General features: G+C 42.3%; 1 protein-coding gene across 2 annotated transcripts; it reads right to left on the bottom strand.

The window, feature by feature from the left end:
• Positions 1-34647: 34647 nt before the first annotated feature.
• Positions 34648-143707, bottom strand: IKZF2 (IKAROS family zinc finger 2). Of its 2 annotated transcripts, none has more exons than XM_065637424.1 (8): positions 143465-143707; positions 140700-140748; positions 139860-139967; positions 81363-81629; positions 72527-72694; positions 49256-49393; positions 41863-42006; positions 34648-36124 (listed from the first exon to the last, which is right to left on the bottom strand). In XM_065637424.1, exons 2-8 carry the CDS (start codon positions 140731-140733, stop codon positions 35400-35402), a joined length of 1584 nt encoding a protein of 527 aa, XP_065493496.1. In that variant the 5' UTR covers positions 140734-140748; positions 143465-143707; the 3' UTR covers positions 34648-35399. The 2 variants fall into 2 exon arrangements, with proteins under 2 accessions (XP_065493496.1, XP_065493497.1); XM_065637425.1 differs by having other exon boundaries at positions 139860-139964.
• Between the last annotated feature and the right edge of the window lie 472 nt (positions 143708-144179).

Here is a 144179-nt window from a genome sequence, read left to right as displayed (position 1 = left end):
TGCTGGAGTAGCAGAGGGAAGAACAAACACAAGCAGAGAACAGAATTTTCCTTGCCTTATCCCCACTAAGTATGTTTGTTTAAACAAGATGGGTGGAACTGCAGCCATGCATGGGTGAAACTAAAAGGAGTCAACGTATGTGCCTAAATACCATATCAGCACATTTGCTCAAGTACATTTCCTTGCAATGCAAAAGCCAACGGAGTCCTTGCAGCTTACCCAAGTCAACACCCTCTTTTCTGGAAAAAAATTAGCTTAATATCCCAGACCTTTAAATTCACTGTTTTCCCCCCAGTGCTAGTTTATTTCCTCCTGCCTCCAGTGTTCCAAGTAGCAGGTTTACCTTCCTCACGTCACACAACACCTTTTAAAATAGACAGTATGGTGTGGGGATCAGTACTCTGTGCCAGCACTAGCAGGTAATGTCCCAGCCCTCGCCTGATTTCTCAGCCTTTCCTTGACACTCTCTCCGTACAGAGGCTACCAGGTCTGTAGCTCATCCTCTTCCAGTCCATTATTCCACCACTTTCACAAATTCAATCTAGTAAACGGGTTGGGTGGGTAGAAACCTTTATACAGTATTAATACAACTGATTTCAGCAGTAAATGAATTCTGCAGGAATCTACCCTCCTTTGTACCCCTTTGCTGTCTATGAGCTGATCTCTGTACCACAACAGACACCTGATTCACCCTTTCTGCAGTGAAGGCTGGAAAACATGCTGAACAACTCTTGCAAACAGCATCTCAGACATGTTATTTACAGTAAGAAGGAGATCTCTGCAGTGTTGCTGGATTTCACCTCTGTCAGACAGAGGATCCTAAGCTATTTAAGACTTTTGAGGGCACTGAGCTCAAGCCGTGCCCATCGGTCTATAGGTAAAGGTGCTGTTACACCAAACCGAGACAGATACAGATCTACTTAACCTGGAGTGGTTCACTAGCAAATGGGTGACACTTGACCATCAGGAGTCTGACAGCATTGCTTCAACATGGTCCAAAACCACTTCAGCACTCATGTGTGCCTCCACGGCACATCCTACCTCATTGCTGAGCTCCCACCAATGGCACCATGCAGAGCTTCACAGTTATACACACAGCGAGATACCAGAAAGCCAGGACTAGAGTGGATGAAGAGTTTGGAAACATGTCCTCGGTGAGTAAACACTCTTTTCCTTAAAACAAAACCAAACGTAAAACAACAACAAAACAACTTATTCACACTCTTTGGAAGATGCTAATTAAGGTTTACTTTAAAATACTAGCAGACACGAGTGTGGGCTGTAACAGGAACATACTGTGAAGTGACAGGTCTGCAATAATCCCATGCCTCAGCCAAGTCTAATTCATTCTGATCACATACAGGTCCGAAATCCAGGGAGGCTCTTGGAGCAAAAGCATGTGCACTTGTGGGAGGTGCAAGAAGTGGCTCCGGAGCTCCGGAGGTGCGAGAGCGAGAACAGGTGTGAGAGCAAGGGTTAATAATGGGGGGTGCCACAGAGCGCAGCTCTGCAGCAAGCAGAAGGAAAGATCTTCCTGCCTCACTGTGGCAGCTTTGCAGAGCTCTCCCTCGTTCGCCAGCTCAGGGAAGGCACCTCCTTCCAAGGTTTGCTCTAGTCTAGAGCAACCCCGCTGTGGAGAATGGGAACGAGCTGTGAGAAAGGCTGAACACAGCCCGGTACTGGAGGAGGAGATGCCATGACTACTTTGCCTCTAAGAAGGTGAGCACACCATTGCCACTCCAAATGGACTAACTCCCTTAGCTTTTAAGAGCTGACAAACCACTTGCTCCTCAATAAATACCAGCACCGCCTTGAAACTCATGAGCTGGGGACGAAAGGTTACTTGTCTTCTGTTTTCTCAGGGTTTTCACTCATGCACAGTGATCTGGGGACATGCCCTGACTTTACCTAGGTGCCCAGAAGAGATCCAGATGCATCTCAGGAGGCACTTGGAGGGGCCTGTGCAAGTGTCTGGGGAGGAGCAGAGCCTGGGCCAATGCAGAGCACTGGGCTGCAGCCACGGAGCGAGGCCCATGCTTTCCAACAGGAGCAGAAATTCTCCGTGTTCCATCAGTTATCTGAAAACATGTGCTAGGTGAAACACCGAGCACTGACAGAGCAGTACGAAAACCCGTAAGGGCAATACTGAAAAAAAATCAGTTTGTTCTGGTAATGCATGTTACAACCAAATCCCCTATTGCCAGGGCAACATCAAAGTATTTGGGCCCAGATAGGTACAGGGTGTTGAGGAGAAGGCTGATGGAGACATGTTCCATATCCCTGAGCATGGCTCTATGTCATGTGCTTCACTGCACATTTAAACTCATATAACATGTACCAGGTTGGGTAAGAAAAGCTACAGAATGGGACGCATACTGATTTTTTCTTTTTTTTTTGGGTACCTCTTCCTAACTTATATGGGTCTGTTTCTAGAGGACTCAGGAGTTACCTCAGTTTCAAGGTCCTTCAATAAAAGAGATCAAGAACATCAATACTGCAGCACACAGAGGTCATTGCATCTTGACCAGCCAGTTGTAAGCCATCTAGCACAGGCAGTGGTGGCAGCACAGCCTCCAGTGAACAGATTTCAGTGGACATCACCTGATGCTATTCAGTGCCCACCAACTTACCCAGGTTGCAAAGACAGTGCTGCTCATGTACTCCTCCTGTAAGACATAATAACCACTGCAAGTTTTCAAGTTGCTCCTAAACTGCTGCCAGAACTGTCTCTCCTCCTAAGGAAGGTGCTTCTTTTTGCAATTCCCACGCACGCCCCAGCCATGCACAGAGGAACACACCTCCCTGTCCCTGCACGGGGAAAAAAATCAGCATCAACACATTTGACTTCCGGGCATGTTTTAACCTGCTGAACAACGACAAGCAAAAGTGCTGGAGAGATCGCCTCCAATTTACAAAGGACTGACCGAGCTTTCTGAAATCACAAGAGTATACCTGAAAGACTGTCGAAGGCAGGGAAGAGGCAAACAGCTCCGTGGGGCCCCTGTGGTGCAGAAGGTTGCTGAAAACTCATGATGAGTTTGCCAGCTCTGAGGAGAGCTGGGGGATTACCCCATGTGTGCTGCGCTGCCCCACTGCTGCCTCGATTCACTGGGGATAGCAATGAGGAGAAGTGTGCTAAGTGTAATAGGAAATAATTTCACCTGTTTTCTGCAGCCAGCATTATTTATTTTTATTCCATCTTTCCTTCCCCTGGTCTGTACGTGCCCTGGGAAGGCATTTCAGGCGTAGGATTTCATCGAGATCCCACCTGTGCTCGCTGCAGCACTTCTCTCTTCAGCAGACTTTAATTAGATGGGTCCAATAAACCATATGTCAAAATTGGTGATTTCACTTTTAATTACATTTTCCTAAAGGTAATAAATAGTTCCATTAAAGCAAACACGAACGGCCAGGTGTTCGCTTGTCAAGCCTGGTGTCACGTCACCCCTCACAAGAAGCCCCACTTACTGCAGTGCCAGAGCCGGGGAGCCCGGGTTGCTCCTCGCAGCCTCCTGCCCAGCCGATGCTCGTCGGGAGCCGGCTCACAGCCCTGTGGTGGCTGTGCTTCAGGAACGGTGGCTGCTCCTCCTTTAACCCACCGAAAATTTCACCAGGCACTAAAAAGGAAAAAGGGAAACATATGCTCTTAAGTTATTGTAGGACTTGAAGTGGAAATGTTGAGTCCCTTGGGGATTGCTCTTGCTGGTTATACCATCAGAGCACTTACTGCCTGTCATGCTCTCAGCCATTCAAGAGAACCACAACCTTATGTGATATCTTTAGGAAATTATCAGCACAGACACCAAGGGGAGAGGTTACCTCCCCTCCCCTTCCTCTTGCAACCCAAAAGCTTTGATTTCTTTGTACATGAACCTGTGGTCTCACTTCATACTCCCTATCTATTCGTTCTTCTGGATGCAGCAGTTACAGGTTACATGTTCCGAGGTACAGCAGGGAATGAACTTGAGCTTGCTCACATCCCAGCAACTCACTCATCTGTCATTAAGTTCATGTCCATATGATACACGAAAGTGCTCTTAGACCCTTCATTGACAAACAAAGTTTCATTCATGTGTTTTCTTGCCTGTGAAATCCCCATTGCTCCCCAAGAGATGAATACATATAGATCCTAAAAACTAACCTGACAGATGGGAAGCAGTATAATGAAGGAGGCTTACTTCTTACAGAGCCTCAAGCTTTCTCCTTGGGCCTCTGAAGAGTTGGAAAACAAGGTCAGTATAAATAATTTTCTATCCCAACGCTGTTTAATAAAAACATCCCTGTGTTTACCAGACTGCCGCTTAGCCCTGTGCTTGCCGACATCTCCCTAATTGGAGAGTAAGAACTTCAGGGTAGCTACTTCGCACTGATCAGAGTTTCTGGCCAGAAATCTGGGTCAGATCCAGCAACACATTTGATGGAATATGACTTTTTCCATATTAAGAGTCTCCTCTTCAAGTTGACACGTTGCATTGGAAAATAAATATAAGTAATATAAAGTGTGAACCACAACCTCCAGGGGAATTCTCCTTAAAAGTGTAGTTAGATCTGTACCAAACACACACTCCTGCACATACCTTGCGGTCTTTGGGTAACATGGACTGTCATCTACAAAATCAAAATGAGCTTATTTCATTTTTGCCACGAGATGCTGGTACTCAGGGATGAACACTGTGGCCATTCAGTGCAGAGCACAAACAGATCGTAGGGCCTGATTGTACTGGTCTTGGAAAAAAAATGAAAATAGGATTTGCACCGTGATCCTGGACCAATGCGGGTCACAGATCAAAAAAACTCCTGAGAAAAACTCAATCTTTAAGTTTAGCATGTGGACATAGTATCTAGAAACAGAAGAAGAATGTCTGGAGTCCTATAGGCAGACAGCAGAGAGAGCTGCCATCAGCATCAGTGGATACTTCCTATTAAAACACCTTTAAATAGAAACTTCGGCACCCTACAGGAGAAAACGTAGCTATAATATCTCAATAGCACAGGATTTTGTTTTGATCCAAATTGGCATCTTAATTTCAGATTTAGCAAGTGGCAAGCTGTGTGTCAGATACCACCCAGAGGAAACTTGTCTTAGAGTTGAAGCCACTGCTGACAAAATGTGACTTTTAACCTCAGGAAAATCAAACTCTTCTCAGTAACTACCAATTTGCATCTCCAGGATCAATGACAAGTGCCTGAGAGGATCCACGAGGGACTTGAGCTTGTGAACCTGTTGCTGCAGGCTCAGAAGAGGATGCCGTGCCTGTCTGACTGTGTTTCTAAGGATATAGATGGGCAACAATCTGGATCAGAGAATGGGCCTTTTTCTGACATGTCATAACACGACGACAGTGACTACACCGGCTTCCTCAGCTGTTTTCAGGCTGTCAGAGAGCAAGAGAGCTGCTCCCAACCTTGGGAGAGACAGTTTGTATGTAACGAGGAGTTACATTTTCAGTTCTGCTCTGGAGCCCTGTGGCACTCGCTGTGCACCAAGAACAGCATTTTAGTGCCTCATTTACCATCTCTCCCTCCCCTCCACCCTGCGAGCCAGCACAGTGTGGTGCTCCGGGGAGACTTCAGGTTTGCCAGACAGACAAATTTGACCCACGCTGTCTGGGCTCACCTTGCCACGGGGGCACGAGCTCACCCTCCCTCTGCCAACCTTGGTGCCACCCCAGGCTCCAGGGCTGGATTGGGATGAACCCACCAAAGGAAAGAAGGGGAAGGGAAAAGAGACCTGAGTCCCAAATCTGAAGCCCTTTGGAAAGGTGTAAGGCAGGGCTGCCAAATTCATTTTCACCGGGAGCCACGTCAGCCTCACGGTTGCCTTCAGAGCGCCGAACGTAATTTTAGGACTGTATTTAGGAGCAGTTACATTTACATTTAGCCCTTTGAAGGCAACGGTGAGGCTGACATGGCCCCTGGTGAAAATGAGTTTGACACCCCTGGTGTGGGAGGAGGAGGAGCGAGGGGCTGAGAAGTATCAGATCCATACGTAAACTGATGGCTGAGGCAGAATAGTCTTGAGAGTGGTTCATCATGCAAACTTACACATCTTGCCCTCTTCCCTCTTTGCCCTGAGATCCAGCTGACAGTAGCTGATGAAAAAACATACTGCTCATCTCCTTACAAATGCAAACCAGCAGCCCTTACACTCTGCACTGATGTTAAAAATCCACTCCAAAACAGACCCAAATCTTCAAATAATGGCAAACGTGTGGACAACCGCTAGAGCTGGGCACTACCACCGGGGCCGTGGCAGTAGCATCCTGAGGTCCCTGCCTTACACCCAGTGGGGCTTCTCTTCAAGTTCCCTTTTCCCTTCTTGCACATCTGTGCAACAGGGAAGACATGTCCCTGAGCACGGGCTCTTCTTTCTGCCCAAGTCCTCCTGAAACATTTCATCCTTTCCCCCTCCACAGTTTTTAGGGTATCCAAGTAAATTATAGCTATTTATAACTATCACTTAAAACTATATATAGCTTATAATTGTATAGCTTATGACTATAAGGTCAGTTAATACACTCAGATGCATCTAGCAATGAGGAGACAGGATTTCAAGGCAAGGCTATCTTCAGTTTCCCCAAGCAATATTACCGCACTTCAGTGCAACATTTTCCAGTCTTAGTCCATGAAGAAACACGTGGGTACAAAAGTACTGAGTCACACACCTGCATAGATTTCTGAAAGACAGGCATCACCACTATGGGCTTTAAAGGTTATATTATTCGGTTCAAGATCAAATTCCTCAAAAAAGGCAAACCCTCCATATTTTCTCCTTCAAAACCATGGACTGCACGTTCGAAGTTTCAATATCAGCTGTCCCATAAAGGTGATGTCCAGTTTACACATGCCACACACCCTACACTCTTACTGCAATATTATTTACTACTTAAAAGTTATTTTTCTTCAGGTTAGCCTTTATCCCAAATATCCTGGCAAAGAATGGACATTCACAGGACAGAGCAAAAGCTGCAGCCAAGAAAGTATTTGAGCTGAACTGCTCCAAATTGTGGCTTTCTTCAGTGTCTTTAACCTCAAGGAATGACCTGAAACCCCTTCCATATTTCATAACCATTAGTTACGTCTGGCTAGCTTCAAACCTATGATATTGTTCAAAATCCAAATTTTTTTACATATTAGAAGAAAAAAAAAGGGTACAGCTCGAATTATGCATGAAAACCCAGAGTCAAGAATAACTTCTTCGTAGTTTTAAACAGCCTGATGGGGGAAAAAGGCAATAAAATAGACATTTTGCTTAGTCTGTGGCTAGATGTAAATATTATTAGCCAACTTTTAACCGTTCGTTTCCAAGTTACATTAAAGGACTATGAAAGTGCCCAAATGCCTGAAGTTGATATTTTTTCCAGTTAGAATGTCATATTTTTCATTCTTGTTTTTATACATCACCCAACCTAGTTGGTCATTCAAACACAGTGTCCTTTACCTGTCTGGGAAGGTGATCCTCCCAGAACAAGAGGAAAAGCACCAGAAAACTCCAGTTGCAGTGCTCCATGAGCAGGGAAAACAAAACACTGCAACTGCACAGCACGCACAGAGTCCCCATCGTAAACAGGTGCAAAAACATATTCATTTTCAGTGTCAGGAAACTTCAGACACTCAGGCTCTGGCTTTGTTTCAGACCAGAATCCTGCCACCTAATAGTGCACATCTCCTAGCAGCCACCCAGCCTGCACATACAGATTTCTCCAGCACAAATATTTTCTTGCCAGGGGGTGGTGAAAGCTTACCTGGCCTCCCACTGTAATTTCAGCGAGGAGGGGAAAAAAAGAGCTTGTCTGGTATTTCCAGTTGCTGTAGCCAGGAGCAAGGGACAATATTCCTTCGGTAACTTCCAATGGCAACATCTTTTTTCTGCAAAAATTCCTTTCAGAATATAATTTTAGATGCGTTGCTGCTGTCTGCTGGCACGCTGTGAACCTTAGCGGTCAAACCTCTTCCCATTCCATGTATCCTCCGTGCTCGGTACCCAGCATTTCTTGCCCGCGAAGCAGAGGAAGGCAGAGAGAGTTTTCTTTCCAAGAAATATCTTCATATCCTGCAGAGAAAAGGAACAAAAGCTGCTCTCGAAGAGAAATTCTGTCCTCGGCTCCATCAGAAAGGAACGAGGGAGCAGGGTTTGACAGAGCGAGTAGAAAATCAGGATCGTCTGAGTTAGACAGGACTGTTGGTGGGTATTTTCTTCCTAGCTTTGATGGCTCTTAGCTGTTGCTGTGCCTGGAGCCAAGTCAAATGCTTATCCTGCTGTGCAAAGCTATTTCTTTCAGTTTCTGCAATAAAGCAGAGGTATTTGCAAAATCTTACACAGGTTGCGATAAAGAATCATCCCATATTTAAAATGCATGAACTTCCAGCTGAGATCGACCGTGCTGCCTTTTAATTTTCATCACTTAATTTTAAGCAGCTAAGCTCTCACTTCTTCCAAGACCGCTCACTCTAAGTGCCGAATTCCCCGATCGCCTTCTGGTCCCAGTGGGAAGGAGAGAGCCCTTAACTCCCTGATCATCAGGTCTCAAACGGCTCTAAGATCCCTGAGCATCTGCTTCCCGGTGAACTGGTCTCACCTGGATTGCTCAGGCCCATTTTTACTACTCACATGGTGAAGTGAATATGCAATGTTAGGTATTTAGAATGACGAAAACCCCAGCTGATTCTCAAAACCCTCATGGTTAACCCCGGAGCACTTCTCTCCATCAGCGCAGTCTGCACCTGCACATGCTGCCACCGCATGGGAGCTCCTCCATTCCCACCAGCCATGCTCCTCTTCGGCTGGAGTGGATGAGCATCCACACTGCTGAGGATGCTCTTTGTGATTCTCAGTGCCAATCAGCATTTTCACAGCAATGCCATGATGCTGCTCACTGTAACATCAGAGAGAAATTTAAACAGGAGTAGTGTCTACAAGATACAGGTAGCAAATCTTCCTGTCATTGATGGGGCCTTGCTGGAGTGTCGCGCTTCATTTTTTCTATATTTGAAACGATCTTGTAAACCAATTTCAAGCCAAACCAGCTGTTTATACATGCTTATTCCTCCCTACAAGTCATGCATCCCGGAGCTGAAATAGTTCATCAGGGCTTGCAGTCAAGTTAGTTTGGAAAGTCTGAGCAAACCCTTTCCGGGACTTACGAGAATAATTAGTTCTGCGTAAACTGAAGAAAGCCAGAGAAACAAACAAACAAAAAGAATCCTGAAGTTTGCCATTTTTGCAATGGATAAAAATGTTTCACTGGTGATCTAACATCAGCTATGCATAGTCACAAAAATACCACGCAATTCTGAAAAATGGTGACTGATACACCTTTAGCTGCTGCTGCAAGAGGATGATGAACACTTCCCCTTCAAGATGATGGCAACCGTCCTATATTATTGCTCAAACCTGAGTATTTTAAGTGAGTAGAGAATTCTGCTGTTCGAAATAAAATCAGACATGAATGTCTGATGAGAGTCTTGACCTTTCTATGTCCGTTTTTCTGTGAAATTTTGTAAACTTTATTGGAGGCCACTTCCTGCATTCACAGAAAGCTACTTTTCTTCATTAATACCCCAATAAGTCTGCAGAACGATGTCAGAGCCAGAACTGCTAAAGAACTGCTTTTAACCATTTCCGTTCGGATAAATGTAATCATCTGCTCAAACACAGTTACCAGAAATCAGCTGAAATCTTTTGCCGTCTCTTCAAGGGCTTTTCCCCTCCCTGAGGAGCAGTATGATGAACATTCACACTACCAGCTGCTGGCAGTGGGAGATGTGAACTTTCAATAGATTGACTATGTCATTCCAAGTACTAGCTCCATAGCACTAACTTTAATTGCCAAATAATTTCCACCTGCTCCTCTAAAATTTTGTATGAATATACAGGAGATTTCCGCTATGAAGTAGCTTTCGACACCATATGGACGACTAAGTTATTCCCATTTCAACGATAAGTTTGTGAGACCAAGAAAAACAGCTTGTTGACACTTGAAAATTGACTAGAAGAGCTTTTCTGGATGCTCTTAAGCTAGAATAAGAACATGTATTAAGTCAAGTCAAAATAAATCAACCCATTCCAGAATGAGTGCTATTCTATTTTGCATTCAGTACATCAATCCTTATGGATGTGCTCCTAGATATACATGAGTCCAAAGACTCTCAGAGGCCATGGTTACACTTCCATTGACTTTATCAGGTCAAGCTCTTGAGAAAGGGGCTGAAAGGCTGTGGCCTTGAGCCTGACCAGAGCTCCTAACAGGCTGGTCCCCATAGCAGAAACCTGAGCCTGGAGTGGATGGAGATGTTCCCTGGGCTGTGAAAGAGTAGGAAGAGCCATGTGTATCAGGACGAGATCCTTTTAAGCACCACATGAAGGGGCAGTTACCCCAGCTCAACCAAAGAACCAGGAAGCCTTCAGTGGAGCAGTGATGAGAATTGGAGATATCTTTCATCTCACCTCCTCATAACTCCGCACTCCTGGGACTTTGTCATGCTTGAGATTCACTCCTCAATGAGACACTTCAGTCCTTCAGACTAAGAATTCGAGCAGGAAAATTCTCTTTCCCAAAGAAAAAAGTTTCCATCCAATATCTCACTGGTTAAAATACTTTCACCAAACACAAGACCTGTTTTCTACTTCTGTTTGAAGATCAGAGGCGTCTTTTCTGCACACTGAAAGAATGAAATTGTCACTCAAGACTGACTCATCCAGGAGAAGAAGGTAACTTTTACTATGGAACCACCATCACTCAGTGAGACTCAAAATTATCTAAACATAATAACCTGAACACAAGCACTCATCATCCAGACAAGCTATGCTGAAGTTTGCAGAAGGCTTAGAAGCCCAAAGCTGTCAGACAAAAGGAGTGAGACAGGTGCCCAAGTCCCGTAGACACTTTTGCACATCCCAGCCGCAGCTTGTTATAGAAACAACCTGTAGATGCTGTAAGCACTGCCTAGTTTTCCTAGTATTGAACGCTCTCCATTTTAACCACCTGCTTAACCATAAGCATTGAGAACAATCCCCTTCAGACCTCATTTGTCTGTTCTTTGGCCACCCAGTATAGTCTCTCTTGGTGGACTTGAGATCTTCCTGTTTCTAGGAGAGAAAAATGCAATGGATTTGATATCCCAGGAGACTTAAGGCCAGATGCACCACATATGGCAGAATCCCCAACCACACGAAAGACTGATCAGCTTTTCTTTTGTTTCTTTTATTGGTTTTTTTGGTTTGTTTTTGTGTGTTTGTTTGTTTGGTTTTTACCAGCATGACATTCAGCCAGGCATGGTTTTCTGCACATGCCTGGACCAAATCTTGGCCTCTTTGGCATGGCCACGGCCACAGCCCGAGGGCAGGCAGGACCAAGCACCACCAGCTTCTCTGCCACATCCACCTACTCTGTGTCCAGCCCAATCCTGAGCAGCCAAAACCTCAGTGAAGACCTCTGCGGCTCTTCTCCTCCCAAGGAACCTTGAAGAAAAGCTCTTCCTTGTTTTGAAGTGATGCACAGTGCCTCAAACTCTCTCTCCACAAACACGGTACCCTTCAGCCAGCCTATGCACAGGCTCTTCTGTGGTCATGTCCACCAGCATCCCTCAGGAAGCCCCCAGCCACAGAATGGAGCATCACACTACATTTTACCCTCAATACCTTCAACATCTCCCTGAAGTGAGACCCCAGCCTTTGCCACACACACCTGTAAACACTCCTGTCATGCGGCGAGAGTTCTTCAAATCTTGCCAAGTCCAAACCAGACAACTCTAATGAACGCTAACATTAGAAATGAGTGACTCCTTTTGGAGCCCAGCTCCCTGATAAGCACCTCACACGTTAGCTCCCTTGCAGGGTCTGTTCTGTGTTTCACCCACCAAGTGCAGCTGACAAGGTGATTTCATAGCTGTCAGAGCTGGGATCCGATGCCGTCCATAAGGCACATCCCCTGGGCATTGTCTCTGCAGACACCTCTTATCGCAGCCATTCTCGCATTTACTGACAGATATGGGCCAGCTCTGCATACACCCCAACTTCACAGGTACAATTTTTTTGGGGAAAAACCTGTTCTGGGTACCTAACACTTGTTTATCTCTGAGAATCAAACTACAGAACAAATCAAAGTGCTTCTCATCTTTCTCCCTAATCGAACATTTTCTCCAAGAACATGGGATGCAAACAGGTTGGGGAAACCCATGTTTCCCTCGTGCTGTGCCAGATTTTCAGCCTTGGCCCATCTCTCCTGCCTGGAGCGAGCAGAGTTATCAGCACTCTGATCTTCCTCTGACCTGTCAGCCTCGTGAGATTTTCTCATAGTTTAGCACTACACCACTGCTGACGTATCTCACATGACACACTTTACAGCCAGGTGCCTCAGTTTCCCCTCTGCTGTCAGGTATAGACAATCCTCTGAGTGCAAAAGAGGCAGCTGGGGGGAGAATGAGCCAGCAAAGCCCAATGAAAATGGAGTGAAGGATGCCTGTGAGGAGCAGCGGACAACAGAGGGGACCACAGCTTGGAAAAACAGAGGAAACCCAGGCAGGCCAGGACCACCAGGATGGCTCCATCACTATCCCTCCTCCAGCAACATCCCACTGCTCCCTCACCCCGGTCATCAGCACCTTTTGTGCAGGGAAATGCTGTTCATCAAGAGATCTCGGGCTTTGGCACAAGCTCACGCAGCCAACACTGGCAGAGGTGCTGGAGGTTAAGCGCCGCCCGCACTTGCCAAATCAAGCTGGGGAAATTCGTATGGTAACTGCCTTCCACATTGCTTGGCTCCAGGCAGTGCAATTAGTCTCTCTGCTTAATGAGCATTAACCACGGGCACACAAACAAACACACCAAGCGTTTACATACAGCCGCGGAGTCTGATGGAGCAATAAACAGATGAGCTAAGCTGCTCTTTACATAAGGATACATCTCACGCTTCCACGCAGGAGGGAATGCAATTTTTCTGCCACAGAGCATTTTCCGTGAGAAATTATAGGTGTGTTTCTCATGCCCAGAGAGAATAATAATAATTTTAGAATTCCTGAATTAGGCAATTCATTCATCCATGGGGGAAAAAAAATTAGAAAATAAAAAAATCCTGCCTGACAAGCTGCCACCTGAAACCAGAGGCAGGTTCTTGACCTAAAACCAGTCCTCATCAGAAAGGCATCTGAAGGAGGTAAAAGGAAGCTCTTTGTTTTGGGAAAGATTATTATTATTATTTTTTCTTTAGAAGATAAATCACATGGATCTTCGAACCAGCTGCGTGACAGGTAGGATAGCACAATGTAAGGAGTTCCCACAGTACAATCAGAAAAGGATCATTTCTTTGCTATCTATATCCATAGTAAGACAACTTCTGTCCTAAAGTGCTTCCAAGAGGGCTAGAATATTATATAGAGGCCTGAAACTGAAATATCTCAGGGCTGGATTCAAGCTTTTCCTTTTCATCCTCGCACAGCAAAATGTAGATGTATCTGGAAAATACTGCATCACCAGAGTTTCATTTCCCCTTTTACTTCTTCACGAGCATCTCCAAAGGCAGGGAAAACACTAGGTAGCAAGCAACAAGGAGAAATAAAAGCATGGAAGGAAGCAAACCAACAGAACAGCCATCAATTAGGCTTTTGTTCAGCATTTTTTCCTCCTAACGTGAATGGGAAGGGAAGAAAGATGAAAAAAAAAAAAAAAAACAAACCAAAACACCCTTATGTCAACACTTTTTAAAAGTCCAGGCCTTTAAGAATGCTGCATGTTTCACTCCCTACAGAATAAAGCACCAGTTCAAGCCAACCACAAATTATTCTGATACAATCTGCAAAATTATTTTTCTAGCTATTTTGATGAGCGCTGAATAATTAGCAAGACAGCATCCGAAAGTACCCTTTTCTGTTATCCCCACCCTTGCGCATCCCGGCTCTAACGCAAACCTCTCCCAGGGGCCAGGCAGGTGATTTCAGCCCTCTTGCCCTGCAGCAGCGATGTTTGCTGGGGTGCGATGGGGAAACACAAACCAGGGGCACTGGGGAGATCAACCACAAGCTGCCAGGATTTACTGTCGCCACCTGCAAAGGTGGCCTGAGCAGGTAGAGGGTAAAGATGGGCCTCGTCCTCCTTGCACAGTAAATCTCCCCTGCAGACAAACCACACAAAGGCTTAAAGAAATATTATCCTGATTTAATTTTTTTTTTTTTTTTTACCATGAGAGTTAAACTCATTCTTGTCTCTGTGTGGTGGTGTTAGACTGCTTGGTCTCTTACAGTCCACTTCAGCTCTACATTTCTGTGCTTCTAACTTATTGCTGGAGTTAGATGAAAATTTGCATGGGGAGGAAAGGTGATGGAGTCATTTTTTCATCTTTTTTTTTTTTCCAGTCACAATTTAGAATAACCTTATTCATGTCAAAAACTCCCCTAGACCAACATAAATTCCTGGGTGGTGCCTGCATTTCTCTGCATATACCAGTATTTTCCAAATGCAATAGATGAGGTGATTCCTCTCCTCTCTGGGCACAGAGCAGGTTTTTCCCCTCACTCCTTGCTGTTCCCAATGCTGTTCATGGCATATCGCGATGCCAGCACCTCTTCCCACCACGCAGTACAGTTACACGCACAGGTGAATTAGCAAACCCTACCCGGTCTGCCATGAGCAACTCTCAGCTATTAACCACCCATGGCTGTTTGGTGAGCTTTGTGAAATTTGACCATTTTCCTCTTCTCCTCCATTTGGTACCCTCAGAGCTTGTAGTATCTCACTCCATCCTCTGAGACTCAGCATCTGTGCATTATGGGATGAATCTCACCTGGGGTACAGATGGACGTAGGTGGACCTCTGTCACCCTTGCCTTGTTCATCGGGTTTGCCTGTGAGTAAAAGCAGAGGCTAATCATTAAGCGACACTAAAAACAAGCCCCCGTGGTGGAGGTACACAGTAGATTGTACTGAGTGCCAGAAAAAATAGTTTATTTCTTGATATTTGAGGTCATTTAACCAGCTTTTGGTCATCCTTTAGATGATATGTCTAAATATCGCAAACCTGCTCAAGCCTTACAATAATGACAGAGACTTTAGAACCTTTAAAGTTTTTCACAAGAAGAGCTTAAACGGAGTCTTTGTGGCCCTACTTGTCAGCAGCCCTGCAATTGGGTACCAACCTGCTTGTTGCCAAAATGGGACAGGGCTAGTAGTCCCATCCCAGGTCTCAGAAAATAGGTGTCTGAGTTACATACAAGGCACGGTACAGAGACGGTGATCCCGGAGAGACGCTGCCACCGGCTCCTTCCAGATCTGGTCCGAGGTGCACTGGGGACCGAGGAGAAGAGGATGATTTATTGGGATCAGACAACTTCAGCCTCTCATGCCTTTCTGTAACTATAAAAACAAGGATTCCCATTTGCTTGACGAAATAAGCAAAAAGGCAAAATTATTTCTGAGTTTAACCAAATTCCAGCATATTTCAGCCAACACCCTGAGCACACCAAGTGATGGGGAGGAGGAGGAGGGCCACGTCCTGTAACAGGAATCATCAGACATGCTCCACTTCCTCTGCTCTTCTCTGCTCACCAGATCTTTATCATGAGAGATTGCTCATGCTGTGCTGTTTCCTCTTCGCGTTACGATCTCCTGCACAACAGGGACTTCTCAGAATTTTAATGCTTAATAACATATTTGACCTTTTCATTAGTCCAGCTTTCGGTTGGCTTTTCATGTTCACTTCATCTTTTTTTGGTGGCACACATTGCAAAGCAGGCAGAAACATGCACCGACACCAATTCACATAAGAAAACACTGTAAAAAACAGATTAACATACTCCACAATTAGGTTTCAAAGAATTCAGGAATCATAAGAATTTGGGAAACAATAACACCTTTTTCAAAACAGAAGTGGTGCCAGGTGTATCAGAGATGACTAAGTTTTGAATAAAAACAAGACATACTTCTAATTCATTGGTAAAATTCAAGCAGTTAAATAAAACAGTATTATTTGGCATTGCTGGTGACTGAGCTCCATCTTTTACTGCTGCAGAAGTGTAGGGCAAACAGCAGCAATACAAATATTAGCTAGTGATGGGACTCAAACACCACCACTTCTCGCCTCACTCTTTCTGACATTTCCCAAGAAATTAGGGCTAATGGTTTCTTTGCTTTTATATCTCTGCTGCCTGTTTTCATTCTGTGTTATAATGCCCTTACCCAGGATAATCTGAATTTATTTCACTGCAGTATTTCACGCACCAGTGTATTAAAATGCTTTCCAAGAGCCTACCCTTTGGTTGTCTTTTGAAATAGATTTTAAACTAGACTAAATTGAGATACATTTATTGATTCCATTAGGATTGATTCATACTGGTTCAGGTGCTTATTTTGAAGTAAATACAGTGAACAAATTTTATTTGGAATACTGCATCTTTTTATATGATCCCATTCCATGTGTGAGTGATGTTATGGCTTCCCTCACCTCTCCACAAAGATTTAATACTTGGTCCATTATTTTAATGAGGAGAGCAATGACAGCTATCAATAACCTGATGACAGTCACCAGATCAACCCAACTTGCCTTCTGAAGAAGACTACTTGAACCATGCTTTGCCTTCTCTGCGCGTTTTCCACTGTTCACATTTTTCTAGAACTCCTCTGCAAGCATAAGGTATCCTTTGAGCAGAGAAAGGTTCTGCCTTGGGTCAAAATTGAGTTCTGTAAATTTGGCTTGAGGTGACACGTCAATCAAGCCTAGCGGAGCCATCAGGGCTGTGTCTCTGGGCTCTTGAGTGGTACCTGAGATGCTCCAAACAACACAGTAGGAAACCTTTTGACTTTCATGGTCATGTTACCTCAAACTCCATGCCACAGGTCATCATTTTAGCACATCACACTTCTCCATGTGTGCATGCAGACCCCCAAGGCCTCCTACATATCTATATACACATTAAAAAATAAGTGTACACATACATTACATTAGGAAACAAAATAGATAGAAGAGCTGAGAAAGAAAAAGGTCCCTGTTCCTTTCCACCCTGAAATAAAGGGATTAAAATTAGTGGCTGCTACACTACTAGACGCGTACAAAGACAAGTTGGGTACCTTTATCTTGTCATCGCTGCTTTACAGATACAAGGGCCTGTTATTTCTCTATGATGTTTCCTCTGGGGTGACAAAAATCTCTTTCAAAATGTTCCCAGCCATGGTTTGAGGCTTCCTTGCTCAGGGCTGGTAGATAAGGCAGCTCCCCGTTGCTACATGTGCTGCGAGCAGGGAGCAGAGCCCAGCAACTGGCGCCAACCGAAAAAGGAGCTCAGCCCTGATCTTATCCGCCCGGTGCATGCAACACCCCACCTTGTTCCACATGGGCACCCTGTTTCCCAACACTGCCATGATCTGTGCACAAGAAAAAGACATTTGTAACTGTGAGGGTGACCGAACGCTGGCACGGGTTGTTCAGAGAGGTTGTGGTGATTCCATGCGTGGAGATATTCAAAACCCAGCTGTGCACAGCGCTGGGCAACCTGCTCTAGGTGATGCTGCTTGATCAGGGAGTGTGGACCAGATGATCTTTTGAGATCCCTGCCAACCTCAATCGTTCTGTGATTCAGAAAACTCCAGCCTGACTCAGAGCACAGCTACCAAAAGTGACTTTGGCAATGACACAGAGAAGATGGTTACTCTAATATAAGTACAATTCACATGGCGTTAATGCCAATTTGCCCCAGTCACCCACCAAGACCCAGGAGTGATAGATCTCGTAGAAACTCAGAAAGGAAGATGTGACTCCTTTTTCTGCTCCCTTGTGTAGACAAAATTCCATGGCAATACCTGGAGAAGCAATTCTCTGATCAAAGAACCTGCTTCACTCTTAATACTCTTTAAATTAAATGTCACGTATGGGATATATTAATTATACTGGTTCACAGCACAAATCTCAGGCTTTGTTTTTCCCTCTCTCCATCTTCCCCTAATGAAGCATCAGCTGGTGCCTTGTGAGTAGAAGAATATGGGTATCATCTGGGTGGAGTGAGTGATTAGCAATGAATTAATTGTACAGTGACAGGGACTAGTAAGAATACAGGAGGTGACAATTAAAAGATCTGTGACACATGGCTGCAACTCAGTATGCCAGCATAGTGAAATCATAACTCCACACTGGCTAAGTAAAGCAGGTTGCATTCTTCCTCTCCACCTGTGAATGAATGCATGGGGGAAAAAAAAAAAAAAAGGAAAAAAAAAAGGTGACGGGGTGAAATTGTCCTTGGGAAGCAGTGGGTGTAACGGTGACACTTCATACAATTAATGAAAGCAATGAAGGTTGAGTGCAAGAATGCAAAAAGCTGTGTGCCATGTGAAGATATTCATTAACTGATTTGCTTGCTTGTTTTGCCATTTCCCAAAAGCAGAACCTGGCAATAACACTTACGAGTTGGATGTGCATATGATTACACCCCTGCTTTCCTCTCCTTGGAGCTGAAACTATAAAGTCAACCAAGCATCTTGTCACCTGCACCTTGGTTGCCCTCTAACCAGTCCCTTAAACTGGTTTGGAGAGGAAGGGGAAAACCCTTATGCTAGTCCCGCTTCATAACCATGTCTTGAACTGCAGGGTCCACGGCTTCATCTCCAGCAATCTGTCCTGGAGAGTCCAGAGTCCCAAAATTTAACAAACTTACAACTGCCAGAATTTTCATCCTTCCTTGTTTCGCCAGACCATCCAGTGGCAACATATGAACAGGGTCATCTCTATCACACTGCTGGATTTGTTTGCACACAGATTCAGAGAGAAGAGCATTTTCTGAGCAGCCCCTGCCATGCTGTGCAGAACGGAGGTATTCACGAAAATTAATATTCAAATAGGAAACCAGACCGAATTCTGCTTAACTACACATGTGGTGGCTTTCCAAGAAACTCTCTCAATTAACACCAGTCAGCTCCAGCTGATAAAAACATTTTGAAAGACAATAATTCACTAGGAAATGACTTAAAAGTACCAGCTTAATTCCAAATGAATTAACAAACAAGCATGCACTGGTTGCACCTGTCACTGGGCTGAAACTGAGATTTAAGAGAACACATTCACTGCCTTGACTACCTATGTTCCATCCTTTTCAATTTTTTGAAGCTCGGAAGGTGTGCACTAGTAGATTGCTGTACTTGGTAAAGTATTGATTTCATAGAAACTGCTTTGGATATGGAAAACAGATAACACAGTTTTGTGGTTATTTTTTAAACAGGCAAAGAAAACAAGGTGATAAGCATCAAATTATATTAAAAACCTTTTCTTTGTTAGGACGTTCTTAAAAATGCTTAAAACCTAGTAATTTATATGAATCAAATACACTAGAAATACAGTCATAAAGCTTTGCCCATAGATAATTTATCAGCTGATTAGGAATAGAGATTTCTCTCCTAATTATGTGAGCATGGACTACTTGAGTTTTTCACATTAAAAGAAAGTGAATATTATTCATTAATCAAGTCTCCCTGACTTTACCCCAGCCCTGCTAAAAGCAGAAAGTTAAGTGGGTCAGGAGAAGGGTTACGGTGATGCTGCAAGACCAGAGATAAGCCATCAGGCAGTTGGAGGGGAAAGCATTTTATCTCGAACAACAGGCCTGACTTTCGTTCCATCGAGATAAGCACTAGAGCTTCTCTATGTGGGGAAACAGCCCAAAATAGCTGTTGTGGAATACCCCTGCCTAAACACCTCCTGAGACAGATACATGGTGCTTTGCACTAAACTCTCTTTTTGGTCCAGTGTGGAACGGGATAAGTCAAGTGGTGCAAAGGCTGTGAGAATGACAAATTAGAAGGTACCCTGAGAGAGAGGCAGTAAAGGACTACTGTGCTGTAAAATCACCATTTGGCTCATTCCACCATTATTTTCCCCTAAAAAGAAACTTCAGGTTAGGGATTCTGGCACTGTGTAAGTTTGGTAGTGGAATGGGGCAAATGACTACGGATAAAATTGCATCAGAGGTCACCCATGGTTTATTCCACCCAGCTTAGATGTGCACAAATCAGCCTGAAATAACAGCAAAGGTTAACGGCCTGGGTCTCAAAGAAGTCTCAGCAACGTGGCAATACATGCGATGAAATGGAATATGTGGGCAGTGTTGCAGTAACCTGAATTTGGCAGGACAGAAGAGCTAGAGGTCACTGAAATACCAGTAATCTCACATAAAGCTGAATGAACTGGGTAGTGATGTTATCTTCAAAACCGTTCCTTCCTTAAGAGCTTAAGTTTTCTTTTATAACTGAGTCTACACCAAACCCAGAAAGTCCTTCACCTTTCATCTGTTACAAAAAGTTGTCTCCTAAGAGCAGCTGAAGTGTCTTGTACAGGGTGCATGACACCACCTTACCCTTAAAAACTTCTTTTCCAGCAGATATGACCATCATAAAAATGGTATTGTATCGATACCATTGTAGCTTTTCTCCTCTCTGGAGAAAACGTAAAATCAATGATCACATATTAAATGGATCACAGCCCATCTATGTACTGGAGAGTTTTCAACAGAAACTGCAAATAGGGCATCATCCACCTGCAGTTTTTCTAGCAAGGTCCCACCTAGATCTGATTTTGACCCAGATCAATTAATATCTTATCGAAAGATCTAATAAAAAACCACAGAAATAGAGCCGGTAATGTTGGCAGATAAGGCAGATCTGTGACAGCACAATAAAGATGAGAATGTCAGTTAGGCAAAGCCATCCAGATCTTTTGCGTAGCTGGACTCATTTGACCAAGATGTGTTTTAGCACATCTGAACTTCAAATCAGACACCCACGGACCAGAGATGTTGGTCGCATTTGTGAGGAGGAGAGTTGTATTCTGAAAAGCAGTGATTCGATCAAAGCTCAGAAGTCAGCTAAACACAGGGTAAAAGTGCAACACACAATTGTAAGCACAGGTCACTGTTCAGTACTCCAAAGTACCAAAAAGCCATTTATGGGAACACAAAGATATCTATCTCCATATCTTTATATCTCTGTATATGCTCATATATAAGTACATGGTGAATAGTCCCCAGAAGAAGCAGCAAGACAGGTACTAGAATCCTGTCTCCAAGTCTGGTATCCACGCTTGAACAAATAAAGGAGTCCTAATAGCATTACAAAAATATCTGTGGATTTCTGAAAATGAGAATCAGCTTGGTTTCGTTTTATAATTAGAGGCTAAAACCATAAGTGCCAGCTAGGACCTATTTTTGCCCTGTGCTAGAACACCACCTAGTTCTGAAGGACTTCTAAGAACTAACATGATGCAAATAATCAATATCAGCCTGGATTGATTTAAACCTTGCTGTGTTCTAGTGTCTACTGACAAATTCTGCTTTCTTACTGGAAGAAAGGGGGGAAAAGTTGGAGGCAAATAAAGAGAACATTTGACTGAAGAAATTAATTTTTAAAAAGAACTCCCAAGAAAAAGCACTTTAAATGCCTCATCACAGCCACACAGCAGCAGCATCACGCTTGGTCTGTACTGCAGGCACCCGCATCGGGCATTTGCTGCTCGAGAAAAGCAACCGTCACCCAAACACTAGACATTTCTGCCACTTCAGCAAAAGGAGCAGCTTTTCAAGCTGGTGGGACTTTGGCTGTTTTCAGGTCAGCCACTGAAACATCTCTTTGCTAGATAACAACATACAGAGGTATCCGAGGACAACTATATTCCACACTTTTCATAGTACACTGGCCAAAACGGTCAAGCGTGGCCATCAGTTCCAAGCATGCAGCACACGACATCTGAACTTGAGTTTTCACGGAGACCGATGACTGATACCAGCCACAGCCTCAGGCACAAGGACTACATGTGCCTCAAGCTAACCACCCAAATAAATAATTTTAAAAAATCTGCAATGACTCTACTCTTAGATATCTGGATTTATCTGTAAATGAGATATAGACTGGACTGACAACTAGAAGCCAAGTTGCACTGCCACGGGCAGATGCGGTGCCAAAATCCCCCATTTTGGTGGTTACAACAGCTCTCACACGAGCAGGTACAGACGAGAGGACATGCACAGGTGAGAGCGCATCCATGAGCGCCCTCACAACAGCCCAGGGAGCTCTGAGGAGCGCTGGCATCTGGCAGAGAACCAGGGTAAATCAGCTTAGCCCCTGCCAGGCTGCTCAGGCCCCGCGGATCTGTAGCCACCGGGGATCCGTCCCACAGGCCACGGAGCCCCTTGCGCCTCACACAGCAGCTCCTCCTTCCTCAGACGGGACCAGCTCACAAAAAGGCTTTGGTGAGCCAGAGCATCTGCGGTACCACTGACAGGAGGCGACCAAAACGCCTCTTCACAGCTCGTGTGAAAATACAGCTGCGTTTCAGGCACGTCTGCGGCTTGCGTGGAACTGAACACAGCTTGATGACTTTGCTTGAGTCCAACAGCAACCGCAGAGCTCTCTTTTGTAGATTAGTCCTGTTTCTTCACCGTCATGCATCACATTCAGAGGCGAACCTTTAAGCTTCTTTGTTTTTTGTTTTTTTTTTTTATAAAGTCAGTTATCAAGAGACAGCCAGTGGCAGGCTACCATAGACGAATTCAAAATGGGAGGCCAGTCAGATTTTCCAACTAACTGATAAAAATAAATCAACCCCAGAAACAAATTCCTCTACTCATTTCAAAGACAAAAAAAAAAAAAAAGAAAAAAAAAGAAAAAAAAAAAAAAGAGAAAGGCTTCAAGCAAGATCTCCTTTTTTCCACCTCAGAGATTTCTGGGAGTGCTTTGAATGCTTTATTTTAGCAAGGAATAAAAGTCCCTGCTCCTGATAAATTGCAGCGTTCTCTGCCCTGAAGACAGGTCAATATTGCAGATCACAAAATAAAATAGTCAGAAGGATTGAAAACAGGATTTACAACTGAATAGCTACCACACCTATGTGAAAATAATAATTTACATTCCTCACCACACCCTATAAACTACACATAGACAGCCTGAAACAGGAAAAGTAAGAAAAATAATGGGAAAGAGCAGCAAATAGTGTCTTGACATTTTTTGAACTGATATGAAAACAGGAGTTGAGGGCAGGGAAGTATTTCCTCTTGAAACCAAACAAAATAACCCAGAAACCTTTGGAGGGTTTAGAGCTTCAGGCTTTCTTATCGAGGAAAAAAAATTCCCAAACTCTCCCAAATCTATGAAAAGCAGTCACTTTCCACAGAGAATGGGTTCATTGAAAAGCAATTTTCTGTCAAAATCAGTTTTGACAGGGAAGTTTCATCTGGGCTCAGATGCTGGATGCCAGAGAAGCATTTTCCAGGAATAAAAATAAGCATTTAGCTCTGAAGGGCCGGGTTGCCAGGGTTAAAGATGACTTCTTGCCTGGGGAAGAGGTTCCTCTGTCCCAGGGCCGGCCGGTGACAGATCAGAAGGGATAGAGGTTCACGATTTGTGTGGGAGTCTTGAATAATCTGTTCCTATTTTAATGTGAACATGGGTGGTTAACATGGAATTACAGCGTGTGGAGGCGGGTTGGTGTGCGCGGATTAATGAAAAATAATGAGATAATATTGAGCATTTATATAGTCTCATTAGAAGGGCTTGGTTACTCCACTGACGGAAATCCCTGGGAAATGTTGTATTCTGAGGCTCCATCCCTAATCTCTACACCAGGAATTAATAGGACACACAGAGGCTATTTCACGAGTATATTGCTTTGAAAAGGGCTTTCACTCTTAGTCTTAAATTTTAAGTGACCTGAGTACTTACACAGTAATCCTTTCAACTCATATTTCATTGAATCCAGAAGTCATTGTGGCTCCTAAGGTACTCTGCTGTGAAAAAAAAATAAACACTGATAATTGCATGCTGGAAATTATGACATGCTATTACAATGCACCAAGAAGAGACAAAAATAAGCACTGAAGGGCAGAAAGGTAAAGCTGGGTTTATTGAGGACTAACTGCATTATGATTGACTAAAGAGAAAAAAAGAGAAAAGAAGAAAAAAAGAAAAAAAAAAAAACACGAGCATGTTCAAACTGCAATCCAAGCAAAGTTTATTTTTAGTCCCTTGATTATTGTGAGTTTCATAATGTGATTTTGAGGGCCTACTGTTGCCTCCCATTAAAATGGTTCTGTTACATACTCTGTGGTGTCTTGGTGGGAAATGATTCACTGGAGGGCTGGGGTTTGACATCTGAGCACAGAGATGGAGAAAAACTTATTTTGATTCACTACGTTTTAAAAACACAAATTTACCCTCAGATAAGCTGCAGCCATTTCTTGAAATTACTGCATAAAAATAGGAATATTAGCACTATACATGTGAAAACCAGGAACCAACTCTTTATTAACTGGCAAAATTATATTGGTTTTGGTAAAGTTACCGAAGGCATTTGTCAGAACACACTGCTCAAAATTCACTTGTGTTGTCACTGCCTGTTGGTGACACGGGGAATTTCGGCTTAACGCCAAGGCACCGGACAGGCAGGTCGCTTACCTGGCTATGAGACTGAAGGCTGATGTTGCAGTTTAAAAAACCTGTTGTGATTACACCAGTTCATCCAGTAACAGAGAAAACTGTGAAAAATTTTGAAACCAGTCGCCTCTCATAGACCAAATGAAGACTCGACGATGACAGCATACGCAGACATTGGTCTCTGGAGTAATTTTTAAGCCTCTGTTTCTGTAAAGCAGGAAAAAGCTGTTTTCAACAGAGTGAGGGTTACCCAGAAAAAATGATGCAGAGGAAGACACAATTCCCTGTTGCCTGGATAGAGTTGAAGGGGCAAGGTCAACCTGCCCTGTGCTTGCAGCTGCTGACATGGTGATCTAGAGAAATGGGTGATGGTACATCATGGTGTGACTCTCACCCGGACACTTCAACAAGCACTGACAACACACTGGCCATGAATCACAGCCAGGAGATTCCTCAGACTCTTGTCAATAATAGCATGAGGCCATACAAAGAATCTCTCTCCTGCAAATGACTCAGCAGCCTTAATGATTATCCGTTCTTTAGATTTTGCTATGAGCTTTCCTCTCGTCTTCTCAGATCCTCATCTGAAGCCAATAACAAGAGCATGACCATCTCCAGTGAGTTTGGGGACAGGACCTTGAGTCGGTCAAGGCAGTCATTTTTGTCTTACAATGGCACAACACAATTTCTCCTCTATGCATTAAATATTTAGACTGTCCTGTTAGCTGAATCTTGGGTCTTTTTGAAGCAAAACCAGTAATCTGGCAATCCTGAGTGAAGGAAAATGGGAAATTCTGCTTATCTGACAGAAGCACTCCTCAGAGACAACATTCAAACATGACTTAAAGGAAGATTAAGTTTTATTCAGATGATATCTGAAGGAGTTTCCATTATCATGTCAATGATGAACAGTTTTATTATGGGGAGAGGCTGGTTAATCTTTAACCAAGAATTTAAAAGAGGTTCTTAAAACAAACAACAAACAACTTACGAAGCTTCATGAGATCTTCTTTTTATTCTGAAGAGTTTGTACCATGAACGCTACCAGATTGATAGCTGAGTTACGAAAGAATGAACAAGTTAGGCAATGTGAACTACCCAATAAATCCCTACTGGGAAGATCACCTCTGGATATGCCAGAAGGGAACTCAGCCAAAAACCCATGGGGAGGGAAGGGTTCAAAGGAATTGCTTACGTGGTGCAAGTATTTTCCAGAAAAAACTAGACCTCGGGCCACTAACTCATTTCATGGTAGACCAAGTGGCAGGTGACCAATGCCACCATTTTACATAGTAGGACCTTAGGGGGAATACTTCTCTAATTTCACGTTGAAGCTGATGAAAAGAATGTCATCAGCTTCAAGGGATACTGAAGTGGATCTGCACTCAGTTCACCAGTCTCATAACCTGCATTCATAACCCCATCTCATAACACATGCAGTCTCTAGTTAATTAATAGGATTTCTTACTGGGTAGAAATGCTATTCCTTTGAGATGCCAAATTGCCATGTGTGTTTTCCTGCTGCAAGAAAGAAAAATGTATGCATACACCAATGTTTCCAGAAAGCTTGAATGGAAAACCCTTTCATGTCAGAAGTTTATTTTTATTGGTAAAATATTAAATAATATACAGAATTAAAAACTGCACTTACACTTCTGAGAAGAAATAATTCTTGGACAAATTATATGCTTGTTCCTGAGATTCCCTACATTTATTCCAGTAGCTGTGCACTCAAGACAGTACAAACCTTTATAATATAATCTTTTTCACAAAGTATTACAAAGTTTCTGCAGCTTCTTTTATTTATACACACACACAGACTCACACTCTCACGTGGCTGTACAACACTCACACATGTACAGAGTACACACATACAGATGTGGAACCATATGTATGCATGTATACTAAGAAGAAAAAAAAAAATAACAAGTTCCATAGTTCAGTCTATAGCGGCAAAACTTTTTCAGCAAGGGGATACAGGTTTACATTAGGGTTGCTCACATGCACCACTGTCATAGTGATCGTTTCTGAACTCCTTTTATAAGGGGACATTCCAATGACCGTGTAAAGCAATGGGACAATTCCCGGTGTCTTCACTGGCTTTTGGAATAAACTCTGATTTCCATTTATTTATTTATTTAAAAGATTCCTCAATTTGAGCCCAGAACATCTGTTGCAGAACTAAAAAAAATCGTAACCTGGGAGACGAGCGGTCATTTGCCAGATTATTCACCCGGCTTGCTTCAGAAAAACAGCACTGAAGTGGGCAGAGTGCAACTCTGTACGAGTCCGGGAAGATGCTGTGACAAAGGGGTCAGAGCCCAAAGCCTCAAACTCTGCTCACAAAAGGGTGCGAGCTTTGCTCTGATCCCACTGCCACCGTGCGGGCCCCCAACATCCTATGCGAGGTTACCAGAATTTGGCCCTAGGAGCACAAGAACCCACAGGCAACCATGACAGTCACCCACCGAATGCATTTTTCCTCTTGAACACAAACACAAGAGTCTTGGAAATAATTTTGGCAAACAATCAGAATGGGATACAGTCTCCTCACCTTTGTTATGATTAAAAAGAAATATCTTAAATACAATTTTAAAAGACCAAAGTGGCTACTGTGCATGCGCAGTAACTGCCTTTCAAAGAAATCTCCGTGGGATTTTTTTTTATTTTATTCTGTACCTAAATACATATTTACAGAACAGCGGCTTCAGTCTACTGGGGGGTGGGGGAGAGAAGGCATTAAAAATACACTATGTATAAATATGTATGATATGTAAAACAAGTCCCATTAAACTTATGTAAGACAAGGGCAACTCTAAAGAAGCTTTTCTGGTCTCTCAGGTAGATAAAGGACATGAGTCCTGTAATTCTTATGCAGGCAAATCTCTCCCATTAGAGTAAACGGCAGTTTTGCCCTAGCTAAGAGATTAGGCATAATCCAAAATCCATCATCAAAGTTAACAAGAGGCTCGACTGAGGGGGTTTTGGATCAGACCAAAAGATTTTTTTGTGTTATTTTTAATAAACATCAATATTAAGTGCTTTTCTTAAAAAGAAAGCTGCGATTAGAAAAGAAAAGGAGGGAAGAGGCAAGAACAGGTATGTCCTTAATTCATACACTGGATACGTTGCAATGTCAAATAAAAGCAAGAGTTAAGGTAAGGGCTTTAGCCTTAACTTACAGTTGCTCACCTTTTGTCAGTCACAATCTTAATTTACGTAGTTAATTGAACCTAATATTTCAATGTATTTAAGACAGAGAATTTTGTTTCACTGATTTGTGTGGACTGAGGAAAGAAAAAAGAAACCATTGTACATTAATAAGATGTCAGGGAAAGTATTGCACTTGAACAGAAAATAACCCCAAAAAGTGGTTTTGTTGCCGATTTTTTTTTTTTTGACTAATATAAGCAAATCATCCATGTCTGCAATGAGCGTGTTTAGAAAGCAAGATCCAAGAATGAAGCACAAGAAGCAAATCTGGGGTTGGTAACCCCCACCCTGGAATACAACAGTAGTAAAACTTTTTTTAAAGCATTTTCTTCCAACAGAAAAAGAAAAAAATTATATGACTTTTTTTACTTTACAATTTTAAATCTTTCTAAACATTTGCATTAAAAGTTTCCAGTTTCTCATAAAAAGATAGACATTTTAGGAAAAAAAAATTACAACCAGAAAATAAAACCAACTAAAAAGGAAGGCAAATATACAGTATTATAATTACATCACTGTGGAGTCATTTCAGAAGGTACCCTAGATCTTTAAAGTGTTACAAAGAATACGTACCTTAATATTTTTTTTTCTCAAACCAACTATCTTTTTTTCTTTTTCCTGTTTTTAATACAAAACTACACTTGAGTACAAAAATATGTAAACAGACTGTACAGCCAATGAACAAAAAAAAAAAACCCAAAACAAACCCCCAGACCCCTAGACAGCCCAAAGCTACAGGAGAGAGGAGCAGGCCCACACTTAAAGCTCAGAGAAGGAAAAGGGGGAGAAAGAAAGAGAAAACCACTGAAAACCAGAGGAGACTGCTACATGGCAGAGGAAGCCAACATGTTCAAGCTCTGAGGACACTTGACAATTCGTCAAATAATTGATCACAGTTTCAGAATCTGAACGACTACAAAAATAACCGAAAAGTCCTTCCCTTGTTACAGTGTGTTCAGGAATGAACATCCATTTCCAGTAAGCAATGTCAAATCCCAGTAAGTGCATAGTAGGGGATTCAGTGACCTCTACCCCTTCAAGAAGCTTTTCTTATTCGATGTCACTTGAGGTAAAACTAAATGGCCCGATTTACTGCAAACTGGCCTCGTTGTGCCAATAACGGAGTCGTGCTCTCCACCACGCCTTGCGGAAGGCGACCGGTATTTTATCCGTGATTGATAAAACAGACTAGAGGTACCAGTATTCCCGTACCGCCGGGTGCAAGGGATTAAGGCTAGGACACAAATGTACGCGAACACATCTTCACTGCACAGCCCTGCCACCGAGTGCCGACGACCAAGACCGGACCAGAGCTGCTGCGCCACATAGCAAATAAGGCCCCGATCTCACAAATATTGGTAATTCTTAAGCACACGGTCAACTGCAAAGCTCCTGGGTGCTTCCAGATCTGATTGAAGGGATGACAGGGGGCTAATCATGTGCTTAAACGCTTTCCTGGGCTGCAGCGCAGTCACTGAAATCAATTCCTGGTGCAGGAAGGAGGCATCAGCGCCAGCTTTGGGTCAAGCTACTGCCTTTCTGCAAACAGAGTGCACATCATACGAGCACCTCTCAAGACATGATCTGATTAACTTCGTTGCCATTCACTCTGTTAATATACTTCACATACTGCTAGTAAATACATCACAGAATTTTTCTTCCGTAACTGTAGGTAATAGTAGGTTTTTACTACAGCAATGTCTTTGTTAAAATGGATGGTTCAGTCCACTGATTAATTAGGTCCCATGATTTGTATGTAAAGGAAAAGTTTTTACCGAAGGGGAGAGCACGGACTGTTCTCCTCCCAAATGAGAATCCACATGAGCGTACCGATAACCACCTTCCCGAAGGCTGGAAGTGAACAGGAACCAGGAATGCTTGTCTGCACGATCAACTGAAAAGCTAGGTGATTTAAATGCATACCAGATTTATAGTTATCTTGGCCTGTTAAATGTGCAGCATGGCAAAACACCAGCACATCGCCTCCTCCTGACTGCCCCCTGTTCACTTCAGAGCCTCAGCGAAGGAGAAGGACAGAAATGACACACTGCCAGGCATGGTTGTACGAGGCTAAATTAGAAACCGGTGATGTTCTCCTTGGCCTACATTGCAGGACAGCTCAATGGGATAAAAGGAAACACATTTACTACAAAGCAAATTCTGCCTCTTTTTTCACCTAGTTCCTCCTCCCGCATAGTGTCTGTGCCGGCGGTGGGCCCAGAGCCCAGCAGAGGCGCAGGGAGCCCGGCTGGCCCCTGCCCTGCCGCGGGCTTCACGCTGTGCCGTGCCGGCACGCTCAGACACTGCGCCTGTGCAGGGTAAATAACTGCAGCTGAAACTAGGTCACCAACCTGCCAGGGAAGTACCGAAACAACACCGCAATTTTCACCAAAGCCTCACAGCTAATAAACCCCCATCAACTCTTCTACGGATGGGCTTCTCTAATCTCTACATCAACTATTAGGGTGGCAGCAGCGCGACCATTTCCAAAAGACTTTTGTTCTTGCCGGATTTCTTTTTCCAATTGAAGCAAGTGGCAGATGCTTTAAAGTCTGCTCCCGTTCCTCAGTGGGAACTTAAAAGCACAGCAAAGTCCATGTTCAAGTGTTCTTTACTTAAAGCTGTGGAGGGGAAGCAACCAGGAGATGGCTGCCCTGGCACTGTGCAGCTGGGGGCTCTTGCAGCGAGCCCCGGTGCCGCTCCGGGGACGCTGCGTTGGTTGCGACCAGCTCTGAGACCAGCTCTGGCTGGATAGCTGGAATGCGCTTTGCTGGGGTAATTTTCAGCCCTTCCCACTCCCAAAAGCCAGCTGAGTCCAGGAAATCTCCCAGTGACGTGCTAAGACAGTCCCTCTCTCCGGGCCAAGCTGCCGAGGAAGGTGCAGAAGGGGAGCGGGATCCGCCGTGGGAGAAGGGATGTTTACTTTGGGTTGGATTTTGCCCTGCATTCTGAAAGGGTTATGGTAGGATATCATGAACAACACCACGAACTTCCAAAATGCATTTGAAAAAGGCACATATACAATAAAGCATATACCTAATTATATGGTACCATATAAATATAAAATATACTTCCTCAAAATCCCCAGCTGCCCTAGACCACAGGCCATGACTACCATCCTCTCTCAGTTTTAAACGATACTAAGCCAAGCTAAGATGCAAATTTCTAGCTCCAAAGCTAATTTGATCACACTTTTCCTAAAAACTCACACTGAGTTTAGGCAAGTCCAGTCTCAGTGCAGCCTCCCTTCTGCCTCCTCGTTACGTTACAATGCACAGTGAGAGTTAAGGAATATTATTATACCTAGCAAAGGAATGCTATGACTGCAGCTCCTGTCCTTGGCTGAAATGAGCACCTTTCCCTAAATTCTCTCTAAAGTTTCCTTTTGGAGGAAGGAGTCTCTGTTGTCTGGCTTCTTTCAAATATGAAAAAGCCAGCTCAGGACCTACATGACAGTAAAAAAGGCCTATTAAAGGCCAGTTTTGAAGAGCTTGGTTTAATTCCTGGCCTCCTCTTCTGCCTGACAGCCCCAATATAGGAATGCCCTTGTAAACAGAAAAAAATTTGGAAACTCTTAAAATGGTTAATTTCTTCACCTTGTAGTAAATATACTTTAGTTCCACATAGCTATTTTGTGAGTTGTGTCCTCACATTGTAGAAAATACTACCATTAAAAAAAAAAAAAAAAAAAAATCAGGCCAACTAACAAATTTAGATTCTTTCTTCCTAATACAGACCAACAGAGGTTAATGCCTAGACACCTTTCACATCACATCATAGATGGAAGCACTTCTTAAGGAGAATAAAATTGTTTTAATCCCATAAGTTACTGAGTGAAGAGCTGGCTTTACTGAAAAATGCTATATATTTTGATGTGCACTCCTAACTGATTGCGAAGAGAGATGGCTGTAAAATTCATCAGCCGTAACAGCAGATATATAGATACCGCCCTTTGCTCCAAGAATATGGATCATACCAAGAGCAGAATAAGCAGTCACACTTCTGTTTCAATTAATAGGCTTGTAATACTCTAAATTGATGCAGAATCTTGCCATTTTTGATGTAAAAAGAAGTGAAAGGGTTTACTGGCAGGGACGTGTGCCGAAATGGCGCTTTTTTTTTTTTAATGAAAATGGGGAATGCTCATAGGAAGCTAATTCTAAATTTGCAAATGCATGTTTTTAACTGGAAACCTGATTCCAAGAATTTTAAGAGAGTCCAATAAATATCAGCCAGGTTCGCTTTCCAACACCAAATACTCAGAATGAATGGATCCGCAGGCCAAGGATTTTCTATTGAAATTCCTAGTACACTGTGAATGACTAATGAACTCGACAAAACTCAAGAGCTTTTCTTAGAAATCTGCAGAGAGCGAGCAAGAAAAAAAAAAAAATCTCCAAGGTCCCATTTTGCACACTTCTGTGTAGGGGCAAACTGTTTTATATAAAACTATCCAATAATTTTCAGTAGGAAGTGAATGTTCAAATAAATGCTACTCCAAAACTTTGTTCAAAATTTGAACTAGAATTTAATCTTTCACCTTTCCCTAGCTCTAGGATGAAAAATTTCAGTGACTGTTCAGAAAAGGACGTTGACAATAAAAATTAATGCAATGCTTCAGCTACTTGCTCTCCACAAATGCAGGTTTTGGAAGATAACTAAACCAGCATCTCCCCAGTGCCTCCCCAGTTCTCTGCATCTGTGATACCAGGACATGGCAGTGCTCACATGCAAATCTCACATGTTATCATCGAAACAAGAAGTTGGGCTTGACTGAAATCACTATAAAAACACTGAGCCTCCCCGTCTGGTCTTTTGAACAGCTACGGAATACGCGCTACGGGAGGTACCAATGAATGAAAGTGCACACTGATGAACTGCAGATATAACTGCAGCCAACTACAAGAGGTTCTCTGCCTTTCCTGTATTGTGGTGCTTTGCCAAACACAGGCATGACTTTTGAACCCTTTTTCCCTAGTGCTAACTATTGCAAGAAATCACAGCCCATTTTTTTTCCACTGACCAGAGAGGGGAGAATGGAATGTTGTACCCCCAAGACTGAAAGGGGATTTCCAGCAACCCTTCCCTCTGGCTCAGGACAAGTCTTTCTGGAGCCTTGTGCAAGCCTAGGGACCTTTAGGCCCAGCACCTTTCCATTTGCACATTGTTCTTAAAACATCCTTTCTTGCCTCAGCAGAAAACACAGCCGCTTTTTTGGGCAGTGGTATGCTGTAAAAGTAACCCCCCTTTTCTGAATTTCCAAGCACATCCTGACGCAGAACACAGCCAGCTGCCTCCTAGACCAACCTTCACAGCTGCAGAGAATCAGCGGTACAGGATAAAAGCGATGTTCTCCGGCATCTCCCTCTTTTTCTCCCGCACAAACTCCTTTGATTGCACCAAACACAAGAAAATGAGAATGGTCTGAAGGACGGCAGCAGTTCATTTGCCTGAGTTTCCTCCGCATTAGGGCAAAGAAAGAAGGAGGGGGAGGAACCCAACAACGTTAAGAACAATGTTGGGAATAGGTCTTTAAATCTGTCTCTCCAAAGCCCGTATATTCCCAGCCTTGATAGCTCTCACATTACACAAGATGACATTTCTCTCCATATTGTATTATAATTAATAGGCTACTGCAAGACTTTACCAGCTCCTACTTAATAGCATTTCAGTGCTGGGAAGCAGTCATCAGGTAATCTGGCCATGATCTACTGTATCCTTTCTAAACACAGGTTCTAGCTGCCAAGAATGTCACCATAAAAAGATTTCAATCAATACCACTCAGCTTCTACTTTCAAATGCTCCAGGTCTAGGAAGAGAAGAAGGGAAAAAAAAAACCCCAGTACCCTCAAAACGAACAACAAACTGGCATATGCATTGAGTATGCAGATTGAAGGGAGCAGATGGGAACTCATTATGGCCTGATCTTGCTCTCTCTTTTATACTTCAGTAACTTTACACTTTGGAAAAGGTCTCACCAAGCGCGTGGAGACCGCATGCACAGAGGGGGTTAAACCCATGAAGATCTTTCCATTCTCAAGCTATGTTCTCGTTGCCAAACAACAACATTTCATTTCAATTGTGATTGGTACAAACAGTTGGGTTTCAATGGCAACCTGTCACTTAAGTTTAAGCCCAGTTTTTACTGATGCAACCTGCAACTTGCAGGGTGGTTGCTGGCTTTGTTATTTACTGGGAGAGAAAGAATGGAAACAAAATAGACTTTTTTTTTTTTTTCTCTTGTCCTGTCTGTAGTTCAAGGACTTGCTCTGGAGTTTGTTTCTCCATTTGTATTCCCTAGAGTGAAATTAATAAATCAGGAATAGAAGTGAAATCTGCAAATCCAAATCAAAGCACAGCACCTGCACCTCCACCTATCGCTTTGTAAAGAAGTAGAGGAGGTCATACGTGATGTTTGTTTACAGGGCTTCTGTGCTCTCCAAGAGCAAAGGCTACCCAGCAAAATCAGCAAACACATCCATCCCTAAATTAAAGTAGAATTGATGACTTAAAACCAAGGAAGGTGCTGGTTCAGCAAATTAGCAAATAAGATGTCAACAAGATAAAAAAAAGGTCAAGACTCAGATCCTGATGTAGCTGATTCAATGGAGCTAAGAGGATTAATGCTGGCCGAAGACCTGGCTCCTAGCGTTTTCCCAGCTGCAAGTCTTAGCTTAGGCTGTTGCCAAGAGTTTAACACTGTGATAATAGAATGAGAAAGTATTTCCATAAGTATATAGAGATATTTAATTATATTTAAAGAACACGTTGCTACTAGCACTTCTGTCGTTATAAAATCCATCATTTTAAAACAAAATTATTTCAGAAGAGCAGCAGAACCTCTTGAGTAAACTACCGACTCTCTTACCCACTCCTAGGTCAATTACTGTCCCAGAAGCAAGTTTAAATGTTATTTCTAAATGCTATTTCTTAAAACATACGGTGCAACTAAGTAAGTAAGGCTCCCAGGGTCTCTAAGAAGCCAGTGAGTCAACACATAAGCATGGAGTAACAGCAAATCAACAATTCTAAAAAAAGGTGCTTCATAAGTTACGGAAAATAAAAATACAAAGCCTCAGACTTACCACAGAAGGCCCTCAGACTTACGAATCTAAACTGCTGTAATGTGGAACAGTGTTGAGACATCATTACTTTTTTTGTTATATTCTGAAGGGGCAATACACACTGAACCCAGCAAAAAAAGCTCACCCTAGAAAGTAATCTTGAAAGGAATATTGACTTTTATTCATGCTCCTACAACCCTAAGAGTTTTGCTTTAAAAAGAATTGTTCATTCTGCAGAATAAAGTTCCCCCTTTCTCCTCCAGCCACTGGAACTCCATACTGCATCTACAAGTTTGAAAGAAGCTCTCCTCTGAAAAGTTTCTACCTATTTGTCTGAAATTGCAAATGAGTGGCATCTTGTTGGGACTTTAAAGCACCTAGCAGGGTTGAGTGACATCCTGAAACAGGACACGACGTACAGCTGATTGAGACAGAAACCGACTGCCTTTCGTTTCCCACAGAAAGCGAGGCAGGTCACTCACCAAAAAGCGATGGCAACAACTAACCCCTCTTTTATCCCTTCCCTTCCTTCTTTCCATTCTTAAGCTGGGCAGAGCAAATGAGGTTGGGTCTACAAAAAATAAGGTTAATAATAATTAAACAACACCAACAACAACAGCAACAACAACAAAATAGGCGTCTCAATGTCCGAGGAAAAGTGGGATTGTAAGTGCAGTATTTCTTCATGTGCAGTTCTTCTACTTCATACGAGTCCCCTTTGGATGAGAAGGCCTAGTGGAATGTGTGCTCCCCTCGGACTATGTGTGACGAGAACTCATAGCGGTCCTGGCTTCGGTAGCCACAGATGTTGCACTCTAGCGGGTCCCGGTAGCCGTGGCAGCCCATGTGGATGGTGTACATGACATGGTCCAGGAAAAGGACGCGACAGTGCTCACACTTGAAAGCCCTAATCTGCTCCCCTTCTCCGTTGATGACCTTGTAGATATCCTTTAAAGAGCCCTTAGGAGCTTTTGTGGCATCCAAAGCCTTGGCGTCCTCCTTCATATAAGCCGGGCTTGGCTTTCTCTTGGGATTTAAGGCAGAGTTTCCTTGGTAGGACTGGCGGTCTTCGTGGCTGCTCTCTGAGTCAGTAGAATCCAGGCAGCTATTGCTGGGGGAGCCCTCTCTATCCTGGGTTCGACTCTTTGGTCTGATGAGGGAGATCGGGCCATCCATGTTGTTCTCGTGACTGTCAGCCGTTTCCCTGCTAATGGGCCTTTCTATCCTGTTCGGATGATAGACCTGAGCGTAAGCTGAGCTGATGACTGGGGCCACCTCTGCAATTGTGCTTGGTGTGTGCTGCATCAGAGGGTGAAGTGCCTCAGCTCCAAGGTAGGTGATTGCATTGTTGATGGCTTGGTCCATCATGTGAGACTGCATCAGCTCAGCCTCCTTCTCATAGGTGAGGTTCATGTCAAAGGGAATATCTGGATAGCCAAATCTCATGAGCTTTTCACCTAAGGGACAAGAGCAAATAAATCAGAAAAAACCAACATATTCACTCCAAGGTTTCATTGCAAAAGGGGTGGGAAGAGACAGGAAACCCCTGACTTGGGGTGAAATCCTTCCAATGTTAGCCTCCTTCTACTTGTTTACTGATCCCCTACAAAGTTTTGTCCTGAGATGGGTAAAACAGCAACCTCACCAACAGCTTTTTTTTTTATTCCAGGTGAAACATGCAGCTGCAGCATCCTCCAGGTCGATACCAAACCTTCCACTGAGCCTGGCTGTGCCCATGCTTCAAGTTCGGAAATACATGTTAACTGGTAGAAAATGGGATTGAACCACTGAGGTCAATGAAGCTCCGCTGGCTTATACCATCAGACATGCTCTTCCAAAATTAAAAGAGGCAGTGCCACAATGTCCCCTGCACTCCGAGGTGCGTCATACATACCTTATACCATGGCTGCATAGTCAGAACCTAAGGAACAGGAACAGAGGGCTGCTACAGTGTCACCTTTAGAGCCACAGTATGTAAATCCTTCAATCAGCAGGAAAAATGTAAAATACCTGCACGCTGCCCCAGAACGGAGCAAGTAACAGGAGCACTGGGGACTGACCTGCCGCTTTGCGTTGAGGTTATAGTACCTTTGTAGTTCTCTCCTTCAAAAAAAAGATCCTATCCCAATGTTTTGAACTGAGAAAAAAAAGACATGTGCCCCCCAGTGTCTATTTAGGCAAGAAAACAAAAATAGAGAAAATGCTTGTGTAGCTTAGTTTCATTTGGTAAAGGGCAAAAGCAACTTTCATTGACACAGGATAAATAAATACATAATGATGATGAAGCTGGCTGATTCATCACTATCTGAATCTAAATTCACAGCCTTGTAACCTCTTTAAATCAATGGTATTACAGATATGCGAAACCAGAACCACGTGCTGGTAAATTATGCTAGTCACAGGGCACGCCACGTAGCGTGGCGCTCCTTTGAAGTTAACAGATTTACCATGAGTTACATCAGGGCTCAGCAGCACCACTTTTCCAGGGGTGGCCTTAGAGTGCAAGTACAAGGGAAGTTCATGTAACACCTCTTCTTTTTAAAAAGAAAAGGTTATATGCATAGCTATATGTGTGAGATACAAGATACATGTGTCACATACACTAGTTGTTAACAGTTAAATTTTGAAACTCATTTTACAAAGTCTGACAAATAATTTTGGTTGGTTGTCTTTGTTACTTTTCACTGCCTCAGTACATAAACCCAGACTTTAATTCAATAGTGTAAGCTAATAAATTCAAGGAATCGCTATATACAACTGGTTTGACTACCCAAGAATTAAAGAACTCAAGAATCTTCTATCACCTTTTGCCAAAATTGCTTGGAACAAAATGTGTACCAACCACCATAAGAACAAAACAGAACTGCAATCCCAAATCTCTTCCAAATACCATTAGTACATTTCAACACAGCTATCACTCAGCATTTTATTTTTCACTATAATAACTCTTTCCACTTAGTGTGGCTTATCTTCAAGTGATGCATAAAGAGAGAAATAATTTTACATTACCTATGGAACAACCATGTTATCCTTAGAGATGATGCATTACTTTTGCTTGGGAACTTAGCCCTGATGAAGGAGGGAAGGAGGGAAGGAGGGAAGGAGGGAAGGAGGGAAGGAGGGAAGGAGGGAAGGAGGGAAGGAGGGAAGGAGGGAAGGAGGGAAGGAGGGAAGGAGCAAACAGTGCTGCAACAATGGCCTTTGTAACCTAACATGACCTAAGGATGATTCTTGCCATCAAACATGGTCTTTGCAGAGTTTCCGCGGTGGGCTGGCAGTCTTGCTGTCTGCGCTGGCTATCCTGCCGCTGAGAGGATGGACAACTCTTTATTGGGAGGTGGCTCCAGCCTCTCTTGAAACTGAGCAGCTCCTTCCCAGGTGGGACCAAAGTGGGCCTGGAGAAGAGCTCCAGGAGACACGTGGTGTCTTTGGCAGAGTGGGAAGAAAGAAATGAAACTGGAAAAGTCCATTGGTTCCTGTCACCTGCTCTGGCCACCTGTGTTTGAATAATGAACTGGATTTGGTGAGACTCTGATATAGCTGCCAAACATGCTGCCAGTCCTTTGCAGGATTTATAGATCAAGAGCTAATACTTTTATGGACTACTTGGATGAATGATGCAAACCTTATTTTAATTCCTTTTATCTTCCCTGTTTAGTTAGTCCACCACAGACAGCAGAGTAGAGAAAACTGTAAATTGCCAGTGACCTGAATTATTCATTCCTTTAATTATGAACTGGTTCCAAAGATGATAGAGCCTTAGAAATGGAGTGTGACATAAAAAAGTAAAATAAATTATAACATGAGGAAGAGAGGGTATAAAACACAGAGCTCAGAAGAAACATTAGCAAACCAGTCCAACATGGTTCTCAATTTTGATTCCTCTTTAGCCATATATCTGTGCTAAAACTAACTAATCAGATTCATAATTTTGAATTTTCATGCAAAATTATGCTCAAATTCTATTTATTCTTGCCCTACATTAGTGAAGCAGAAGCAGCAGCATTCCCTGCTGTGGTCATCTTACCATATGACATTCAAAACCACCTCAAAACAGGTATTTGAGGCTAGATCAAAGCACACAGACACAGCTGTCCTGTAATACCTGCAGTCCATCTGGTCAGATATCTAAAGCAACTGCGATGCTGGACACTTGGGAGAAAGCTGCAAGAAATCTTGGAGAAAACAGTTACAGAATTTCCCACTGCGTAAATTTCATCCTGACCCTCACTAACTAGAAGCTGACTCTAACTTTGAAGCCGGCTGATCTTCATCTGTTCTGAGCTCCCTGTGTATTTTTAATTCTTCCCATAACAACTGTGGTCTTATCATAAGTCACATAAACGTCTCCTTTTGTATCCTGTCAGTTTTTAACCTCAGTGACACTCTGCGAGAGCGAGCACCACATTCAAACCGAAGAGACATGAATCTGCTTCATGTGATCAGCTCGAAGATGGTTGGTTTCAATTTCACTACTGTCACTTCTCCCCTCAGTGAAGGAGAGACAAAAAACGAGTACTCGGGCTCCTGCGCAGCATAAATTATACTTTCTGCCTCCACTTTTTCAACAGGTTTGGTAAGACTAGTACCTCAATAGCAGATATACAACCAAGTCTCTCACTCAGAAATTAGCTCTACTTGCTGTATGCTGCTTCCTTTCCTCCTGAAATTTCAGCCAGAACAGAGACTGTGGTCCACAACCAAGGTCCCTTGGAGATTGCTGATCAGAAAAGGCAGTAAAGCATTGATAGATGTAGCATGCAAAGATTTTAGCTTATGCTTACATGACCTTCTCATAAACACCATTAAGTTGTTTTGGACAGGTGCCACACTTGCAGTATGCACAGGAAAATTTCCTGCAAGCGAGAGAACCATTACAAGTTCTTCCTGATAGAGCTGAAAAATATTTCATTGGGGAGAAAACGGGAAGAAAAGTGAGGTCATGGTGAAAAAAAAGAAAAGTAGCCAAGCGGAGACTGCTGGTTTTCAGTTGAACCACTGTGATGCCATTAAAGATCAGAAAAGGCAGAAAAATAAGATACGGTAAATTTGAGAAAGGACACTTCTCCCTTACAGCTGAATCTGATAAAAAGCTGCATGTCACATGAAATCCTGAATTCCTAGCCCCAGAAAAATAGAATACCAAAATTATCTGTTACACCTGTAGAAGAAACAGGTTTATCTAACAACAAAGTAGTATACCCTACTGAATAGAAGAATTATCAGCTACGGCGCATCTCAGGCAAGGATTTCCAAGCAGTAAATTTGCCTTAGAAGACAATAACAACATATGGTCAACTGCATGTGAGTGGACAAGTAAAATAACCTTCCTGGTCTAAAAAAGAGACCATCATTTACAGCTTCCAAAAACTGATTCAGTTTATACCATCTAAAAAGTGGCTTGCCTCAGTTGTGAGGTATGCTTATAATCAGTGAGCTGTGCTGCTCTGAGAGCAGGCATGTGGACACCAGAATTTAACGGAAGGGAACAACGTCACCAGCCCTCTCAGATAAAGTCTCCAGCCCCTGCAAAGAAAACCTCTGAGAAGTACTGCAAACACAATTCTGTGGACAACCTGGGGGGAAAAAGAGCCCAAGGTGTGAACTGCCCTTCTTCATTTTGAGGCTGTAGTATTTCTGAGGTCTAGACACACCGGTTTAAGTGTCAGCAGGGTTAACTATTTCACTGTTGATCACAACCTGCAAGAACATACAGCACTCACTGAGACAACGCTAGGGAAATTTACTGTGATGGGGCCATGTTTACAGACTCATAAAGCTGCATTTGGCTTGTCAGTAGAGAGTTCTGCTCCCATTTCCACCCTCTTCAACCCCAACTGTTCTCACAGCAGTAAATTAAATCAGAGTATAAGTTCTCCAGTTCTTATCAGCTATACAGTAATTCATTTGAGACCACACTTAAAGACAACAACCTAAGAATTTAACTTTTATCTCAGAAGGACTAATAACAATACAGGAAATACTGATGCCTCCCAGTGTGTGTCAGAATAGATTGTTCCTGGCCTAACCTTGGCTTAGCACTGATATTTGGGAAGGGTCAGATGACTGAGAGCAGCCAGGTCAGTGTGTCAGTGCCCCCCAGGTGAGCTGCCGCATGCTGCTCGCCCCCTACTATTTAAAACCATGTGGGTTCGCTTAAAACCACCTTCAGCAGTCATTTACCAAACCCAGCTGAATTTGCATTTAGCTGAGGGGCAATGACTTTTCTAAACGGCTGTGTTAATTGTTTACAGTCCTCTGATCCTCTCTCTGTAAGAGTCCTCAGCGCAGGCAGAATGAGTCTGTGACACCCTTAAAATCTGTACGACTGTCTGTCCAGGGAGTGAGTGTGGAAAATGCCCATTACGTGACTTTGGTGTCTAGCAGCATACACCTACCCCAAATAATTCTGTCCCAGCTCCCCTCCTAAGAAGTTTAGCACTGCCTCAGTATCAGTAAAAAGCAGCTTTAAGGTACAACTCAACCCAAGTAAAATTCCCCATACTGTCTCCTGTTACAGGCTGGACAATTTTAAGATGTCAAGATACACAGCAAAATATGAATTTTGAGCCTAGGCTTCTAAATCTAGTAACCAAAACTCACTCAATACTATTCTATATTCATGTGTTAATAAGTTTATTGTGTGCAAAACACTGCACTTAGAGCAAGCACTTCTTCGAACAGAAGTGATGTGATTTTATTTCCTCATGCTGGTATTAACAGACCAGTTGTTTCCAACCCTCAGGAATTTAATACAAGTTACAAGTCTTCAAATACTTTTTTTTTTTTTTTTTTTTTTTTAACACAGCTGCATATGGAGACAAATAATTACGTGCGAGACACAGATTATTTGCTGGGAGAAGGAGCTGGAAAGATGACAGGTCTAAATCTCAAAAGGACTAGAGAAAAGTTTAAAAAACCACCAAAACAAACAGCCTTAAGGCACCATAAAAAGCTCAAGATTTTCTAATCCATTTTCATGATTCTGGGAGCCTCACTTCTGAATTCTCTGGGTTGGTAAAAATTAATTCAATAATTTTCAGGATTTCTTGCTGTGATTTAACCATCTCCATTGTTATGTCTCCCCATCACAATCAAGTTCTGAAAGTGCCACTTCTCCCCTTGTTCTTTTGACGACTACAAATTACAAGTAACCTATACACTAAAAATAATAAAAGCCGTATTTCAAGCTTACCCACAAACTTCTGTGGGGTGGAGCTTTTACGCTTTCCCATGTTGCTTGTCAGCTTCTCTATAACGGCAGGTCTCTCAAAAGGCACCAGAGAAATATTGTTGTCCATCACAGGCTCTTGTTCCTTACAATCTTCCATAGGAGGTACTACATAAAACCAAAAAATTGTATGAGACAAGTCTGGTCTACACTTCACAGACAACACAAATCATCTGAGCCCTGTTAATTGCACAAGTGCAACACAAAATAAAGCAAGGTGCAATAACACACTGGGCATCAAGATAGCATTCACCTTTGAGCGGAGTCACATTTACAAAATGCCTCTCTTTGGGAATATCTTATTTAGCAGAAGCCCAACTTTATTTATTAAAGGACTTGTTTTGTTCTGAATACTTAATATTCCCAGTGAGGAGGGGACACTTCTGTAAACTTACTCTGTAGATGACATTTTCTGTTATTCTCCCTTCAATACAGTCACCTGTTGCCACTGTAACTTTTCAGTTATCATTCTTTGTGTATTCCCTTAACTTCATGCTTATCATATGGCGTGCTTACCGTTCTTATTTTCTTTTTGTGCTAATCTCAATGACTAAAAAACATACAAGGCGTTGACGACTTGTGTTTCCTGGTCCTGGCTGTGCATTCCCCAAGATAAAGGCTTCCAGAATGAAAGAACTGTTTGGTAACATGTTCTTCCTCTTTCTATGTGTGAGACTGTAAAATCAGCAAATGCTGTACTGGAATTACATACATTGTGTGGAAATTCCCTACAGAATCAGTCTCAGAAACTATCAGTTTTTTGATTAATATTTTATCCCTTCAAACACAGACCTAGCAAACATGGGCATAGAAGACTTGCATTCAATCCTCCCACTTTTTAGGATCAGCAGGGAGCATTCGTGTGCTCACTGTGTTAGGAGAATAGTCTTTGAGACAATAACAAGAAGTGAATGACCCTTTCTGTCTTTACTGCTTCCACTCTTCGTCATTTGCTGAGTTGGGGAATAAGGTGCTAGAGCAAGAGAAGTATAGGAATTGCATTGGTTACCAAGCAGGGTAGTGACGAACTCACACAGGGTTTTATGTCACTTGCTGACATAGCTATTCACTACATACCTAGAAAGCACTCTGTTTTTGTTAAGCATCCTCTTATAAACGCCAAGAAGGGTCAGTGGTACAGTGCTGCAGGTCAGGCCCACATATTTCAAGTGTTATTCCATGTATAGCCATGAATTCAATACATGCTCTTATTGTCCCATATTAATCTTTAGAAGGTAGCAAGAAAAACTTGGGAAGGATCAGCCCTGAGTCCCTGTGCTGATGTGATGGTTGAGGTGTAAAAAGTTATTTGAGGGGAAGAATGGATGGCAGAGAAATAGAAACTGGGATGACCTTGCAAAGAGTTCCTACAATTTGTAAACTGTGGGCAACCAATTTCATTCTCTGTATTAGATAAATCTTCCAGAGAAGTCACAGGCGATATTGCAGAGGTAGCAGAGAAGGACTGAAACCCACATCTTCTGCTGGTCCTCCTCTCTCTGGTCCCTCACCGCAGCAGCCTTTCATGTCACAGACACCTTTCTGTCTGAGACTGTGCCACAAATGAACCCCACCAGCCTACTTTCCTCCCATGTAGCTTTACTGCCTTCAGGATCCTAATATGGAATAATCACTACCCTGTTCTTAAACACACAGCTGTTTGCCAGCACATAATGTATGAAAAATGGGGTGATAAAAGCCTTGTCTTTGCCTTCTTTCTAGCAAGGAAGAGCAAATACCAGGCAATTACAAAACAGAGTATCTGCTCAGGTGAACTTCTCACTTCAGACATTCATAATGAGAAAACATGGCAATTTATTCATTTGATTCCATTTGTGCCTCTGCTGCTATGGAAAGCTGAGTACTTTGAGGCTTAGAATCTACCATATGCTATAAAATGATTTACTCTGCTGCTTTTTTATTTGTACAGGATGCTCCCCCTGAGAAACACAATGGTTTCTCATTTACAAGGCAGTCCTGCTGGCAGCAGTGAAAGAGAGGAAGAAAAAGCACAAATATGAAATGAATCTAATGTTGCAACAAAATGGGATGCAGTGTTCAAGTGACCTAATTAATGCCCCAGGCAGACTGGGAGGTCTGGCATACTTTAATAGCTAAGGCAAAAATGTTAAAGTTATTTAAACACTGTGCTTGATCAGGAGCTATCTGCACTAGCTCTACTTAAGTGTTTACTGCGGAGATTTTAAAAGAAAGAAAAGAGGATGTCTGTTGATTTTCACGGGGAACTGGAGTGTGACCGTCCTTTTGGCTTTCCGAAAACCAGCATCTGCACGCACGTGCACACACACCATGTGTGAAACCATGGATCCCTGCTCAGCAGCAAAATCCATCCCAGGTGTGCACGCCAGTGCCACTTCAATAATTTTCAGCCAGTGGTGTACAGGACACACGAGGCTGCTGGTGGGACCTGGGGAGGTGCAGAGGGTCTAAATCCTTCCTAGGAAGACTTCCTAAAGGTATGGTGGCTTTGTAGGACTGTACTTGCCCAGAAAATCGGTTGAAAACTTCCTGCTTACTTTCACAGTCGTCTGATTAAGCCCCAAATGCAGTGACATTTGTATGTCTTATAACAATTAAGTAATTATTAAATAATTCCACTGTTGGGCATATGTGTGTAAAATTTCCTACCCTGAATTTGAAACCTTTCTTCCATGAAAAACGAATAGTGCTAAAAAAGACATCTGCTCCTCTTTAAATCAGGCAAAATTCTGCTTGGACTCTTTCTAAAAGTAAAATCATCGCCAATAAAAGCATTTTCTTTTCTGTCTTTCATGATGCAAGCTCTTTTCCCCACCTCAGAACTCAACTCTATAATCCAGGGCATGGCTCTTTTGCAACAGAATCACTGAATCATGCCAATATTTGTGTTACGATGGGAATAGGTTACTGGAATATGTTTTGTTATGTAGATTTCCTGGGAGAAGGGAGAGATGTAAATAGCTTAGTTTCTGAAACCACTTAAATTGCATGCAAAAGTGGACCAAACGGCTGAGATGTCACATTTTAGAAACCCAAAGACTTAAGTTAAAGATCACATTGTCAATTCTGGACACATTAATTTTCATTTCAATTTAAAAATATACAAACAAAGCACAAATAGCCCAGCCCGCGTATTTTTGGGGGAGGGAAGGGGGAAATAAATAAGGCAAAAAACAAACTGATTGCACACAAACAAGAGTTATCACAAATCAGCTGCTCTGTGGTCGAAGCTCAAGTGTACACATTTACTCTGTGTTAAATGCAATTCCTTTTTTGTTGTATTTTATTTCATCGTCCTATTCCTCATGACCTTAGTAGTGGGAGCTGAGGAAGAACAGCTGACACATTGTAACTAGCTTTGATACAGCAACTCATTTTATGCTGTGAACTTATGATCTCAGCTCAGGAAGGCTTTTTTATTCTAAAAATCAAGTGTCTAGTCCATGAAAAGCCCACACTTGAGCATGTTTCTGTTCAGGGATGTTCTTAACCAGCTATCAGGGTGTTCTCCTGGACTGTCCATGCAGATGTTCACCATCTCTGACACTGTTAATGTTCTCAGTTGCAGTTAACACCAAATGTTGTTTCTAAGCCCAAACTCTCTATTCACAATCCTGGATGATCTTCAGAACAAAATCTTTATTTTCCTGAAGGCATTAGTCTTTCAATCATAGTGCTCAAAGTGGCTATCTTTTAGTTTTTGCTTCTTAATTTGTCAGAAACCACACATGCTATCCCATACTATTAAAAAGTTTATGCTGTTCCAGTGAGGAAATAATAGGGAAAAATGTAAAAAAAATTACCCACTGTGTGTTTTGCTGATGAATACTTTTGTGTGCAGACAACAGACACTGGGGTAACTCTCAGCTGGTATAAATTAGTGTTACTCCATCAACCTCAATTTCCTTCCCTAAGCTCACAATATTGCTATTTTAAAAAAGTGTGTCTGTGGAGAGAAATGACAGGAAATATTCCCATGGACCCTGGTGTGAAGTCTCCTGTGGGACCAGCATTTTAACGATGTTTTAAGCAACTATATAAGAGGGAGGGACACCAGGGCATTGTGTGTTTTATGTGGAGCTGGCCTTTGAGCCTTGTGCAGCTTAGGCCTAGGCTTCTTTCTCCCAAAAAGAGCATCCTCTCCACTCCACTTTTAAGAATTTCCCTGGACTTTTTGCTTTGTGGAGATGGAGAAGTAGTATAAGAGGGTGTAAACCATAGCTAGCATTTAACATTATATTTGCAGGAACGAACAAAAAGAAATGTTCTCAGTTCAAGGACTGTCACTTTTGTCTCCCCAACACACCACTAGCTGGGAGACCTGGCTAGGTCCACCTCCGGGGCCAGCATTGCTCAGCTGAGGATTGCCACCAACCCAGTCACAGGAGCTCTCGTGTCATGCTGAGCAGGCAACAGGACCTTGTCACAAGGAGGGGCAGCTCAGCAAGCAACCAGCACCCCGCAAGAGACCCCGAGACTTGTACATTCCTACCCACACACCGAAACTAGCACTCCTTCCCCTCTTTGGCTTCCCTCTGTGGCTTTAGCCATCTGCAAGACAGAGATAATCATCAGGCCATGGCAAAAGCACCCAAGTAGATGTCTGTAACATGCCCATAAACTGATCAACTTGAGCACAATGCTTGAAAAACATCCAGACTCTCTAGGGGCTGCCTCCAGTTTTGTAGAACAATTCATCTCTGCAGAAATAATTTAGGTCAATGTTGAATGTTGGCCATATTGGTTGAGACCCAGCACAGCCACCTACATCCTTAAAGGATGCTGGTAGGGATAAGAAAATCCCCATCTCTACCTATTCTGTGCATTACAGTGAAGTCCTGACCAGGAGTCACCCCAAAATGCATTCAGAGGCTTCGAAACACTCAGCAAGAACAAAATACTTAAGAAGTATTGGGGAAAAAGAGTCAGGAAAACTTAAACCCAACATGATGTAAAATAAACCAAGGACCACAATTTCCAGAGCATGCACTCACTCATCCTCAGGAATACCCTTTCCATGTGTAACATGGGAGAGAAGGAAAGTAATACATTTTTCAGGGTTAGACTAAGACCTAACTTTAAGCTGAGTGATCATTTGTATACTCGTCTGGTGTCATCGTAATCCCAGGAGAAAGAACTTTGTTGCAGACCTCTACAGGTTGGTGCTCATGACCCTCACATTCCCATGCTGAGCTTCACGGGTGGGAGTGATGCTGAGTGAGATGAGATTTATTACTGGTCCCAGGAGCTTCCTGTTGCTGCCTGTCCTTGCTATTCCCTCACTAAACAGCACAATGAAGATAGTGGATCAAACATCCCCTAAACATTCACCAGGGAGATGTAGGCATGTTTGCCCAGAGGAGAAAGAAGCACTAGTTGAATTCCAAGTGCCGTTTTAAGCTAATTTTGTTGAGAAAAGTAAAGTGTTTGTGTGAATGTTTCTATTCTAAGCCCAAGCAAAGTCAGTCAGGCTGTAAATAAAAGAACTGTCCACATGGGGTTTGCACTGGTTCAACTTCAGTTGGTAGAAAATTCAGTGCAAGGTCAACCATTCCAGCTTCTTTGGGCAGACAAAGTTGAGGACTTATCCTTCTTGTCATAGCATTAAACAGTTTAGAAAAAGCTTTAGGTTTCCTCAGAAATACACTGTCAAAAAGAGTATTTGAATAAATAACTGAATAATAAACCAGGAAGTTGAGAGGAATTTGGGAAGATCCTCCACAACGTGGTCTCTGAAACATCCTTTCTGTCATCACTATATCAGCCCACTGCTATTCCTGTAAGGTGAGGATGAGATCATCCCCTTGCTGGTTAATCAGACCGGGACATCCTTGCAGAGTGAAGAGCAGGTATTTTGTTGGGAATGGAGTCTGTGCTTAAACTCCTACTATCAACTAAGCGCTCCATCTAACAGACCAAGCACACGACAGGTACCTGCAAATAGCAGAGCCCTGAAATCAGTCTTTCCGCTGACTTTTACAAGCGTAAAGTCAAGCCTAAAGCAGATAATCACTAACTTCAATGTCTTTAAAGTCACGCATTACATTTTAAATGTTGATTTTAGTCTCCAGGGTGCCTACAAAGATAGTAATTACTTAATCAAGTTGTATCAACATTTTGGCGATACATACTAAATTCATTTATAATGCCTTCATAGGACTACATTGCTCATGAAAAAGTACTCTTAAAAATTTTTGGTGATTTTTTCTCACCAAAAAATAGCCCACATTAGAAATGCTGAATAGATTGTATTTCAGCTTGTATTTTTAGTTTTTTAGAAGTGACCTTTCAGAACTTTTACATAATCCATTTCCAAATGAAACCATATGACTCTACACAACAATGAAAAGCAGAATGGAAAAAGAAAAAAAAAAAAAAAGAGGAAACATTCTTTTGCCTTTTCATTTACCTGTAATCTAACTTTCTGGTATTCTTAGGTGTGTGGTAATTTCTAATAAAAATGGAAAATGTGTGATTTTCATATTTTCTGAATAGAAAGAAATTTTTAATTCTTAAAATGCAAGTACCAAACATCTAAGGACAAATTCTAAAGTTAAAAGGCGTTCAGTTTTAGAAGTGTTTCTGAAACACTGATTTTGAATGAAATTATAAAAATTTTTGGACAGCTACCATTTAGTATTTAGTGCCTACAACCCTGCAGTCTGAGACATCATGTTCATTATCTATACTAATAGCTACAGAAATTTTCAAAAACAAATTCATGGAGTTTGACATTTCTTGATTTCAACAATCTTTTTGGCAATCTTCAGTCTTTATGTATATTAAACACATGCAGTGTTAGTTAACATAATAATACTAACACATGTAAGCGCATATAAACTTTTTTTTGTTTTTATAATTACTTTAATCAACATTGTTGAATTTCATTCCACTCTGGAAATTTTTATATCTAACCCTCCCTTTTTTTGGGATATAAGATAATATCACAGGGAAAAGGAATAATGACTTCTGAATACCTCCACCATCCTTATCTCTTATAATTATCAGTCACTATTGGAAAGGAAGGGGAATCATATATTTTATATATGACTTAGTTAATTTTTAGGGTAACTTTGCACAGTTGGTTCTGCTTTATTTCCATGTCTGCATATTTATACATACTAAAAAGCGAAATACAGACTTAAAAAAAAAAAAAAAAAATCAGCAAAATCAATGCTGTTAAATTGTACAGAGGGAACATTTTAGCCCATCTTTTCTCCTCCTGCCTGTCTGAGTATAAGCAACCTGTAAGATGGAAGTGGTGCAAAGCCGAAAGGAAGGAAGATAAACAGATGGAAAAAAAACCCGCAAGAGATGCTCTAAGTCCAAGAGACCTCAAAAGGTGTTTTCCACCCACCGTGGTGACTCATGACCTGCCCGGCAGCCTCCATACTGACATTCTGCAGATAGTTGTGGCAGCGTTCCTTGTGCTCCTCCAGCGAACTGCGCTGCTTGTAGCTCCGGCCGCAGTAGTTGCACTTGTGAGGCTTCCCCACTGCGGAAAGAACGAGAGCATCAGGTCAAATCCACGGCAACCCGCTTTTTTCTACCAAAAAAAAAAAAAAAAAAAAAAAAAAATCACACCTTTGTAACAAACACCACCTGCGATGGAAAGACACCTAAGAAAGGTTACTCAAGTCCCAGGCCTTTTTCCCAGCCCCATTTTCCCACCGCACACACCTCCTCCCACCCGCCGGGTACTTCGCCCCACACGTTTTTCACACTAAAGCACGGTACCAGCAGAAGGAAAAAGAGGCGGACTTGTTGGTCGCAAAGCAAATAAACAGATGACAAGAGGGGAAAACAAACCAAACAGCTGAATCACACCCCAGCATTGCCTGTGTGTCGCCAAGTCTCATGGGAAAGAAACTTCTGAGACATTTCGCCCATGGTACGAACAGTTGCCTCCACAAAAACGAGCTGCCCCAGTGGCCTAATTCTGCTCCCAACTGTGGGGAAACCCATTACGTGGTGCAGAGTTCTTCTCTCATTGAGAACACTTTGCCAGAATTACTAAGGGAAGGTTGGAAAATAAAAGACAACAGAAAGTAACTTTGGTAACCAACAGAAAGTAACTTCGGTAACAGCACTCCTACGTGCCAGAACTGAGCTGCCACCAGTAATTCATAGAGACCAGATAATATTAAAACATAATATAAATATACTAAAATATGAAAGACCATGTATGATGAAAATTAAGCCAGATGAACACAAGACATAGCTCCAATTTTTAAATTTTGTTTTACTCAGCAGCATTATGAACAAATAGCAAATGCCTCTTAATACATAAAAAAACTTGGCACCAGATTCTCATAAAGTATATCCCTTTTGTAGCATGTAATTAAGAAACCACAAGAATGGCCTAACCCAAGGCTAGAAAGCTAGCCAGAAGTGTATTTTGCCAAGCTGAGCTAATAAAGGTTTTTAATATAATTTAAACTTGTAGAACATGAATGTTTATTCTCCAATAACTAAAGAGCAATTTAAGTCAGTAGCGCAAGTCTAGTAAAACACCACTGGCTACAATTTTCAGAGCTGGCTGAGGGATGGGGAAGGTCAAACTTCTTGCAGAGTTTTGAAGATCTTAGGTAAGAATTTTAGTTTCTGGCCAAAGAAATTGAGAACATCCTCTCTGTTGGATAATATATATGTTTCTGTTGGGCTTGTCCCAATATTGAAAGCTTTTCACTATCATTTACTTAATGAAATCCAAGCTGTGTTAATTGCAGCTAAAATGCACCATCACCACTGGGAAGGGAAAACGCAGGAGAGGCTGCGGGGAGGAGCAGCAGACACGCCAGTGTGTGCCCCTTGTCACTTGTGTCATGGCAGATGAAAAAGCCTGAGCCTCCGGTACCAGAGCTGGTCAAAAAGTTTCAAACGTCTTTGTCTCAGAAAAAAAAGAGTTTGATGAAATGAACACACTTGCAGTATGTTTTTGTTTTTCTCAAAACGTTTGTTTGTATGTGCAGTTCAGTGACACAACCAAGTTTTTCAAAAAAGCTGCTCTTAATAAGCATCCAAACTGTGGATTTCTTTCTCCTTAGTGAGAGATAAGGCTTATCCTCAGGAAAGAGCCTTCAGCCAAACAGTGGTTGTGATCTTTATTTTCTTTTGCTCTCTAGCTTACACTGTTGCCATAACTGGCATTGGCACCAGGAATCTCAGTGGAGGCTGAGTGTGAGGCTCATTATCATTCCCAGAGTAATTGCCCTTGATGTGAATGATCTGAATCAAGCCTCAGCTTTTAACCATAAACCAGCCACCTTGCTCTGGAAGCTCCTCTAGATAAACACACTGGCAGCTCACTGGGATGGAAAGACTTGTATCATCACCATTACAATGCTTTATCACGCATCTGGATGGCATCAACGTCTGTCAGTCTGATCCCTTTATTAGAACCTAACTTGCTGTCTAATCAAAAAAATCCGATGCAATTGAAGGGATTAAGGTAACTGAGCTGAAGCAGGGCTGAATCAGCCCACCTGGTTTGGCTACGCCAGGTTATCAAGCAACTTAGATAAACTGTATGATGCAAGGGAAAAGGATGGTTGCTTTCAGCTATTCCAGAGGTAGCAACAATTAATTAAATATAGTATTGTTTACCACAGCAAAACATTCCCCTACAAGCTTACAGTACAAAACATTGATTCAACAATCCAAAAAACATCGGTATTACACATCTTCAATTGGTTGCTCCCTGCATTGCAACAATGTCACATAACATAACAAGGCTGAGCTTTTCCAATGATGCTCAGCTACCTGAATTCCATCAGATGTCAAGGTTAACAGAGATGATAAAAGCTAATGATAAAGGCACAATTCCTACATGCAATATGGGATTTGAAGGATGTAACTCCCCAAGGAAAGAAATACTCCGGCACACACACTCCTTCTTCTGGGGAGAAGGGGATAAACAACATGTGATAAATCTTAGACATGTTACTTAAGACCCAACTGGAAGCTGCTCAGACACAACTGTGAAGAACAAAGTTTGCAAGCTCCCGTTAAGTAGAATCAATACAACTCCCTCGCGTTCATTTCCAAATTCTGTCTCCCCGCTCTACAGATGCAACGACATCGTAGCCCCACAGGCATAAAATCCGATTTATACTACAAAATTATACGAAGCCGCTCAAAGTTTGGCTCGGCTTGCTTGTTCTGAAGCTGCCTTCTCCAGGAACCTCACTGAAAACCATGGTACAGGGACACCACATTGGGCATTGTACATAATAACCACTGCCAACGGTGGTGGCACCCAAGCCAAGTCAGCTTGGAAATCCCTGGTTTGGGGTAATTATTCCTTTATCACCTTTTCGGGGTAAGTAATCAGATTAAAAACTACCATCACTCATTCTCATAGAAGTGACATAATACAGTGAAAGCAAACAGGCTCAAAATCTTGAGAAATCTTCGATTTGTTGTTGAACTGGGAAAGACCACAGCACTGGGCAAAACCCAGCGGCCATACCTATGAAACAGATAACTTGAAAAATATTAAAAAACCACTTTATATTTCTTACTGAAATGTCGGAATTTCCACACATTTAAGCTCAGCTTCATACGGATGACAATGTGGCACAGAAAACCCACAGGGGAGTCTCAGCCTCAAATGGAAAATATTATGACAGTCACAGTGAAAAAGACATTTACATTTGAAGCATAATTTTTACCATGAAACAGGTAAATCACTTGTTGAAATTCACAGAGAAACGGAGTTTGCTTGTGAAATTAAAATGCCTATGTGAAGGGAGAAAGGGGAAGAGAAGGACATAAAAGACAAGGTGTTTCTGACTTAGGAATACTTTGAGTCCTGTGGGTGAACTTTGATAGCTGAGAAGTCTGCGTGCAGCGACAATGAGATGGTGTAACTGTAAGGTCAGTATTCAAGACAGAAAGCAGGCTTGGGCCTAGGGAAACTTCTTTAAAGTCATAAAAAAAGGTCAGTGAAAGAGAAAGAGCCCATAAGGCATTCGTGCAGCATTTTGTTCTCAAAAGAGATGGGAGTGCACAGCAGAATATAAAGTAAGTCAAAGGGAAGTAACAAGGCATCCCAGGTAATAGCTTGCCATAAGCATATAACATGAGAAAGGCTTACAGAACAGGTTAAGAGCAACGATACACTTCACCAAACTAAAATCCTGTTTCCGTTAAGACCAATGACAAAACACACACCAGTTTCAAAAGTCAGGATTAACTACTCGCACGTTTCCCTGTTTTGGGTACCACGTTCCCCTCTGCAGCAGCACAGAACCCCTTCCCATCCACCTGCCAGTGTCCCGAGTCCCTGTGACAGCTCAACTGCTAATGTCACCAGCTCATACAGGAAAGGGCATACAGCAGCCCAGTCCAAGGACTGAAGACTTTGAACTGAGCTTTGTACCATGCTTTTATTATTTTTGCCCATCAGGGCCTTGGAAGGGGAGCCAGCCAAGATTTCCGAACTAAGTGGCCATCTGACATAGCTACTACCAGTCCGAGCAAGTCCCTCTGATAGCAGCACACTAAGTGTGATTTATTTCTGTAAAATCTGATCTTCCACTTGTCCCCTAGAATCCCAGAGATGTAGGAAACCCCAGCTCTCTCCCATTGAAGCTTTCTGAAGCGGCATTGAAGAAGTTAAAATGTTCTTTTGGTCTGATGTTTACACTTATCAGCAAGGCTGCAGAATTGTCTGTCATGATTATAACCAGTCTCAATTCACTATTTCTTCTTTCATCCCTAAAACTGGAAGCTGCCTGGGAGAGGGGAGCAGTTCTGCAGTTACACAGTGCCTACTACAAAACAGCCCTTCGCCTTGAACGGGACTTATCACACTAAGATCAGTTTTAACACAGAGGTAGGAAGTATGATTAAGGCACTGTGTTGGAACTAGGGAGCATAGGGTTCAACTCTTAGTTATGCTACAAATTTTGTGACTGCAGGCAAGTTATTCTGATTTCCTGTGCTTCAATTATTCATATATATGATTAAGGTAATAATTCCCTTCTTCACAGCATGTAAATGAATTCATGCACTTTGCGAGAGGCACAGAGGCTAATTTGGTGAAGCTCACACAAGTAGGGTAGACACAGAAAAATACGGCCCATATCTCTACTGAGAAATTAAGGACTTAATAACACACTGTGATTTTATTAGATATGGGAGTGAACATTAAAGAGTGGAAAAGGTATTTAGGATGGCACAGAGCAGAGGATCAAGCAGGAATAAGAAAACCAACCAGTAAAAAAAAAAAGAAAAATACAGGTGGCATAAAAGGCAATTTGCAGGTACGGTGTCCTTTCAGGCTGTGAAACGGTCAGCCCAGGGAAATGTAAAATGCCCCTGAGCTTGGTGACATTTAACATCACACAGGACAAAAAAAAAAAAAAAAAAAAAAAAAAAAAAAAAGAGAATGCACTAGTCACAAAAAGATGGATATAACAGCTGCTGCAATCCTTCCCAAGCCAAGGAAGCAATTGTTAGAGCCAGGGAGGGCTGAAGCAGCACTGAGGTTTCGGCAGAAGGGCTGAGGTTGCAGAGAGGCGACACACGGTCCCTCTGCTTCGCTACTGTAATTAAAGAGCGCACTTTGGCCTTTCTAGAGCTGCCTAGCTCAAAGCTTCACGCACAAAAATATTTATGTGAATAACAGACTCCTGTACGAATTAATTACCAAAAAAACCCAAAAATTAAAGTGAGACCTAAGCCCGTGCTGGCCCTAAGCAGCATGTAGCTTCGCAAAGGAAACTGCCTCCCACTCTGATGTGCTATCTCACTGCCCTGCTTAATGACTGTAAAAGTGTTCACTGAAATTTATGAGGGCTCTTTGATTTGTTACCTTTCTTTTTTTCTGAGAGATTACACACACACACTAAGCAGTATATATTGAAGCTCAGAAATAGCAGCGAGTCCCACAGCTAACCTGAGACCATCCAAGACAACCTGCATGCAGAAGTCACAACGTGCAAATATCTAAAATAAGGCTCCAGGCTCCACGCAAACACACAGACCCGCGACACGCAGCGTCAAGTACCTCCGCTTCTGAGCATCCAAACTGTGACATCGTAAAGCCGTCTGGTTTTCAGAAAGAACCAAATCTCTAATCACATTATGAAAACTTCACCTTAATCTTTTAATGGTTGCCAGTGCAAGCGGAGACAGCAGTACCTGGGGTACGTTTCATGGGACTCAGATTTCCAGACCTCATGGAGTTATGATGTCTCCCTTCTACAAGCACTTTTTAGACTATCATATTTTTGGGCCAAGTTTTATTGTTTGTGAGATCATGTGGTATAGGACAGGTTAATTAGATCACACAGTAGAGGAGACCATGTAGCTAGATCTGTGCTTAAAGAGGCTTCTGGACACCTCAAAAGGGTTCAAAACCCAAAATCCAGCATTATAACAGGAGAAGCTTACACACATGCCATTAAGCAACTAGTATTAATACTTTCGTGACTTGAAGCTTGAAATAGAGCACTTGACTCACTTTACGATCTCGTGGTCCAATGCCTCTTAGTAAAGATTATTATCAATCGCCTATTGAAATACATGGGGCTGTTCAACATTTTGTGAGCCTCCCAGCAAATGAATAACAGCTTGTCCTGACTTTTTGCACAGTGGCAGTCAATGATAAGCTATTTCTGTTGACAACTACCACGTACCATTACAGTAGTCCTGTGCAGCTAGCAGTGAAACACCACCAGGTACTTCAGTACATCAGCACGCAGTAAAACAAGGGCAAAACATTGCGCCTACACACCTTTTGTTTTCTAGACATACCTTCTTTCCTATAAATATCTCCAGGGCACAAATCAGCAGCTTGACACCTGCATCTACCTGCCAGTTGTTTACAGTATTGTAAAATAAGCAGCTAGCGGTGAAATACTGTACTGGTGTTCAATCCTCTCTTGATCTTCTGTGGCAAACAGTATTAAACATCAGATTAGATATAAACTCTGAATGCTTCATCCATGCTACGTTTTGGCTAGAATGAACCCATGACAACATGCACATATGGAGAACAAGTCAATACACTAGTTAGGAGAAACTTTCAAGCATCTATAGCTTCTCTATGTATAAAGCACAAAGCCAGAATTTTGTGTAACTCAGTAAACATTAGTGCTCGTGTACAACAGCTAAAGGGTTTGGGTCCTTATTTGTACCTTCAAGATGTTTCTGCTTGTAGCCTTTTATTACTTTAGTAGTTACAATTCATCTTGCAGCTACTGGTGGTTCTGTTATTTAATCTGATTCATCAGATTGTTTTTATTTATTAACTAATCTGCAGCATTTTACAGAGAAAACAATGTTACAATCTGCCACAAGGGTTATAAATAAGTAGGTGGCATTTTTGTGCCAGAAGTTTAACATACAAACAAACAAACTCCTGTTTCATTGGCACAGCCACAGAATTACTGAAATCTCCCTAACTGTCCAGATACTTGAAGGACTCCTGCCAGTCTTGCAGCATCCATTAAATAATTAAAAACAGAAAAGCATGAATCTTACACCCCATTTTCTTCTATTGCAGCACAGAAGACAAACAGATCACTTTGTAGGTTTATATGTTGTATCTATGTATGTGTGCAAAACAAAGAAAAAAAATGTATGTGTCTATGTGAAACTATGCAAGTAAATCATGCAGTAAGTCATGGAAAACACAGATAAGGACACTAACATTGTATTCAGTTCTGAAAAATATGAAATCCATGGATACTTGCTCCAATTCTGTGTCCCAAGAAACACGTAGTGCAACAGAGAGAAGCTCTCCTCATATATTTCTCTTGGCTTACTCTTCTTTCCTTCAATACGAGAGCTTCAAGGCTGGTGAATGGCACTTGACGTTCATTTTTCAGTTTATATTAATGGCAACGGAGCTCTCAGATCCCCCCAGATATCTCTGAAAATCTCAAGTGCAAATGTTTTACGCTGGGAGGTCACCGAGCTGGGAGCGCTGTCCCTGTCCCACACCGACATGGCCCAGTCCTCCAGGCACCAGTGGGATTCCCAGGAATTTTACACCAACTCCGAAATGGTTAAATACTATTAAAAAGGGACTCTGTTTAAATAGCACTCTGGTGGTGAGATAAACTAACAAAAACCAGGAAGTCCACAAAATAATTGAGTGTTTTATCACCTGGTTAGCTTCAAAATCACTTGAAAGGCAGCCAGGTTTACTGCAACTGACTTTTAAAGGGGGGGAGGCCCTGCAATGAATAGGAGAGGTGACTCCAGAACGGAGCCTCCTCCCTGCAATGCCTCCGTGCTATCTGCATGTGGGTGGGAACCAGCTTAAGACAGAGGTTAAACCTTAACTGTATGTACCAGCTCCATACTTTCCACTTCACTTCAGACCTTTAGCTTTATATTAAAGTTGACTTGATAAGCAGATCATTAATTGGTTCACATGACAAACCTTCCAAAATATGCTCATAGGCTTCTCTTCATTTTAACTCAGCTCCAACAACAGGGTGAGTAGGAAAAATGAAAGCAAGTTCAGGTCAGGCTGTCGTTGTCTGCCCTGTCCTGTCTGCTCCCCGTCAGTGCTACAGCTCAGCAGGAATTTGAGGAGGTGACTGGAGAGCCACATGTCACCGCAAGCTGAGCTCGGGCTGCTCACACACGCAGCGCAGGGTGTGGGTCCCTCGGTGCAGATCAGGAATGCTGCTGGACAAACACTCCCTCAAGAAGCGCTTTGGTTTGTTTGGGGTTTTTTTTGTCCCCTCTTTGGGTAAAACAAGTGTAGGTGTTGGGCCAAATTCATAGGTAGTATCAATGGAAGTAATATTCTGAAGTCAATTTACATCAGCCGCTTTACATTTATTCCAAGGGCAGCCCCCCTGCCTATCTTGCAGAACCCTTAAGCATTAAAGAGCCAATAGAATCGATGTGTTATTTGAAGCAAGCAGTGCCAAATACAGCATCACCAATTATTTTATACTACATAAACAAAGGGAGACAGAATATATGACATTTAGCTTCCACTATAGCACTAGATAGTTTCCTTCTGCATAAAACCACTGACCAAGCCCTTAACTCTAGCTCATTTCTTCCCATCCTGTGGCAACGAGTTCCACTGTTCCACCTACATGTATTTCTTTCAGCACCTGGCATCTCTCAATTTTATGTCATATATTAGGAGACAGGAGGAACACGCTCCTGTTTCCCTTTACGTAAGTTTTCCCTTTTCTTGTCACTGTCAGAAACAAAGTTTTGGAAACAGACTATTAACAGCAAGCTGTCATAAAGATAACAGTGATACAGGAGGAATAATATTGACAGCTCCTCTTCTTTTCCTAATCACTGAAGTTGGGAGTTTTTGCTTATTTTGATCAAGGCCAGCAATAAAGGGAACCTTGCTTCCAAAACCAGGTCAGGCTGTGAAACTAATGGGCCCCTTTGGGACACGACAATTTTTATTCCGTTTCCTTACTGCCCCAGAACCCATGTGGCCCATGCCTTTGTGTTACTCTCGTAAAGATCTGCTGCTCAAGCATGTGGTTTTGTCATCTCTTGCACAGATGTCAAATAAGGCCAAACAGAAAAAGAGCTGACTGACTCCTTTTACTTATGCCGTTTTCCTATCTGCTCCTGTTGCTCTCTGCCAACATATATATTTACCAGCAATCTTACAGAGGAGCTCGAAATCAAGGCGGGACTTTTCTCAGGCAGACAGCACTGAGCCACGCTGTGCTGCATACTTGGGAAAACCTGATGCTAAAGGCTCCTCCAGGAAGAGACTTTTTGGGGCTGCTCCCTGCTCCCAAAAGCTCATCCCAGCTCTCATTGCATTTACTCAGCTTCACCAAGGCAAATGAATGTGCTGCCACCAGGGCTGGGCAGACACCTCCGTTCCCTGCCACGCTCATCACCAACACTCGTGGTGCTCAGTGCTCCATATGCAAAGTTAGTCGTAGTACCTGGCAGGAGGAAGCCAGGATGATTTTGTTTTATGAAAACAGTTCCTAGCACAGGAAAAATTAAGAGTAAAGGTATCTTTTAAAGGATGATGTGGTCCTTTAACTCTCTGAGACATGAATCTGGGTTATTGGGCAGCTTCTGTTCTAGCACAAACCTCAACACCAAGTGTCTATGTCTGACATTGAAGCTATGTTAATCCTTTCTGGGCAATAAAATTCAGCAATTCCTGTTAGCTTCAATATCTTCCCTAGTTGTATTTCTTTTTCGGTAACACAAAAGATAAGTAACTACAGTTCCAGAGCACTTCCTAAAACCTATGAGTTTTTAGGTTTGCCCCATGGAGCGAACAAGAAGGGAGGAAGGGAGGAAAGATTTGGGGTTTTAGGATGTTTCTTTTTTTGGTGCAATTAGTTTTGCACTACGAGGCCTGGATAGATTCAGAAACTGTTATCGTGGCTGAAAGGGAGGCAGACAAAAATGAAAGGAAATTAAATATGGGTGTGAAATTAATCCAAAAGGAAGAAAAAGAAAAGAAGGAAAGAAAAAGCAACTGCCTGGGCTGCAAGTAAAGACAGAAAAAAGCTGGAGAACACAAAACAGGGCTCTCTAAATGTCCGGAAGTACTTTTAAAAGGTTTCCTGTAAAAAGAGGGAATTTAGGAAACTCTGAATATGCTGAACTGCGTTCCTTGATGGAAAAAAACCAACCAAACAAACAAAAATTCATACTGCAGGCTCCACTAGGCTATTTAAAAGAGGTGATTTCTCTGTGAAGTCTGAATCAAGAGTGAAAGGGTGCAAAACTTCTCATTTCTCAATACTTAAGAGAAGAAAAGATCTCTTTTATTTTCTTACTTTTAAACTTCTCTACTTTTTTATTATCTTTATGTGTGGAAGGTCTTGTAACTGAGTCAGCGGATGGGGATTTAAGACCGCTGGGTTCATTCCCTTCTGCGACACTGATGCCTTGAATGCCTTTGACAAGTCCCTTTTTGTCTGTATTTTAGGTTCATCCTCTGCAGAAGGTGGTTGGGCAGTAAACCTTGCAGCCTTCTTGTCTTGGACTTGAACTCTCTGAGAAATGACTGTTTCTCACTATGAGTTATATATTACCTGACACAAAATGGCCTTTTCCCTTCTCTTCACCAATGGTGCGATCCCGTCCCAGGGACTGTACACCAGTCAGGTCAAATTCATCCCAGACTTCATGCTGATCAAGGCAGAAATCTCGCGCATCTCAACCAAAACTGTACTTGCAGCCTCCTGAAGTTGGCTCACCATTAGCCCTTGCGACAAACTCATTGCTCATAGAAGACTAATGATATGAAGATAATGGATACATTTTTCACAATATAGCTAACATGGACGTTTTACTGTGGCACATAAAAGTCAAACAAAGCACTTTTCCTGGTGGATGATCTATTTTTTGAATCTGAGCAGCTTCATTCCAACAACACATGCCAAAAATCAATCCTTTGATGCTGCTTGATGGAAATGTAGCTATGGATATTGAGACACACCTGATCCTACAGCCTTACCAGCACCTGCAGTTCCACTCTAAGTCAGATATGACACTGTGCTTTCCTTCAGCTTCCTGCTCCTGGACTCAGTTGACCAAGGAGAAAAGTTAGCTTGCATGTTTTCTCATTCCCTCCACATTCATGAAATAAATATCATAAGGTAAATAAGAAGGCAAATTTATCATCTTTCATTTTTAAAGTGTCTACGATCTGGGAATTCCAGATTCACGATTTTGTTAACTTCTAGGGTTAGAAACACACCAATAGTGTACACTCTGAAGAATTGTGCCAATATAAATGGAGTTTCTTCAGATTAGCACAACTACAATTGACATCAAAAGCTCAGTCATTTTGTTCAAAAACACTTTCAGGAACCACTTATTTTCCTACTGGAAATTTCCCACTCTTCTGTCGGTTTAAAATCCAGTGGAGTTAAGATGGCTTTTCTCCCTAAATATGCTCTTTCTTACACCTTAAGTAATTTCCCTGTTCCATCCTGGTGTTTCATAGGAAGAAAACTAATGTTATATATTAATCACATAACAAAGTGCCCTCCTACAAAAGACATCACTCTATTAGAAACACATTGTAAGTGGCACATTTACTGTGCATTTAATTTTCATTTACAGTACACGCTCTATACCAAGCATGCTACCTGTATCAGATTTTGTTTTCATAACCTACTCCTGACACCTAACAAGAACTGGGAGTGCTGCTCCAGGATTTGGCAAGAAGGAACAGGTTGTGGATGAGCAGGTTTCTCTGACTCACCTACACGGATCAACAAGGAAAAATAAAAGGGAGAGGGTGGAGATTGCAAAGGAAAAAAAAGAAAGAGAGAGAAAGGAGTGACGTGTTCCTTTGGATGCGGTGTGTAATGCAGCTGGCAGACTGCCTGCTCGCGGTGCCACAGAGTTCCAGACATGCCAGTCCAGCTGACTCAGCTCTTCGGCAGAAGGAAAGGGAAGGGAGAAATTTCACAAACGTTTTTGATATCTGAGGGACGGGGATTGCTAGGGTCTCCTCAAGGATCTTCAAATCTGTCTTTCACACCAGGGACCCCAGTGGTGTCCCCGGAGAGGTATTAGAGAAAGATACTCACATGATAACCTTGTACAGAATTGCTTATGCTCGTATCAAATCATGCCTCTGTGGTTGTTGGAAAATTCAGCAGCACAGCTTCATCTCACAAACCAGAAATGTCAGGCCTTTCCTAGCCAAGGCTAGCTGCTCTCAGACAAGCCACTGTCTCCAAGGAGACGAGCAAAATGCATGCACATGAAGGGTATCCAAGTGAGAGAGAGTCTATGGCCCGTGTCTCTTTTCTATATAAAAATTTCATCATCAGATTCTCAGCAGTGCATCCTTTGCATGTGATTTATTTTCTAGGAAGAGCCTGAAGCCTTTTAGTCTGGACTCTGCCTGCTTGTGAGACCAGCTCTATCCCACAGCTCAGTACCGTGCCATGGGCAGCTCAGAGCAGCCCCGGTCCTGTTCGGCTGTGAGGAGGCTCTCTGCTGTCCCAGGCTTCTACTCCAAATTGAAAAGAGGCGGGCGCAAGAAAGTATCTATTTCCCAGCAAAAGCAACTGAAGCACAGGCTAAGACCCAGGCCCCTAATTCTTGCTGAAATCAAATAGACCTCCGTGGTTTTGAAGATAAGAGCCATAGTGAACTGGTCCCACAATCAGCACTGGGATGAGCTTGTCTTAATCTTCTGGTCAGGATCCTTACCACAGGCCCTCAAGCATCTCAGAGTACCCGACAGCATTCACACCTGTCTGACTGGGGGGAAAGGACATGTGCTTGGGGAGCACATTCCCCCATCCTTAATACAGACCAGCTGGCTCTCTGGGCAGGAGTCTTGGGGCAGGAGCAGCATCCCAGTGAACTCCATTGCCCAACAATGAAAATCCTACTCGGTTATGCTGCCCCACCGATTACTTGCAGCGCTTCCCACAGGGGTAGAGCAACTCATATATTTGATGCAAAAGGCCCAAACCACCTTTAAGCAGAGGCTTTTCTGAGAGTGAGTGCTTTGAGCGTGCAGATAACTGCGTGGCTGGGGAGCGTCCCAGCCAGGTGCTCTTTGTCAAAGTTTCAATAGGCAGGGCCTCACCAGCATTTCTCCAGCTTCAGGAATGAAGATAGAGATCTTGACTCTCTGTTGCAAGGCACGGAGGGAACTTGGGGCACCCTGTCTGAAATCAACACAGCACAGTTATGCAAAACGTGCGCAACTGGCATCTCTTGTGTAATCCTGGCTGTAATCAGCCTCTCTAACCACTCCAGAAAGGAAGGAGGGGCAGAGGGTGGAGAAAGTTCACACTTAGATCAAATAAAAAATGGGAAAATATCCAGAGAGCTTTAGTCAGGTAAAAACACAGTTCCCTCTCATGGGAAACCTCCAGGACAAGTTTCCTTGAACTTCACACAGGGTTATAAATAGGAGGAGAGTCACACAGAGTTCAGTACAGGTTCACTGTAAAAAAACTCTAGACATTCTCATTTTCCTTCTTGAGTGATATCCATCAATATGTTACCTGTAAGCCAATTTATAATTACAGGTTGCTGAGAGCTCAGGAGAATGTATCAGTAGCAGTTTTCTGCAGCTCTGCTATGGTATGGTCTTAACTGGGTTATTTTTTTCCCCTTTGGTTTCTCTTGGCTTCCTTTCCAGATGGCACAAATACCTCTCTTTCACCTTAAAACACTCATATATTATCAAAAATGTCAATGGTGGTTCTCCATTTCGCACTGCCCCATAGAACAGCTCTGAGATAGCAATGAAAGATGGCCTCAAACCACTGTTTGATTCCAAGCTCAAACATTCTCAATCTGAACGGTTTCACAAACTCCTTCAAGAACTGACAATGGCCAGCTCCAAATGCTGGATCTCCTTTCCTCAGAGACAATATGCAAAAGCTTTTTGCCCTTGAAAATAATTTTCTTAGGGGGAAAAAATAAGCCAAACATTTTTTCCTCCTTCGAGCTGCTGTGGTATTTTGCTACTCAATCAGACTATGTGCAAGAAGTGGTCTTGGTTTTGCTGAGACATGGCTTTGTCAAGTTGAAACCATGTTTTCATCTCAAGTATACGAGAAAGCTCTCAGCCACCACTTGGATCTCTGCTCTGCAAAAACCACTGCAGCTACCTCAGAGTGTTGCTTCTAGAGCTGGACGACTCTTAATACACTGCACCACATCCCTCAAGCCTATTCTAATTCAATGAGGCACCCAGCTCTCAAAGGTGGTCTGGAGCCTTGCTGTACAATGCCTCTGCTTACAGCTGCACCTTAAATTCCGGTTTTGTATGTCCATATGCCAATCTGAGCATAAAAATATTGGATTTGTGAAGCAATCCTTGGTGACAAGGAAAACAAGGCCAGAAGAGGCCTCTACAGGTTGAACTTAAAGGAGCAAAGGTATTACATATCTTTAAAAACCTAAGCTACTACACCCTCACCTGCCAGCCTGTCCATAGTAGTTCTGGTGCAGAAAGACAAGTAATTCACATGAAGGTACCTGAATTTGCAAATCGGCTCTCATAGCGTTTTTCTCCCATTTCATTTTCCCTTCACTGAAAAACAGATAACAACGAGGGAACAACACACACTCACTTCACACAGGCTTTGGGCTGATGAAATAGATAGGGTTCATGAAGGAAACAAGACGCAAAAATTGCAGGCTAAGTAGTAAGTCCTTTAGCATTATCAATAATCACCTTACTATTGTGTCAAAGATAATCACACTGGTATCAGGGTATAATACCTTAGTGGTTATGGTAACAATACAAAGTTATTATTCCTTCCACTTTGTAATTATCTCATTTCACTATTGCACAAAGGCTAAGTAAAACTAAGGAGATAACGTGCAATGCTATGCAGCAGGGGTGCCAGCAGCAATAGAATACTCAGCTACGTACTTACATGACCTTCATTGCAGAAACGTGTGCGGCTTGCAGTCATTTGTGCATCCTGCCCTCCCACCATCATGACAGGTTGATAAGTGCTCTCTATTTTGATTTCACTGACAAACAACTGAGGCAAAGATGAGGCTAAGGGGTCTGCATCTGTACTGGATGTACTGGATAAGGAAGAAATTCTTCACCATGAGGGTGGTGAGACTCTGGAACAGGCTGCCCAGGTAAGTTGTGGATGCCCCGTCCCTAGAAGTGTTCAAGGCCAGGCTGGACAGGGTTGTGAGAAACCTGGTCTAGTGGAAGGTGTCCCTGCCCATGGCAGGAGGGGTGGAAGTAGATGATCTTTAAGGTCCCTTCCAATCTAAACCATTCTACGAATCTATGAATTTAGATCCCTCATAAATGAGTGAACAGGAGTAGTAAAAAATTCAAAATTAGTAATAAAAAAAAAAGACATGAGAGGATTGGAAGATAAAGACAGACTAGAACAGAATCAATGCCAGACATATGACTATGTACTGTCACAGTGTAAACTGAGCAAAAGAATAACTCACAGTCAGAGAAGATAGTGTTAAGAAGAGCAATAGTCTGCAACAAAAGAAAGGCTAGTTTAGGTGAAATATCAGGATGAGAGTCACAGCTATAAAAAGCAGCTGGGAAGTGGAATTGTCTCCCTAGGGAGGCAATAGAAACAGTCTCTCTGGATGTTTCAAAAACAGGTTAGGCATCCTGCTTAAAAGGACTGCTGCTCTAGACGCAGAAGTCTTATCACATTCATCTGCTTTTTTGATGCCAGTGAAATCCCACATGTAGCACTGTGGCAGAATAAAAGCCCAGAGGAAAAAGAAAGGAAAAAGAACTGGCATCCCCCAGCAGTGGAGAAGTGTCTGTTTTCTCTCCAAATAGCAGCCCAGTAGGGCAGAACCAGGCGCTTCATTCCGGTTGTGTATGGCCTGAGGCAACACAGAGAGGGACAGAGTCTGGCTGATGATGCCAGGATGTGAACTGCTAACATGGGGTGGAGACAGAAAACATGCAGTAAACTGGACATCAGCATTCCCGGCCCAAACATAAACTTCCATCTTGGCACAGGCATTCCATCAGGAAGAAAGGAACTGGTTGAAATTAATGAGGGGTGATCCCATGTGAATCTTACACCACGATGATGCTGTCTAAATAAGGAACTTGTTACTCCTAAGCACTGCGGTGCTATCTGACCTTCTGCATGAGGTGACAGTAGGTTCAGGAGGCCTGAAGAAAGGGGCAAAGGACACTCTGTCCCCTCCTTGTGAGCGCCTTGTTGCACTGCAGAACTAAAATCCATCCTGGGGAAACCCCCCCTCATGATGAAGCTGCAGTGTTGGGGCATTAGTATTCTTCCCCCTTTGGGGTGCAGGGCCTCCTGCTTTAACAGAAAACTCTTCCTTGCCAAGGGTCCAAAGACTTAACATGACACCAAACACACAATTCTGCCACTTCGACTCATTAAGGAAAGGATACTTGGATGACCATGGAAAGGAGATGATATAACCTCCCTCCAGACTTGCTCTCTCCCTTCTCCCTGCTGAAATACACAGAACTTGCTGGTGGACCTGTAAGTAGCAGAGGCGTAGCAAGGCCATATTCCACGGAGAGATAGAAGAAGGAGGCACAAGACTTGTCTTACAGATAGCACGATAAATCTTAGCACCTACCAATCTTGCTGTGAACTGATATTTAGAACGAAGATACTCCCATGGTGTTGGTGCCTCTCATCATTGGCAGAGTGGGTGAGTCTCTCTCTATTTGGCCAATTTACAGGCAGCCACCAAGCACTAAAGGAACAAGCCACCTCCTGCTTACGCTGGGGCACCACGAGAAGCAGGGAGCCACGCAGCATCTGTTCCTGTTATCTCAATTGCACACCCCAGACAGAGCTGGTGGGGGGAAAGGAAAAAAAGCTGACACCCAGTCCTAGGAGAGAGAGATTCATGATGCTGGTACAAAAGACATCTACCTTTGCTCACCAGCAACACTTCCCCTGTTTCTCTGTCTTATCTCTTGGAAACAGATCTCCCGAGTTGAAATGTCAAAGACTGATCCGTAGGCACTGCAGATAAGAGGGAATCATTATGGAATTTCAAGACTTTTAAAAGCCCAACTAGCAAAGAGTCAACTCTTCTTGCTTTGGGTAGAACCATATCTTTACACAAGTTCCCTCAGAAAACAAAGCTCAAATGCACCTTTTTTTTTTTTTTTTTTTTTTCTGGAAAGATGATGATTTTACAGCCTCTTTAAATCAAAAATGGTTTCTCAGTGATAATTATGCTCTGTAGAAAAGGCTTAACATGACCAAGCTTGTATACTGAGATAATTCTGAGCACATAAAAGATGGTATTTTCATACAGCTGATACTAATACTTGTCACAGTAGCGCTCTGGAGGTGAAGAGGACTCCACCACTTCAAGGATCAGGTTTAGATGCAGCTTTAGCAAAGCATGGGATACAAGTTGGCTCTACAGAGGATTAAACTTGAAATGAGGATGCCTAGGGGATGAAAGACCTGGCATACCAAACTCCTACCCTTGTACACATTTTGACGTTACCTTCCAAAAAATGCACACACAAACCGTATGAAACCCAGAATACCAGAGATTTTAGAGACTCTACACCACAGAGTGAAGGCCTCTAGGTACTGGAAGCATTAATGAGAAAGCAGAGCTCCTGCAGTCCTGTGTACATGCTAATAACAGTTTGGAACCTGGCGTCTGATAAGAAAAAACACAAAATGATTTTGTGATGAGGTTAATTCCACTGAGTTTAACTGAAACGGCGTAAGAAAACCTGAGAGGAAGAAAAGCCCTGCGTGATTAAATAGAGTTCTAGATATCAGATCAACTGAATAAATGCCCACCGGCTCATCACAACTGGGGGAAGATGCTGTTTGCTAACCTATTTGCAGAACTGGGATTTGTATGTGAAATATCCCCTCACCTCTTCACATGCTTGCTTCATTTTTCACAGATAATATCCTACTTGTTCACTTTTTTTTTTCCCCATTCACAATATGTTTGGGTCAATCCAGCTCAGAGTGCAATGAGAATTACAGGTCCCAAGATCCTACTAATTATGATGTTCCCATCCGCGAAAAACACACCTACAGAGTGGATCCTGGGCCTTTTAAAAGTGGAGATATTAATAGTGGTAAAAGTCTCTTCAAGATGAAAAAAGCAGTTTAAAACACTGACTCTTCATTATTCTTAATAACCATCCTTGCCACTGCTTCAATAATTTTTACTGGCTTTTAACAGGCAAGACTTCACACCCAGCATTGTGTTTTTCAGTACTGTGCTTGTTCATTCTATTTTTCAGCTGGACTGAGATACTCACAGGTGGGATGACTCTCCCAAACACGTATGAAATCAGGCACATTGACAGAATTAGGAATCGGGTTCCTCCTGCCTCTGAGCACAGTGACACACAGAGATATCACTCGTCAGCTCTGCTGACAACAGCCATGCAACTGCAGGCATGTAGGACACCTTGAAGGGCTCACTACCAGCCAGGAGGAGCTGAGAATAAAAGTCCTTATGGAGAAAAAGAAATGAGAAAGATAAACTTGCAAACCAAGAAACATAGAAAGAATTACTAAACTACATTTCCATGAAGGAGGCATTTTTCTTTTTAATTATACGTGCCTTTTATCTTGCGCACTGTTCATAGTTTGCTAAGATTGTACTTTCAGGAGTTTTTGCCTAAGCCATTCTTTTCAAAACAAATGTTTCAGTGCTTTTCTTTTGCAAATAAAATGATACCATTAGTTCAGTGCTATTGAAGAGCTGGGCAGTAACAACGTGCAGCAGCAACGCAAGAAGAAGAGGAGGAGGAAAAAGCAAATATTTGTTAAAACCAGAAAAGGGGAAAAAAAGCATTTTCTTAACAGGAAAACAGTAGCTTGGAAGCAAATTTTAAAATGTATTGTGAGGAAAAGCTTCTGTGACAGGAAAAAAAAAAAAACGATCTGACTACTCATTTTTTAGGTAGAAATAAACAGTAAGACTGCTTTCATATATGAATAACACTTACATACTCCTACAGTAAGGGAACATGATTGAAGTTGCCAAGAAATAGAGAAAAATCAGGAAATTCCAGAATTAAGATTGCCTGAGAGCACTTCATATGGCTAGTTTGTGCGTATGCATGACAAGACAGTCTTTTGATCACAAAAATCACAAAATAATTTGCCCACAGTACCATCCTTGCTTAGCACAAAGGATGGATGGGGCGGTTCTCACTTAATCAAAACCTATTCTATGTCTTGTTTTCCCCTTAGCAAGTGATCCTGTCCCTCATTTACGGCTTACTGCCCAAGCCCTGCTCTGTAAACTAGTGCACTAATGTCTTCTATGGGCTCTTCCAGATTGCTCATCATTGCAGCCTTGACTTTTTCAAGAACTATCAAAGCATTGATGTTTACAACAGCATTATGAGGGGAGGGCTGATTTGGTTCCATTTTAGACACAAGAGAAATTCATGTCAAAACATAACTGCTGATTTTACGTGCTCATTTGAGGATGCCTGGCTTTTCAGGAGGAAATAGCATCAGGTCGCACATCATACATTTCCAAGTATGCAGGTCAACGTCTAGGTGCTTTAGCCATCAGATTGATCTGTCAGATCAACTGTCATCTTTAAAACTTCTGGGTTTTTGTTTATTAATGGCCTACAGTAGAATCCATCTCATCTGGTTTTTATCCACTTTTGTCTCATGTGATTCTAGGGATGACGGAGAAGAAGGGCACGTCTCAGGGTGAGATAGCAGGTACTGCGTGACTGCCATCAGGAGATTGGCTTTACCTGGATGTTTTCCTCTTTAAAAGCAGCAGAAGGCAGGAAAGTGAAGCAAATCCCTGCTGGTCTGCCAAGTGCATCCTGCAGGAGGGGCTACTAATTTTGCCCCAGCCTTCCACAGCTTGTCCATAAGCTCATGTCCTGAAGCCCACTCGGGCACCTCACCTGTACTATCTATGTTGTGGAACTATGGAGTTAATTCTGAAAACAACATCTGAAAGTCCTGTGAGTACCTTGAGGCTCATGCCCACACTTAGTGTAATTCTGTGCATGAATCTCTCCCCAGGCATTATCCTACTGATATCCTGAAGGCATCATTATTTTCCTGAAATCAAAAAAGCTGCGTGTGGGAGGAAAATATAGAGACAAAGTTCATCAGAACTCCATATGTCAGTAAAAGGTAAATAATCGCAGGAGTAAACCACTGCGAGATAAGTCCTTAATTATTTAGGGTCAAACAGCAGCAGCATTACAGATGCAAACTAATATTTTGTTAACCACTCACCCTGGGAACACTTACACAGCAAGATATTATTCTTCACAAGAAGAGGAGGCAAAGTGTGGATTGTGATGCTTAGAAACATTTTCAAATAAATAGAAAATATTAAAAAGCATGAACAAAAAATTCATCCAAAGCAAAAAAAAAAAAAAAGCTGTCATAAATTAATTTTTTTTCAAGTTAGTAGTAGTTTCAGCTATTTCAAATATCTCTGAGATGCTTCTGCTAATTTCTGTTTGCAATTACATTTCCTTACTTTTTCACCTTTCCTGTCTTACTGTATGCAAACCCTACCGTAAACACAGGAAAAATTGACTAAGTGGCAGTAGTGAGAGGGTGTAACTGACTAAGTGGTGACACAAACAAAATGCTTTCCAATTCACAGATCAGACTAGTTGGGAGAAAATAGAAAAATACATAAAACCATTCTTCAATCCCTTTCTTGCATACTCTGCCTTCTGTAAAAAATGAGTAGTTTAAAAACTTCTTGGGAAGGAAAAAAAGAGTAGGGTGTTTTGATTAATAGCACTCTCTTATTTAAAGAGGAAACAGACATACAACATAAAAAAGGAAATTGGTCTTGCATTATGAAATCATGTGCGAGATTCTCAGCTGGTGCAAAACAGCAGTAACTTTCCTTGCCTAGGGGATGTAATGCCAATCTATATCAGCTGAGGATCTGATACAAAGAGTTTTCCTTTTATAGATATAAAAACATATTCAGACTCACTTCAATTTAGACATTAAGTATACTGGGTTGAAATTGGATTGAAGTCTCATATTTCAAAATAGTTTTCAACATCTTCTTTCTATATTTTATCTGATATCCTCTTTTCTGATCAGAAAAAGAAGATGTAAACATTCATAGAATTATTTAGGTTGAAAATACCTTCTGTGAAGTCTACTAGATTTGCTATACCTTCAAGGTCCACTGCCAGACATCAACGTGTGTTTCATTAAAGCAGAAAGTGCTTGTATAGTACACTGATACAAAACTGTTGAAAATCTCTAGGGAGCATCTACCCATCTTCTCTATGACCAGGTTCACATATGCATGCATATGCCAACCATGCTTGCCTACGTGACAGGGACAGAAAGACACCTTAACTTCCATGCTCACGTTCAGATTGGCATTTCACCTTTGCGTAGGTGGGTGCCAGGTTTTAGGGCAATATCTCATCTCTGAGTACTACTCGAAGAATTGCCTTGGAGAGTATTGCGGGAGCACTTGTCTGTTCCTGCTGGCCCTCTGATGAAAACTGTTGCAGTTGATACTGGGCAGGGTGACATTTTCTCAATTGAAAACAAAACGTAAAATTACAGATGGAGCACTGCTGAACACTGCTCAGTCAGTTAAGGAAGGAGCTCTGGAGGAACTCATGTGCCTAAGCAGCTTAGGTGCCTTCTGAAAATCCCACACCTTTACATTTCATCCTCACGCAAAAAGCAGAAACACCAGGCATGCACTTTTCACACAGGAAGAAGGAACAATCGCTGTCAATGGCTGTATCTAGGTAACAAAATCTATATTCATATTATGAAAACAATCTTCAACCACAATGTTCGTGTTTTGTAATGTGGGTTATTTTATGCCATAACTCCCTATTGTGAATATTTTTATTGTGCTTTCTTTTTTACTAAATTTCAAGTTGAAACTACAGCTACAGCCAGACGTGTGAAAATTGCACCTCACAGTTGCACAGACATTTTCCCCTTCTGACTTTCAGATCACATCCTCTTGGCTGACAACTCTCAAGCAATTCCCCCTCAGCCTAGTCCCACACTTGCACTCCCGTGGAAGCTCAAGCTTTCCGTCAGCAGGACTGCCCCAAAGTCTATCTGGACAAGCTTACTAGCTTATCCTTTCCGATTCCCGGAAATGTCAAGGCAACTCTGGATCCTAAGACCAACCTAATGCTTATAAAACAGACACCTCTACTGGAGTGAGGCTGACCCTGCAGAAGAAGTGCGTATAAAGAGTCGGGAAGCTCCATGATCACATTTTCACCTGTAGAGTTTCTGTCTGCGGCTGCACTTCAACCACTGCGTTTCAGTAGTCACACATTTGCTAACATCTCAAAAAAGTTCATCTCTAATGCTGTCACTTGTAACCAGTCCAATTATCTCCGCTCATTCAACAATGAAAAACAGAGTTTTCTATAAATGGCCTGGACACAAAAGTTGAATATCCTAGGAGATAAAAAACGCAGCAAGTCAAGATCTCCCAGAAGAGTCCTACACAAACGAGTAAGTGGGCAGAATGCAGCCCCTTGCTGTAGTGCACAGGGACTAGAAACACATCTGATCCTGATCATCAGGGCTACCAACATGACTACTAACGTGCTGTCATGCAGTGCTTATTTCTTCAGAAGATATCGAGTAGACTTGATATAGACGTGATACTATCAAATAGCAAGACAAACCCAGTGGGTCTCCGACAGCACCTGCTCTAGCGCAAGTGCTGTGGCTGCCATGAATTAGGATTTCACAGCAAGATGTAACCGAATAAAAAATGCAATCAGGAGGTTTTTGAACAAGTATGAACTCCACCAGCACATGGCATTTATTAGACGAAGAAATGGGTATGAAAAGCAAAGCAGGCTTCCAAAAGCACACAGTTCTTTTTTGCAATCTTTGGAATTTCACAGCCACTTTGGGGCTGAGAGTGTCAAAACAATCCACCAGCGAAGCCTGGATACACCCAAGGAAACATTCACAGAGAAATACGATAGCATCAGCAGAGGAGCTCAGTTACACAAAAGGAGAGGTGTGGCTGAACCACAGCTTTTCTGATTCGCGTCAAGGCTTTCCCAAAGTTCAGAGCTGCGCTATCTGAAGAGGATGGTACAGACCCAGAGCCACCAGGAACACACACTTATTTTCACAACCTGCTTCACTTAAACGGTAATGGCAAAGGGAAAAGCGAGAGGGAATAGAAGACAAGGTGGACTCACCAGAGTGCGTCCTGAGGTGTCCTGTGAGGGCGTCCCTCCGTCGGCAGGCATAGCTGCAGAAGGGACATTTGAACGGTTTCTCCCCAGAGTGCAACTTGATGTGCCTCAGCAGGTTCCCCTTCTGGGTAAAAGAGGCACCACATTGGTTACAGTGGAAGGGACGTTCACCTAAAAGGGAAATGGAAGGGAGAGAGCAGTCAAGAAACATGGGAAGATGCGCAGAGCCCATTATCCCGTTCTTTGTAACGGTGCCAGTTTACATAGGTACGGTCCCCACCACCATCACGTGGCACTTGCTAAAGTCACAGGCCATTTCTTTTGTGCAAGGAGCAAAGCCTCCAGTAGCGATTTAAGGCTCTTTCCTTCTGTAGCCTCAGATTGAGGTGATTAACGCAGCCTGATTTTCATAAAGTTCTCCACCTCTGAGGTTTTATCCTTCATAAAAGATGAGCTCTGCTCAAAATTTAGATCCATAACTATGGTTTTGTGGTATGTGTCTCTATGGTTTTTCACTTATTTTTGGTCTAGGTCCAATCAATATGAGTATTTAGAACTGATCATAACAATTGGACTTGGACAGATATTAAGGTCTTTGCTTTAAACCAAATCTTTTACTTACATTATACATTAACTTAAATCTCTTTTTGAAGGCTGTTTTGCATTGCTGGAGTGGTATAAAGAGAATTGATGCAAGTGAGGATCAGGCCCACAAGCTTTGGGCAGCAGCAAACACTGAGAAAAATCTTGTGCCATTAAACTGTGAAATAAGCAAATTTGTGCTCTAAGTAAAACTAATTGAAAAGACTCGTTTGATTAGAAAAAAAAAAAGAAAAAAAAAAAACTCTACACTTCGCCGTCTCACTTCACCCCATGCATTCTCACACACATGCAAAACTGATTTTGATGTTAATCCTTCATAAAAGAGGGAGGAAGAAAGCTCTTACAGATATGTACTAGTAAATCTTGCTTCAGTGGTTGAAAGCACTGCCAGCATTACAGTCCTACCGGGAGGGCAGCAGAAGGCAGGTGTGCCATGTATGTGCCGTACATCTGCAACTTCACTTCATGTGCGCGAACTGGAAACTCCATCTGAAAGCACTGCAGGTGCACTGAAGAAGATACTAAGGTTCTTACAATCTTGCCAAGGACACTACAGAGTAATGACCAAAAAAAAAAAAATCAGGGCAGAAAGCTCGTCTTCTAATCTGCTGAACACGAGCTCACTGGAATTGATAAAGAGTTTGTGGTTTCCCTTTTAAACTCCCACACTGTACTTAAAGGATCTGATTAGCCATTATCATCTTCTATATCATTTAAAAATGTCCATAACAGAGATATGTAAAGAGACTGCAGCAGAAAAATATATGCGTTTTTTTTTTCTTCTTTCTTTTCTGTTTTGCTTTCGCTGTCTGAGAAAAGAGGCAAAACCCCTTCCTTTGACAGGTTTCTCAGTATTCAGGAATGATAGCTTCAGTTTCAGGATGACAACATTAAAGAAGGTAGTGAGTTTCTTACCAAGTCTAAAGTCTTTCCTTTTACTCCTGCTGTGTTTAAAACTCCGCAATGAATGCGTTTTACCCACTACATCAGCCACTTATCTTCGATATTTTGGAGGCCGCATACGAGCAGGTATTATTCCTCAATAAACTGGCAGCTGAATAGATGCTGAAAGCCTTTGGGCAGGAATTTGGATAATCCCTGCACTGAAGTTCCGTGGCAAAGATGACATGAAAACACTCACTACAGTCACCAATAGCCTGCTCCTCTCTTGCAACAGACAGAATATGCTACAATAGCACAATTTACCTTAAATAACCTTTGTATCTATTTAGAGCCAGCATGAATTCATTTTTTCCTCCTGGCTCAACTCTGGGTAAATAGCTGCTTTGATCTGTTTATTATACTTGCTCCTATCATTTGATTCTTGCTCCTTGTTTAAGCTGCAGGCTTGTGGGATGACCGTAATTTTAGTCACACCTTCACACTACTGATTAGCAGCTTTTACACTTAGCACAGCTAATCTGACAATTATGCAATAGAAGGGTGCACCAAAAAAAAAAAAAAGGTAAGAACGGAATAAGAAGAAGATTCTGCTGGTTTTCAGAGGACTCTGCTTTCTCATGCCCCCTCCAGCTACTAGCAAACCAGCCTTCTTTACCACTTCAGTGCCTTTAGACTGTTTTCCAATTATTTATCTCACTGTCTTTTCTTAGTAGGTTTGTAAACAGTTCTCCAGTATTATTTCCTAATAACAGAATAACGACCTTGACATCCTTATTCATTTCCCTTACACTTCCGTGAAAAGTAAAAGTTTTTATTCACGGGCTGAAACTAATCACGCTTCAAACTAAAGATCCACTGACAAGAAGTCTTCACCTAAATAAATTTCTTCCCTACATGGCAGGCCCTGACTCTGTCTAAAATGTTTTCCTGTCTTTGGGGGTGACGGCAGCACAGGCAGACCAGAAACTACAGACCTATTAAACAGGTGGCACGTGTCTACATGGGGCTACTGACACAGTGTGTATTTCACAATTATAGCTACCTATGTATTTACCTTTTGACTACATAAACTTACACTGATTTATTAAAATAAGAACTTTTTATAAGAAGGGCATGTACTGATATATGACTGAGCTTTTTGCTTTTCAACACTGAAAGCTACATGACTGCAAAGCATTCTTAGTCTAGTTTAAGTATCAAACCTTTTCTCTATTTCAGAGCTAAACCAGGGCAGAAAAACCTCAAACTTTAGCGACACACACACACACACACAAAAGTCTGAGTGGGGAGAGGGGAGGAACAGCTAACCAAACAAAAAAGATGTTTCTTTTCAACTCCAGATTTAAGATTTAAAGCCAGACAAAACCAAGAATGCTTTAAAAGCCTTGTTCTCCAGTGCAGGCAAGTTAATTATCTAAAGTTACTTCAGGAATGGACAAGGCAAGGAAGCTGGAGCTGCAGAGTATTACCTTTCCTAAAGGCTTAGTAAGACAGGCTTGTGCCAGGGAACAGCCTCAAGAATTAAATTAATTAAAAAAAAAAAAAAAAATCTATCAGGGTTTATCATTTTACAGTTAAATAAAGTATTAATTAAAAGGTATGATTTCAAATATTAACCTCTAAATTACAGTAAAATACTGCTGAAACTTCACAGTTCGCTATTTAACATCTATCCATTACAGCTATGTCTCCTCCAGGAAAAATAATAATGAAATATTACTGCTCTTTAGTTAGACCAGTATCTAAAGTACACAAGTTATCTTGCTGTTGTGTAAACAAATACTGAGATGAAAGGTGAAGTGGACCAACGGAGTCAGGGTTGTTAACAAGATATAAGTATCTTTAATATATGGCAGCTGGCTGGGGACTTCATAGCACAAGCTACCAACGCTGTCTAGCTGATACAACCTGAAACCAGGCGTCTGAACTGATTAACTTCCTACTAATAGCTTTCATATTTTACCACGTATATGTTAAACGTTATTTCAGAAAGCAAGCCAACTCCTTTTTCTGCTTAATTGGAAGCTTCCCCGTGCAATAACTCTCCTTTACCGCCTCAGCACGGAAGTGCTGCGCAGAAGTTTCAATATGAGTTATCCTTCTTCGAATCTCGTACCGGTGCAAAATACATCAGTGATATTTTCTGTACCAAAACAGAAATTTAACTGAGGACAAAGTGCCTGCAGAACTTGCAACCAAAGAGACTTAGATTTTCATAACCCTTGGCTGGCAACTTCTGTTCCTTTGAAATCAAACAGGGCATCTCACAAAATAGTGCACTAGTTCTTGTTAACGGCAAGGCCCGGTTATTTCTACAGCAGTGCTCCAGTCCCATCCTGTGAATGTTTTAATTCCTTTTTTTGAATAACACTGCTTTTAAAGCCTCTTCAAAATAACAAGGAAAGCCAGGATAGAGTTCTTCTACATATAAGAACTGGGTCCAGAGGGACTACATTTAACATCTGTCCTGGCTAAATGTATATCTAAGACCTCAGCTCTTTTTGTTTGGCACATACTTTTGATGCAAAGGATAGCTTAGGTATTTCTCAAACAGGATTTTTTTTTTTATTAACCTTTTAATGCAAAATTACTGTGCCCATGCTGCCATCAGAAAGTATTTGCTCATATTAATAATATTGATTTTCACTCTTCTGTACCAGGCTTTTCGTTAATATTCAGTTAAAATGAAACATTTATCCTGATTCATCAGATGCTGCAACTGCTCAGATTCTGCTCTGTCCCGGGGGCACAGATGAAATATCAGCTCTGCTACCGACAGGCAGTGAGTTGCAACTTGCCTCTACCCAGGCAAGATACAGAGTAGACAACTTTGCTTTATTTCTGTATTTGTTATTCTGAGGACTATCTAGTCCACGTACCTACTTACTGTTCTATCAGATTCACTCAACAGGCTGCACATCACTTGAAATTGGGGATTTCACTAGTTTTTTTGTTGGGAAAACCTACTTGCCAATAGGGTAATTTATTATTAAACAGTAGTGACAAATCTCTCATGAAAAATTCCTGGGAAATCCTGAGTGATTTCCAAGTGTCCTCTGTACACAGATTTATAAGTGTATTCTTAGGAGAAAAAAATCCTTTAAGTGAACTGGTAAACATATCAGAAGAGTTTCGTTACTGAGTACTGCAAGTAAAACATCCTTCTGCAGAGAGTGATTTCAAAGAATCTAAGCTCTCCTTCCTTATGCTTAAGTAGAAAACGAGACTTTTGGAAAAGTTAGGTTTAGGAATTTAAGTAGAAAACACCACTTGCAGAAATTTGGCCCTACAGTTTTTGATTCAGTGCCAAACTGATTCAGATTGCACGAGGTAGGAGCGTGTGCTAGGTTACAAATTACAAGTTAAACCAAATAAAACCCTTCAACTAGAATAATAAGACAGGCAGTCCAACAGAGTTAATTGTAATGTGTTAATATGACCATTTGTTTAAATTTGTTCCTGGTTAGCTCTTTAGGCATAAAAGTCTTTTACACTGAACAGCATGGCTGGGTTTTTCTCAATTTATTAATTGTGTCTCAAAAACTTGAACTCTGCATGAAAACAAAATTAAATAGCATTCAGAGTTCCAGGGTTGCGTATGTTCAGTTATAATGCTACGGATGCTGCTAAAGCAGAACATGAAGATTTCCCTCTTAAGCACATAACGTATCTCATTTCACTGACTTTACAGTACTAAAATGCATGTGGAGTGCAAGCAAAGAGCTGAGACCCTCCTGCAGTTAGCAACCCCAACAAGCCTAAAAATAACCTATCAGCAGCCCAAAGTGAAAGCAGAGCAAGACTGCTGTCCCTGCTGCCTCATGCCCTGTACACGGGGACCTCCACTGCATCCACAGAGAAAGCATTTAACCTCTGGGCATTCTTAAAATAAGCAGCATGATCCCAGCCCTCCCTTAAAAATAAAAAGTGTTTCAGAATCCAGCAGTGGACTAGAAGGACCAGACATTAGGGCGGAGAAAAATCACAGTTCACAGCGCATGGGAGAACAACGTGTGGACCGCACAGATCACAGAGGCAGCAGCACGGCTGTGTCAGCAAATGGTTTCTGCTTTGCCGAAAATGAGAAGCAAGGAAATTTTCATTCAGGCCCGCTCACAGAAAGCCTAAAGAGGTGAGAAATCACTGGAGTTCCTTTTCTTTACTTCAGACAAGTTGGATTATTGACCTTATCTTCCCCTTCTCCCCTTCCCTCAACATGCCCAAGCACAAGCCCCTGGAGCATCCAGTGCCAATATTCTGTGACCAGACGTCTCCTGCAGTTACAAAAAACTCTGATAAAGATGCCGCAACTCAGGGCATGTGCTGTGGAATATGAAATTTGGACCAAAAGAAGATAGTATGGGAGAGGAGGAAAATAAATCAAACCTGACACATGCTATTTTTCTGACACGAGGACGTGGCATGTGAGGGAGGAGGCGAGGGTTACCCCGCTCACAAAAGCGGGGAGTGCATCACACTTAATTCCCACACTGAATGTTTTATTTATTTTCTGTCAGTGATGACAAATAAATAGAAAGGCCTTCTCCTTGATGCCCATGCAGATTACAGAGATGCTTCACTCAAATTATCAGTGTTTCAGAGAAATGTGTTTGTTGGTATCAGATGAGCAGGACCACGGGCTCCATGACAGAGGTGCCGTGGACCTGAACATCGTTGGCACCGCGTGCATGAGGCAGCGCTTGTGTGGATCCAAAGGATGAATGGGAAACCTCCAGCTCGATGTGTCACGGTAAGGGGTGACTGCAGACATCAGAGGGAACGGATTGCTCCAGCAAATGAGGATGAAAGATGGGACACTGAGCTTATCTACTCTGGCCTCAGCCATAGCACAGATTATTTTCCCCATCCCTGTATCTGTTTGACTGAACCATCCTAACATGGCAGGGGAAACAACTGCTCCTTAGAAACACATGAGTAATGGCTGGAGAAAACCGTGCCCTTTTATGTGTGCACACCGCCAAAGCCATATGGCATAACTTCTCGCAAAGCTTTGGTCCCCAGTGTAAGGAAAGCCACTCTCATCCCAGCATACATGCAAATTACAGCCTCTACTATGGACCGCAGAATTTCGTGTGATTTACAGAGAACACTGTCAGGTTTCTGAGGAAGGGAAAAGGCCTTTAGTTTTTGCCAATGCAAACAACTGGCCAGAGCATGCTTTGGTTGTGTACAGATAAAGAGGAGAGTAAGGCAGGATTCAGCTCCCAAGAGATACTTAAATTGGCTTTAAGAGGTAAGGATTTACATGCCAGTTGCATTAGCTGACAAAGAATATCATCCGTTTCCACTCACCAGGGACAACCTCCCTTCCCTCCACCATTCTCCCTTGGGCTGCAAAACCAGACTACCCACAGGTCAGGGCTCATTCCAGAGCTGGGGCCAGCCCATCACGCCCGGCTGCCGAGGAAGTGGCAAGAGATTTTAAAATACTGCACTTGAAAAGAAAGATACCAGTATGTTAAAAATACTCCTTAAAATAAAGGATGTGGAAATCCAAGCAAACTTCTCCTTCTGTTGTAGACAGTGAAGTAGCAGCACGTATTCAAAAACAAACAAACAAAGCGGAGGGGGAAAAAAAAAAAAAAAGTCCCACGCAAAATTTGCCAACTGGTTTACTGAGAGCAGAGCACTGAGCTGCACATGAAAAGGAATGCCATTTCCATTTGCTTGAAATCATCTGTAAAGAGCAATACATCACAGCTCCTCTGCTCAGATGGGAAGAGAGTCAGAGCTCTACAGGAACCAGCAGTAGCCTGAAGGCAGAATCCACCAGTTACACAATTCCTACCCGTGCACTGCACACGGTCGCCTTGCCTGCACGCACAGGAGATTTTGTTCTGTTCACTTTGAATCTGCGTGCCTTCCGTAACATCAAAAAGGCAGCTTGTCTGTATTTAAAAGAGGCGCTAGCTATTCAATATCTCAAAAAATGCAGACCATTTAATTAAGTACCTAAATCTAAATTTAGCAGGTCTAATTTAGCTGCTCAAGTTCAAATATGTGGACTCCAATGCACCTACAATACATATGGCTCAGATACATGCAAGTGCCAACAAAAACTTTTAGGGAGGTTGAAAGCTGGGGATTCAGTCTGTTACATTCTTTATTCCCTTTCCTAGTAACAGCATGTCAAATTGTTAATCAAGATTTTGGTTCTCCAGCTAATGCTTTTCATCTGTCGTAATTGCTGTCTAAAATCATGACTGCATCATAAATGATATTGCAATGCTTTGCATTATACATTTATATTAAGTTATTATCAATACAACTTATATACAGGGCATTAACTATGTAATATATATTTATTATTGCTCTGTACAGAAAATCTATTGATTTCTTTCCCATGAAGAGCACACTACTTGACTGCAAACTACAAGGTTTGCAAAGGGATTACACAAAGTCTTTCTTACGCTACCTTAAAATCCCACTTTTCTTTTTATATCCTAGCAGATCTCAGTCACTGTGAGTCTCTCTCCCCATTAAATAATAACAGAGAAAGACAGAAACCAAAATATCTTTCATTATGTCCAAAAAATATGAAGAACAAACACCCACTGAGGCTCCAACACAGAAACCTGTGCTTAAAACTGTAACAAGATGTAAGTGTGTATCTTAAGCATGTATTGTAGCACTTCAGATGATTTACATGTGCTTAAAACTCACAAAAGTTAAGCACAAGCTTAAGTGCTTTTTTGAAACAATGGCTCTGCCAGGTAGACCTCTGCAAGACCAAAGAGCACTGTTTTCTAGCACCACCTGTATTTTTAGCACCAGGATCGCTAGGTAATGAGTGTCCTCTGTGGGGTTTGCTAATCCCAAGTTTGCCGGGCTACCAGCATCACGCCCAGCCACAGCCAAAGCAGGTGTGAGATCCCCAGTAAACTGCTGGCGTTGTCCACCTGTGAGCACCTCCACAGGAAGACCATCTAAGACTCACCTTAAAGGCTCAAAAGCTTTGCACATGTACTCACACATGAACACACACAAACACACACCCCCACATGCCAGAGAATGACCCTCACCATGCCATCTTGCCCCTAGTCAATAACAGTAAAAAAGGCAATTTCCAGACTTTTGTGCTGTTTTTCAGAACCAAAGGCTGGAAATCAATGTGAAGGAAGCACCATGCTTGCCAGAAGCACAGCATCACCAGAATTTGCAGAGCAGGAAGAGAAACAAACCAATGAAGCCTGTCTTTCCCCTCCCCAGCCTCCTGTTACCCCATGAATGAAAAGGGAAGAGAGAAGAGTTGTCACGTAACATCAACATCAGACGCCACAGGCAGTCATCAGAATTTCTTTCAGCTGCTTACCAGTGTGGCTCCTTTTATGTACCATTAGCACATTGGGCCCAATGCAAACCATGCCACAGACGTCACATTTCAGTTTACCATTCGGAAGCCGGATTCCTCCCTCGCTCGTTAACTCCTGGATCTTTCTGTTATCCGCCATCTCGTTACTCTCAGTGAGGGGCTCTTCCAGGCTGCTTCCTTCATCATGAGCCCTGATCTCATCTTCCTGACTCAGGGGCTTCCTGTCACACTCCTCATCACTTTGCATTTCTAGCTTTACTGAATTTGCTGAAATTAAAAAAAAAAAAAAAAGGGAAAAAATAATTAAAAAATTTGTACCTTCTACATTCCCAATTGCTAATATTGATAAATTTCTACTATTATTTAAAAAATTATTATAACTATTATAAAATTATTATAAACTATTATAAAAAATAAAGCACAGCCTTGAACCAACACGAGGACCTCATGGTGGTGATGGCACCACAAGTTACAACTGCGTATTTCTTCAAGGCCTTGGTTTGTGTGGTTTTGATTTTATTTTTAATTACTATTTTCTATCCCTAATTTACAGATTCCAAACTAAGGCACAGCATGATCCAGAGATCTACCAAAAGTTGCAGAGATGCAACAGGCTTAAGAACAGACCTCCCGCTTCTCAGCTTGAAACACAGTAGCTCCCTTCCATTCAAGGAGCCCAGGTCACAAGAGCAAAGGACACAGGCACAGCAGCTTCTTCCGGGTCTCTCCTAACTAGCGCACCAAGACCAGGGTTTCCAAAGACAGGACACGGCAACGCCACAGCTCACAGAAACAATCACCCTTCTCAAGCAGGATTGTTCAAAAGGCAGGGACAGAGCGAAGCCAGGCTTGTGGGCTGTGTCGGTAATCTCCAAATCGCCCTGCCTGCACAGGCAGGTTTCCTGACGAAGGGGAGACCAATCTCTGGATGAGATTCCAGTGCTTTTTTGCTCCCATCTTCTGATTCACGTAAATGGGACATCATCCAGGCAAACACGTATGAAGCACGGCATAGGCTGCTGGTTTATTTATATTTGCAAGTGAAATAAGCATAGTTGAAGATCTTTCATATCTGCATGATTAAACTGATGGGCTCCTCACTGATTTCTGTGATCCTCAGGTCACAGGATAAACCTCCAATAACTATCAAAGCTTGTGAGATCAGCGAATCTTTAAAGAAAATAAACGCATCAGGCTTTTTCACATGGGGTTTTGGTGCTGGGGGGTTTTAATCACCAGACACCCCCAGTTCGACACCTCCTTCGTTGGTCAAAACTGTTGATAGACCTGTCCCAGAGTCACACTCTGTATCCATAGTGCCAGCTTGAGGGTAAGCCCACGTGCCTGCTTCCCTAAGCCTTGACCCTGCTGAGGGGTTTAAAAAGGAGGCGATTCAGCCTTCATATATAAGCAGTCTTTGACCTCTGTACTAAGGCCATTAGCACGAGTGCCGGTGACAGCAGCCGACTCAGAGTGCAAATGCGTGCCCTGGGCCTGGCCAGAGTCTCCGAACCCCGGCTAGGCGGGATCCAGAGCAGCTGCCCAAGGGGACCCGTCCGGTAACCAAATAAGAGAGTCAGGACTAAATGTATCTGAGAGCTGTGAGGCATTAGAGTTTCAAACAGCCAGCCTGGAAATGCCAGAGCAAACCCCACTACTTAGACTTCTACCTTCTTCCTCCCTTCACCTCCCCAGAATTTACGGTTAAAGAAAATACAAGGTTCAGAGACTGATGTTGATGCTGTAACTCTAAATCACTGCTGCTACTCCTAGGCAAAGCATAACGAGCAGAGTAAAGGCACCAGAGACCAAACAATGGTAAGATGTTGCTTTTTAATCATAAAACTGTTGAAACACATCTTCCACTATTCATCAAGGCGCTAATGGGAGCTAAGGAATGAAAGTACTATTACGGCAAAGCCCATTCAGAGCAAGGACACAGCCAGATCAGATCACAGTAGACTGGTATCAGCACTGGCACCATCATCAAAACAGTCCGTAACTAGAAAATACTTGAGCGCTTCATTTATAGAAGAGAATTGATATTTTTGTTGCCACAGAGATGCATTTATTGTTTAAATAAACGATGGCAGCGTCTTTGGGCAGCGCACAGCTGTGCTGGTGCAGGATGGCCACCCCACCTACACCCAGCCTGGTGGAAGAGCACAGTCCCCCAGAGACAGCTCTCTGCTCTGCAGTGTTAACCCTGGTACTACCAGCACACACCGGGAAATCTGTGGTTAAAAACAGCCTCTCACAAACCTAGCTATGAAAGAGACACCCTGAACTTTATGTAATTGCAGATCACCCCCGAAGGACAGGGTACATTTTTCTGAATAGCTTCTTCTGTGAAGCCACCGCCACCTCAACAAGGGGAGGGAAAAAGGCAGAAACAGCAGGAGGCTGTTTGCGTGGCGAGCATGGGGGGCCGTGCCCCACCACGGCAAGCGATGGGAAGCCCAAGGTCTGGTGGGCGGCACTGCCATCACCAGCCTTGGACCAGGAGGACGCACCCTCGGTGGAGGGGCTGGGAGAGCCGGAGCACTGCTGGCTCCGCAGGCTGGCAGGGAGAAAAAGCCGAGGCCCTAGTCCCACCTCCCCGTGGAAAGCAGGCATTGGTGATTTATGGAGAGCCCACTTCCAGAGCTACGGAATGGCAGTTCCCTCTAATAATAGCAGCCTTTGGGGGTATTCAGCAAGCCTGAGAATGAAGCCCAAATAAATGGTTCACTGCCTTCAGGAGCAGGATTTAATACATTTGGCCACACAAGTAGCCAGGGCAGAGCCAAAATGGTGCCCTGAGCTCCTCACCTAAAACCTCGGGTTTCTGCCACAAGCCTGCACACCCTCCAAGCACAGTAATGCACAAAATAACCATAAAACCCTCGTATCAATTGTGTATATTTATACATACTCACAAGAGAGATAGAAAGCCTTGAATCTTACGTGTCTTCTTACGTACATAAATTTTTGTCTCTATTTCTCTGACATAGAATAATAAACACTCGACTGCAATAAGTGCCGAGCACCACAAGTTCCCATTCAAGTCTGTGGACCTCTGTCTGCTCAGCACGTACAACAGCAAGGCTGCAAGAGCTTATAAACTGGAAGATCACTTACTTTATCTTGCCCTAGCGTTTCTTTCTGCTGAATGACGGCTTTCATTCAAGCGGATAAACAGCACAACAAAACGGAGCAAGCCGTTTGCTGAAATGCAGCCCCTCCAAACACACAGCACTCCACAACTCCTGCAAACATAGCTCGCAAAGCCCAAGTAATTCATGTTGCATCTTTCATAATATGCCAGCTATTCTGCGAAGCTGCGCAGGCTGTTTACTCTTCTGCTTCCCTCACCTTCACGCACACACAGAGCACTCTCGTTGCCATTTGCAGAAACCCTCTGCTAGCTCTTGTTGCTGCGGGAAGATTTCCTTCAGCTGGGACTAGTCACAGGTCTCCAAGGAGGGGAGCACTAGTGCAGCAGGGATCTCCTCAGCTCATTGCAAGGGCTTTGCTAATCAGGTCATCTCCGCTGCCTTACATCATACCAGTGTATATATTAGGCTTGTGTGGTAGCTTGCATACAAACAGGTGCTTAAATTGCACATAGTTGGTTTTCTCTGTTCTCAGCCAGACTTTGAAACTACATTTTGTGGCACTGTCTTTGTTTCCACCTACAGCCATGAACTCAGAGAGCACAATGAACTCTGCTGCAAAGAAAAAAGAAATATTCAAGGGATGTGTATGGCTATCCTGCATCATACACAAGTCTCCATGTCAAATTTCACCCCGGGTTCCCTTGCCTTTCTTGTTTACAGGCTTGCTAAAAGCGGCAGGCTTTCTCATTCCTTGGCAAAGCAAAGCATAAAATAAGTAAATGGATTTTTTTTAAAAAGTTTTTGGCACTTTTCCTAAAAATCACAGCAATAGGGATAAACTGTAATTCAGCTTGCTGCAAAAGCATGAACTTGAAGTCAAACCATTTCCATCCAGTTAGTACAAGTTCCTTCCACTTCTTCCCAGTCCAGCACAACACTTCATGGGACAAGAAAAAAAAAAAAAAAGTCAAGCAGCCACAAAAGCTTCTACTTATGAACACAAAGCTAATGGCACATATTCACCAGGCCATGCGGCAATGTTTTTTTTTTTTTTCAGAGCACCAACCAGCTGATTCTGAATCACACTTTATCCTGAGTGTCCAAATTGAATACAATTATTGTTAATGTCTTATAAGCGCTAATTAAACTGCAATTCCCTGTTAAATAGCATTTTGGCAAGTTTTCAGTACCAAAATATTTCCTTCACCCACAAATTAACGTAGCTACAAACCAGAAGTTGGAAGATCCACCTAAGAAATATATCCCTAGTATTTCATGCTCTGTCATGGAAATCTGTTTCCCTCAAAAGTGAGATCTGGGGAAAAAACAAACCAAAACAAAACTCCCGTCTTGCTGAGAGATTTGATCCCCAGGTGGGATGTAAATTAAAGCACTGGTCATCATCTTCTTAAGCAAGCAAGCTAGAATGCAATTCCCACCACAGAACAAAAATCCTTCTGTCCAACACACCAGGGAGTGAGCATCAGGACGCTGCCCCTCTGTCTCTTCCACTGTCTGCTGTCCTAGGTCATTGCTTATTTTATCCGTGGCCTTGGAAAAGCAGGCTGGCCACTGTCACCAAGGGTTTGTGGTCTCCAGCTGGAGGTCAGCCTTTCCTGGCAGCAGCCATGCACCACCAGCCTCTTCCTGCTGCCCCCGGAGCAGCAGAAAAAGCAAACCTGACCCCTCAAACCCTCCTCTTCTCTCACCATCAGGAAACGAAGCTTTGGGCCAGCTTCAGATGCTCATCCTTGAGGAGGCAAGATTTAAATATGCCGCCCCCGAAGAGCCTTGGGGTGGCTCTGTGGGCGAACCCAGAGAAGGACATTTGCAGCTAACACGGACACAACGTGTTCTCTAACCAAACTCATCTGAGAGAAGGGACAGGTGGTACATTCACTCTCCCAGGGTCTGCTGCAGATTCCCTGTCCAGAATAAAACATAATGCAATATTCAGAGCCTGGATAATGCACGTCTTTACCCTAGAATGCAAAGAAATTAATAAATTGTTACTTTCTTCTGGAAAATGAGCCCAAGATTTAACTACCACAGCACGGCAACAGGCAGTTACAGCACAACCTTCTCCATATCGTCTTGTCAGTGGTCAGTGACACCATTTATTTTAATCACAAACTTCTCCTAGGCACTGGATTAATGACATTGCTAATCAGCAGCTAAAGACAAATAGAAAATGACCCAGCTTCTTGCATGTTTTGAACCTTGGTACCTAGTTCTTACACGTTGCAAAATTCAGATGTGTTGTGTTTCTACACTATTAAAAGCACTCAGTAAGGGTGAGTGGAATACATTCAATTTTAAGAGCTGGGGTGGCAAACCAAGAAGCATTTTGTAAAATGAAAGTTAAGGGTGGGGGGCAGGGGGAGGCAGGAGAGAAAACTCTTCCACCTTGTTGGATTTTGAAAATTCAAGGTAAGGAATGCCAGAAGCTGGAAACAATGAGCCCTGACTCTTGTTCAGTTTAAGAGCACTCTGGTAGCAAAAAGAGTCCTTAAAGAGGGTGTTTACACCACTCCAGAAGTGTAGTGAGACTTTAATGCATGTTTAAACATACTTTCTTCCTGGAATAGTATAAAGGGGTCTTAGTGAAAACAAAACTTCATCTTTGAGTTTCTTGCTGCTGAGAGAATTTGGCTCTTAATTAATGAGGCTTTTCAAGTCCATGTCAGCATAATTGTGAGCTATTAAACGTGTAACAAGTGAGCACCGACAAATCTTCACTTTTTAAAAGGGCACATACACAAAGGGTGTGAATGCCAGCCGAGCAGTGGCAGAACCGGGTAAGGAATCTGATCTGCCATCCCCTCGTAGCCACAAAGCACTTGGCAAGCACATTGACATTAAAAAACAAATTAACTGGAAATTATATTTAGCTCCCGAGAAACAAACAGGCCTCCCCTTCTCGTGCTGCGCTGGTGCAAAGCAGGTATTGCTCCAAAGCTGCGTAGGTTGGATGCTGAGGAATAAGGAGAGTCGGGTCTGCTCAAGGCATCGGCAGCGCATCTGCTGCTTTGGGGTAGATCACCGTGATCTCCAGGAGAAAGGAAGATGTCTTTTAAATGACACCTGTGGGCAACGCTGTCTTAACAACACTGTAATGGAAAATGCTTCAGTTGGGGGTTAGAAAGGTGTATTTCAAGGGAACCAGTTCTGCTTTCACAGTAGATTGAGGCTTTCTGGAGGTTTAGATAGAAGTGAAGTTGTATCTGGATGGAACAAATGAGGGTGAACGTCACCTGCAAAGAACGGGGAATTACCCAACTCCTTTCTCGTGTCATGCAACAGAAGCCTAAGTGGGGCCTCTTACATTACATATGGACATCCTCGATGCTGGGTGTCAAATTTGTTTATCACGAGCTGCCAAAGATTTCGCTTTTGGCCACTGGGTAGGTGGGAATCTTAGATGGTGACACCATGTTGTGACAGTGACCTCAGCAGGGTTATGTCCATTCATTACAGTTACACCAAATATTTAATAGCTAATATAAAAAAAGAGGGGGGAAAGGAAAGATTTAGAAGCCTTGTGCCGAGTCCTCTTCTGCATGCTGCAAACGGGATTCTTGAAACCCACATGGAGGTGGTTAATACGCCAGAAATTCAGTGAGAAACGATCAGCTTATTTAGGCACACTTAGAAATTTTTAGTTTTCACTTGAAGAATCTCAGTTTAAGCCTGCTACCTCTGAAGTCAATTTAAACTCTCACTAAATACAACAGAATACTTATTTCATATCTTCTGGAGGTGGTGTGTGCAGTAAGTGTAGACTAACAGGTCTGTTAAACCGAAGTTTAGTTTAAATTAGGATGTGGTTGCATAGCTAAGCCAAGCTTCAGTCAGGTTTTAGCTGACACGAACCATGGTTGCCATCCTCTCATTCTGCACCCCTTCCATCTTTTATACTGGCACCAGTGCTAATGGAACTGGGTGGTAAACCAATCTGTCTGAAAACTAATCTTCCTGAGAAAAATCAACTATTTTCCACTGGGTCAGGCCCCTGACCAGGCAGACTGGGCCACCCCAAGAACCAGTTTTGGCTGATGTGGAGCAGCACCCTGGATGTCACTGCATGCTTTCAGCAGCAATGGTTTTAAAATACCAGGCAGCTTCTCCCAACCCAGCTGTCCATGGTCAAACTCAAGGAATGAGGACTGCAGCGGTGAAACCTGTGGAACAACTTTTATGCTCAAATGTCTATACAAGCTTATACAAATATTAAACAGAAAAGACCACAGTTACAGCTGGAAGGGCTCAGATTTAAACACACAACACCCCTGCAAGTGCAGCATTAAGACCTGAAATTTCTATCAGAGGACCAAATTCTGACGGTTTAAATTATTTTTGAGTTGCACCCAGTGAGAACCCTGCTGAAGCACAAAGCTTGAGAAGCTGAGTAGGGAGTACCTTGGTATAAGTAAGGATGGCAGTATCTAGACCAGAATTTGCCCCACATGCCCAGCCTTGAGGCATGAGTGTTTGCTCACCACAAGTCACCCATGTTGCATACCTCCATCTGGTAGGAGTAAGAACTCCTAATTGAATATATATGATTGCTCGGTGTCGCAAGACTCCTCTCCAGAAGGACCTCAGGCCAAATTACACCCACAAATGCATCTATGCAACTTGTACCTGCACAAATGAGAGTCATGTATTCATAACCCAAGGTACGAAAAGTACTCCATATGACCCATCCTCCCCCTCCTTTTTTGCCTCTACTTACAAAGTAATTACGGTGCAACAAGTGTTGTGCTTAACATAAAACAAGGTTTCTGCTGCCTCCCCATAGGTGCCAGGAAGAGCTTTCCTCACCCCCATGCTCTGTTACCCATTTGCAATGTCAGAACCCAGCCCCTGCGAAAGACGAGTGGAACACGGCGGCACTCGGCTCCTCGCTGCCGCCTCCTCTACTGATGCTCAAGCTAAGCCAGTTATTAGGCTTGGACTCATGGATTTTTCCCTAGGGTCAAATTAGGAACAATTGTTGAATATATGTCTGTTCACTCTGCTACTTTTTTGGCTGCTTTGATGAGGTGAGATGGAATAGGGATTTTCTTTTCCTCTCCTTTTTCTACTGCATGAAACACGCTTTTTCTGGGCAAATATAATCTAGCAAACTTTCTGCCTTTATGCAACACCTGGGTCAGCCCTTGTGGTCCCCTCTTCTCTCCTGACACACATTGTAATCACTAAGACTTTCTGCCTCTGTTTTAATGACTTTATGCTTGTTACAGACAGGCAGGTGATGTGGGGGGGCTGTGGTGCGCAGCAGGTGTTCTCCAGGGCCCCTTTTCATCGTAAACTTTTATTTCACAGTTACTGTGAGCTGCAGGAGGCCAGGTTCGGTGATGTGGGTGGTCTTTCACAGCCCTTGCTGATCTAAAGCAAGTCTCTTACTGTCTGCAACACGTACATTAAATACGGTAAGTCAGTCTCCTCTCCTACCACAGCTCTTTTTACTTCAGTAGAGTTATTTCAGATGCACGCTGGAAAGCAGAGAGGAAGAAAAATAAATTCACTTTCAGTCTTGTAGTGAGACACTATCTTTCAAAACATTAAGACCACGAACACCTTTTCATTTTTAAGATCGGTTCAAATTCTAATAAGGGAGCAGAAGAAACTCATTAAGCAATGACATGACATTCACCTCTAATTGGATTTTCCAAGACGCTGCTGAGAATTCTATGTGGTACCCAAAACTAGAAGTTTGTACTGGAAAATGCTGACAAACTACTACTATATATGTATCATATGTTATAAACATAAATAAAATGATTTATAACATCCATTTAAATTGGCCAAAACCTCATTGCTCACTCATTTCATTGTCATCTCTGCTTCTTAAAAAGTACACAACTTCCTAAAATGCTTTCCAAAGTACATAAGGAGTAGTAATTATAACAGTAATGATTATTTCATTTATAAGGAACTTTCCATTAGGGATCTGTACTATATTTGAATACACACCTGACAAAGTTGTTTGAACCCAATGGAATGACTTCCCTGGGTCTGGACCAGGTACTCTGCTTCATTTTCTGGCATTTTTACTAGTAGAGACATTATTTTAAGTAAGTGATAGGCTTTCATTACAAGTTCCACTTTTGGATCATTCACAGCTTTCAGGAAAAGATATGTTCATTTTCAATTATATAAACTCTAAATCATCTTAATGCAACCTGACTTAGCCATGTTCTCCTCCTCTAAAAGAGGCACCTCCCCTGACTCATCAACCCATGGAAAATTATAGGATAAGTGCCTGTCACAAAAATATTTTCTGTCTTTGTCACTACATTGTAAAAAGGAGATTAACAACAAAACCTGTTTCATTTATTTGAGTCAAAGCCTTGTCTGCACCCTTGGAGGCAGGTGGTTAATGCAAAGCAATGGGCAGATCCCCAGGTACAGGACCTTTTGCAGCCCCGGATCACTGCAAACATTTGAGCAGAGAGACATCTCCCCATGCATTTCACAGTCATTGCTGTGTTGGACACCACTGTGATTAAAAGAAAAAAGGGAAAGCAGTTTTGCCTAGCCACAGTACGGCTGCAAAAAGTCAAGGAAAACTTTAAGAGTCTTTGTAAATGCCAAGTTCTGTAAGCACAGTGCTGCTTTGAGACATGTATTTTCACTTGAGACAGCTGAAAAAGGTATATTTCCCTTACTGGTTTTGTTTTGGGTTTTTTTACTGATTTCAGATGGCCAATGGGAGCCAGAATTTGGGATGTAAAGAGACCCACTCACAGTTCAGAGACCTCAGCAGTACTGAATTCAGCACATTCAGGCAGGACTCAAGAGCACAAAATTCACCTACATGTAAAGATGCACACGAAAGGGCTACTCTCAGAATCAGACACTGATGGTATATTATAAGGATGGTAGAATCTGGTTTAGTCCCTTAACTTTTCCAAATTTCAAGGACAGAACAGTTCGTAATCATTTGCTGCTTTCAAGAGTCACTTCAAAAATCTAGATCTGTTTAACCCCAAAATTTAATATACTAGAAATGGGGGGGGGGTGGGCATCTCTGTTGCCTCCTTCTCAACTTGAAACACACCAGCTATTAAAGCAGCAAGATATTTAAATGACTATTCATTCTGGATTTTTTTTTTTTTAAGCATTGCTAGGCTTTCACCTGTATCATTATTATGTAGGCAGTGACAGATGGCAATGGAAAAATATAAAATAACTCTTAGAGTATTAACTTTTTTTCAGTACCGTATGTGTCAGATTCTTTAGCATAAATAAATGGCATTACACAGTCTCATTAAATCTATACATCTGTGTAGTAACTTGCAATTTATGGATATTTTCTGACACAATGTTCAAACCAACAGGTTTAGCTCACATGTTTCTTTTCTCACCATGCCATCTCCAAGTCACCAGAAAAGCAAACAAAAGCAAAACCCTACAGTAAATATTCCTAAAGAATTCTCTGAGAAGATTTGCTATTCATCATCTACACATATTTAAGGGAATGAAAATGAAAGAGGGTAGTGGGATCATGGAAGAAAGGGGCTGGAGAGACTTGACAAATAAAACAGATAATTAAGTACCTGAAAATTTACATATCTAACAAGCAAGGAATATTTCCTCGAGTTAAATTAAAACAATGATAAGAATAGAGGGGACATACACACATACATTTTCTCATATCAACCACTTAAACACCGAAAGCACCCAGCACATTGTCACCACAGTTCCCAAGAGCACTGAGCAGACACCCCCCCATTGACTGCTCAAACGAGAAAGAGCTGGGGATTGCAGGACCAAACCCCAAGCTGAAATGTTTCAGACTCCTGAGGAGGACACACAATGCACCATCACCAAACAAGCTGGAAGATGCTGCAAGTGACTTTGAACACCACTCAGTATTATTCCAGAAGAGTCAAGAAGACTTTCAACCACCACGTACAGCTGTGCACATAGCTCTCTGATGGACAGCAGAACTATTTGTTAGCTGCAAAGCAGCGTGTGTCCCTTGTTTCATTAGGGGTTGAGGCTGAGCAGCATCAAGGAAGGTCCTTGTTTGCCTTGTTCTAGCTTCTGCCACCTGGGTTGCATGGGGGTGACACTGCTCCCACTGGGGTGCAGGACCACAAATAAGGTGGGATGGGAGAAGTGGGCTGGCTTGTGCACCTTCTACATACACACCTAACCCTGGGAGCACTCCCAGGCCCACCTTCATTCACCCTTGAGCAGGAGGAGGGCAGCTGCAGGGACCTCAGAGCTGCTACGATCTGTCCCAGCTAGAAAGTCCCTTCATGGGCAACAAGCTGTCCTTGGGAGCCCCCTCTTTAATACAACAGCCCACTGGTCCGGGCTGGTGAAATAGGGCAAAGCATCACTCACTGTTAGTAAACATCCATTAAAGACGTCAACAAAATATAAAAATCCACAAATATAGCTGCAGGGACAGTCAAAGAACAAGTGCCTGCCACAGAGGAGTACAGCAGCCCTGTAACTTCATTCCCAGTTGCTGTGTTTCAAAAAGTACCTCCTTTTTCAACTCCCATCATAATACCTTTGGAGATGTTCTCCAAAGAATCTGGAGAGCTGCTAATACATCCAAAACATCATAGAGTATCAAGAAGCACTCCTGCCTGGACATCAAGTCACATCTTACAGACGAACTCAAACCTCATCTACATGCTACATTCCCATTGGAAAGCTTAAATTTGGCATTAGCAGCAACTTCTGCACATCACCCTTTTGTTTCCTTGGGTTAAGAATCTGTTGGGAGCTATTTACGTGCTGGCTCTTTTCCCCTAGGAGGAGCTGGTATTTCTGCCTAAAATTAAGATTGCTTGACACTTCCTACGATGAGGCCCTGTTTTTTACTTACTTATCACTTTGCCAAAACAATTTAGTCTGAAATTTGTAGGCAGTATTTTTTTTTTTTTTGGTGTGAAACTGCAAATCGAAACAGTTCAACTGGCTCTGACAAAGACAGAGAAACCACCCCACTGGTTCTTAGTGTTCAAGTAAGGTCATCCATGACCGGCCAAACTAACAAGCCTGCTTTTCTATGGATTTGAACCCATGGTCTCTTTCAAGTCCTCTTTCCTTGCAGTAATCCCAACTGAGATACCTGCTGCCAAACAGAATGAGTTCCACTTGCCTTTCCCCTCATTAATGAAGGCCGGCAATCCCAAGAGATCCTCTGACCATGCCCCAGATTTCATCTCATAGGTGTACTTCTTCTGTTGTGTCACATCCAGAAAAGTGAGACCCAGAGAAATGAAACATCAGTGACATGCCTTAATTTGTTGTTGAGGATGGGTCATGTGCATTTAAAAATCATTAGTCACTGCAATGAAAAGGAGGGAGGAAAGAAGGAAAAAAAAAAAAAAAAAAAAAAGAAAGAATTTGGCATCCTAAGAGCCTCACTAAAGCTCTTTAAAGTGCATAATTCCATCACTGCACTGTACATAGCACACAATCTCTGAGGGGTAATTAGCCATGGATTGGAAGCCAGTGTGAATATACACACAGTCAGTCAATATGATGTTGTGCTTGCTGTTGCTGCTTCTCTTTTTTTCTTTTTCTTTTTTTTTTTTTTTTTCTTTTTTAATCAATTTTAATTGTTGTGGATATACTTCTGCTAATAAAAGAGAGTGAACCGATTCTGGTCGGATAGATTTCTGGATACGGAAAATGAGTGAGCAAAACATGTGAGAGTACTTACTGTATTACCAGAAATATTTATAAATGGTTCTTCCCTCCCTCAGCTGGCAGAGTATCAAAGCACTAAGGAAGCAGCATGGATGGTTTCTAAACGGACGGAGAAAGCAAAAGTCCACTCCATCACCAACCTGGGAAAGCAATGCTACAGAGCTCCAGCAGACTGGAACTGCTCTAACAGCAACATCTCCCTTCTTATCAAAGGGCTAACACTATTCTGAGTGCAAACTGTATTAGAAAGGATAGCGTATGAGCCTCTACAGGTAACATGTACTGTGTCTACTGGGTTATGACACCATATGAACCAGAGACCCAAGGGGCTTTTTGTAATTGAGATGCAATTCCTGGGACTGTCAGTCATTCCAGCTGAGGACAATCATACTCTCTGAAGGCCCGATGCCTACCTATACCAAGACCAACCTGGACTCTCTGGCTTGACAGCAGTGCAGCCTTCTCTATAACACACAGCACTATCACAATGCATTAGATATGTTTAGATCGGCAAAATAAAAATGAGGAGACAAACACATTTTGAAGAGGCACGTGGAAAGACATCCATATCCTCGTGTGAGAACTTGGCTGAGAACGAAAGGACTCTGCGCCACGAGCTGCTGCAAACAGGGTTTCTGCAGAGGTACACACCCAGACCTACGCTGGGATGCAGATTCCTGGTGTGGACATGTGCTTTTGCATAACTCATACCTGCACGCAGGCTAATGAGGCCTTCTAGAATTGGATTAACCAACCGCACGCTCTGAACTTTGTCTAACATCATGATTTGTTGTCACATACCCCAGCTGCGTTAATGTGAAGGCATACAGGCCAGCTGTGGCCTGTAGATTTACCCAGGGGTAGATGAGCACCCCGTTGGGCTGTCCCTGTGCCCAGCCAGGCACTTGCAGTGACGGCCAGGCTGTGGGAATGTCCTCAGCCTGCTGATCATTCCCATCGGTGAAGAACTACAAGGTGTATCAATTCCCAAGTTAGCTTGTGCATGTGAAAACGCCTGGGGGTCCTGATTCAGTGCAAAACTTAAGCAATCACTGATCTTCAACGTTAAAGTCAACAGGACTTCGGTACACACATAGGTAATTACATGAATTCATCATTGGGCTGAGCAAGCATGTTCCAGCTCACAAAAGCAACGAAAGGACAACATGCAGGAAGAACGAAAAGCCTTCAGGAAAGGATTAGTAGTGTCACAAGTCAAACATCTCCTCCCTGATGACATACAGAATCGGGTCAACTGTGCAGACAAGCGAGAACACTGCAGCATGAAGTTAGAAATGGTAATAGCCTGCTCAAACTACTGCCTGTAGTAGCATTTCAGATAACAAACACGGAATACTAATGTACAATAAGCAATAGTTTTAATAGCTCTCCTGTATAGGAGAGAGAGGGATTTTTCAGTGTTTAACTGCACATCATTTCTATTCCAGATCTCCTGCTCAGCTGTTTTAACTTACCTAGTAGATTTAAGTGTTAAAAATAACAATAAACGTCTCTCTGTAATCAGCCTCTGAAACCCTGCAACTCTTGCTTTATGGTTCTAAAAATCATAACCTAGGAGGACTATAACCTAATAGCGATATGCTGTCATTAACAGCCTACTGAATTACAACAAATAATGTAGAGGGACTTGAGCGACAACTCCACCCCACTATTTTAAAAATAGATCATAGTGATTTGGTGGCGATAGAAACACATTTCAGCTCTATTGTACTAAGTAACCTACCACTAGTTATGACCAGTATTGGTCTTTTTAAAAAATTGTCTTAATCCACACTAAATATACAAGTTCCTCAGATGATTATGTCTTCTCTTAAGTACAGGAAATATCAAGAATTTACAGTAGGTCATTTCAGTAGCCTCGCTCACAGCAAGCAGAAAGTAGTTCAGCAACTGCTGTAATAATTGCCAAGCAAGGAAGAGATAAAGATATAAAACAAATTTATTGGCTGTCTAGCAGACTTCACGTTCAATTTTCTCTTGTCACATCCTCATCAAATGTACGTGCCCACACAAATCTAGTCGCAAAGGTTACAATCAGAACCACATCAGATTCAACTACCCTGGTGCCAAATCTGATCCGAGGGGTTCAGGGAGGCAGCATGCATACTCCAAGGTAGGACATAATTTTATATATCACATGTGATGCTTCATTTATCTGCTTTCATGTGCATAGTGGATCCATTGATTTCCTTGAATGTTCTTGAACATTCATAACCGCCATTATTCATGCATATATGCTCAACGGTCTTTGCAGAAAGTGACTTGTTCATGTAAGCAATGCCTCATTACAATTCTGTTGTCAAGTTTCTGGCCTGGGGCTTTGGGATCATTGGCTTCCTTAAAGATACCATCATCAGGGAATTCTCACTCTAGGGTAAGAATAAAGCTTTTACCATTAAGCAGAGCCCAAGATGCTTAAAGCTTGGAGATTTATTTTAGGCAGCTGCACCCGCACACACGGAGGTGGAATATTCCAGTCTCCAACTTTCAGTTCTGGTGGGAGACACAAGGAAAAGGCATTTTTGCAGTGACTACTGAAGACAAAAAGAAAGAAATAATTATACGGGTCAAACAAATAGAAATGCTTCATTTGCTGTGAAAATAATTTGAGTTGACTCGAGACTTTTATTTGAGCAAAAAGAAAATATAACATTTCTTAAGTTGTATAACCTTGTCCTTTCAAGTGCTGGCCCTTTTGAGCTGAAATACATCGAACAAACATGGAAATGTTTTCTACTTTCAAACATCAGAAGCTATTTCAATGCTGCTGAAGTGTTTTCTCCCTCAACATTTTCATCTAACTTAACTCAAATTTCAGTCCAGTGCCACTCACAAGCTGCCTTTTTCAACAAATGTACTACTTGTCATTTCCACCTAGCCATTTCCACAGCAAGCTCGTTCCCAGCAGGCTGTAAGGATGCAAACCAGTCTCGAGCTAGTCTTTTGCATCAGGAACAAATGGAGCACTAAACTCCTTTAAATCAAGGAATTTCTGAAACAGGCATTGTTTAAAACTAACTCGCTCACTCTAAAAAAGCAAACATTTCAAACCTCTATGTGCGTTTAACTCTATAATGGCATGGTTGTGCCATATTTTTGAGAAACGAAACAGCTGTACCTCCTATCCCTTTCTTCAGCATGGATGCTCAGTTCAGAAGCCTTCACTGTGCTCCTGGCTGCCCAGCCCCAGCCCGACTGTAGGAACTCTGCTGTCCTTACACCTCCCGGTCGTGGGTCCTGGTGCCATACCCTCTGCTCTGCCAGCTGAAAAATGACCTGAGGCAGGAAGGGGGCTGCTAAGAACACATGCAAAAAGGGAGTAGTGCTGACCCCCAATGAAAGCCACAGGCTCCTCAAGGACCCACCTTTCATCTCCTACATGCACGTTCTGCCTTCTGTGGGGTATGAGTCTGGGTTTGGTTCCAGCTCTGCTCGCAAACACAGGTGAGACGAGGGAAGTCAGCACACGGCTGCTATAGATACTCCAGTGCCTAGCTGCATTTATAAAAACCCTTCACTTTGCTGGGCCTTAAACTTCTACTCAGAATCAGTTAAGGCACTTTCATAAATCTTACTTGGCATCTAGTTGCATCCTTAGGTGCCCCAACACATGTTTAAACAGGAATCTAAGTCTCTTTGCAACTCAGTTCATCTACAAAATAGAGGTTGTAACTCTCTATGTTATGGGAGTTCAGTGACAACAAATTGATTAATATTGGAGATGAATGTTAATGTGCTGAAGTCAACGGAAGCAGAAACAAATCCTAATTCAGTGTAAGTAGCATACACTTCTTACAGGAATCCCAGCATTTGTAAAGCCAGTGCCTCTCTATCAGGGCCAAGATACATCTGCTCACAAAGAAACCTGAACAATTTTCACAGCATATATTTTGACTCAAGCTAGTAGCAGCGGCCTGCCTCTTTTATGAGCCCTTCAGAAAAAATATCTTTGTACATCCTTTAAGTTCTCTACTGTTGGGTTCAACAAAATTGATGCAGAGCTACTTGGAATGTAAAATCAAGCAACAACTGAAGTTTAACACAGACTGGAAGAAAAAGGCAGGCAGGCAGGACTTTGCATATGTTGATACAAAAGATAAATTGTTCAAGTGAGTTGGAAGAAATTTCTAATGCTAATGTCTTATAATATGACCCCATGCCAGTTGAGATGTCTTTTACAAAGACCATATCACGTGCTGTTGATTCCGTGACTCATTGTTTCCGATGTTAGAAGAAAAGTATGGCTGAGTACTACGCTAAGAAGGAAAATTCATTTGTGACACTACAGTCAGTTTTTCTTATATTGCAAACAGAATACATTGATTAAAAAAAAAAAAATCAGATTCTGGATGTTAATTTAATGCAAAGTATTTCATTAATAGTAATTCAGAAAGAAAAAGTAACTACATCTGCTGAAATAGTATCTATCTGAAGAGACACAGAACAAAATCCTATCTAGTATTTAATACATTTTATTCTATCCCTCTGTAAACACAGCGCATGACTAAACCTGGCTTTAAAGAGGAGTTGCATTACACAGAAAGTGTCCAGGCTGTCATTAAAAGGAAAAATCACGAAGATGAAGTAGACCTCTATTCAAGCAGGGGAAGAACCTCCACCTCGCTTTGGGGTCTACAGCGACACTTGAAGCACTTGCTCAGGTTGACTGAAGCCGAGCTCTCTGTGGCACTGACACAGCCTCTACCTTCTAAGCTGGCAAGGGTGTTGATCACACATCTGTCTTCATCAGAAATTCCATCTGGATGTTAGAAATCTTCTCAATTTAGATCTCATCAAGACTTGCAAACATCTGCAGAGAGCTTTGATTTCTAGACACCAAAGGCTTCCAGCAGGAAAAAAGCTTCTCTAAATAGTTTCCCACCCACTCTCGCAGCAAGACTGATAACAGTACATTTGTACCGGTGCTTTCGGATAGAAAAGGTACACACATACATATATATATGTACACACATGTGCTTCTGCTGCTGAAGCTACGCTCTCTTCTTAGCATGGGTTTGATGCCCCTGCTTGAAAAATATCACAGCATCCTGAGCTCATCAGAACACTCTCCGTCCTAGAGTCCAGCACTACAGGTTTTAAGGAGAAAATGCCTATGCCGATGGGTTTTGTTTCTGCTGTATCTTTATCTGGCGGGTGGAGAATTTAGATGCAGGAAAGAACATGAATGTCAGCTGGATACCAAATAGCATTGGCCAGTGGTGAGTCAAGCAAATGGCAGGACTGAATGGAACGGATTTGACCCAGAGGTTAGCAACCTTTCAAAATATTACACGTGACCCTTCCTTAAATGGATTAGATGACACATTCTCTTCCAAACACAAACCAGAAAATGGCACGGTTATCCTCCTGTTTGCCCTCTTTGTGGAAAAAAGGGAGGACAAAACTTTCAACCTTCTTAAAAAGGCAGTAAGCTTTCTGCATTCCTGACCTTTCACTTGCAGAGGGAATGCTGATTTCTTGCTGAGCTATGGCTCTGATCATCCTTGCCAAAGCTAAGATGTACATGAGCTGGCTTACCCTTGTTTCCACTGGCTGCTGGAGCACGCCAAAAAGACTGTGTGCCCTACTGCCTCAAGCACCGAGCCAAGCAATACGATACTTTTCAGAACCTTATATAGCACTTTAGAGCTGTATAGAGGAGCTCGAAACAAGATGACATAGAGGGCAGCAGTGCAGGGAAGTTGAGAAGTGTCTTCTACTTTTGCTCTCAAGCAGATCAAATGGTCAGTTCCAAAGTGGGGCATGATAAACTCCCTAAATTTTTGGAGTCGAAAGTTAGTTGAAAGACCAGAATAACACACAGTAGGAGGGGAAAGTGGATGTGATCACCCACAGACAAAAAAAGAAGGTTTATTGAAGCATTGCAGTATGACAATCATGCAGTGCAAATGCCTCAGTGAAGTGAAAATTTGCAGCCAGCACTGGAGGCCTGAGAGTTTCAGCATTCCCAGGGCAGGTCAGCTAACCAAAGCAGGCCGGGAGCTGCGTTTGGCTGTGTCATTTCTCCCAGTAAGCCCAACGGAAAACATTTGTGCTGAATTACTAAATACCCAAGTTACTGTTTGAACAGACTTACTACTACTATTCCACCAGAGCTGTGCCTACAGATCCCAAACGATGCCAGGGTCCTGTGCTGCCTGGGGCTGTGTTTTACACAGCAGAAGAAAAAGCTGCAACAGCAGAAAGTCAGGAGGTCTGTACCTGCAGTGCCCATTTATCTTTCCTGTTATTTAGTGTAGTGCCTAATACATGCCGCAGTCCTACAATTCTACTTCTGAATAAAAAGTGACCAGTTACATTTTACAATCATTGCAGCATATACCTGGGGTGCTCTCTACCAACATCGGCACAGACAGACTGCATCTTCAGGCTTGAAGAGAATTTGGCCCAAGATGTTAAAGGGTTGTTTTAAGGAATGTCTTCTTCCCCCTTCCCCCCTCCGCCTCCATTTGTTTGTTTTGGAATTGATACCAGGAAAAAAAAAAATGTAACTAGGAAACAGAATACATAACTGCCTGAGGTGATGTACAAGAAGTTTCTTCGCATTCTCTGACTTTTTCCTGGTTAAAACCAGTTTGCCTGGGGATGGGCCAGCTCGGTTTCGGCTTCTCCTGCTTTCCCAGCATTCCACAGACTAACATGACCTCCATTAACTCAACAGAGCAACTGGATCCAGCTAACAAAATCCAACACATGTAGGCACTTGTCCCCCTCGTCCTCAAGGGTAGAGAAACAATATACAGTTGTTCCAAAACTGGCCGTGCCATTTCCAACCCTTATCCTCACACAACAGATGCTATCAAGACTGCTTATTGCTGGTCAAAGGCTGCAGCAGCTTCTCTGCACCCTTTCTGCTTGTTGGATTAATACCCAGTTGCTGTCTTAGGGAGCAATGGACCTAGTGAGGGAGTTTTGTGAAAAGTATTTTACAACAAATGATAAATAACTAGTAGCCAGCTGTATACTTGTGTTGGCTGTGTGTCAGGGTATTTGTTACTGAGAATATGTATTTGTCCCAATTTAGAAAAAAACAAACACACACCAAACCAAGCAACAACAGAAAACCTCAGAATTGTAGCAATCTGGACACAGGTTGGATTAGAAGGCATGGGGGGGGAAAAGATCTAGTCAGCGTGCAAAGCTACATATCTGGAGATGCAGAGATAGTGGGGAATGCACTGAAGATAACAGACTGGCCTCATATTTCATTATTTATTCAAACTTTTCATTTTTTCAGCAGAAATTCCACTTTAAAAAAGTTCAGTAGCTTTCAGCAGCAGGTCACTGTTATGAACTAAAAAAAAAAAAAAAAAAAAAATCTCTATACTATTCACACTCAGGACCAACACTCATGAGCCCAGTCTTGGCAGTGGCAGGTTTTATATGCTACCTATGTCCTCCCGCCTTCAGTAAAACTGTTTTTCTGAGCTTACAAGTTAGTGAACAAGAGAAGCTTCAGACCTAATAATTCCAAAACTGGACTCTGCACCTCATCTAGAGCAGAAAACTACAGTACATCGAGGGACTGCATTATTTTATTGACCGTGCTGTTTGTCAGGCTGCACTATGACTTGTGACAATCTTACAAATGCTAAATTAGATCTTAATCCAAAAAGGCTCCTTCAGTGAAACCAGCCCTTTGCAAAGCGGCTGTGCTGTCTAGCTACAGACCCAGAGGCAGACGCTGAAGCCTCACTCTAGATGAAGCTTAAAGCCATTCTGAATCCATCCTGCTGTAAATGGATATCCACTTTAACTGAAACAGGGAACCAAAGGCCGGGTGTGATGCTGGTCCAATCACATCCTCGAGGAGACAAAAACTGACACACCGCCTACTCAGGGGTCATGTAAGAACAAGAAAGACCCTTAACATATTTCTGACCATGATGGAAGCGTAAGTCCTTTCCAGATCAGGACCCTTTCCCCAACTCCTTCCTATTAAAAACAAAACAAAATACCAACCACAGAAAACTCCGTAAAGTCCACAGAGTAAATAAGGAGAATGGAGATCAGCAATTGGAGATGGTGGAGAAATAAGCCCGAGTGAAGGGTTGCATAAGGACTGTTAGGATTTTAGTGGGGCTGGGTAGTTTAGTTTGTCACATCGGCAAGGTAAGCAGGGAAAAGTGAAACCGCTTCATATTTATAAATTTAAGCAAATACTTCTAAGGGCTTTGCACCTCAGTAAGGATTCCAGATACCACAGTAATTCCAGAAGGAATAAAAAGTATCATCAAGCTTGTACAGCAGTTGCTATGTATCTGTTATTTGAGCAAATGGAGAAGTCTGTACTTCTTATCCCCAGTTTAATCTCAGATGTAATCTGGCGGTACATGTATTTAACCAAACTCCTCATTACAGTGCATACAATTTCCAATAGCAGACAGCACCCTGGGTGATGCTACAAAGATCATTACTGTTATGAGCATATAGTATATCAAAACAACCACTGTATTTAAAGGAACCAACATGAGAGATGTCCTTGCCATACTCAAATTCCAGAATGGTTTTGTGTATGCATTCCCATCTGTCTTTGTCCTTCCCCATGGTAAGTTTAACTATCACCTCACCATTTACTGCTGTAAGGGCAAATTTATGCCACTTAGTTTTACACATCTAACAGTTAGTTAGCCAAGTCCCAGCTAGCACTGCCTAGGTTTCTTGTGAAGTCAATCCAAATAAATAAGTATTTCCAGAGGGCAAATAATTTCATCCTACCTGTTCTGTGAGATGATGATTTCTGGAAGAGCCTACAGAATAAGGTGAATGACTAGTTTGGACTGGATATCTAGCTTCTGCAGGGCTGAAGTTCCTCGAAATGAACTCCACATGGACAGGACTATTTAGTACAGAACTCCACACATCCTTTCACAGAAGCTGGAAAATTCACCTGCTATTGCAGCTGAAACCATTTATTACTAAGACAACAGCCCTGAACCATGTTGAGAGCTAGAAGTCATCCTCACTAGATATCAAGCAAAGCTGGACTATGTTCCTATGCCTGCCCATAGCATGGCGGGGGGATGCTTAGATTGCCCACCACCACCTCCATTCTGTTTTCTTGCCTGTTTTGTCCCTTCCAAAATCCTGAAAGAACATGGCTCATCCATGCCTTCCATGCGATGTTGAAGTCAAGTTCTTACAGTATTATAAGCCCTGTCTAGATTTGAGAAAGTTCGATTATTTTATGTTACTGGAATTATATATTATATATTATACCAAATTCCCTTTTACAGATCATGGATGAACCTATGCCAGAAGAAAATCTTGTACTTATTTTAATTATCTTATTGATTCTTGCAGAAACAAATACAAACTCAAACTGGGAACAGGAAAAGATGTGTACTTATCTTCCAATAATGCCCAAAAATCTACTCTTCTGCTCCACAGTGGTAAAAACCAGACCCTTTTCTTTTCCCCGGTTCACAAGGCAGAAATAGCAGAAGTGAAAGGAAGTGGAGAAACAAACTCACCTATGAAAGCTTTCATATACTATGACTTTGCAACAAGGTTACAAGCATTCACACAAAATGCCATATAGTGAGACAGAACATACTGTTAAGTCACTGTGAAACACTGAAAGGAAAACTATCAACAAAAAAAGAGTGCAGGGTGGTTTGAGAAGTCCAGAGCCAGGTAGGATTGAGACACATTAGGATCAGAAGAGGTTGTCATGATCTTCTAGTCTGACCTCTCTACTCACAGAGCTTCTCCTATCAGTGCCTGCACAGAAGCCACAGCTTGTTGGCTGTTATCTTTCCTTAAACCACTGACGCTCTTTCTTCGCAGGTGCCAGAGGCAGGCAGTGCAAAGGTTCCTATCAACTTGTTTCACTCCCTTGCAAACAGCAAGCACATTACATACACAGCTCTTCTGAGGACAGTCCTGAACTCTAATGATGTGACTGATGTAATTAACTCAGGATTCATTACAGGCGTGCTGTGATCCACCCTGAAAATACCGGGGCACGGGGCTGCACTTGGCTGGCCACCATGCTAAGTCTTCCTTCCCGTCAAACTTCTAGCCAGGACTTTGGGCAAGGCCAGTTTAATCTCAGGTTATGAGCACGTATGAGTGCATATCCCTGGAAAAAGAGCAGATTAATAGAAGCTGGAGTTCCTCCTAACTCCAGAAGTGCTGCTAGGGCAGAAGTCCTGCAAGCTGACTCACACCGTTCCCCACCCTCTGTGAAAGAAGCAATCTTGTTGAAGAGACCTATAAACTTAAACAGAAAATAAACCCCACAGGTTTACCCAGAGGAAAAAAAAAAAGGAAGAGAAAAAACACCCCACAAACAGAAAAAAGGGTCCTGAAGAAACACAGAGAATTTAGCTACGCTTGGATATTTTCTAGGACATAAAAAAAAAGGTAATAGAGAAAAAATAACTACTTTCTTCAGTTAGTTACTTTTAGTTAGTGCTCAAGAGAGTTGTATCAGCTATGTTCTCAATCAGATGTGCAACATAAAAGTAAAAAATTACAAAATCCACCCGCCCCCCGCCCCAAAAACACTGTGTTTTGGGTTTTAAATTCTGGCTTTCCATAGCTCCAGATTTTCTTCCCAATTTTTGAAGCAAAGCCTGGTCACACAACTCAACCAGAAGAACAGGCAGTGCACAGCTCATGGCAGCAGGGATACGAGAATGAGCAGGCAAGGGATGAGGGTCCTATCCCATCCACTGCTGCTGGAACAATCGCACAGCAACATCACTCAAGCCTGGGTGGGTCCTGTTCTATGTGGTGGAAAAAATAATCACTTCTTCCTACAGCGAAACTGCAAAGGATCAACAGGTTTTCTATGCTATTTAAGGGGAGAAAAATTACTTTTTGGCTTATATGAAGCGCGGCTGCTCTCAGGTTAGAGATTATTCTAATAGACATTATCACCAGTTGGTTTGAGTTCTTTGGTTGCTGCCTGAGCAGAGCTGGAAAACAGATTTGTACTCCCTGCAATAAATTTTTGACTGCTATGACTCTCAGGAAGCCCAAGGTGTGGTCGTTGCTGGCAGGTGTGAGGGTGTTTGTTTGCCAGCCTTTCCCCCAGCTAGAGGAAAGGTGCTCATAAAGTAAAACTGCAGAAGAAAAGTGAAAAGGGAGAGCCAGGATTCCCCTACGTGACTTTTCGGTGTCCAGTGGACACGCACATTTTGACCATGTTGAAAAACTGAAGTGTATGTCAGAGCACAAAGACACCCCATACCAGAAAACTGGGGTTTATATTGGTCTGTAATGTGTATGGAGATGACCAACCTTTGCTACGTCTCCTTCAGAGCCACTGGCAAACACGATGACAAACGCAGAAAGCAGGGATCACACGTGCACCACACAGACCAACTGCAGAGCAAATACAGACAGACCACTGCTGCACATCAGACCACTGTTAGCAGCCATTAAAGGATATTCCTGTCCTGTACAATGACGTTTCTGGAGATTCAGGTGGAGTTTAACTACCTACTCTGCCCAATGCACGTCCTGGGAGGCAGGCAGGGAAATGTCCTTACCCCTTCCCTCGCAGAGGGGAGAAAAATGAAACAGAAAGGTGAAGCAGCTTGCTTAAGTCTGCCCTGTGAGCCAGAACTCAGTTTCACCACCTCCTGCCTCCCAACCCAGTTTTCGTTCCTGCAGACCACACCACCTCTCAGATCTGCTCCAGGTGAGCAGATAACACGCATGTACTTCATACCACAGAGGAGGAAAAGTCATAGCGAAAAATGACTCAAGGATTCAAAGGTTTGGTGTGATTTATAACTAAGCACCCTGGGAACAGTGGAAGCTGCTGATACAAGTAGGTAAAAGCATAAAATTAGGACTGCAGCTAAGGCAGTGCACTAAGTGTAACAACCTGACTGCAAACAGCAACTCTTTCCACACCTCTCCAGTGCGCTCAGAACCCTTCAGACACAAGGCAATTCAGATTTCTTTCATGAATCCCTGGGTCTGTGCTCAGCTAACAACTCAGCACTGTATCCCCACATTTTTCCTCTTCACGTGGCAAAAGACTAGTTACAAGTTTCAGGATAATTTTTTTTTTAATCGATGGTATCATTTGTTAGGGCACTGCCAGTACAACCCAAGGGATGTAAAATTAAATGCCTCGTGTCCTCAAACCTTTTAAAGTATATTTCCTAGGGTTTTGGTTGCTGAAAAGTTCTGATGACACTGGGCAGTTCAGAGCTATCCTTCATGGGTGTTTTCATCGTTCTGACTTCCTATTCTAAAAGCACAAGTGCTAATTCCTCCTGGTTAGAAATAGGAAATGTTATTAAATCAGCCAGTTCTACCTCATATCACTAGAAAGCAATGCCCCTTGCTATCTCCTGATTGCAAAAAGCTAGACTTCAAAATAAATCTAAGGCTCTGGAAACAGAAAGATACCGTGCTTAGACTTACAGCAGTTGGAACAGCACAAAGATGCTGAGGTGAGCTGCCCAATGGCCAGAGGCTCTGAAAAAGAACACAACTTAAAAGCCCTAAAGTTACAGGCTAATTTCAGTACTTGGTGAAACTTAAAATAAAACATCCATGTAAACCTGTTTAGGATTGTGGCCCTCATTTGTTTCTAACTGAAGAAATGAAAACTATCATTATATAGTTCTGGAAAAGGCTTATTCCCAAATAGATCCTATTTACAGGCCAAATTCCACCCTCCCATGTTTACATGCAGCTCCCATAAAAAAATTAAATACCATCCCTTGAAGATCACAAGATCATGCAAATACCTATGACCACACCACAGGTGTGCTTTGAGGGGAGCAAAGTGACCCCAAATTCTTCTGAAAAACTAGCCCTTAACAGACTTTTTCACTCTTCACAGACCTGACAAATTTACGGTTACAGAAAAATAAATGACTTTCCATAGCCATAGGAAAGATGCTGCTTTTAGCTTATCTGAGAGTTAACACTTCCAAGATCACAAGCATTTTGCCCATCTCCTTGAAAGCACCACCTCAGCCATACCTTGTTGGGCCAACATTCAGTGAAACTAAAAGGGTGTGCCAACATTTTAAATCAAAGTCACCACCTTTCTGGATGACGGACTGCAGCATTTCTTGCTGAAAATAATTTTCAGTTTATTTTAATTTTAAAAATACTTTTTTTTTTTTTTTAATAGTCTTTGTGAGTAAGCAAGTCTGCCTGGCAGCCCCCTCTCCACAGTGCTGCTGAACCTTGTGATTGTGGGGACAAGACAGAGGCTGTTAACCTCTGTATCATCAGGTCAGCATCACAACAACATGCTCCTCTGACAATCCTACACCTCCCGTCAGAGCATTCCTCTACCCCCACTTGTTTTTCCAAGTTTAATTAAAAGCCACCACAATTTTTTTCCCGTTTGCTCTGAGCGGCAGAGCGCCTCTGCCTCATTTCTGCTTCTGGAAAGCAGCAGGAATGGAGGGGTTAACAGTCTGTATTCAGAACAAAAACCGCAAAGCTGAGGCAGATCTGCACTCATCCAATCCATTCCCTGACAAAACTTGTTGCTAGTCCTGTCTGCACCATCCTAGATCTCCCAGGTTTCACTGGCCTCTAGCCAAAAGTGTCGTTTTACTCTCATAATGAAGGGGGCCAGAAGGATTTATCTTTCCCAACCTCTCCCTACATTATGTCCATCCCTGCAGAGCAATCTTCTTGTTTTTCCACATTTTCTTGCAGTCTGAAACCCTCCCAAGGGCATATCCCCAAGGATCTGCTGAGATGGAGGGCTTCTCAGCTTACAGCTTCTGCCTACAGTGCTGCATTTAGCCCATTAAAAATCCCAATAAGGTTACACATAAAAGCTCCTTCAAAGTTTTGGCCCTGACACTTTTCTCCTTGCTTTCTAAATCAAGTTGTGCCTTATTTGAAAATCTTTAGAAATTGTTTGGAGGAGTAAATGGCCTATTCTGAGGCTTTAAAATTAGATCGAGAGTATAAAGTTGCTTCCTCCCAAGCCACTGTATTACTAAACAAGGAAACAGTCACACAACAAAATTTCCACAAGAAGAATGAAGTCTGTAAACTGAAGCTGTCACAGGTGAAGTAGTAAAAAAAAAAAAAAAGGCACCAAGGCTAATGATTTAGTATTTGTTAAGGTCCTGAAAATAAATTCAAATATATACCAAATACAGTTCACATCTTCCAACTTACACTGAGAATTACCTCCCCTTGAAATAGTCACCCCTCCATAAAACCAAACTTCTGGGGTCAAACATTTTCCCTAGAAAACAGGTGCAGCCTGAGAGACTCAGGTTAGTGGGGGAGATGCCAATTTTACCTTTATCTGCTTGAGAAGTCAGGGTATTACAGACAAGTACAAATGAAGTCTGCCCACTGGATCCCTCCTTTCCCTTTTCAGTCTCTTCTCTCCCAACAATATATCGTGACCAAGTTAGTCACAATATTCCCACTGATTCATGAAAGCACTCACAAACACTGAAAGCACACCTGAAAAGCAACCAAAAAATCCAGTTCCATACAGTGCTACGTTAGCTTTCTCTGAAAGGATTTGTTTTCCTGATCCTGGAAGACTAATCCAAGACTTAAATTGTCCTCCTCCTGGCCCGTAAAGAAAACCCAACAATAGAAGTTCTGCAGCTGGAACTTAACAAACAACTCCATTGACAAGGCACAAATACCTGTTCTGACACGGCGCTTATGACTCTATTGGCTCAGTCAATACTACAGTTGGAGTAGAAACCTCCCTTATTTTTAGGCAAAGTGAGCAAATACAAGTCTGAAAGCAGGAGGAAGGATCCTGAAGCCAGTAAGTGCTATTTTTACACACTAATTGCCAATAAAACCACACTCAAGGAAAGAACGAATACATCCATTGTTCCCCATTGCCATGGTCTACTGAAGGGAATCTCAGCTAGATTGAGCCTGTCTTGAGTTTTACTTTGTGTTTTGATTCCAGCTTTGATAAGGTCACACCTTAGAAGAGCCATGCACAGCGTAACAGATGGGAATAAAGCTTTCAGCTACTCCCAGACTCTGCTAATAGCATTTCTAAGAGAAGAAAAAAAATCAAAATTTTTTTAATATCTATATAAATAGGTATACGAGTTTTCAAGTTACTTTTGCTCCCACCTCATCCCACCAACCCACACGGGGATGATTTCTGCTGCAGTGGAGGCTGTAACAGCTGAGAGCACAGAGGCAAATACCCACTCAGGCAGGCAGAGCATCTGTAGCTGCATCCCCCCCAAGGACCGTAATTGCTCCTGGCCTCCTCTCAGATGAGCCACAACTTCTCAGCGAGGCAACTCCTACCATGAGCTCTGTAAACTACCCAGATCCCCAAATCCAACCCACTCCTACAGTGTCAGAAACCAGTTTATGCTTAGACCATCCTTCCCAAATAATCCAGCAAACCTCCACTGCTGCTCTGCTCCTGGCACTGATTCCACTGACCCCTCTGATGCCTCAGGCCCTTCCTTCCGTCTCCTTCCTGCTGCCAGCTTGGGATCCAATCCATCTTCGGAGGCATTGGTAAGACAGCAACAGTGTCAACTACAGGATATACTACAGAATTTAAAAAAAAAAAAAAAAAAAAAAAAAAAGTGAGGTAATGGTGACCTAATTTCCTAGCCTGGCTGTCTGCTAACCACAACTATAAGGTTTCAGAAACTTTGGCTCACTATCAGCTTTCTCTAAAAATGCCTTCTCTGCAAATGAGAAATAAGTATATTACGTTGTTTTCAAATAACACCATCCTGAAAAAAAAAACAACCAAAACCAAAAAACCAAAAACTAAGGAAGACCACAAAACTTGCATCCCCACGAGTAACGAACCAAAAAACTTCTTTATTAATTTCAAACTTTTAAAAGAAATATGAGCTTTTATGTAGCAAGAAGCTTAACTCAAGTCCACCATCAAGAACAATGCTGTCACAAAATGACCCTGTACCAAGATTTCTACAACACATGCTTAATCTTCAGTGAATTATGTTAGAAAAGCCTTCAGTTTAGTATCACTTTATATCAGGTCAAGAGATAAGCAGTGACATTATTAGCCATAATGCTGAAAATCAACTGCAAGGAGAAAATTTGGGAAATTGCATGCCATAAGAATGAAACGCTAGGAAAATATGGGAAGTGATGAGCTTAAGGCTGTGGCGGCTGGACAGATGCAGAAGAGGTAGCGCTTAGCAAAGCCTCAGGAATTCCCCGGGGACAGCACTGCAGTGGCATAAAGGAATTTTGGGGGATGTTGTATACTCAGAGCACTAAAAAGAATTTCACGAGATTCTGCACCAGACAGCAATAGCTAAGTCAAGAGCTAAAAACTAAAGTAGGAGCCAATACAGTAAATAGACTTAAGAGCAGGAGCCAAAAGGTGCCAAAAGTGAAAATGTTTCAGGTTGGAATGAAATCAAAAGATCACTCCAGAGGTCAGTTTAAACCTTTTTTTAAAAAATACACTATACTCATTTATTTATACAGGCTCTTCTTGCCTATTTATGTATTTGACAGAAGAATAATAAGCCCATAATGTCGTTTTGGTGCGCTCTTCCATGTTTCAGTATATTGCATTTGCACATCATATTACAGTAGCTAAAAAGCAAAATAATGAAACTAAATTGAAACCGGGCTAGATCAGTAAAGAAACAGAGCCATCACACATCAAGTGATGTTTGATAGATGGGAGCCTGAAGTAGCTACAATAGCATACAGCCACGTGTGCCTAAACTAAATAGTTCATACTTGGGGGTTAGTACACACACCTACTCAAAACCACGAGCCAGTACATGGGTCAAGAAAAACAAACAAAACCAAAACAGATTAGGTTGCATTTATATGGGTCACAAAGACATTTGTTTTGGAAGACAGCAAAGGTCTAGAAAGGCTGTGGAGGAGAGGGGGCAAACAGCCTAACCAAATTCAACGGGGAGCTTAAGAGAACTGAGGGGCAGTTGCCTCTGCCACGGCTAAGGACAGCAAGGCTCCTCCATTCTTAACTAGGGATCACAGCAAAAACATGGCTGAGAAACTGCAGTACCATACACAGAAACCACTAAAAAAGCGAAGTATGTGGTTATTCTTCTAGAAGGTTTCATTCAACAATGGTCTTAGGTGTACACAGAAAACCTGTACAAGCCAATGGGGCTTGCTAGTGTCTTCAGACCCCCGGTGAACGGGGAGAGGATTACTCGAAGTTAAACAAGCACATAACTGTTTAACTACATATTGTGCTACTGAATTCTGATCCAAGACATTCACTTAATACCCATATTGATTAACTTGTATAAATCCCAATTCAGTTCCTCAAGGACACATTAGTACTATCCCAGAAACAGTGCAATGAAAAGCAACCAGGAAAATGCCAAATACCAAAAACCATACTTTATGAAGAACAACTGAAGGTGGCAGGTTGATTCCCAGAGGAAGAGAAAATTTATAGGAGAACTTTTTAATTTTTTTTTTTTTTTATCAGTACAGGAGGGACAGACATCATTCACACGCCAACTGTTTCACAGTGGTAAAAGGTCCAGAAAAGAAGAAGCTGTTTAAAAAGAAGAACAGAAGTAAACAGATTTGCTTCAATGCCTGGTTAACTCAGGCAAATGTAACTTGGAGAAGAAAACTGAAGTTTTTAACTGAGCTTAGAGAAGATTTACAAAATAGCAGCTCTAGATGAATCCACCTAAGCCCTCAGATCAACTGGTTTGTGTTGGACCAGTCCCTGCTGAAAAGCCAGCCAACAGCAAAAATCCAGCTCCAGGGGCTCAGAGGGAATAAAAGACAGTGAACAAAGGCCATCTGATACTTTTTTCAGGAAAGAAGTTAAAAATAAAATTATTCCAAAGACTCTCTCCTTTCCCTAAAGTGTCCTCAGTTTTGCTAGTTCCACCACCACCGAGCAGACAAAAACACCAGCTTTGCTCATTTGCACTAAGTACCTCAAATACTGCAGATCACTGACATGGTTTAAGAAAAGGAAGAAATTTACCATTCTTATCACAAAGCATTTCCTACATCCAGCTAAATGTTAGCAAAGCCCTTGGCCTCTCAGAGTGTCCTATACGTAAACTACAACCATGAGCTTCTCTAATGTGTCATGGCTGTTTGCCAAATCATTATTCAGCAGAACTACCATGGGGACAGAGGAAGATGCTTAGGTCTACTTCCTGGCTTTTAGGCACAGATACCTCACAAGTCAACTGGTTTGCATTTCTCCAGCTTTATTGCAGGCCATGGGCATAGAACAATCCTGGACCTATCAAGTCTTACTAATATTGCTAATGCAATACTGAAAGGATACTGTATTACACCAAGGTCTGTTTGCACCCATAGACCTCATGTGCCATTTTTCAGCTTGCCTCCAGCAAATAAATACTTCGATAAAGAAAAAAAAAATGCATTATGTTCACTCTTCTGTTTAAAGGAAACATATAAAAACTCAGTTATAGTTTTCAACCAAAATGTGCTTTTGCTTCCTCTCGTCAAGCAGCCCTTGTAAAGATAGTAACCCAGCAGTGGAAATAGGTGTAGACATAGAAACAAATTTGCAAGAACTGATCCCTATTTGTCACATTGTCCGTAAGATAAGGAATTATCATATTCCAAGAACCAACCTCAGGGTGAGCAGGTACTAATCTGTGGTGAATCTTACCCCCCCCCCAAAACCCACCAAAACACCAAATTATATTCAATGCATATACATGCACCATTTCTCATTGTTCAGGTTTGACAGACAAGATTATCTTGAGGTAAGGGTGGTTAGAATAGCCTTTTCCTGAACAGCACTATAGATATATTCTCTTACATAAAGATACTGAACATATCTCCTAGAAAAACCCAGCCTCTCTCATTGTCACATCGGGCAACCCAGGAAGCTGAAAATTCTGCATTAAAAGATCATTTTGAGGTAGTACTTTTTTTAAGAATCACTTGTCATAGTTTTTTCCAGTAGCTACTTTAGATACAATAAAAGCTGAGAGCACTGGGGAATTCCTATTCTTAGGCGTTAAAGAATACAGCAAGTCTTAAACGTGTGTCCAGAAAACTTCTGAACACTTAAGGGTACGTTTTCAAAGCAACTCATCAGAGGTACATGCACAAATCCCGTTATTTGTTAACATGATTAGCGAACACTGCTCTGAAAATATATCCCAGACTGTTCTGGCATTAACATGCACATTTATTATACAAATCTCAAAGACATTGTAATTTATTCTTTGTAAGAAAACACTGGTCTACAAACTATTGTCCAAAAATTCCAGTTAGCCAGCCCCAATTAATCCCTTGTCTCATTTACTATCTGGGCAGGATACCTCGTTTGTCTGACTGAAGTGACATTACACCATCCTACTTGATAGTGGAGGAGAGCTAGATTGTAAAATGGAATTTTGATCGCGGGAGCAAACTAATGATTTCAGCCACACTACAGAAAAATGGCATTCCTTCTCTTATGATAAATATATGAGAAAGGAAACCAAACCATGTTTTGTTATGGAGCTTTATGTTAAATAAAAACGATGGCATATTTTTTAAAAAGAAATAAACGATAGTTACTAAACTAGAACATCAGATATTCTAAATCAGAAACACTATATTAGATCTATACTGATGGCACTTTACACCAACTGAAAATTTGGCACTAGCTGAGGATTTTCATACCGTATGAATATCTTCCATAAAAATCAAAGCAAAATTTCCAGAATATTTATACACAACCTACAATAGGTTTTATTTTAATAATAATAATAATAATAATAAATTACTTAGCCAAATTGTAATAACCATTAGAATTTCAGTTGTCCAAGGGAGAGTTAAATCTCCAGTGCTCCAGACACAGGCCTGAGCCTCGATTTCTGCCACAACTCATTCATTTAAAATTGAAGGTGGGCCTAACCTTGCCCTGAACAAAGCAAGTAGGAAAAGGAACACACTACGTTTTCAGACTCCACGGGAACACACGCCTACTACGTTTTCAGACTCCACGCCTACTGTCACTTGTCACCAGCGAGAAATGCTGAATCCTCAAACTTACGCTCTCAATCTATCGTTTCCCTTGTATTCAAGACTAGGTTCTGTGTATAGGGATATAGAAAATAATATGTAAGTCACTTAAAATGCACATAAGGGGTATGAAACATAATTTTCAAGAGAAAGATGTCAGACTGAAACCTATGTATTTTAATGATATTTATTTTAGGAATCGAGACATATTATTTAAAATGTTCTTTTTTTCCACTCGTTCTTCCCCTCCTCAAAATATTTAGCCTGACACATGGCTGGCCTCAAGCTGGGATAGCAAGGGTTATTACAGAGAAGTGAAGTCACCTTGCTCTCGACCTAACGAAGCACAACACTTAATAGTGCCAAAATGTTACATCACTTAGACTCCTTCCACAGCTGCCCAGGGAAATGACTTTCCTTCTTTCACCTTCCTCTCATAAGGAGAGAAGGAAACACAAATGTCTGAAGATTTTCATTTTTTGCAGTGCTTTATGGTACACCAAACAAATAAACAAAAAAAAAAAAGAAAGAAAAATAGACAGACTCTCAGTCTTCAATAACTCCAAGCTTCCCCAGATCTATAGGAAAATATGGAACATCTCATCCAACTAAAGGCAGCTCATAACCATGCCTCCATGTATCTCAAGGCTTCTTGTAGGCAACTACTTCCTTGCTATAGACCCAGTATATGTCTTGCCAAGGAAAACCTCAGTTTTCCTACCAGAGCTCACGTCAACCAACAGAGCAGTAAACTCATACTAGAGTTGCAGAAAGAAAAGTACACAGAAAGAATATTTCTGCTGCTGCAAAATCTAACTGTGGCCCATGAAAAGCAAGACCTTGTGTATGTGCTCAAACACTGCAGGCCTTGGCTTGGACTTCGGAGTAGAGAGGGACTGTCATCGGCCTTTGAATTTGAGAAGATGAGGAAGGCGTTGCTTATAGCTCCAGGCAGGCCACACAATTGGTGACCTCCATAAAGAGAAACGGCGCCTCGTCGCCCTACGTGACTTTCAGCCCCCCGCTGTCAGGCCGTCGTGCCATCTGATCCCATTCAGAAATGTGTCAGACTCCTGCCCACATTCTGGCAGAAGTGAAAGGGTAACTTTGCTTTTTTCGTTGTCTGCTGCTTCTCGTGACAATTTCATAAGTTTAAATAGCTCTCCATCCTATCTGCTATTTACCCCTTCCTATACTTTTCAATGGGCCCAATCCCACGCCCTTTCAAAAGGTTTAAACTTACCAGGCTGACTAGACATGGCAGAACGCACCTTCATTTCTTGACAGAGAGGAGAGATTCCCGAACTAGTTTTACAAGGGAGTTTGTGAAACGGAAGACGTCTAGTCGCTGAAGCGCAGACCTCTGCGTGGGCTAAGCTACCCCGATTCTCAGGCTTGTAAAACAGCGTCAACATTTCCCTTCTGCGCTGGAAATGCTTTACCTGCAGTATCACATCATGGCACGTGCCTTTTCGTAACTTTTCGTGCTGGTGCCTGACAGACATTTTGTGTCACTTGGAAATGTTCAGATCTTTTTCCTCCTCCGTCATTTTCAGGCAAACAGGTTACAACAGAAATTCTTATTAGTCCCTGTACGTCCAACCTTGCACCATTCACTATATTGTTTCATCTCATTTTCATCACTCCAGCCCAAAAGTGTCAACTCTTTCTGTACAAGTTACTGATTCTTTTTCACATTGATATTGCCTTCTGATTTGACTTGAAAGATAAATCAGTACCTCCTCATTATTAATGGCAATTCATTAACAAATATTTGAAACATATGTTTTGAGACTGAACCAGGAAGAGCTTGCAACCTTCTTGTAGCCTGATAATTCCCATCTATTATAGCCTGCCATGACCTCCATTTAGACATTTTCTCATGTGCTTTATAATAGCCGTATCCACTTCTATCTTTAGTTTAACTAACGAATTTCTCAGTAATAGCATATAAGCTGCTCTATCAAAATGCAGGTAGATCAAGTATACTGTATGTCTTGTTTCTAAGATAAATATATTTTATTAAAGAGAAAGTTATAGTGAATCAATTAATCATCAAGCATTTTAAAGTTGGGGTTTTAAAAAAAAAAAAGCAACCAGGATATCTCCATTTACCTACTGTAGCTGAACCTTGTCTCACATTTGGACTTCTCAGTTGTTTAGAAAACAAAAACTTTTAGCCACAGAGACCAGTGATTTTAAAAATAAATGTAAGCTTTATAGTAGATCACGAAGTCCTTTTTATTACCTCAGGCAATATACTGTGTACTTATTTAAAAAGCTTAACATTCATTTATTCACACATTTGTTTTATGTGGTAATATATTAAAGATAATTAACAGCTTCATTTCCTAGATGATTTTTAAATTCATTATTTGTGTCAACCTTATCCTAAATGCAAACTGGAATTGGCCTTAACCTCTCATACCAGTTTTTATTCACCAGCTTGCAGAGGAGAGTCTTTCTGCTTTATCTCCTAGCTGCCTCACCCACTTTGACTGAACTGAATAAACGGAGGAAAATACCCCTGTACCAACAGAAAAAGCAACAACTATAGTAATAAAGCATTTTCAGAAACCAGCTCTGCTTTTAGGTGCTGATTTTGTGACATCCCAAATTTTAGTAGCTAGACATTCCTTAACATTTCAGCAGCAAATATGTAAGCAGCACTTTTGCTGTTACTTAAGTGATTTTTTTTTTTCTGTCACAGTCGATTTATATTTTAAAATAGGCTCTATCGATTTCAAACTTAAGCAGGGTTTTAAAAAGTTATTGCACTGAACCTGAACATCCAACTGACATTTTAAAACTTCCTTTTGGAACTATTGGTTATCTGTGTACTGTGGTGTTCAGCTTGCTCGGCTTACCTTTGGACAGCTTTGGTTGCATATATTCCTGAAGGCATCTTAAGGCGTTTTCCCCCTCATCCTCACTTCCTCTTTTCTTCCCTCAATTCTTTGTATTATTGAGGTCACACTAATCCAGCTATAGTTGCTCGCATTACTTTTGTGCTGAGATATGCCAGTGGCTACTCTACCATCCCTGCAAGTTGTATTTATTAAATTATGCCTTTGTGGACATTTATTTATCTAAAAACCCCAGGCTTGTGCAAAATAGTGTTAGCTAAGAGGAAGTACACAGAGTTTAATAGACAGGGATGGGCATGTTTTGCTAACTAGCTAATCAGACTCAGAAGAGCATAAACCCATTTAAAACTTCCTGGTAAAACCTGGTGCTGTCACAACCAGCCAGTCACTGGGGTACAGAGGAGTCGCTCTTCCTATTGTTCTCCTCCCTTCATTTTCTGCTCTGTTCACTCTCTGGGTTCCTGCTTTGAGCAAACCAGTATTTAAGGCAGCACGAGCCATGCTTGTCTGCACTGGCTGGCCAGGTCAAATAGCTTCACGGGGACACTTAACATCTACAAGCGCTATAGGATAATCCTGGAGTCCTGCCCAGCATTCCTGCTCTTGCTTTCATAATCATACATAAATTAACTGGCACTAATGAAACGTTCGTAACTGTGTGTGGAATATTGTTGCGTGCCTAATGCCTATCTTCAGGTGCATAATTAATTGCTCTGTGAGGCATTTTGAGGCAAGGGGAATAAAAGCTCAGCATAAATGCTGATCCAACAGTCTGTAAAGCCAGTGGACTAGAACAGAAAGGCCTCTGAGATCAGTAGCTTTCAGCTAAGACTCCTGCTATTGTTATGCAGAGGACTAATTAGGATATTATTTGTTACCATTTGGAGGAGCAGCTTCTCAGTTTGGTTAGAGGTGAGCACTAATCAGCTGCTGAAATCTAAACTGATTATGTCTGAAGTGCCGACAGATGCAGAACTCCCTGAGTGAAGAATGAACATGTGTCAGCTTTTTGTGACAATGTAAGGGAATACTTGTTAAACAGAAAAAAACCCCGCACATTATTTAATACCATGCAACAGTTGTGTACAAATAGAATGAATCATATGGAGAACAGTGGGACCGAATGTACCAATCTAACACAAAAATAATTATATAAAATGTCCTTTTTCTTCTAAACATAACCAAACTCTTTCCTTACTAATGCTTTTCTCTTAACGGAGTTGTCAGGGGTAAGACAGGGCAGAAAAAAAGCACAACCTCTCAGACTTGTCGGCAAAACATCCTGGTTCGTTGCTCTGTAGAACGTGCATTAACACTGTTGTTTCAACAAGTGTTATAAATAAATTTTCCATTCCCCAAACACCAAGCTCAAGTCCTTCCCCTGATCCCAAAATCATTTGTGCACTTATATTTTTTACACAGTAACCTACCATCACCTGATATATCTACACACAACAAACCAGCAATCTTTGCCCTAAGGAATGTAGAAGGGAATTTATTAGTAATACTCCCATCCCTGCTTCATGGCAGTTCAGAAGTAGCAGAAAGGTCCTAGTTCTAACCAGGACAGTCACGTGAGCAGCCAGAGAGGACTGCCTAACTTGGCAGACCCTAAAATTTTTGTGTGTAATTTTGCCAGAGGGGCGCTCCATCCCGTTGCCAAAATGCCATGGGAGTGAAGGGGAGTAAAACCCAACCAATTTCCTTTGATCTTCTCCCACACAGCAGCAGGGTCTCATTCAAAGTGCTTTGCAGAGCTCAACATCTAGCAGGAATAAACATCGCCACTCCACTTGATACAAGTTATGCAAATGCATTATTATTTGCAGGATTTGGGCTTCAAAGACAAGATGTGAAAAGAACAGAGGGATATAGCATAGAAAATTGCATGTTCACACAATTAGCAGATACAACACAAAGCAGTTGCAGTCGCCATGCTCATTGCATTAAGCGAGGCAACAACTTGCACACTTCTGTCTGCACTTTGCTGGACCAGGTTTACAGCTAAAAATGTGCAACAGTTCAAACTGCTCTTTCGTAAGTAATACGGTGAATTATAAAGACAGTGCAAAAGCATCTAAACTACATAAGGTGCTGAGCATATATATGGAAAGAGACAGCCCATATCCCAAAAAGCTTCAGTTCTCCTGAAAATTAAAATCCAAATGAACGTGTGGGTTTGAAATGTCATTGTTCAGCACCAGCCAATGAGATATTCCAGCCTGAGTTTCTGAACCATCTGGTAAAGCATCACAACAGCTTTAAGCATCCAAGGATCTGTCAGGGGCTTTAGTTTAGAAATACTAATAATCCCATCATATGCAGCTCCTGCTGAATGGAAGATATATCTACTCAATGATTTACCCCCTCCCAGCTCCTTTTCCCAACCACTCTAGAAAGAACTACCCTGAACAAGCTTTGTTAATGCTTCTCCATTTGAACACAGCATTGCTCAAATTATTTGAGAACTATTACCCTCCTTCAGCTTACAAGTCTCAGTGAGGACCCTTGGTGTGCCAAAAGGGAAGAACAGTTTCCAGGACAGACATTTAAGGAAGAGAAAGCATTATGCTTTGCACTACTTAATTCTACTGATTTTATGCTAGGGATTTGTTTCTTTCTTACAGTTCACTTTGACTTTTGGAGGTGAATGGGGGGAGCAGGAGAGAAAGGAAAATAAAAACGGGGAGAGGGGGGAGAAAGCTTCATTAAACACATTTAACACTTCTACACAACGCACAGAGGAAGAAACGCTGGTCTAGTGAAGTGAACCTATAAGTGGAAGACAGGCATTTCAGCTTGTATGTGGCTCGATGAACTCACTGCCTGTCATTGACTAAGTCACTTAGGACCAACTCTTCAAGCGTCCAACTTCATGTATTCTTCACCCATTTTCAAATGACCCTGCAATCCATGCCGTCTCTATAAGTCAGATCTAGAATATCACAAGTGAGGCATCCCAAATACAGGTGGCTCAAGCTCTTCTCCCACCTCCATTCTCTTAAAGTACAGAGAACACTGCTTGTTCATCATTAAAAAGGGCTTTGAAACCTTTGGATGAAATATCCTTTCTGAACCTTATCCACAGCCTGCAAGAACTAATAAGGTGGATTGGGGTTTTTTGTTTTTTTGTGGGTTTTTGTTTGTTTGTTTGTTTTTTTTTTTTTTATTCCAATAGGGTTTAAGCCACATCGACAAGCATAAAGTTGAACTAGCGGTTTGGGATAGTTGGCGCTAACACGTGGCTTGTGGTCAACGTGTTGCACTTGAGAGACTTTGATAATGCTCACGGCAACAGAAATAGAAAAATGAGGTGACAAAGAGACAGGAATACGTTTGCAGCTCTGTTACGGCCTGCGGGCTGACAGTGCTGGCAACTGTTTTCTAGAGCAGCAATTTGCAGCCTCTAGAGCATGGGATACTCTTAGCAGACCACACACACAAAAAAGAAGAAAGGCAAAGCTGTTATTGAACAGTCTTAAAATTCACTCAGCGAGATCTATAGCTACAACGCAAAATGGTTTTGAGTCAGAAATGAGAAAAAAAAAAAGAAAATAAGCCCGTTTTAGAAGAAACTGACGTTTGAAATTAGCCTTACAGTCTGGCCTCCCTAGAAATGCACCCTAAGCCTAATATGCAGAATCTTCAGGGAAGTTATTTAAAAATGCTTTGTACACAGCCGATTAACTCTAACTTATTGACTGAGATGGCATCTCTTAATTGTTCAATTTGTTAAATATTTCTCTTTGAAGAATTTTGTTTCCAAAGAGCCATTTACACCGATTTCTATAACTTGCCATTCAAACTATTGGTGGATGCATACACATTCATAACAGTTACATACATGGTGATGAGCTTTTAGTAGTTCAAAAAAACCCAACGGCAACAAGAAAAAGGAAGAAAAAAAAAAAAAGGTTTGTCTTAGAAAACAACACTGGAAAATAACCACTCACAGGTAATTCTAAATAGAGACTTGTAAAGTAAAGACAAATGCAGCTGAGAGCTAATAAAGCCCTATCTGTTAAACTCAGCATCCTGTGAGCTGAAATTGGGCTTTTAGCACTCACTAGTCTGCTGCAGCCACTGGAAAAAAATGGTAACGGGTAAAACCCAAAAAGATGTGATAAAGCCTTCCTATTTCACTGAAAAGCCACATGTCATTTGCATGAACACTTCAGCAAATCATTGCAGAAAAATCAGCTGTCAATCAGCTGCTGCTTCTATATCACAAATTGACCGGAGTTGGGGCGGGAAGGGGGGGAAATTATTTTCAAAAATTTAAAATGGTGTTGATGTACAAAAGCCATTGCTCGGTATGTGGGCCAAGGGAGAAGTGATGCAAGTTACAGGTTATTGAATTAAGAGTCAAAATCCATGAAGTGCCAGCCCTCGCTAAACTCATATGCTACCAGCATTTGAGCAAGAGGGACAGTTTCAGGTAAACGAAGAAGCATTCTTTATTAATAGGAAAGCAACCCAGTATGGGGCTCCTGGCTTTAAAGAAGAAAATAAGAAATTCACAAGACAAAATGTCAATGCTGAATAGAACCCTACTGAACGCAATTGACAAGACCAACTTTTTTGCTGGTACCTGGGCCTTTTCCTATTAGCATCAATACTTCACACTTTCCAAAACAAACCAGTGGAAGTCAAGTTGCCCCGCAATCCAGCCATGCATGAAAGCTCTCCCGCTATAGGACTACAGTGAGGGAACTTAGCACAACAGTACCCTTAAATCACTTTAGAGCAACTACATAGATGAGAGTGTTTGATTTCTAAGTGTCCAGTTTTGCTCCTCACCAGCTCTTCCACAGTCCCTGCCTATGACGCAAGAACACATGAATAATTCTACTCATGTGGGTATTCCCGTGGCCTGCTCTGATAAGCCAAGGTATACATGTGCCAAATCACACGCAAAACTCACGCTTCACACTTGCTAGACCTCTGGATATAACCCGAGATTCTCAAATCTCAAAAGGAAAGATGTGATGAACACTTTGGTCTTTCTCTCCCTCTCGAAGCGGAAAAGGCTGGTGAGCATCTATGCACTCGACGATTATGTTCTCAGAAGAGTAAAAGGCAGGCACTGAGTTATCACACCCATCTCAAGCCAAACATGCCTTTTACTGGGGCAGATGAGGAAACAGAGTGAAATTAGGCCTGGACAACAAATATCACAGATGTAAGATACAATTCTATCATTAAAGAATGCCCTGTTTTTTAATCAACATCAGGGCTGGCTAAAAATAATAGCAATTTAAATTTAAAGGGAAAACGGAAGTATTTTTCATTAAAACTGATTTTTCAACCAGCTCTAACAAAAAGGAAGCTGAGGAAGAACAACAATAAGACAGAGAAATGTAATATTAAAGGTACTCCATGTTTTGTGGTACTTACTACAGTAATAGCATCTTCCTGCCTGATCCACAATTTTCTTTGCAAGATCAAAACCAGCCCAGACCCTCGCCCCATGGAATTTAATCTTCCACAGAGAAACATAAATAATACTCTCAGTCTCCCTCACAAAGTCTACTAGTTATCAGCTACAAACACCTTTACTCTGAGATAAAGTAGGTTTCCAGCTCTCTAGATCAGGGGATAACTTATAGCACTATTTCAAAAATGTGTTTGCCCAACTGGGGAGAATTCAGAACAAAAAGGGAAGTTCTGCAAGACCTGCTGACTTCTGATAGTCAAACCTCTGTACTCCTTACATGAAGAACCAAGACTAAATGAGGAGTGAGGAAAAGGAAATGTAGACATACCACAGCTTTGCACTTAAACAACACTTCCCCTCCACAGCACCCTACAGAGAAACAAGGCATGAACCTTCATCTTCCCCATCTACCAGGGATGAAACTGAGGCAGGGGAGATGGGGAATTTCCCCAAGATCAAAAGGGTACTGGGGGGAAGCAAAGTTCACACTAAAAGGTTTTACTGCCTCTCAGGTGTAAGCTAATATTATCACCCTTGATTTTTCCAACAGAAGAGCCCTACCATGTAATTGCTTCTCCAACACAGCAAAGGACATTGAACTTGGAGTTCAGGGAAGCAGGAGGAGGGGGGCAGAGAAGGGGACACAAGCAGGGTTTTCAATCTTTGGTGTGTATTTATAATGTTGTAGAGAAACTGCATTTCAGGATGGAATGATTATTGATTTCTTAATGGATTACTGCTGCACAAATTTACACTCCCCCCAAAAAACATCAATCTTTGGATAATAATTATAAACCTATCACAGTGTATAGAGCATTCTGACTGAGTAGAAACTTAGAGCTATCTGCCGGGAAATGGCCAGTTTTCTTTTTCTCCCACTCTAACCACATTACAGCATGGCAAGGAGCTACTGAAAAATACATGCTCTTATAAAACAAAGTTTGCAATAGCCACAAGACATACCTCCAGTCAACTTTCATTAAACGGACTCTTTTAAACTACTGCCCCTAAGACAATGCTTGATCCATTAGTGAACAAGTTAATTAGTTATCAGAATCCTTTTATGTTATTTTTATCATAGTAATGAAGCAGCCCCAGCATAGAGTGAGACTCCTTAATGGGCAACATACATTCACAAACCCACACACCCTCACTTTTTCTGCTTACCAGCCTACAGTCAAATGTTTCTGCAGCTAAGTAACTTTTTAGCAAAGGCATCCATAGAACATCTTTGCTACAAGCAGCATCACTTTGCAAAAATGACTGAATTACCACAAGGACTCCCCTTGACTTCAATAAGTGTCAGACCGAATCACTGGAGATGGGGCACTATGGAAATTTAAAATAATTGTAAACCAAAAAGCTCAATACTCCAAAGTTGGTGCGAGGCACAGGAATGTGGAAGATTCAAGTCTGGCTTTATTTAGTTGTTCCCACCCATAACACCACCTGTCTTCAGCCCACTGTCCAACCATGAGCCCTGCAAAAAGGCTGGTGGTGGAGCCAGCGCCACTCAGCTGCTGGCCCCCTCTCCACCAAGAGGTGACCACTCTTTGCACTGGGGCAGAGGCAGCAGAAAAGCCAATTTGCTGCCTCCTGGACCAACACCATTTACAGATCTGTTTGCTCCTGGCATCATTAGCACAGCTCAGCATACCTTGGCCTCTGCAGAAACAACAGCACCAGGAGCTCCCAGTCCTGCTCAGACACCATCTCTCACTGTGTGAGACCATGCAGTAAACTGGATCAGTGAATCGATCCAAGCTAAAAATACCCCATTTTTGTTGTTTGTTTTTTCTTTTTTAGAAAAACTGCTGGCATTGTGACAGAGAACAAGGCACATTGAACTCTGCTTTGAATGCTTGCCTCAGGAATAGTCACCTCTGCTAGAAGGGCATGTGAGGCACTGGCCAGTCGTAACATCTTTAAAGAGTCCTAACTAATGACAGTCCACACATCCAATGCCGTTAAAACATGTGCAGGTTAAAACCCGGCACATAACAGATTTTCAGGCTCCTGCAGCGCTGTTTGCCTGGAGTTTGCTCCAGAGCAGAGTTGCAGTTCCACCCTGCTCAGCACCAGCCTCATGGCACCCACCGCTGAGCCTCACCGTAAGCAGCAGGTAATACTGCTCATAGAAGCCAAGTGCTAGAATTTAAGTGGAAAGACAGGGTACAACTTGATTGGCTGTTCCCTTCCAAGCCTAAAAGAATTTAATATACAAATGCAGACAGTTGGTGTTCCTCCAGACCACGCTTGTCATTAACAACAACTTGCCTCCATGATAGCGGTCTGCTCCAAAAGTGCGTGGACATAGAGTGTCTCCCACAGACTACATGGTGCTTTGGATCAGGTCCTAAATTACTCCTGAGGAAGCTCTCCAGCTACACAGCACAGGATCAGCACCTTAACTCTCATTTAATCTAAGAGGCTACAATTCAATTAGTGCAGCAACTTCTCCCCTTTCTCATAACGTATCATTCCTCCCCTAGCCCAGGAACTAGGCATAGCTGTAGGACATTGCTGTGGGACAGCAAGAGCATCTCTGAAAAACCTCATTTGCTCCAAAGGTGGTTAACACAAAAAGAAAACAGCCAAAGAAAGCAGTGTTCTCCAAGGTACACAGGCCACATAAAATAAAAGCAAAGGGCCCAAAGCGCAACACTTGCCATCAGCTTCAATTAGCAGGAAAGTAGGGTTTGGGAAAACAAGGGCCTCTTCAGAGCTGCTATAGGGCAAAGATGAAATCCCAGAATTAAAAACAAAATCCCCACATGCACATTAATATTCAGAGGCAATTACCTTTCAGCTTAAAGTCAGCCAACACGCATCTTACTACAGCAGCTCTTAAAGCAATCTTGTTTACAACTGGAAATGGATTACATTATCTCAGCTCCACCTATCCACATAATGCAGAGCAAACTGTCAAACATAAAATTACAAAATGGTTATTGTAAGGTATCCCCTTCAGCATAAGAATTAATTTGACCTATTTTATTACTAAATTATTACTCCCACACAAATTTTTTATCATAGATATCTATCAGCGCTGACATTTATATTCCAGCAAGGCACTCTCAGATGCATATTTTCTTCATCTCCATCTCAAAGGTGTATTGAGCAGATTTGATGTAAACAGCCTCCTGCCAAGCTAGTTAAAATCTTTATACATACAATTAGATTGTGACAATAACCGTTTGCCTAAAAAAAAAAAAAAAAAAAAAAAAAAAAAATCTACACAGAGTTTCAGATTCTGAAACAAAATGCTTCACAAGTTAAAGAAATGATTAATCTAAATTTAAGGAGGACCTACAAATATTTTTACTGCGGCTCTGGCAGGTTGTTCCAATTGTCACCAAGAGACATGATTTGACACAATGCCCCTGATTAAGAATGTGCTTAAGTCCTATTAAAGCCAATGGAAGTTAATCATCTGTTTAAGAGCTTTGCTAAATCAGGACCAGAATAGGAGACATTTCCAAAAAATCTGGGCCTAAACTGAACTCACACTGATTAGGTGCACACACCAATTACATGATTATGGATGAAACACAGTTGTTCAGCACTTAGAACAGCACTCTTTATATGGAATAGTTTAGAAATAAGGTCTAATTCTGTAACAGGTTCCACAATGCATTATAACCCACATACACCATGTTAAAATTCTGTAACAGGTTCCACAATGCATTATAACCCACATACACCGTGTTAATTTTAGTTGAAGGAATAGCTTAAACGAGGAAAAAAAATATATACATATACACACACATATACTTCCAGGAATATGGGTCTAAATTCTCAAGTGGATCGAGATCTGACCCTTTTTGGAACTTTCTCACTGTGTTCACAGTGAGAACATCGGAGCACTCCAGCTCAGCAATCTTTTGTTATTGCTACATTTTGCTTACAGAAAATATTCACTCTTGGATTTCAAAACATAACATTCGTACGCTACGCCGCTTAATGACTTAAGCCCTGCACTCGGGAAACAAATTTGCATATTCAGGATTACAGATATCAGCAAATTATTTCTAGCAAATTATTGTGCCTACAAACCAGAAGTTGCTAAAAGAATAATTGTGAAAGATCTCAATCATTTAAACCATTTGACATTAACCAGGATTGCCAAGTCTCACTTTTATTTCTCTTAGCTTGATATTTACTGTTTTTTCTTAGCAGCAAGATTTTCAGATAAAGTGATTAGAAGAGTCTCCACTTTCATTAAACGAAGAAAAAAGGCATTCCCAATCCTAGAGGTTGCTGAAAAGCCATACTTCAGTGCAAAACACAGCTCGAAAATGAGAAGATACATTGAGAATTACACTTATTAAACAAACATACACAAAAAAAATCTCTCACGGCATCTAAGGCAATCTTGCGATTTCAAACTTGACTCATGATTGTGAAAGTTTGGAGTTGGCATGCCAACTTGGTGAGCCATCTGCTCACCAACAATTTATAAACGAGACCGCTGCCAAAGCCACCCGATTACTCAGTTCTAATATTAGTGATGTAACTAAAACATGCTTGGAGGGTTTTTCTCCCCATGAACCAGGAAGCACAACAACAAAACTCACAGAGAAAAAGTTAAATAAAATAGGTAAAACGTATTTATGCTCAATATTCCCTTCAAGTCTCATTAGTAGGAACATTCAAGATTAATTCTGTGATTCAGTTCTATTATTGCATCCAAACTAAGTCAGAAGGAAAAAAAACAGTAGTGATTACAAATGATAAGACAAGGTGAATCATGTATTCTGTATCCAATGCCCATTTCTTTGTTAATGATTCAAATGGTAGTTTGTTACAATAAAACACTATTCTAAAAAACCCCGATGCCTCATAATAGCATTTAATATATTTTGACAACAAATTGGAAAAAAAAACCAAAACAAAACCACCATAAATTGTGCATGCAGTCTAGCAGGTACAACTGCTGATTTTACTAGTAATGCTAATTTTACCATTAGAACCAGGCAATTTGGGATAAAAACACAATCCTATTTAAACAATTCCTTTCTTATTGAGGTTCCAGATTACATATAGCAGTGGAGGAACTGCTGGCAGTTAATCTCCAGTAAATAATCCTTGGGGCAAAAGATACTGTAATGAAACTGCATGGAAAATTAGTCACTCAATCATTTTTAAAATGTTGAGTCACAATTCAGTTTTGCTGGCCTGAAACTCCAGATCCATCTCCATGGCAAGTCAGTAGCAAATCCCAAAGTGTAGCTGGTATTCCCAGAGCTCAGACATGCGGATGAGCTGCTGCACTAGTAAACCCAGGAGCGTGCAGTGTCTTACACTAGCGCTTCCACACAGCACCTCCTTCCCATTGAAGTAAAACAAACAAACAGAAAAAACCCCAAACAAACAAAAAACCCCACAAACAAACAAAAAAATCCCACATTTTTAACCACTAGCTTCAATATTAGCAGAATTAGGACATTTGCAAGTGTTCTAAAGGGGACACTAATAAGACTGAAAACACAGGCAATCCTGGTGGTATTAATTAAGAGGACAGCAATAAGCATCCCGTTTCATTTCAGAACACCTTGCTCTATCACTGCCAAAATGAGTAGCTTTTAAATCTGCATTTTGAAATTAAATGCATCATCATTACACAATTACCACTCTAATTAGCCTCCTCAACAACAGATTGGCTTTATTTATGATTAATTTTGGTTAATGAGTTAGTTGTAGTTTTATCTGATGGATAATGGGAGAGAATTAATAACTGCTTAATCCACACAAAATTTTGTTGTTCGTATAGTACACAAAATTTTGACAAATGTTTCTGAATCCTAGCCAACAACCACCAGCACATTTTCACTATCTGAAACCAGCCAAAGCTCAGCAAATGTTACCATATTACATTATAGTAGATTAAACTGTTTATATATATAATTAGAATTATTATTATAAACTACAGTCATAATTATAAATTGAAATTTTATTGCCAGCTCCTAAGGAAGCTTCCCCCTTCCAAAACACCTGGCCAGAACAATTAATTCAAGTCATCTCCTTGATGGTCTACTAAGACCTATTCCACTTACAAGTGCACAAGAGAATGATGCAGAGACTCAAACCAGAGAAGAAATTGTTTTCTCCACTATGTCAGACATCCCGTACCTCTCATGCCTTTGTCCATTCCCCTCCAGTGAACCCTAGTCTGCCTCCGAGGCTAGCTTAAGGTCACAGTCCTCGTTTTTTAATTAGGCATTGGTTTAAAATGTTTTTAAAGCATCATCTTCAGTTGTCACATTGCTATCTTCTCTCAAAACTACTTTCCCCTTCCCAAACACGGGGCTGGTTTTGCCTCCACCCAGACCCGAGTACTGACCTCACAACAGGAGACATGTCAGAAATTCCTCAAAGGGACCCTCATACACCACTAGTTTCGTTAGGGCATTCAGATGCTACAGCAAAGGCAAGGAAAACATGACAAGTTGAGGCACCTAACGACATTCACGTGTTTGAGAAAATAGAATGGATGGTAGTGATCAGCATACGCAAAGCAGAACGTAGGGCAATTCTCTTCTTCTAGCACGGTAGTTTGTTGCTGGTGTGCTGTCTTTCTGATGCAACACAAAACTTCAGGATCTCCCCACATACAGTAACTAAGGAACCCTGAATAATTATCTGCAATTATCATTCACTTTTCTACAATTAAAACACTGTCTTCACTCTTATCCTAAGGACCTGTTCTGTGTTGTTCTAGGCTGATAAAAAAACAACCAGGGTTCCACTGCAGGAATGGCTGCACTTGGGACACAGATAAAGCATCTTGAAGTGGAGATGAGCAAGTATTTTACAGAGCATCATTATAGATTATTTCCTGGAATGCACTGCAGTTTGCTTTGGTTTTGAATACATATGTGATATATATTTACTACAGCAAAAATCTCACTACTATCGATTTTTGTATAAATATTTAATGATTACTAGTCAGAATAACAATAGCACTAATGACATTAAATAAACGAAGCACTTTAAAAGTGTGAGGAAAAAGCAAATACCTCTTTACAGCATTTTAACGCAAGAGCAGTAAGACAGCAACCTGAAACCGTGTAATGTGCTGATAGCCTGAGTCATGTCTGGTCTCAGTCTGACCAGAGAGGTGATTTTGCACAAACATCTAACAAAAAGTAGGTTCTGCAAGCAGCAGACTTAGCAGAGACTGGTTTCCAACAACTTTTTCCCATGCATTTGACATTTGAAAAGGGTGGCGCTTAATAGCTTTTCCTTCAGTGGAGGCACAATTCACATACCTCTCCTCTTTCTGGCTTCCTAATTTCATGAGACTTGCATGATTCTAATAGTTTTCAAGCCTGTACCTCTCTATTGTATGTGACTGCAACTCTGCAAGTACCTTCGATTGGTATTTTCACACATCACACATGTACAGGTTTGTCATAAAACAGAGCTGGACACATTTTTGTACTTTTTTCTCCAACTGCCGACCTTCACTACTTGGTATTAGCTAATTTGGGGGAAGCTGACTGGTGACAGCATTTATACTCTGAGAACGCTCTGGTTTGGGATTCACAAATAAATGCATGGGATTTTGGAGGAATAAAGAAATTGTGCAACTGACAGCACGAATCTAAGAGAATGCAAGAATAAACTCACAGAGCTCTCATAGTCTGCTAATGTCATGTACTACTTGACCCTTAAATATACAACTAGCACATCGTTCTTGTGAACTGTTGAGAGCTACCTATAATCTGACATTTTGAAGTCACATACAAAAATGATGAAGCTGACTGCCTCCCACCTATAGGAGCTGAATTCACACTAGTACTAATTTCTCTAATTTTTCTCCACCTCTTCAGTCTATAATTTTATTCACCCATTCCTATCTCTTCAACTGGCATCCTTTGTGAAGCTCCTAAAGATTTCTTGTTGAAAAAGCATGATATAACGAGGGGATATTATTACATTACACTCTATAAGAATAGATTATCCAAAGGATAATACCTAAGAGTGACTGAGAGAGAGCCCTGTGTATTGAAGCTAGGGGAAAAATTTCCAACAGGCGTTTCAGGTAAAAGCCAATACCCCAGATTGTTCCATGCAACTGCATGGAGATGTATTAAACTCACCTAGGAACCACCTGTGCTGGTAAGAAGGTCAAAACAACTGGTAAAGTTGACCTAATTGGGGGAGATTAAAGTGTAAAACTATTACACGCATCTACATCTAGGACATGCCTACATCTGAAAGGCGATGCATGTTAAGGCACTGAGCGAATTTAAGGCCCAATGGTGTATTCCAAAATATTTCTCTATTCGGGCAAACTCTGCACAGGTGCCAGATCACTGCAGACTCTCCCAGAGATGCAGGGAGAGAGGCCCCTCACCATGACACCGCACATGCAATACAAAGGCCGTACCTCAGAACACACAATTACAAGCAGTACACAAAACTGCTAATTAATAAGATTTGTTCCCCTTCAGGGGCCATTATCTGGACAAGGCAAAACACACACTGCAGGATATCAATTTCTCAAGAAATAAGATTTAAAACCACCAAAATGAAACACCATTTTCTTCTTTTGCCTGAGCCTTTCCCCCCTTTCACAGACCTGGCTTATAACTAGAACAGGGTCTTCAATCTACTCCAACTCTTTCCTGGAAACTCTTAAACCATCCGTGACTTGAAGAGAATAGCTACCCTTCCCCAAATGAACAGACCTTGTACCTCTTCTGTGTAAAAAGACTTGCCGTTTTCATACAGAAAGAGGCAACTTCTTTCATTTTGAAAATAAGATAATTCATACCACCCTGTTTGCTGTGCTTTGGACAGAAGCGGGTGTTTAATTCATGCTGCTTGAGTTTAAAGGATGCACAGATACAGTTACCAAAAATTCTCTCCATTTGTGTTTTATGGCTAGACCATTACCTAAGAGAGCACATTTGCTTGCAGAGGGAATAATAAAATGTCCAAAGGCTGAGGACTAGGAAAGAGTAGGTGTGAGTTCTCATATGACTGCACACACACACATTCCCAAATCAAAGAATAGTTATGAGAAAAATTAACATAAACTTGGGCATATCACAGGCTTCTCTAGCCAGCTTTCTGAGACGCTCACCGACATAACTCTCATGGACTGAGGGAACATATGTCGCTTGAGAAAAAACAGGACATCATCACTTTCTTCTGATGGAATGAAGGTTTTTTGAAGGCTGAGGGGAACACAAGGGAAGCATCACTAATAAGGAGCTGAGAAGACTCCAGCCTACTGTTGAAGGTCACAGCATCAATATCTTCAGGATAATATTTGTTTTGTTCAAGTGGAGGAATGAAGTGATAAACAAGAAAATAGCCCTCATCGGAAACTCAAGCTTTGTCACGTATGTGGTTTAACTGTAAATGGAGCAGCTCTATTGTAAGCCCTGCCCAGATCTTCCATTAGCTGGAGATGAAACACAGACTGTCTTATCCCCTCACAGAGGAGAAAACTTCCTGAAGAAAAGAGGTAATAAACATGACAGGGAGATAAAGTGAATGGATTTTCTGTGCTTCTGTATGTCTTACCTTCTTGGGAAACTGTTTCACTATTCCATCCACCAGGACACTACCAGCAGCAACATGTGGCTGGGTCTTCTATCCCTGTTGCATGAAGCTTCAGGGCGGACAGCAGAGCTGAGTCCTCAAAAGGCCTTCTCCAGCCCAGTGATAGGAAAAGGACTTTAATATTCACTCCAGTCTTCCCTTTCTCTCTCTCCTGCTGGAGCAACTGCACCTGTGCCCAGAACAGCCTCACAGGTGGTACCAATACCTGAGCTGAAAGGAGGAGTGAAAAATAAACAAACAGTCTGTGCAGCTTCTCCACGTAACATGAAGCCATGGTGGAGAGAGTGCAGGTGGGTCTGGACTCAATTAGATTCCTTGGCTCATGCCTTGTGTAAAACTCACAGCCTACTACGAAGAGAGATTCCTACCTATTTAGGAAGATGATGTGCCTAAAATCTGCTGTCTGTTGGATGCAGATATTCACCCTCTCCACACCGGGGCAGGGACTGCAGTTTGGCCCTAGGACTGACCTTCAATCACCTACAGGTGTTCCCACATTCCTGAGCGGGCACGGGTGTCTGAGCAGCAACCTCAGCTTCATTGTAGGGAGGCTGAGAGCTCTGTGAGCTCCCTGGACAGGCCAAACACAGAGCAACCACGAGCTAAAAGAGTGGGTACAACGTACACAGAGCCCACCGCCTCTGTGGTGCTATGCCTTGGCCACACAGCATTGAAGGAATAAACCCAAAACTTGGAAAGCAGGGTCAAAAATAAAAGGTGTGAAGAAAGCAAAAGCTATTAAAAAAATAGGTTAAAAGAGGTTCTAACTCACAGAAGTTTAAATGACCTGTCAGCACAGATCTGAGGTGGATGAATCAAGCCCATGCTTTTCCAGGAAGAGTGTCTCCTGTCTTACAGTCTGCTCCAATATTCCACCTGTAACACCACTTGCAGGTGATCCTGACAGCCAGGGCTGTGCTCCCAGCAGGAGCTTCTGCCAGCATCTCTCCGCCAGTTAAGGATTACAGCTCCTCAAAGCCACGGGCTGACACAGCAGTGCCAGCAGAAGCCGGTAATGTAGACCTGGCTCCATATCAAGGGCACATTTTGCTGGGCAGTGTAAGTAGGGGTTTGTCCACAGAGAGACCTGGTAATGCTCAGCTGTATGGGAAGAGTTAAAATGCAGTGGTTGCTCTAATGTAATCACACAAGAACAGAGTGCTTTAGGAGTACCACAATTATTCCTGGATGGGACAGAATATAAGCTACACTGGTATTAAGGTACTTCTGAATGCATCTCATTATGGGGCTGTAAAAATTAAAACAACCCCTAAGTAAAGCAACTATAATAAAATTCCCGCTTTTGACAAGGCCTAAGACATACCATTCAAGCCTCCATCCTGAGTTACCTATGGCCTCTGTGATTCACAAAAAAAGGCAAGAGGAAAAAAGGCAGCACAGAAAGATGAAGGGACACTCCTACAATGACAAGAGTTGGGAGAAAAACTGGTCCTCCGGTCACCTAGCCCACAGCCATATCTGTCAAGCCTCATCACTTCTCAGTGATAACCACAACTCTGCTTCCTTCCATTGTGATGCAGCAGCCAGCCATCTGGACTCCAAACTAGCGCTCACTGCTCTAGGCAAGGGACAACATGCCGTGGCGTGGGCTCTGCACCCAGGCTGGCAACAGGCCTTGTTACTACAGAGATCTATGGTACAGCCTTAAGTTTTCTACCAACTTGCTTCAAGGTGGATCCCGAAAGGAGTTTTATTTATTGGAATTACTGAGGAAAAACACAGGAGACAACTGTGCCTTTTCCTCCTGGCTAGAATAGCATTGCTCCTCCAAGGTGTCCTCTTGGCATAGGAAGAAGGAGCACTGCTCACCCTCAGTAATGCACAAAGATGACACAGGTAGCTGCATTTCTACCTGTAAAACCTAGTCCTGCAATGTGTCGTTTAGCTGGAGGACTAGACAGAGCCAGTGGCCCACAGGAATGGGAAACGACCCCTAGATCCTTTACTCATCTAGTTCAACAGGAGCCACACCTTACCCCAGATTCAAGGACGGGAAAGACAGAGTGCTCTCTAATTGGTATCTCGTCATCCAGCTGCTATCAAAGTGCTGCATTTCAAGGAAGATAAAAATTGCTCTTTTTCTTGGCATGTCTGAAAAGGAACAGAAATTCCAGAAGCAAACACTGAAAACTTGCTGACTACAAAGCAAGCAAGAGCACGGAGTGTTGTAACAGGGTGTGTACCAAGGAAAGTTAACTGAATCTGACAGTCCAAGAGAATAACAGAAGCTCCCCAAGAAAGGTGTGTGCTGCAACAAAGCCCTGGTAGATGACCTCTCAAGAGGCTTCCATCAGAATGAATAAAAACCTATTTAATGAGATTAAATTATCATTTCACTCCACCCTCATTATAACACTCACTGAGACAGAGGAATGTTTTTGCAGTCAAGTATCTCATTCCATAGGGAATGCCAGAGAGACCATGACAGAAAATAGGAAAAATACACAGGGGAGCCCTCCACCATTGGAGTGTGAGCTACAGACAGTAGTTACTTAAACACCTATTAGTTTCAGTGGCTACCCAGTTTTCATCTACGTGCAGAGTTTGTATCAGAGGAACTACTTCATGATTTTAACCATACCAAAGTGAAAAATCTAAGCTGATATCTATGAAGGTAGAACAATCCAAGGTGCATCACACAGGTTGGGTGGTTTTTTTTTTTTCTTTTAGGAAAAAAAAAAGGAAACAGTGTAACACTACTACACAGCTTCAGTTTCATACATGTGGACAAAACCCTGGATTTCTGTTTAAAGCCTGATCGTCACCTCTTTTTTCTTATTTCATTTTTTCCTCCTTAAGGAGGCTAAAACTTTCATGAGTATTATTCCCCTGGCAATTCTCAGGGAGTGTAAGCATCAAAGTAGCTCACTTCTACCAGTTCTCTACCACACTTTATTGAGCTCGTTCCTTATGTCTAAGCTCATCTTGGCACAGTGCATCATCTTCACCACCCTTCAACCTGTAAAACCACAGGTAAGTCTGTATCAGGCATCGTCACGAAATTCCACAGCTGAACTCTCTAAATATCATACTGTCAAGATTGGAAAGCCAGACACAAAGGACTGGAGGACATCAAGTGACTGTCAAAAGCCCACCTCCCTGCACTGAGGCAGGATCAAAGATACCCAGACCAAGAGATGTTGCCTACCTGTTCCTTAAAGGCAGCTAAGGAAAGGGATTTCTCAGCATCTCGAGGTTATCCAGTCCAAGTTTTTAGCACCATATGCAGTGTTTCACACTTTCCAAGATACTTGGAAGAACTGGAGACCTGAATCCCCATTTCAGAGCAGAGCAGTCTGGCTGCCAGAATTCTTCATGCCCCAGTGCATGTGTCAGGGGAGTGACAGCAGCAAAGCACTAATTCAGTTCCCCCCCTGCAGCCCAGCCCAGACAGCATCAACCATCCTCCCTAAAGAAAAGCCTCCTGCAGAGGCTCAGCCTCCACCACCTCATCCTGGTGAAAAAAACACATACTGAGCCAAAAAGAATCCCAGTGCAAGGTCCAGCCTCACGTGCCTGGGCAGTAGACTCTGGCGATGGAAGGCTTTTCTGCCGCGTAGCTAAGGCATGAAGCAACCTCTAATTTTACGTGATTTTATTCCAAAAAGGCAGACTTCATGGTTACATTTCTTTATCCATACAGATGTGGTGCTTTTACAGCTGCGGTTCATGAAGCTTTCTGCTTGGAGCAACACAACTGTGACAAAACAGAGCTTGTATGACAAGTTAGAGTTGAAAAATAAAAGTAATCAAGAGAGACTTGGGGCTTTGAAGTTACCAAATAAAAAAAAAAAAAAAAAAAAAGTGCAACTGATAGTCCACCACAGTCTACCCCAATCACTGGAAATACAGTGTTAGCTACATTATAATAAGACCTTGCCCAAATTCTCTTAAAATACTGCTGCTGAAATCACTCACACTCAATACTGTTGTCCCAGTAGCTATCTTGTCAGACAGCATGATCGTTCCCCACCACAGAGAAAATGCAACCGCCTCATTATTTTCAGTCACTTGACAATGCTTATTTTCTTAATGAATTATTTCTCATAACTTAGTAAGACTTTAAGCTACTATAAATACATCTTGAAAGAGTACCACAATTTTAATCAGTTTCAAACATCAGATGTTGGGTTTGATATTTATGATTGTTCTGACGCCGTTTCGTTTAAGGGCTCTTTTTGTCTATGAAAGCAGAGATAAGAAAGTTATTTAGGACACCCACTGTAAAGTCTCTAATTTAAGAGGAAATTTCCTCTGTCACTGACTGTCAGATGATAATAGCTGGTGCTAAGATTTTCCATATGATACCAGGCAAGTGGTCTTAGAGAAGTATCCTTTATCCCATGTAAAGTGGTCATTGAATCAAATAATCAAACAACTGTGCCCCCACAGTTTCTAAAGAGGATGTTCTTTTACGTCCACTTTAACCTACAGGAAGAAAAAAAATAATATGTATCTCTAATAACTATAGTAAGAACTCAGTGCGGTATTATGAGGAAGTGACTGGGAATTATTTCTTTTTAAAGCCTCTTTTATAAGGATTCCCCATCAGCCTTTAATTAGCATGCCAGTTCCTATTTGGAAGCTCCTGATCACTTCCAGCCCAGTTCAACATTCACCGAAGGCAACAAGACAGATGCCCTTGAACTTGGTGGGGTCCATAGGAGGGCTTAGGGCCATGCAGGGAACTCTCTAGTACCAACACAAAGTTAATTGAGCAGGGCTTTGACACACAGCTCTGGATGTTAGCCTTTGGAAGAGTGTTCCTACAAAAGATAGGAAGAAAATCTGGACTTCCAGATTTGGGGCTATGTAAATGTGTCATCTGTACTCAGCAGTTATAGCACTAATTTGTTTTTTGTTGGAGAGAAAAATTGAGATGATGTATCAACCTATTCATTTTGACTATTTACATGCATTTAAAATCTTTGCTTACATAAAACTACAATAAAGTATTTTAGAACAGAGCATCTGCCAACATACTTACAGTATTCTGCTAAAGGCTGCTACATACCGTAAGGTATATGTAAGATCATTAGTTAGCTATGACAGGCGATTCACTGTGATTTATCTTTCAGGATCATCTCATTCACGAGGAAAATTGAGTGTCAGCCCCATCCACAATGTATACATAGTGTCTAGATACTCGAAAATGATAATAGGTTAAAGGATGCAGTAGACGACTCTACAAAAGAAGCCAAAATATTTAACCCAAAACCTTTTGGAATAGAACCTGAAAACATCAGTAGCCCCGCCAGAACTCTGCTAACATGGATTGCCAGGGGCTAATGAACACAGAAAACTCTTTACCTAGCACGTAATTCTACTGTTGCTGGGAGAGCACTGCTCAGTCATTTCGGTACAGATCCAAGAAATTTGCTTCTTACAGTCTGTGTTTGAGCCAGGCACAAATTAAGGCTAAATTAAGAGCTGTGGTTCAAAACGACTCAATGGAACGCAAGAACAAAGGTTGAAACGCAGACCTCTGCCCTGCAGGTGCACATCCTGAGCGTACAGCTAAATAGGGCCATCCACCTTCTGGGGAAGATGGCAACAAAACCGGGAGTGAAATATTTGGGGTCTGATCCATATACCATCTTATGTACCACCTCCTCCATTGGCAAACCCTACCCAGCCACAAATTACATGCCCTGGGCTTCACTATAATGGCAGCTCAACAGTCAAACAGTCTCCACCAGAAATGAAACTGTATTGAAATACAAGGCAGACACTTCCTCCGCTTACAAGAATGGATGGTGGATCAGCCCACTGGGAGCTACCAAATTCATACAAAATATTGTGAGCAGCTATTCCTCCTTACTCTCCCACTTCCACCTCTCCTTTAAAAATAAAAATTAAAATTTAAATTAAAAAAGAGGTCATAGGCCCCTGGATTACTGAACCTTTAAAAGGATTTTCTGTGCCCCGCAAAACAAGTGGAAAGCTCTAAAACACAGCCTGGCAATTTAGTCTCCACATGCCAGATTCAAGATTTGGCCAAAAACCTTAAATGAACCAATGTAACAGCTGCCACAAAAGCCAAAAACCTCCAATCAATACATTCCATGTTTAAGGCAGAACAAACCACCTGTCTTCAAAACATTCTTATGCCTGCAAAGACTAAGTAAGTTACAACAAATTTAAGAAGCTCAAGTTTTGCTTGGCTTAGGAAACCCAGGCAAAGTCCCTAATTTTTCAACATCAGCACAGGCTTAACACAAAGCAGCAGTGATGAAAGCAGTTGAGACACCTGTGAGAGACAAAAAAATATCTAAAAAGATATTCACCAAGGCTGCAGATACATGTGTGTTGCAAGAACTAACGAAGCTTAAAAAACATTGAATATGTTAACACAATGAACAGGAAAATATTTGATGTGTTAAAGTATTTCTACATGACTTCATCCTAGAGCTTTTTATTCCCTAATTTGACTCCGGTCTTTAGTCTAGATGATAAAGAAGATTTAAAACAGAGAGCTTTTTTCCCCTCCCAATGAAGGCTTCCCATTAATAAAAAGGAAACAAAGAAAACGAAGAAAGTGAGTAGTAAAACTTTTACAACATAATAAAATATATCAGAATCCCAGTGCAGCCGGATTGGAATTGTCTAAAGATGCTGAATTATGATCAGTTGTCATATAAAGTTCAGTCCAGAGTATTAGCAATCATATTCTCTAGAAACATGTATATAATTGGGACATCTTCATAATAAGCCTCAGTTTTAAAGGCTCATAAAAACTGTGTTTTACTCATAATTTGCAGGAGGAAAGAAGAATTCTTAAAGGAAAGTAACATCTTTCTCACAGTAAGAAACACTCTGAAGGCAACGCGAACCGTATTTTAAAGCAAGAAATCCTTAAAAGCTCTCTTTTTCTTTCACAGTTTTCAGTGGGTTATTATACAAACATTCAATTTAAAAATATAAATACATATCTATAGTACAACACACTAGAAAGCAAATCAGTATCACATAGACAGAAACTCTCTGAAAGTATATTGGAAACAAAGCATGTTACATTATTTTTGAAGACAAGTACAGAGTTACTTTAAAGTAAATATCTTCTTGTAACATTGTAACCAGCAATAAAATAAGCTATGGCACTCACACACAGGAGAGATGTTGATGAAATCTGTGTAAACTACATCTATCCATCTCCAAAATATAGCACAAAAATAATTATAAAAATATTACGAGCACCTGACACTCTGTGGAGCCTCCCAAATGTCTCTACATTTTGTCAGTTTCTCCCTTGACATTCTAAACCAAAATCCTTCCCATTTTTTAAAGAGTCAACTACCGAGTACAATAAACTTCCAATTATCCCAGCTGCTTTTGGACTTACCAAGGCAAAGCTGAGGTACTGAATAGGATGCTGAAGTTTCTATATGGAACAGTAAAGTACAATCTGCCACCAAACTCAGATATTTTAACTTTATACTTTTGCCAGAGTAAAGCCTTTTTGTAAATGAAATGTGTTTGTTTTCAAATAAAGCTACTTCAAGCTGTTTGGGGAAGCACAGTAAGTAATAATAACAACAATTCCCATCTGGATTTCAAAACCACCACATGTCAAACCTACTGTTTTCCTACCTGGAACAGGTAAGGACCAGCTCTCAAATGCCACCTTGGGATAGTTCAGACTAGTAATCCCGTTCATGTTTAGATGAGACACCAGCATGAACAAGAAAGACAGACAGGGAAAAAAAAAAAAAAATCTACCCTGTCCTTCTTTTATTAGCAACGCCTGCAGCAGTGGTTCAGACCCGGTAAGCAAGCTGAGGACCCAGAGGACCAGACTAACTCAAAGGCGCAGGTTTAAGAAGAGACTTACTGCTTGCCATGTGACTGGGGGAGGTATGCTGCCCGTTGGGTGTGCTGGAGGTGAGGTCAATGGCCATGCCGGAGTGCTCCCTTTCGGGCGAAAGCTCATTGTCACCTGCTTTCACAAAACAAGTCCCACGTAAGTTTCCATCCCCTCCTTCAGCAGAGCAACAAAACCATTTAAAAGTACAACTTGCTCCCTTCACCCTTCCCTCCTTTACCAGCAGGGTCTTCCACAGCCTGTAAAAACTGGATTCTCAGTGGCCACAAGCAAAACTTTGACTAATTGATTTTAAGAGCTTCCCCAACCTACTGTCATCAGCCTTCTCTGTACGCACCTGTGACAAACCTTGCCCCAGCTGCTTTATCTCAAGAGAAGTTAGGATTACTTTTCCATTTGCAGACACTGAGAATCCAGGCTGGGCAGAAGACTGAAATGCTACTTCACCGTACAGACCTTCTCCTCAAAGCTCCCAGTTAACCGACAGTTAAACAAAGCACTTAAAGAAACTAAGACATTTTGCCCTCATACAGAAAACAGGAGAAATGTACAGTGAAAGGCACAAAAAGTTTTTTTGCTGCAATTTGAATTTCTGAAGATCAACTCTCTCTCATTTGCAAAGTTCACTCATCCTCAGCAAATGTTTAAATCTAGAGCTCCTCAACCATGCACCCATCCCCACACATTTTTCAGTCATACACAAAGTTTACGTTTAAATGCTATTTATTCAGCATCATCTCAAAGCAAAGACTATACACAAGGAAGAAAAAGTTTCAGGTCTCTGCATTATATAAAAGGTAGTGGGAAAAGGAAAATAATTCAGAATAATCAAATGAAATTACTACTTACATGTTATATATCCATCAGCAGCTTCTGCTTCCATAGTCAAAGTGCGGTGCTGCAAGGCAGAAAAGTACACCCTCAAAGACGCCTGTCAGTATCAACCATTAAATGATTAAACTTAAAGCCCAAAGTAGTTGCCCATTTTACTGCTGTTGCAACCATTGCCTAGTGAAACACACAAGTGTACTGCATGTGCTCGTTTGCAAATCACTGAACTCTTCCTGCAAATTATCTGAGAAATTCAGCTGCCTCCTGGGCAGGTGGCACTGGGATCACCTTGGTCTGACCATACCCCTCTCTGCCTCCCACCTGCATTTTTACCTGATCTGAGAGTTTTTCCCTGACTTTCCACTTGTTTTATTGAGCCGGGATTGTAATGCTTTATCAATTATCAGCTCTCACAGCCAGAAGAGACTTTGAGGAGATGGATACAATTAACAATTGCTCTTTTCACACACACTCCAAGAGACTCCATCCTGATCTAAACAAAATAAAGCCCTTCTGTGTCTGTTCCCCTTCGAGAGAGAGTTATTACAACTCTTTGTCTCACACCACCTTACGTGCACACACACCTGTATACACACCTGTTCACTCTAACCCTATTTATCTGCCACAGCATGGGGCCGAACGTCACACTTAATAATCCCAGATCATGCATTTTGTGGCGTGAAGCAATCTTAAAGTTTCTGGAAGCACTTTGCTGACACAGAACAAGCTATTACTTTCCAGAAACCCAAGTAACTGTATAGAATGACACCCCCTAGCTATCATTCGATATATATTGAAGGGAAAGAAAAAAAATAAAAAAAGAGAGAGATCAATAATCATAACTATGTTCTTTTAAGTGGAAAAGTTAAGAATCTGACATGACCAGAGGAGAATTTTATTTCCTCTCTCCCTCCACGGCCTCTTTTTTGCCTTTAGTTTCAAAACTCTCACTGCACCAGGCAGCTAAATTATTCACAATGAGCCATTTCTGTATTGATCGCCAAGTATATTTAGCCCTGGCTCCTGGAATTTCTCCATTACTTACTGGAAAACAGGCAGCTTCACTTCTTGTCTCCAAAACCACTTCCCTCCCCCTCCCTTAACCCGCTTTCCTTTCCCTCCACCCCCCGCCTTTTCCCCAATAAATAAATACTTTTCTCTGCACTCTTCTTTGGTATAAAGCAGATCAAATTCCCAAGGCATTCAGCACATAACACTTAAATTTCAACCTGCCCAGCTGCTACCAAACTCTCTTCAATTACTGATTTTCACAAGACTCTTAAAAACAAATCTCAAAAAAAAAGTTTTCAAAACAGGTAAGCTGCCTCCTCAAGCCCTTCAAAATTACCTTATCTTCCCCCTAGTCCAGGTAGGCAGGCACACACTGAGAAAAAGAAAGAAACATCAGAAGCAACAGGGAAAGATCATCCCAGCCAATGAAGTGGAAGGAAAGAAAGGGGAGGAAGGGAGGAGAAAGAGAACAGAAGACAAAAAGAAACACAGAAACATCCATAACCGAAATTAAAACACGGTTTGATTTTTATTTTTTATTTCTTCAAGTGAGGGCGGCTGGGGAGGAGGAAGAGGAAAAAGAAAAAAGTTTGGTCACAATTTTGAGGCTGGTGATGGCAAATCCCAGCTGCTAAGCCTCCCTCTCCACAACGAATGGAAAGAGAGAGAGAGTTTTGCTCGGGCTGAAGACACAGCAAGATGGGGAAAGTTAAAAAAAATATTTTCTTAAAGAAAAGAGGGGGGAGAGAGAGAGCGCGAGAAAGGGAGGGGAGAGGGGAGAGAAACCCGTCCCCGGCACTTACAGGTGGGGCATGCGGAGCCGGGCAGCCCCGGGGATGAGCCGGCGGGGAAACTCGCTCAAGAATGGCACATACTTTGAAGGAAGATGAAGAACAAAAAAAAAAAAAGGGGGGGGGGGGGAGAGAGAGAGGGAGGGAGGTCAGCCAGTGCTACAGCAATGCGATTAACCAGCGGGGAGAGAGAGAGAGAGAAGAGAAAGGAAAGATAGAAAAACTTGATCCACCGGTTCCGTACGAATCGGCACGAAAACGGGGGGAGAGGAGGGGATGCGGGGAGGGATGGGGCGAGGGGATGCGGGGAGGGATGGGGCGGGGGGGGCCGGCAGCCGCAGTCACACCCCGCGCAGGAAGCCCAGGCCAACTTCCCCGGAGCGCTGCTCCGGCCCTGGGCGACACCGGGCTCCGCGCCCCATCCCTGCCTCTCCCCGCCCATACCACAACCTGTCAAAGTCATGGAAGTCCTGCCTCGGTTGTTCTGTGTTGTGGGGGTTTTTTTCCTTTTATTTTATTTTCTCCCTTTCCCTTCCACGCACCCCCGCCGCGTCAGGCCGCAGCCCCCCGGGGGCCCGCAGGTGGCGGCGGGCGCTGAGGGAAATGGCAGTTGGGGCCGGCGCTGAGTAACGGACCGAGCGAGCCCCCCCCCCGCCACACGCACACCCGCCGCCCCTCTCCGCCCGCTCGGGATGCATTCGGGGGGCGGTTTTTTGGGGCTAACAGCAACAAGTCACTGGCGCCCACCGCCGTGCGGGAGATGCCGCGCACGACCGCACTTCAACTCGGGGACCCCTCGGCGGACACACGCGCGGCCCCGCCGGCCCCGCACGCCGGCCGGAGCTGTCCTCCCACCGGGGAAAGAGACCGCGGTGAGGGAGGGGAAGGGAGGGAGCGGAGGGAAAAGAAAAAAAAAAAAAAAAAAAAGAAGAAGAAAAGAAAATAAAGAAAGAAATAAAAAGAAGCCAGGCGCAGATTTACCTCAGCCGCGCAGGCAGTGAATCACTTCCATCACCCTTTTGTTTGTGTTTTTATTAGTGTCGGCTCTCTCTGCCTAGTGGAGGTGTGTTTGTGCACGGCAGTTGGCTATGGAAACTAAGGCAGTGGAGCTGTAGCTAAGGGTAATCCTGTTTTTACTTCCTCCATCTTCAGAGAGCAGGGTTAGCCTGGGACAGCTGGTCAAACCCCGAGAAACCGATCCGGCGGCGGCCGCACGCCCGCACTCCTCACTCACTCACACACACACACTCACACACACACACACACGGCGACACGGACACGCTCGCGCAGACACGCGCGGCCGCCGGTCACCCCCCCACAACGCGCGCGCGCGGGGGCGCGCAGCCCCGCGGGCGCGCGCGCGCGCCGCCCCAGCCGCTCCGCGGCGCCTCACCCAAGCGCGCGGCGGGAGCGGGAAGGAGCGCGGAGGGGCCGGGGGTGGGCGGCGGGGTGGAGGTTGCAGAACGGGGAAGGAGCGAAGCGGAGCGGCGGGGGGCGCGCGGGGGGCGGGTGCCCGCGCCGGCAGGGCCGCTCCGCACGCTCAGGGCCGCTCAGCACGCTCGGCAATCGATTAGAGGACAAGTGCCGCCGCCGCCGCCGTGTGCGCCCCGCGCCTCACGCGGACGGACACACGCGCGCGCGCCGCCCCCGCAGGGCAGCGCCGCGGCCCCGGCACCGCCGGCACCCCCATCCCGGG

Source organism: Caloenas nicobarica, chromosome 6, assembly GCF_036013445.1.
Source record: "Caloenas nicobarica isolate bCalNic1 chromosome 6, bCalNic1.hap1, whole genome shotgun sequence".
Classification (NCBI taxonomy): Eukaryota; Metazoa; Chordata; class Aves; order Columbiformes; family Columbidae; genus Caloenas; species Caloenas nicobarica.
The sequence above is the reverse complement of the archived record's forward strand: the minus strand, read 5'-3'. Positions and strand labels throughout refer to the sequence as shown.

What these genes read in the sequence shown, in the direction of transcription:
- IKZF2 (XM_065637424.1), bottom strand. Translation starts at nt 140,733, where the DNA reads ATGGAAGCAGAAGCTGCTGATGGATATATAACAT. An exon ending in TGCTGATGGATATATAACAT is followed by an intron (nt 139,968 to 140,699) that starts GTAAGTAGTAAT and finishes GTTTTGTGAAAG; the next exon opens with CAGGTGACAATGAGCTTTCG. An exon ending in ACATAAAAGGAGCCACACTG is followed by an intron (nt 72,695 to 81,362) that starts GTAAGCAGCTGA and finishes TTTCCCTTTTAG; the next exon opens with GTGAACGTCCCTTCCACTGT.